The following is a 144,179-nucleotide window of genomic DNA, read 5'->3' as shown; positions in this document are numbered from 1 at the left end:
AAACCGTATTTTGACTATGGACCATACAATCATTCTGTTTTTCACCGTCAGTTCAATATTGAATAAGTTTCATGAGATAGTCAACACTTTACCATGAAATAGTTTTGTGTTAGATAATTTTCCCCAACTGCCAGCTAATGTAAATGTTTTGAGCATGTTTAACGTAGGCTAGGCTAGGCTGTGATGCTTGGTAGTTTAAGTGTATTAAATGCATTTTTAACCTATGATATTTTCAACATAGGATGAGTTTATCAGGGCATAAGCCTCATTGGAAGTCAAGGAGCATCTGTATTTTTAGCTTCAATAATGTATTTCTGAACCATTCACTCACACTTGTCCTTATTAAGTTTGTGCTGCTGATGAATACAGAGCTTTGTTTTTAAAAAGGTAACAATAAACCCCCAGAGGCTGTAACTGTGTTGTCCAATACAATAGTCACTAGCCATGTGGCTATGTCAATGAAATTAATTAAAATTAAATAAAAGAAAAACGCAGTTCCTCAGCAGCATTAACCATATTTCAAGTGATCAATAGCTACATGTGGCTGGTGGCTACCATATTGGACAACACAGATATAGAACATTTCAGTCGTTGCAGCAAGCTCTAGTGGACAGCACTACCCTATAATGTTGGTGTGGAATTAATGTGATATATATATATCACATTATATATATAAAATATCACATATATATCACATATATATATATAAAATAAAGTTTTTAGAATAGTAGAATAGTGCCTAGAGTGCTTACTTCATAAGCAGCAGCAGTAGTGGGGGTTGTAGTTGGAAGGATAGTGATAACGATGATGATGATGATGATGATGTTGATAAAGATGATAAAGATGATGATGCCTCGTTAGTCTCTTGTGGAAGTCAAAGAATCCATGAAGACACAGCCCACTTCTGGTATGTCAGGATGAGATCAGCAGGCAAAGAAGCCAAGGAGTAGGAGAACCGATATGTCAAAAGCTGATCTTCCAAGGAGAGCTGTGAACAGAAAGATATGGCCCATACTGTAGCCTAAGACTTCTTGTAGTAGGAGCTAATAAAAATAATAATTAAAAAAATCACTGCTTTACAACTACATCCATTAACTTTTCTTTTTCTTTCTTTTTTTTTGAGACAGAGTCTCGAACTGTCGCCTGGGCTGGAGTGCAGTGGTGTGATCTCAGCTCGCTACAACCTCCGCCTCCTGGGTTCAAGCAGTTCTCCTGTCTCAGCCTCCTAAGTAGCTGGGATTACAGGCACCCACCACCACACCCAACTAATTTTTTTGTGTTTTTAGTAGAGACGGGGTTTCAGTATGTTGGCCAGGCTGGTCTCAAACTCCTGACCTTGTGATCCACCCACCTCAGCCTCCCAAAGTGCTGGGATTACAGGCGTGAGCCACCGTGCCCGGCCTACATCCACTAACTTCTAAAGGTGAGAGAAACACATGGCCAGAAAGCCCTTGGAATATCGAAGAGCGAAAAGCACTGTGACTTAATGTATTAATATCATCTCTGTTTCCTTGGAGCTTATCTGTTCCTGTGTGTATGGGACTGATCTCAGGATGAAGGGTGACATCAAAGTATCAAATATTATTAATAATTATGAAGGTTCATGTAATCCTCTGTGACATGTTTGCTCAGCAGAAAATTGGTTTTAATGCCACAAAATTAGGTTCAATCCACCCATAAGCACGTGAAGTGAGCAATTGTCTGGCATTTCTTGATGTAAGTGTGTTTTCATAAGTTAACAGATGAGTCAGGATGAGAATGACAGTTTTATTCCATGCAGCATTTTGTCTGTTTCTCTCATTGCCTTCTTTGGCTCTTCATTTTGTAAAATTCTACTGCTTAAAAAGCATTCAGATTTTTTTTTTTTTAATTATACTTTAGGTTTTAGGGTACATGTGCACAATGTGCAGGTTTGTTACATATGTATCCATGTGCCATGTTGATTTCCTGCACCCATTAGCTCGTCATTTAGCATTAGGTATATCTCCTAATGCTGTCCCCGCCCCCCCCACCCCCCACCCCACAACAGTACCCGGAATGTGATGTTCCCCTTCCTGTGTCCATGAGTTCTCATTGTTCAATTCCCACCTATGAGTGAGAACATGCGGTGTTTGGTTTTTTGTCCTTGCGATAGTTTACTGAGAATGATGTTTTCCAGTTTCATCCATGTCCCTACAAAGGACACGAACTCATCATTTTTTATGGCTGCATAGTATTCCATGGTGTATATGTGCCACATTTTCTTAATCCAGTCTATCGTTGTTGGACATTTGGGTTGGTTCCAAGTCTTTGCTATTGTGAATAGTGCCGCAAAAAAACAAACAACCCCATCAAAAAGTGGGCAAAGGACATGAACAGACACTTCTCAAAAGAAGACATTTATGCAGCCAGAAAACACATGAAGAAATGCTCATCATCACTGGCCATCAGAGAAATGCAAATCAAAACCACAGTGAGATACCATCTCACACCAGTTAGAAAGGCCATCATTAAAAAATCAGGAAACAACAGGTGCTGGAGAGGATGTGGAGAAATAGGAACACTTTTACACTGTTGGTGGGACTGTAAACTAGTTCAACCATTGTGGAAGTCAGTGTGGCGATTCCTCAGGGATCTAGAACTAGAAATACCATTTGACCCAGCCATCCCATTACTGGGTATATACCCAAAGGACTATAAATCATGCTGCTATAAAGACACATGCACACGTATGTTTATCAGATTTTTTTTAACTCATTCTAGTCCATGAAAGTTCAACATGTGACACCAGACAGCTTGACAGATTTACCGCTGTAGTTACAAAAAAAAAAAAAAAAAAACCACTCACCAGTCCCTAAGTGTGCCATGACGTTTTTGACTGCTATACCTTTGCCCATTCATTTCCATCTGCCTAATGCGTGCTTCATCCTGATATTTCAAGGTTCAGCTCAGCTCAAACAGGACACTAGGATAATACGGACCTCTTTGGTCAGAATTCATAGTTCCTTGTAGTATACTCCATGGCCTCACTGAAGTCTCCGCCATGTCTATTGTAACATTGCATTGTAGTTAGTTGCTGTATCTGTCTCCTCATCTGGAATGTGTGCTCCCTGAAGGCAGGAAGCTGTCCTAGTCTTTTTTTTCATCCCCAGCATTTAGACTGATAACCAACACACAGTCACCCCCAATAAATGTATACTGATTGCATGAATAATGAGTGATGCTGTTCCTCATTTTCCTCTGACACAATAATTTTACTGAAAGGTTTACATAAAATCCCTTTACTGGATGAACAATGCAAAATATAAGTACCTCATACAATTACTGGTATTGCTGTTCTAATAATAGTATCAAATATGTATTATTCCTTTGGGGATTTGACATTTAAATTTTTTTAAACAAAACCCATTATTGTAATAGAGTGCTCTTTTTCTGGTTCACTTTAATAGTAACATATGACATATTTCATTTCTGGGAAATGATAGCTTGCCTTAGGTCATATTTTAAGGCATAAAGCCAGAAGCAGAGTAACGTTCCCACCTGAAGTTCTCTAATCATCTAGAAATGTGCCTCTTTCTGGCTGGGAGGCAGGGATTTAGAAGGGCTAGATTATGACTACCCTGGAGCATTCATTCACAAAGGCAAATTTTTAAAAGGCAAATTGGTCCCAAAGTGTTAAAAATTCTTTTATAAACACACAAGTCCTCTTGCAATCTTTTAGGAGAAATGAGAAAATAGGAATCGTCTACACCCAGAAAGCTGGTGTAAGGATCTATATGCTGACACAGATATCACCTTCTAATGCTGTACTTTGACATTTGCCCTTTGGCAATACAAGAAGAACCAGTTGCTCTCAGATTTCAGAGCCCTTTTCCAGGCTGACTATATTAAGAAGTGTCTTTTGAACATTATTTGCAAATGGAAGATTCTTATTGGCAATCTGGGCGCCTGACCCCCAGGAACCTATCTTAGGAAATCTTTCTTCCTCCTTAGTTTTCAAGTAATTTTTATTTCTTATACTAATAAGCCAGTGCAATGATTTTAATGCCTTTGTGGAAGGATATTGCATTTTATGAGAGTTGAAGTCATTTGTACTTTGGCCTTATGCCACAAAATGCATTCAAGGTGTGTAGCCCTGATGAAATAAAGTGCCTGTCATGTCTTATTGCCTGAATATATGGCAAAAGATACCCCATCTTCGGGGGACTTGCAAGGGTTTTCTCGTGATTGCCAAAGGTGTTGGATTAAAAGCCCTGTACATTTCAGTCTTCTTTATCCAGGAAGGATGGGGAACGCCTGCACGGAGAAAACATCTTTTCTCTCCACCACTCTCCTAATAAGCCCTAAACCCTGTTCCAATGGGATTGTTCCTTCATAAGGGCAAGAGGGAAGCTTAATCCCCAGCTTTGTCCAGTAATTAGCCTCTCTCTCTCTGGAGGCAGCAAACACAGATGCCAATCCGGATGAGCTTTGGGATGTGGAATGAAAACAAGACTGAAAACACTGATTCACTTCTTCAGAAGCCTTTTAGCAGCCTCCAAGACAGCAACAACCTCTGATTTCCACTGATGCACGTTTGGTCTAAGTGGTGGGATGGGGCCTCTCCCACCACTGACGAAGCAAGAGAAGAAGCAGAGATCACCAAAGACGTGGGGATAAGTGACCCCTAGGCCCCTCTGCAACAATGACGGCTCTGTAACGCAGCACTGTTCTTGTCATGCCACTAACCCCGGCATCTTTCAAGAAATGCCATGGAAATGCACTGTTTACCGAAACCAAAACCTCTGGAAGCGCTATAGTATGAGCCCGCTAACACAATTAACTTGCAGTTAACGATGATGCCCCCGCCAGAACTAATTAAGCCAGTGGTGCTTGTAGCACAAAAGATTGGGGCCTGTTTTAAAGCATCAATTGTGACATCATTTAGAAGTCATTTCAAACTCCTCCAAACTCCAAAACTATTCCTCTGAAAATAAATGCAGTATAATGTTCTTAGAGTTGTTGGTTTTATTTTCTGCTGTCAAAAATCTGACAAAAGTCAGCTGAAACTGTTAAGGAAAAACATCACACCATATGAGGTTTTCCTCAAATTTGAAGTCTATGGAAGGAATGACAAATCTGTTTTATAGATTGTTCTAGCACAAAAGCGAATTAGGAAAGTCTAGGAGATACACTATCACAATACATGTATGAGGTTGTCCTTGACACAGTTCATAAATTTGAGGCCATGACAAAGAATTAAAATTAGATCAATTTGGTTTTGATCTGAATTATCTGTTAAGCTTAAAGTACAGAAGGATCAACGGGATGGATGTTTTTGTGCGTATTTTTTCTACACACAACTCATATTAAGAGACAAGGAGAATTTCTTCTGCTCACATCCCCAGAGGATCTGTTTATAAAGGCCCCTCTGGCCTTCATTTCTTTTTTTTTTTTTTTTGTCTGAACTATCAGTAAAGACTCCACCTCTGCTGGGTAATATTTCATTGATTGTTTGATTTATGGACTGATTGCTTTGGTTGACTATTTTCTTGTGTCTATCCAGTGTCTAATACTGTGATGTGCACTGCAAGGAATTTAGGTAAATTATCTTGCCTATGCTCAAGTACTTCCTTCTCCATGGTGGAGACCCCTAGTTACTCTCTCGATTTCTCCTTTCATCCTTGTGTAGTAGTGCCTTTCAAATTGCAGACATCCCTCATTTGTTAGTCACAAACAACATTTATTTTATAAACTATAAAAATATTAAGTGTTGGCCGAGCATGGTGGCCCATGCCTGTAATCCCAGCATTTTGGGAGGTCAAGGCGGGCGGATCACTTGAGGCCAGGAGTTTGAGACCAGCCTGTTCGACATGGTGAAACCCCGTCTTTACTAAAAATACAAAAATTAACCGGGCATGGTGGCAGGCACCTGTAATCCCAGCTACTCAAGAGGCTGAGGCACGAGAATCACTTGAACCCAGGAAGTAGAGGTTGCAATGAGCCAAGATGGTGCCACTGCACTCCAGCCCACGAGAAAGAGAGATCCTGTCTCAAATAAATGAATTAATTAATAATAAAAATATTAAATGCATCACTCAAAGTAGTGGGAAGTATTGTTTTATAAAAGTTTTCTGTGTGTTCATGGTGCCTGTATTGAGTCATTAGGTAAAATATATTTATTATTATGAATCATGGTTTTAAAATTTTGAAAGCTACTGCATTTTATTAATGGTACTCTGATTTTTTATTTAAACATTTGCCACCCCATATTAAGGCTACATTTCCCATCCTCCACTGCAGCCGGTTATGGTCATGTGACCAGATCTGATGAATCAGATGTGGCAGAAGGGATGCGAAGAAGCTCTGAGGAGGTGCCCTCCCTCTACATGTTCCCACCATCCTGCATCTTTGTGCTGCGCTGGACCAGGCATGCAAGAACAACACACCAAGGATGGCGGAGCAACAAGATAGAAGAGGCCTGAGTCCCAGGATGACTGCCTGGAGCACAGCTGTCTGCCTGCTCAGGGCCTTGTGTCACATACTATAATGTGAGAGACAAATAAACTTGTCATATTTAAGCCAGTATTATATTGGGTCTTCAATACATGCAGACAGTCTTTGTAGAACTCATGCACCCAAATTATAATGAAAGAGAAGTAAAGGAAAATAAATTCAAAAAACAATTGTTTATTGAATATCTATCATGGACCAGCCCTCTGTTAGTCTGCTGTGGGAAATACAGAAGAATATTGACTCTGAAGGAAAGTGTAATTTCACTGGGGAGATGAGCTGCATACCTGAAATAGTCAAACCATATTGTAAAGAAGTGTAGGAATAATTGTCAACATGAGTGGAAATAAAAATAACAGTCAGAGGCGATAGGAAGAAAGGCAGAAAATGGAATGGAGTCATGCCATCGAGAGAAGGGGAAAAGAGAGAGTAATAGCGTAGGAGGAACATTCCTGAGAGCTAAACGAAATTGAAGGCCTCTGAAGTAGGAGGGGTACATCGCTTTATCCCAGGTCTCCCCTTTCCAGCCCTAAACAATACTCAACCAAGGTGATCAGCAGGAGTCCATGCTACGGCAAAGGTGCAATCTATAGGCATGCTCTTCACCTAGACACGGACTCATGCTCAGTTGTCAGAAACCCGTCACCACCACGACAGACCAAAGGCCCAAGCCTCCTTCGTCAGAATCTTACGCAGAAGAGGATGCTCTCTCTGTGGGAAGTCACTCTGGATTTGGTGAGAATGGCTTCCTCGTGGGGTCATACCCGTCTACCCAGACATACCTCTGCTTGAGGATGCATTGGTCTTTGCCCTTTTCTACAAGACTTTAGTGAGGCTTCTAATATTTCTCTAAGTAATTTGAGCTGCTAATGATGTGGATATTCTGGAATTCAGTTTTCTGCATACCAGCTAAAAGCCGTTTGACATGCGAGCCTCCCTCCTTGGAAGATGCGTGACTCGGAGATGCCTTGCTGGCAAGGCTGGGGTATGTTAAAAGGAAAAGTGTTATTTCAGCAGACTTGCCACGGAGGTATGTGTTAATTAAGTTAATTGTGCCATCAGTGATCCGGATGATGACAGTAACTGCTCCCCATAATGGGGCTGGGTTATTGCCATCATTTATTAAACGTGCTGGTTTTCTTAAATGCAGTTTTCCCTTATTCTTTAAGCATGCACACACCCCCACACCCACCCACCCACCCATACACACACACAGACGACTTATAGTTTATCAACCACTTTCATATGAATCTAGTTACGTTATTGATCTTTATACCTACTCTGGGATGAAGGAGAGGTTACTTTCTTCATTGAGCAGATGAGGAAACTGAAGCCCAGAGTTGTCTACTTACTTGCCCAAGGCCACCCAGCTTCTTAGTCAAGGAGCCAAATTCCAAGTCCAGGGTCCCTTTCTGTGTGCCACATTGTACGTTCAGGAGTCTCAATATCCTGAAAAGCAAAAGCCAAGTTTGTATATTCCATATCCCCTAGCTGGCACATTGGATTGATAAATGTTAAATAAATAATAATTTATCTTCGGAAAAATTATTGGTGAATTGTCTAATTGCTGTCTTCATGAAAGTCTAAGGTAGGAAACTTACACGTATGGGTTGATCAAAACCAAACATGATCTATATAAATAGAAATCTGGATAATTTAGAGAGTTATCACAGACCTTTCCCTCCTTGCCTCTCCAAAATATTGGTAGATACTTGACTTAACCTGAGTTATTCTCACTGTAATTACAGTGAAGACTAAGACTTAATTTAGAATGTCAAATCAATTACAGCCTTTCAATGGACTTAACTAAGACTTCTGTTGAGTGGTTCCGGTTCCACAGTGAATGTCCGTTGAGGGGCTGACCCAATGATTGTCCTACCAAAATGACTCCCTACCTTGCAGGCTGAGGGTCTGTCTTTAAAGCTTTGGTATAATTAGTGTCACCTGCCAAAACATAATCATCCTTGGGACGATTAATGCAGAAGCATTTTTGGTTAATGGCGCTTTAGCATGAACGAGCTTCTAGCCTCTTTGTTGGAAGGAGAAAGGGCTACAGCACCATCATACGTGATGCTCTGGAGTGGATGAGCTCTGAGCTCCCTGAAAGAGACTCATTTCTGGAAACTGGTGGTCAGGCTTGGGTTGGTGTGCAAGAGTGACGTCTCACAGCACCCAAATGCTTCAAGGTAACACTTCTAATAAAGGTACATTGAACACTCACTTCCACTTCATGCCAAAGTATATTCCAGAAGCAGAGATAGAAAGGTTTCTTTGCCAAATAATTGAAAGGCCATTGTGTATCATCTTTTACAAGACTTCTAGAAGAATCACCTTAAATTGTTGAACAGAAGAAATCTGAATTGATTGAGTGCATCCACTGAGCCTGAGCAGGAGAAAGTGTCAGAGAAGCTGCTTTGTGCCTGAACTGGCTATTTCCTGTTAGTGTAAACACTGAGGAGCACAATTAGAATTTGGGCACATGCCAGGCACAGGGTGACTCTATGACCCGCCACCAGTAGAAAGCCTGGACACTGAATCCCTAATGAGTGTCCTTGGTAGATAACATTTTACATGTTGTCAAAACTCCTTGCTGGGGGAATTAAGCACGCTCTGTGTGACTCGTCTTGGAAGGGTGCACCTGGTTTCCCCTGGACCTTCTCCATGAGCCTTTTCCTCTGCGGAGCTTGCTTTGCTCCTTTCCCTATAATAAATCACAGCCATCAATACAACTATACACCAACTCCCGTGAGTCCTCCCAGAGAATCATCAAATCTTGGGGTGGTCTTGGGACACACAATGCAGAAATATTCTTAGTGTAGTTTATAAAATAAACAGACAGCAGTGTACGATTGTAAAGGATTATGTTGGACTGACCAAGGTGTAGCTGGCTTTATAAACGTGAGACCTGTGCAGTCACACAGCATCCCACGCTTAGAAGGTCCCTGAGCTTGGTTTCATGCCCTGCTGTCACCATTTTGAAATCATTAATAAGCTATGAACAAAGGGTCCTGCATTTTCACTTTGCACTGGGTCCTGCAAATTATAAAACTGATGCCCAGTCATGGTGATACTTAGAGATAAAAGAGTGGAACGTCTTACTGCCTCAGATGCTAACACTGTCTTTGCTGGGAATTCTTCACTCACCTTTCCACAGGGCCTAAAATCTACGCATTATAGGTTCGCTTTGTGGAGGAGAATGTCCCAGGAAGGTTAAATGGCTGTCAGTTATTCACAACTTAGGGTGAACCTGTTTACCCATTCCCTCCCTGCATATTCTAGTCCTTAACCCTTAGCTGAGTTCAGAATCCTGGGTCAGTACTTCCCAAAGTCTCTTCTTCAGAATAATAGTCCTTGTGAGATGCAAGCGGGGAGGGGATGTTGTTGTCAAATAGGCTTGGGATGCTGTGTCCCCTCTCTTGGAGATTTAGGGCACATGAGCTTAGTACACACTCTGAAAAGCCTTGCACTGAAATAAGGTGTTTAACTTTGTATTCGTTTCCCAGGACTGCCATAGCAAAGTGCCATAAACTGGGTGGTTTAAACAACAGAAATTTACTGTTCCAGTTCTGGAGGCCAGTGTTGGCAGGGTTGGTTCCTTCTGAGGGCTGTGAGGGAGAATCTGTTCCATGCCTCTCTCCTGCTGGATTGCTGGCAATCTTTGGTGTTCCTTGGTTTGTAAATGATCGCTCTGATCTCTGCCTTCATGTTTACTTGGGCTTTTCCATGTGTGTATGTGTGTGTGTCGGTGTCCCACTTTTCCTTTTTATAAGAACACCAGTCGTATTGGACCTGGGCCCACCCTAATGACCTCATTTCAACTTGATGACCTCTGTAAAGACCCATTTCTGAATAAGGTCACCTTCTGAGCTACTGGAGGTTAAGATTTCAACATATAAATTAGGGGTGACACAATTCAATTTTATTATATTTTCCCAACACATCTGACTGTGGGGGGCTGGCCTAACAACCATTAACATCTCATGCAACCAGTGTTTCACAGCATAGAACCAGAGATCCTCCATCAGATGAGGCAAGGAAAGTCCATGTGGCTGGGGGGGCTGCAGTACAGGATTGGGGAGGTGGGGAAAGGTGGAGAGAGGAGGGGTGGGAGGTAGGCCACTGAGGTTGGTTTGGACCAGAAACTACTCCAGATTCTGTACTCTGGGCAAAGTAGATTCATCAGAGGTTCACACAGGACTTCTCAGGGATGTCTAAGAGGGAAGTGGCATTATGAAATGAGGCACACAGCTTGGAGATTGGAGAGGAGAGAGACTGGAGGCAGGAAGACTGAGAGGCCATTTCAACATCTGGCGGAGGGAAGAAAAGGAAGCCTGAGCCAAAGTAATGGCCGTGGCGAGGGAGGAGGGCTCAGCCTGAAAGGTAGAAAATGCAAAAGATGTGCACACACATTCATAGCCACGTATTAGCTTAGCTTGGTGCACAATTAACTGCGGTTTAATTACTTTTGCACCAACCTAAGATACACATTTATGCATAGATATGTTTATATAATAAAGATATATCTCTATATCCCCATATAATTAAAAGAATCTCAGAGGAGGAGACTTTGCTTTGCCTTGCTGGTAATTTGGGGATGTACATTAACATAGTACAGACTCTGTGTTTGGGTGAAATGCTCACGGAGGGCTAGTCTGGGGATGTGTCAGGCTGGGAGTATCCTGTTTTTTCCCCGTTAGTGGCCTTGAGTGTGCTATGAATTCTAAGAGGCAGATGGGCAAACAGGGTCTTGCATGGTCTTCCCCAGTCTCATCCTGCACCCCTCCCTGCTCACTTTCTTAAGCTCCAGCCCTATAGACCTTCTTTGTGTTCCACCCCAGAGCTTTGCACCTGCTGTTCCCTTGGTCTCGCTTTTGACATGGTCCCAGTTTTGCTTGGCTGAGGATTGCTGCATGCGAGATGCTTCCTTTGGAAAGCCTTCTCTATTATCCTGGCATTCTCTCATCAGATGTGCAAACCCTCGTGCAATCTCTTTCTTCTCTGATGGACTCTATGTTCCATGAAGGCAGGGAGCATGTCTACCATGTTCTTGTTGTATCCCCAGAACCTAGCACAGCCTGGGACAGATAGGCATTTGAATCTGTTGAATGAATGAATGATTTACTATATAAAAAGGACTTGAAAGAATGTAATAAAGGAAATGATAAAAATAGATGAGGGGCTAGATAACGGTACATTTAGAAGTGAGTTTAGAATCCACCCTTACTGAAAAGAGTTTTTTAAATTTTATTTATTTATGTATTTATTTATTTATTTTTGAGACAGAATCTGTCTCTGTCTCCAGGCTGGAGTGCAGTGGCGCGATCTTGGCTCACTGCAACCTCCGCCTCCTAGGTTCAAATGATCCGCCTACCTCAGCCTCCCGAGTAGCTGGGACTACAGGCACGCACCACCAAGCCCAGCTAATTTTTTATAGTTTTAGTAGAGATGGGGCTTCACCATGTTGGCCAGGATGATCTCAATCTCTTGACTTCGTGATCCTTGCATCTGGGCTTCCCAAAGTGCTGGGATTATAGGCGTGAGCCACTGCGCCCGGCCATGATTTTTTAATTTAAAGACAAAGTCAGATTTTAAGGGATTCATATTAACTTAATCTTATCCAAAGAAACTTCTTTCTTAGAGAAAAATGGGGGGATAACCAAGATTTATTTTAAAAGCTTTGTAGACATCAAATCACTTTCATTTAAAAAAAAAATTTAGATATTTGAGTAGAAATGGTCAGAAACATGTGGATTGCATTTCCCTTGAACTCTCTTGGGTTTGCAAATTGGAAAAAAGGGTTTGGAATAAAATCCATTTTCTATTTTCCTGAAGTCAGTATACTTGGGAAATGGTGATGTTTGAGATATTCAAGAAACTGAAAATACGGGCGGGTACTTGTTTAAGTAACGTTATTTCCAATCCTACACCAAAGTGGCTGACAAGAAACCGGAAGTGGGCATTTAGCAGCTGAAAAGAACCAATTCAACAACAACACAATTTTTTTTTTTTTTTCTTTTTGGTGTAGCTTTGACATGAGGGAAATCTCCCTCCCTCTGCCTCTCCCCTTGACCACAATCAATACCTTAAGAGATGAAGGCGCAAGGAGGAAAGAGTTCATGCAGTCTTTTGTATACGACTAAGCTGTGGAAACAGGATGAAGATTTTGCTAAATCTGTCCATTAAGTTCCTCTAAGTGCTTTCAAAACATGTCCTAGAGCAGAATGGAGGGCACAAGAAAGAGAAACTGGGAATTAAAGCGAAATTATTACTTTTAAATGTCTTGACAGTGGAAACGTCAGAAAAAATAGCATGAGTGGCAAGCAGATACAACTTCAGATGCTCCACTTAAACCTTCTGTTGAGCATCCCAAAAAGCTGAAACGTTGCTCTGGTTTTTAAGTGGTCAAATTATATAATTTTTATGGAGCGAGAATTTATTTTGCTTGTTATCATATTAGTATCAATGAACACTTTTTCCCTAGATGTGCTAGATAAATATTGGGTTAAAATATATCAACCTAGCTGGGCGTGGTGGCTTATGCCTGTAATTGCAGCACTTTGGGAGGCCAAGGCACATTTGAGATCAGGAGTTCAAGACCAGCCTGGCTAACATGGTGAAACCCCGTCTCTACTAAAAATACAAAAATAGGCCAGTTGTGGTGGCAGGTGCCTGTAATCCCACCTACTCGGGAGGCTGAGGCAGGAGAATCCCTTCAGCCTGGGAGGTGGAGTATATATATATAAATATATATGTATATGTATATATACCAACCTAAATGCTTAGTATGATTACCAGGCATGTCAATAATTTCCCCCATGAGTAGAAATTTACTTTCTAATTTAGATTTTTAGAACACTTTGAACATAAAATCAAGAAGCTTAATTTTATATAGGAAAGAACTTTTAATGAAAAGGAGAAAAAAGGTGAAATAAAGAGAATAATTTTCGACCAAGAATATCAGTAATTTTGCATATGAATTTTAAAAAATGTTAAGATTATATTAATGTAGTAATATTTAGAGATAACAATGAAAAGAGTCATTCATATTTAGACTTGCAAATTCTAGCAAATTTGTGTCTGAAAGATGGAATGCTAGAGCCCCCTAGCTGCTGGAAAGAATTCTGTCCTCCTAGGTATAGATAAATAACCTAATTGCAAAGGCAGTAAGTAAGTAGCACACCAAGAAATCTAGTGGAACACAATTAGACAAGAGCATACAACATGATCCTCCACTACTGTCCCACCTTTCAGACTGGTGGCAAAGTCAGCGCAGCTGTGAGCATCCACAGACATCTGTCCTGGGCCCCCACCCCCACCACCCTGAACTTCTTGACAGATCAATTGTAAGGACACCATTATCACCCTATTGTTTTGACTGGTTTGAACTAGACGGTCTGTCAAACTCAGAAGTGCAATGAGTTCAATCAAGGTAGACATTTCAATTCCATTTTTGGTAGAAGGAGAGTCTATCCCAGGAACCTGGAAAGCTCTGAGCCTTGAGATGAATGAGAGGCTACAAACTCTCAGCCAATGGACAAATGTGTTTTGTTTGGTTTGCACAAAGCTTTTAAAACCTTTAAATAGCTTACATAGTTCTCTTTAAAGGCAATTTACATACACTGGAAATTTTTTGATGAAAATTCATATTTCCAGCTTCTCTTGAAAAGCAAAAGATCTGGTAACTTGGGACCCGAGTACTCATATAGTACTGATAGGCTAAGTAGTGGTAATCTCCTTTATATGATGAATAAAAGTTTAGTCCACCACCGTTCCCACCACTTCATATTGGATAATATAAAACCAGCATGCTGAATGCAATTACATAACGTGCTTGGAGCCTGTAGGCAACTATGTCTGTAACTTCTGGTCTAAACTGTGAATAATTTTATTCCTCCTCCTACTACTAATAATAGTCAAGCTTCTAGTGATTAAACACTTACTATGAGTCAGGCACAGTGGAAGGTCTTTTATGTGCAGTGTCTCAAGTCTTCATATCAAGCATTCAAGACAATTATTATATTTATTTTGTAAATAAAAATATGAGATTTATGTTCAAATTAAATAATTCAAAAAATACATAAAAAGCACCACCCTGAGCCAGGTATTGTACTAAATATTGGGTATGAAATGCTGAACAAGGCAGCCAGAGCCCCTGCCCTCATGGAACTTACAGTTGAATTACAAGCATGATTACAAAGTAGACATGTAGATTGCTGTGAAGGTATAAAGCAGGGGGGATCTAATGTGGTATGTATCAATGTCCTCGCATTTTTATATTAGAGTCATTCGGAGAGCTTGCAGGTTCCAGCTGCATCCCTACCTGCTCCATTTCTCTCTCTCTCTCTCTGTCTGTCTTTCTCTCTCTCTCCCTTCCTCCTTACTTCTCTCTCTCCCTTCCTCCTTCCTTCTCTCTCTCCCTCTCTCTCCCTTCCTCCTTCCTTCTCTCTCTCCCTCTCTCTCCCTTCCTCCTTCCTTCTCTCTCTCTCTCCCTTCCTCCTCCCCACTCTCTCTCCCTCCCTCTCTCTCTCCCTCCCTCCCTTCCTTTTCTCTCTCCTGACTTCTCTCCCTCTCCCTTCCTGCTTCCCTGTCTCCTTCTCTCTCTTTCTCTCTCTCTCTCTGTTTTCTGATTACCTAGGCTTGGGTGGCCACAAATCTGTACTTTTCAAAATTGTGGTAAAGTAGAGATAACAAAAATTTACCCCATAGACATTAAGTACACTCACATTGTTGTGCAGCCATCAGCACCAACCATCTCTAGAACCTTTTTCTAGATCTTCTGAAACTTCTGAATCTGAAACACCATAAAACTCCCCATTTCCACGCCTGCCAGCAGCATAATGTCTCAATGTTCATCCATCTCTAGAACTTTTTTCTAGATCTTCTGAAATTTCTTCTGAATCTGAAACACCATAAAACTCCCCATTTCCACGCCTGCTAGCAGCATAATGTCTCAAGGTTCATCCAGGTTGTAGCACGTATCAGAATTTCCTTCATTTTTAAGGCTGGATAATATTCAATTGTATGTATATGCCAAGTTTTATCCATTCATCTCTTGATGTGCACTGCTGTGAATAATGTTGCTATGAACATGGGTGTAGAAATACCAGTTCAAGTAGGAATCTACACTTTGTTTTTCTTTTTTAGGAATTTCTTTAATTTTATTTTAAGTTCTGGGTTACATGTGCAGGATGTGCAGGTTTGTTGCATAGATAAACGTGTGCCATGGTGGTTTGCGGCACCTATCAACCCATCACTTAGGTATTAAGCCTACTATGCATTAGCTATTTATCCTGATGCTTTCCCTACCCGGGCAACCCCACCCCTCAGGCCCCAGTGTGTGCTGTTCCCCTCTTTGTGTCTGTATGTTCTCATCATTTAGCTCCTACTTATAAGTGAGAACATGCAGCATTTGGTTTTCTGTTCCTGTGTTAATTTGCTAAGGATAATGGCCTCCAGCTCCATCCATGTCCCTGCAAAGAGCATGATCTCATTCTTTTTTATGGATGCATAGTATTTCATGGTGTATATGTACCACATTTTCTTTATCCAGTCTATCATTGATGGGCATTTAGGTTCATTCTATGTGTTTGTTATTGTGAATAGTGTTGCAATGAACATATGCATGCATGTGTCTTTATGGTAGGATGATTTATATTCCTTTGGGTATATACCCAGTAATGGAATTGCTGGGTCAAATGGTGTTTCTGGTTCTAGGTCTTTGAGGAATGAGCCACACTGTCTTCTACAATGGTTGAACTAAGTTACATTCCCACCAACAGTGTAAAAGTGTTCCTATTTCTCCACAGCCTCGCCAGCATCTATTGTTTCTTGACTTTTTAGAATTGCCATTCTGACAGGTGTGAGATGGTATCTCATTGTGGTTTTGATTTACATTTCTCTAATGATCAGTGATGTTGAGTTTTTGTTCATATGTTTGTTGGGTGTATAAATGTCTTCTTTTGAGAAGTGCCTGTTCATGTCCTTTCCCCACTTTTTAATGGGGTTGTTTGTTTTTTTTCTTGTAAATTTGTTTAAGTTCCTTGTAGATTCTGGAAATCAGACTTTTTCTTTTCTTTTTTTTTTTTTTTTGAGACAGAGTCTGGTTCTGTCACCCAGGCTGGAGTGCAGTGGCGCGATCTTGGCTCACTGCAAACTCCACCTCCCAGGTTCACGCCGTTCTCCTGCCTCAGCCCCCCAAGTAGTTGGGACTACCGGCGTCTGCCACCATGCCCAGCTAATATTTTGTATTTTTAGAGAGACAAAGTTTCACCGTGTTAGCCAGGATGGTCTCAATCTCCTGACCTTGTGAACCACCTGCCTTGGCCTCCCAAAGTGCTGGGATTACAGGCATGAGCCACCACGCCCGGCCATCAGACCTTTGTCAGGTTGATATATTGCAAATATTTTCTCCCATTCTGTAGGTTGTCTGTTCACTCTGATGTCAATTTCTTTTGCTGAGGAATCTGCACTTTTACCAATAACCCAGGTGAATCTTATACAGGTGGGTCATGAGCCAGACTTTGATAAATGATGATCTAAGGGTCAGGGAAAGTCTCTCTGAGAAATTGACATTGAAACTGAGTCTCAAAGCATGTGTAGGAGTTGCCCAAGTTAGGGGAGGTAACAGCACTGATCCTGGAAACCGAAAATGTAGATTTTGAACTTTACCTGAAATACTGAGATATTGGAATTGCCACAGGAACATTCATCAGCACTGAGGTTTGCAAATGGGTGTCATAACTTAGTTGAATAACTAAAACGAGTGTCACTAATCAATTACTCTTAGCAATTATGTGCTAAGTGTCTCCTATATGTCAGGCACCTTGTTAGGTATAAGAAATATCATGTGTCCATTTATCTATTTACTTACAGTGAGCCAGGAGATGTGCTAGGTGTTGAAAACTTACAGGAATTGTTGCACCACATAATTTTGTTAATTGTTTTACAAAATCCACATGTATCACTTGTCAATAATTTTTCTCTGTGCTGATCCCTGAGAACATCAAAGAATTAATACTTACACACTTATCCGTAGGCTCCTGAACTGATGACATGAGAATTCTTTTTTTCCTCTGCTCTAAGTGACGGAATTTATCACTGGTGATCATTGCTGAGTTTTTAAGGCATTCTTTATTTCAACTGTTAATCTATCTTTTTGCTACCATTGATTTCTGGGTTTCCACGTTTAAGGATGACTTGCATATTTACCAAAGTTCATCAAAGCTGTAAGAGTTATCTTGACACATTGATAGAAAGCTGTGGTTCTTTGAGAGGGAAGAAAGAGGAAGTCATTTATGACTAAATTACTTTTTAAAAGCCTGATATCATGAAAAGAACGTCTAATGATATATAATTTTAAAGTGCAAGTCAAAGATAAAAGGTTTAGACTGCAGAGGTCTCAGAGAAATTCAGGAGAACACTTTTCTGAATATTTACATCACTTAACATAGCTGATATCGTAGTCTACCTTGTATTAAAATTATTATTTTACCTTATCAGAGTACAAGTTTCTTGAAGGTAAGAACCATTTCTTAATCTTTATCTTTGAACACTTCTCAGCATTAGCATTGAGTAACCTCCAGCGTCGAATAACTCACAGTATATCATGTACCGAACACTCTATAATAAAATAGATACCCAATAAACATTCGATGATTGGACAAATAAATGAACATGATTAACGGAAGAGCAATTTGGAAAGAAGAAAACATGAGTTACCATTTGCTTAAAATAAACACACTTCTGTGTCAGAGCAAGTAGGTGGCAAAATAATGATTTAATATAAAAACAAAATACTGCAAATAAAACATTTACTTTGTTTTCAAAGGAAAGGAGTTTCAAAAAGCTTTGAGAAACTTGTCATTCATCCTTCAGAAAAAGCCCTTCTCAGAAGTGTGCATACTTCGATCTAGAAGGGCTAACCAGATTAAATGTCAGACAGAGAGAAGTTGAGTACCCTGTGCTGCTCGGAATAAGGAGACTGCTTGGTGTGGGCTATGGAATCCAAGAAGACTAGTAGACATTTTTTGTAGTTTGTGCATTGACGAGCCCAGTGACTCAGACTGACTCCTAATCAGTGCTTTCTTCAGGGGTAGGTAAGGAGGAAGGAAGAGGGTAGAAGACGAGGGATACAGAGGAAAAGGAAGGAGGAAGTTTTAACTTAAATTTGAAAGGCTCTTTCTTTCCTTTCTCTTCCAGAGAAACAGCATGACTTAAACAAAGCAGTCAGTAAAACAAAAGATGAGCCTTAAACTATTATTTTCAATGACTTTGAAACATCTTCTTCTGGAATAACCTTTTTGAAAATAATTTCATATTTGGTCATTTTGGGGAGAAAATTCTTGCAACCAAAGTTGTTTATGTTGAAGCTCACATATACCTGCTTATCTCCCATCCACCATTTCTGAGAGCTAAATCATGTCCCAATTACTTGCTTCGCTGGCTTTCATGGAAAGGAATTCAAGAAAAATTTTGAATCTGTTTATTTCTATAGATTCTTGGGAACTGGCTTCCTGGGAGTGTGATGATATTATGCAGATTATTGTATGACACATAATGGCCCAGCGATTCCCAGTTTTTTGCCCTACGTTTAATTGGAACACTTACTTTTAGAGAAACTTCAGTTGAAGCCAAATTCTTTGTAAACTAGGGGAAGCAGAAATAGCAAAGTGAAGGGAGAAGCTAAGAAGTCAAGAGAGAAGACTTGGAAAGACAGAGAAAAGAGTTTGCAAAGTCCTCTGATTCTCCCCAAATGCAAAAATGAAACTTGGCTGATGTACTGTAACTTAAACCATATTGTTTCTGGTGAGTATAATGCTATATAAATTTTTAAATCCTGTCATCTTATGGGGCTGACTTGAGAAGTCTGGACAGAATGGGTTTACAGTGTATGTCAGAAAATCAAAATCAAGTGCAAAGGCTTCATTCCAGCTTGTTCTGGGCTGCATCTTATGGAACCAGGACTAAAGCCAGCAATGCAACAACTTCCCTCCACTGTCTGATGCTACCTCATCTATCACTCCTGGTATGTCACTGGCTCTGCTAAAAAAATGAAAATTTTAAAAAATCTGGGAATTATCAACATAAGAAAATGATCATATGCAGCAATCTACTTCCAGTGACTTCTTGTTTCCAAAAGGACACGACCTGAGATGCGGATTCAGTCACCAGAGCACTCTGCTCTGAAGCAAGTCCATGCTGTGGCAGGCATCTGGTCTCTTATTCATCTCTCCATACCTGGCACAATAGGGAAGCTTTATAACTGTTTGTGGAATGGAGTGCGATGATATTATGCAGATTATTGTATGACACATAATTAGGGAGAGCCTTCTAATTTGTGAAGCAAGCAATTGCCCATGTGAAGTGATTACCCAATATAACAATTGTTAATTATTCAGCCCTTTGGATTAATTCAATGTTGCCAAAAACATATTGTTTTGATTAATTTGAACCACATGAAATTGCTAACACTTGACCATTTTTGATCTCCCAAATGGCAGTTTCATATGGTTCAATCTAATATTCTAATTATCATATTAGTTGTAAGTTGAACCTTATGCAGTTGCTATTTGCATAGGACAAACACTGTTAACTACCAAAAACATCAGAGAGTTCAACTATCTGCCCATTTAGGTATTATATAATTATTCATCATTATATGGTAAAAACAGCTACCACTCTCTATTGAGTGTGTACTGTGTCCACATACTTTGCTAAGTAGTTTGTATACTTTATTTTATTCAATCTTATGAGGTAAGTTCTAATATTATCCCTCAATTTATGCTGAAAGAGATCTTAGTGATCAACAGGTCCAATCTTTGTTTATTTATTTATTTATTCATTTTTTTCTGAGACAGAGTCTTGCTCTGTCACCCAGGCTGGAGTGCAGTGGTGTGATCTCGGCTCTGCAACCCCTGCCTCCGGGGTTCAAGTGATTCTCCTGCCTCATCCTCCCGAGTAGCTGGGACTACAGGGGTGCGCGACCACGCCTGGCTAATTTTTGTATTTTTAGTAGAGACGGGGTTTAGCCATATTGGCCAGGCTGGTCTCAAACTCCTGACCTCAGGTGATCTGCCCACCTTGGCCTCCTAAAGTGCTGGGATTACAGACATGAGCCACTGCGCCCAGCCAGTGACAGGTCCAATCTTTACATTTGACAGGAGGTAGAGACTCAAAAAAGGTTACATTACAGCTGGCCAACAGATGGGTTCTGGGCTGCCCTTAATTCAAACTAAGAAGTAGGTAAAGCTGTTCCCTGCCCTCCCACCTCCCTTTCCCAGGCCTGTCCTCTTTTTCTGTATTATTTATAAGAACATTAATAGCAGTGACATTTATGGAGCTTTTTCTCAGAGACATGGCATAGTGTAATGTTTAAAAACTTTGGAGCCAGACAGCCTGGACTCAAATCTTGGCCCCTCTACCTCCTCGTGTTTTATTCTCCAAGTCCTGATAATTACATAGCATTTCTCTGGCACTCCCTAGCCTTTCAAAGTACTTCTTTTTTATTTTCTTGTTTCCTTCCTGGTTCAGCTTCCTTTGTGCTCAACCTCTGTCCTCCTTCCATATGGTTTCTCCTTGATGATCTCATCCATTTTGACGGCTTCAACTCTCACCTCCTCGTCATTGACTCCCAGATCTTTATCTTCTCTCCGTCTTCTCTTCCAAGATCCAGGTCTAAATTTTCAGCTGTCTGCCAGACTCTTGTAAATATCACACCAGAAACTTAAAGTCATCATGTCCAGAATCGAATTCATTGCCTCCGGCCATCCTCTTATTACCCAGGCTCAGCCCTCTTGTGTCTCCTGCATCCCCCACTCAGGCAGCTGCTGAGCCTGACAGTTTCACTTCGGCCACCCCTCCTTTATTGCTCCCCTTCTTTTCGTTCCACTTGCCCACTCCAATCCTGCCCTCACTCCCTTCCTCCTGGCCTTTTCCCTCCAGTCGGCCCCTATCCTCATTGCAGGGATGACCTTCCTAGACTTGAACTAGGATTCTGGCTCTCCTACCAGAGAACATTCAGTGGCTTCTGGTTGTTTGTAGAGGAAAGTCCAAATTCTGTTTGGCTCCAACATGCTTCTCCAGTCCTTCCTTCAACTTCTCTACTCCATATATCTGATATGCCACATGTACCGGACTACTCACTCCAATGCTTCCTGCATATCTATCTATGTTTCTACCTTTTGTCTATGTTATTCCCTTTGCTTCATGTTCTTTTCTCCATCTGTCTTTACCCATCTTTCAAGATCCAACTCAAATGCCCCTTTCACATGTCTATCACACCATCATACACTAGGTCCTCAATAAAAATGTGAACACTAAATTGCTCAGTGTGATTTTTAAAACTGATGTCTGCAAAGTAAAGTAATTGAACTGTACTTTTGAGTCAGTGAAAGAACAGACTCCAGACTACCTTTCTCCCTAAGTGTAGTCATCCTTTCGGAAGGGCATTCCTCACTTTCAGGCAGCAATTATTAGAGACAAGCTGGCCTGCCCAGCCTAAATCCTGTATCCTCTTGAAAAGCCTGAGAACATCTCATCCCTCATGAAGAGTCTAAGGTCTTCCTTCCTTTCTTTGCAGAAGCTCCCAGGATTCTTGGGTGGCAACACTTTGACCTTCTTTTTCCTTTGGGCATGCTAAACTCAGCTGTCCTTTGTAAGGGTTCATTACTCAGAGTACTCGGTTATTTCAAACCCCAAACCTGTAGGGAAGAAGGTTTAAAAAAAAAAAAAATACTATCCCTGTGTGTTTGTGGAGAGGAAGGTATATTTGATGAGGGCAGAGAAAGTTTTGAAAGTAATCATGGGCTGCTCTTATGATTACCAACTGAAAACACTGGTGATACTTAGACATGGCTAAAGATAACTTTCCACACTATATTTATATTTGGGCTAAGATCAAACACGAGAAATGAGTTAGAGAGACAAGTAAATATGAGCTGATCATGAAAGGTCATTCATTCTTCATCTAACAGCTAAGAGGCAACATTGAAAAAAAATGCACTTCCTACTGAAGTTTGTCCTTGAACTAACAACCGATTACGGAATTTTAATTTAATATTACAGCATATGTTGTCTTTCTGAATTTAAAAAGCCATGAAGATGCCAAATCTTTTCAAGTTCTGCAGAAGAATAGTGTCACCAAAATAAGGTCATCAGTGGTAGTATTTATAATAAGTTTACAATTTCTGAAAAAATGAAATCAATATATACAATTAATATTGCAAATAAATGTCAAAATGATATACTTCCTGCCATACAAATGAACTCTTGTTTCACACATAAATGTGCTTTGTGGCAATAGTTCAAAATTCTTTTTCTTCAACAGTAAGCAGATTGAATGAAATAAAAAATGATGTGCCAGGACTTAAAGGTACAAATGGTACAAATTTCAAATTATTGATTGCTGACTGTGCTTACAGACATCAAACAATACTTTTTCAGGCAGCTATAATAGTCCACTTCAACAGAGACATGATCTATTACAGGAAAATTGAAAATACGGGGACTATTTGACTGGTCAATGGTCATTTTAAATATTAAGGTTTGGGGGTGGGTTTTTTTTAGGTTATAGAAAATACAATGCAAACTAAATGAAATCTCATTAACTTCAAACCTTTTTTTACCAAGCACCTTTGTTGTAGTTTGAAAAGTACCAAGATGTTCAGCCAGAATATAAACTCACTTTGCATTAGAAGAAGTGCACATTTGGGCAAAATCAATAGTCAATGACATCCCTTAATGGAAAATCCTAGCAGGCCAGAGCAATCACTCTTGAGGGACCAAGACTGTATTTCTGCAGGCAAGAATTTTTCTCGGGGACTAACTTCTGATGTATAGGTGAGACTTGTTCTCTAACAGAGTGTGAATCTGAGCTCTCTCAACCTGCCCACTCCTTCAAAATCATTCTTAGGTAACATCTTCCCACAAGTAAGAGTTGAGTACAGCATCAAAATTAAGTCAGCAATCCTGCATCATTGCACTTGAAGTGCTCCTTCCAACACCAGGAAATAAGAAGCAGATTTGTGTATTAGAAAAGATCCATAGGTCAGAACTTTTCTAGTTGCAAGCGACAGAAACCAAACTCAAACCAGCTCAGGCCAAAAAGACAATTCATTGTAGCAGCTTATCAGAAAGTGCAAATTAGGCTGGATCTAGGGGTTCAGATGATGTCCTCAGGAATGTGTCTGTTTCTTCCCGTCTCTCAGCTGTGCTTCCTCTGTAACAGATTCGTTCCCAAACTGGCTGTAGCCAGTGGAGAACACTTGACAGGTAGGGCTGCTGAGAGCTGGTGCAGATCTGGAGGTAAGTTTTGTCTTCAGGCATTTCCAGCAAGGGTTAACTGGTTTAAAACAATCTCTACAACTGACTTTATGTTTATCTATACACTGGAGTCCAGAACACTCCTTTGGACTCTCTCTCCCAGTAACAGGTACTATCTTCCTATCCCCTTCTTCCTCCCAACACACATGCTCCCAACTCCATCCCCTCCTTGGCCTAGCTCATAGGCTTGCATGGTCCTGCACTTATGATTTCACTAGGCAACTGTCTCTGTCTCTGTCTGTCTGTCTCTTTCCCATGCCCCTCCCAATTTATATCAAATTTCAAGGCATTACACCCACTGGCCATGATTGGGTATCCCTAACTCTGGCCAATCACTGTGCCTGGCAAGGTGGAATATTCTAGTAGGCCTAGAACATGCTCTTCTCCATGGGAAGTAGAGTCTACTTTGATAGAAGCCTCACCAATTACACACACAATTAGGGTAAGGGGAGCAATGCTCAAAAGGAAGTGTTCTACCTTACACAAACAAGAAACAAACTCCACCTCAACTACTGAAACCATTGGGAAGAATCAGGACTTGCTGTTTTATGTGATTTTCCCTGAGTCTAGTTTTCTGGCCTAGCTGAGAGCCATAAAATCAGTTGAAATGAGTCGAATCTGGAAACCCTCGCTAGGAGCTAAATGCGGAAAAGAAGGCTTGTTTCTTCCTCATGCTGTGGCATTAGATCCAACCTCACCGGTAATATGTTGCCCAAACTTGCGTGTGTACCCAGGCTTCAACATGTGGACAGGGCACCCAGCTTTGGGGTAGTGAAGCCGGTGGTTATGGCAGGACATGAGAGGAGGCTTCAGCATGGGGAAAATTCTCTTACCTTGGAATCCGGCTAAGGTAGTGAATATGGCAATTCTGGTACAAACCTCGTCAAATAAAGATGAACTGAGCATCTCTATGTACCAGGCAATATGGGGACATAGTCATGAATTTTTTTAAAAAAATTCCCGGCCAGGCGCGGTGGCTCACACCTGTAATCCCAACACTTTGGGAGGCTGAGGCGGGTGGATCACGAGGTCAGGAGTTCGAGACCATCCTGGCCAACATGGTGAAACACCGTCTCTACTAAAAATACAAAAATTAGCCGGGCATGGTGGTGTGTGCCTGTAATCCCAGCTACTCAGGAGACTGAGGCAGGAGAATCGCTTGAACCTGGGAGGTGGAGGTTGCAGTGACCCAAGATCACGCCACTGTACTCCAGCCTGGGTGACAGGGCGAGACTCCATCTCAAAAAAAAAAAAAAAAATTTCCCTGCCTTCAAGAAATTCACAGATGTAGGGGATCACAGAAAAGCAAATTGCTAACTACAACACAATGTGATTAGTGCTACGAGAATGGTCTAACAAAGTGTTAAAGGAGCAGAGAGAGGAGTGATTCATTCTTCCAGGGGTGGAGGGAATGAACACTGTCAGGACAGTGGGATTGCAGGGCACCAGTGGAAGTTCCCAGAGGACGTGGCATATGACCTGAAGAATGAGAGGGAGTGTGAAAACTTAGAAGCAGGAGAACAGCACTTCAGGCAGAGGAAACAGTAACAAAAAGGAGGGGTGAAAATCAATCCCACATCTTTTTAGTAGTTGCTGGCCAAGTTTCCAAGACCAGGGGGAGGATTGAAGCAATTATTGAGAAAACTCTCTCAATCTTTCCTTTTCTCCTGGCTGTGGAAATTTGGCCACTGCTGCACTTTTGTAAGAGAAAGAGTCTTGATTCCAGAGACCACACAGTATTAAGTGATAGAAAAATTATTTTTTAGACAGAATGGAGAAAAACCACAGCACCTGAATTCCACTGGGAAGACTAGATTTTGTGAGAAAGGAAAACAAAAAGCTTTCTCATCCTTCTCTGTCTTTGTCTCTCTCTCAATTCATTCTTCCCTTTTCCTTTATTTTTTTATGTTAGGGGGGAGTTTGACTTGAGATAGCAAGTTCATTGAGCAAGAACCATATGTATATATGCATTTTCTGCCTTGCAAAAGCTTAGTAAATACTTGTAGTAGGATGATGTAATTATTCAAATATTTTTTCAAGAATATACTAGCATGGGCCAGGTGTGGTGGCTCATGCCTGTAATCCCAGCACTTTGGGAGGCCAAGGCAGGTGGATCACCCGATGTCAGGAGTTCGAGACCAGCCTGGCGAACATGGTGAAACCCCATCTCTATTAAAAACACAAAAATTAGCCAGGTGAGGTGGCATGCACCTGTAATCCCAGCTACTGAGGAGGCTAAGGCAGGCAAATCGCTTGAACACGGGAGGTGGAGGTTGCAGTGACCCGAGATCAGTGCCACTGCATTTCAGCCTGGGTGACAAAGTGAGGCTCTGTCTCAAAAAAAAAAAAAAAAAATGTACACACACGCACACACACACACATCAAAATCAAAATCAAAATGAAGTGCGACTTCAGGAATTGTTCCCCATACTCTCTTCTCCATTATCCTATCTCCCCAAATGTCTGGGAAGCTTGTTAGCATGCAATAAGATTTGAATAAGATTTGAAAATTAAATAACATTAAATTTTTGTCTTGCAAGAAAGAGACTATAAATTTATATGAAACAAGACATTGGTAGAAAGGCATGTAGAAACATGATGGAGGGAGAAATTCCAGCTTAAAGTCCACAAAATGCACTGCAAATGCAGAGATAGCAAATTGAACTCAGTTTGAGTTTCAGCCCTATGATTTCCGAACTGTTTAACTTTGGACAGTCGCTTCACCTCTTTAAATCTCAGTTTTAAAATGGGGATAATGACAGTGCCTACAGCATAGGGTGGTTTGGAGGATTGAAAGGAATAATCATGCAAAAATGATTCATACAGTTCCTGGCCCATAATTTTATCTTAAAATCAGCAGAACAATGGCATGCATGCATACATCTGAGAGATTGCAGATTCCGTTCCAGACCACCACAATAAAGCAAGTTACATTAATGTTTTTTTGGTTTGCCAGTGCGCATAAAACTTACGTTTAGTGGGTGGATCACCTGAGGTCAGGAGGTGAAGACCAGCCTGGCCAACGTGGTGAAACCCCATCTCTACTAAAAATACAAAAACTATCCAGGCATGGTGGCACTTGCCTATAGTCCCAGCTACTTGGGAGGCTGAGGCAGGAGAATAGCTTGAACCCAGGAGGCGGAGGTTGCAGTGAGCCGAGATTGCGCCACTGTACTCCAGCCTGGGTGAGAGAGTGAGACTCTGTCTCAAAAAAAAAAAAAAAAAAAGTTATGTTAATACTATTCTGTAGTCTATTAAGTGTGCAATAGCATTACGTCTAAAAAATGTAAGTACCTTAATTTAAAAATACTTTATTGCTAAAGAAATGCTAACAATTATCAGAGCCTTCAGTGAGTCAAAATCTTTTTCCTGATTGGTCTTTCTCCAACGTTGATGGCCAAAATTTCAAAATTGGAATCAATCCTCTCAAACTCTGCCTCAGCTTGATCAACTAAGTTTATGGAATAGTCTACTACACCTTTTGCTGCCATTTCAACAATGTTCATGGCATTTTTACCAGGAGTAGACTTCATTTCAAGAAACCACTTTCTTTACTCATGCATACGAAGCAACCCTCATCTGTTCAAGTTTTCTCATGAGAGTGCAGCAATTCAGTCCCATCTTCAGGCTTCACTTCTAATTCTACTTCTTTTGCTTTTCCCATAATATCCATAGTAACTCCCTCCACTAAAGTCTTGAACCCCTCCAAGTCATCCATGAATGTTGGAATCAACTTCTTCTAAACTCCTGTTACTGTTGATATTTTGACTCCCCCTATGAATCACAAATGTCCTCAGTGGCATCTAGAATGGTGAATCCTTTCCAGAAGGTTGTTTTTTTCTTTTTTTTATTATTATTATACTTTAAGTTCTAGGGTACATGTGCACAACGTGCAGGTTTGTTACATATGTATACATGTGCCATATTGGTGTGCTGCACCCGTTAACTCGTCATTTATATTAGGTATTTCTCTTAATGCTATCCCTTCCCCTTCCCCCAACCCCACAACAGGCCCCGGTGTGTGATGTCCCCCGCCCTGTGTACAAGTGTTCTCATTGTTCAATTCCCACCTATGAGTGAGAACATGTGGTGTTTGGTTTTCTGTCCTTGCAATAGTTTGCTGAGAATGATGGTTTCCAGCTTCATCCATGTCCCTACAAAGGACATGAACTCATCCTTTTTTTATGGCTGCATAGTATTCCATGGTATATATGTGCCACATTTTCTTAATCCAGTCTATCATTGACACCAAAAGCAATGGCAACGAAAGCCAAAATAGACAAATGGGATCTAATTAAACTAAAGAGCTTCTGCACAGCAAAAGAAACTACCATCAGAGTGAACAGGCAACCTACAGAATGGGAGAAAATTTTTGCAATCTACCCATCTGACAAAGGGCTAATATCCAGAATCTACAAAGAACTTAAACAAATTTACAAGAAAAAAATCAAACAACCCCATCAAAAAGTGGGTGAAGGATATGGACAGACACTTCTCAAAAGAAGACATTTACGCAGCCAACAGACACATAAAAAAATGCTCATCATCACTGGCCATCAGAGAAATGCAAATCAAAACCACAATGGGATACAAACTCACACCAGTTAGAATGGTGATCATTAAAAAGTCAGGAAACAACAGGTGCTGGAGAGGATGTGGAGAAATAGGAACACTTTTACACTGTTGGTGGGACTGTAAACTAGTTCAACCATTGTGGAAAACAGTGTGGCAATTCCTCAAGGATCTAGAACTAGAAATACCATTTTGACCCAGTGATTCCATTACTGGGTGTATACCCAAAGGCTTATAAATCATGCTACTATAAAGACACATGCACACATATGTTTATTGCGGCACTATTCACAATAGCAAAGACTTGGAACCAATCCAGAAGGTTTTCAATGTACTTTGCCCGGATCCATCAGAGGAATCACTCTCTATGGCAGTTATAACTTTATAAAATGTATCTCTCGAGCAGTTAAGACTTGAGAGTCAAAATTACTCCCTGATCTGTGGACTACAGAATAGATGTTCTGTTAACATGAAAACAACATTCATCTCCTTGTACATCTCCATCAAGGCTCTTGGGTAATAAGGTGCATTGAAAATAAGCAGTAATACTTTGAAAAGAATTTTTTTTTTCTGAGGAGTAGATTTCAACATTGGGCTTAAAATATTCAGGCCGGGTGCAGTGGCTCACGCCTGTAATCCCAGCACTTGGGGAGGCTGAGGCGGGCGGATCACGAGGTCAGGAGATCGAGACCATCCTGGATAACACAGTGAAACCCCATCTCTACTAAAGATACAAAAAAATAGCCGGGCGTGGTGGCAGGCGCCTGTAGTCCCAGCTACTTTGGAGGCTGAGGCAGGAGAATGGCATGAACCCGGGAGGCGGAGTTTGCAGTGAGCCAAGATCGCACCACTGCACTCCAGCCTGGGCAACAGACCGAGACTCCGTCTCAAAAAAAAAAAAAAAAATTCAGTAAACCATATTATAAACAGATACGCCATCATCTAGGCTTTGTTTTTCCACTTTAAGAGCACAAGCAGAGTAACTTTAACATAATTCTTAAGGGGCCTAGAATTTTTTGAATGGTAAGTAAGCATTGGCTTCAACTTAAAGTGGCCAGCTGCATTAACAAGAATCAGCCTGTCCTTTGAAGTCTTGAAGTCAAGTATTATCTTTTCCTCCATAGCTATGAAAGTTCTAGATGGCATCTGCTTCCCATATAAGGCTGTTTTGTCTACATTGAAAATCAGTTGATTAATGTAGCCACTTTCATAATTATCTTAGCTAGATCTTCTGGATAACTTGCTGCAGCCTCTCCATCAGCACTTCACCTTGCACTTTTATGTTACGGAGATGGCTTCTTTCCTTAAACCTCATGAACCAAACTCTGCTAGCTTCAAACTATTCTCCTGTAGCTTTCTCACCTGTCAGTCTTCACAGAATTGGAGAGAGTTAGGCCCTTGCCCTGGATTAGACTTTGGCTTAAGGGAATGTTGTGGCTCGTTTGATCTATCCAGACCACTAAAGCTTTCTCTACATCAGCAAAAAAGCCTTTTTTGTTTTTTTTTTGTTTGTTCGTTTTGTTTTGTTTTTTTGCATTCTTATCACTCAAGCGTTCACTGGAGTAGCATTTTTAACTTCCTTCACGAACTTTTCCTTTGCATTCACAACTTAGCTAACTGTTTGGTGCAAGAGATCTGGCTTTTGGCTTAACTTTTGGCTTGCCTTTCTCAAAAATCTTAATCATTTCTAGCTTTCTATTTAAAGTGGGAGATGTGAGATTCCTCCTTTCACTCGAACACTTAGAAGCCATTGTAGGGTTATTAACTGGCCTAATGTTAATATTACTGTGTCTCAAGGAATAGGGAAGCCTGAGGAAAGGAAGAGAGACAGGGGACTAGTTGGTGGTTGGAGCAGTCAGAACATACACAATATCGATAGCTTAAGTTCACTGTTTTATATAGGCATTAGTCATGGTGCCCTCAAACAATTACAATAATAACACCAAAAATTACTGGTCACAGATCACCATAACAGATATAATAATTTAAAAGTTTGATATATTACAAGAATTACCAAAATATGACACAGAGGCATGAATGAAGTGAGCCTGTGGTGTTGGAAAAATGACACCAGTAGAATTGCTTAATGCAGGGTTGCCACAAACCTTCATTTTGTAAAAAGCACAATATCTGGGAAACTCAGTAAAGTGAAGTGCAGTGAAACAACATATGCCTGTACAAAAAATTGTTCCAGCATTGGTACTAACCACAGAGCAGACATTATCTCAAGATCGTAATCGGATACCATTGATCCCATCTTCACCATTTTTGTTCCTTCACCAAAGTGTTGATATTAACATGATTTGGGGACTGTTATTATGACATTGATCCATCTTGGATACCATCCAAGGTCCAAGGAATGACTGCCAGTGCTTTTGACCCTCCTGTTATTTGCAGAGAATAAAAGCGGGGGAGGCACTGGTCTCCCTTCTCTGAAAACCTTGGCCATTTGGCACCACAAGAGTTCGATTGTTAAGAGAAAAGGAAGGAGTCCTAATATGATGTTAACACTTGGTCCAAAAGGCTATGATACAGACCTTTTCCCTACCCCATGGCAGAACTTCTGGTATCTGAAAATATACCTCAGATATAACACATCATCTTATGGGCATTAAGTTTGAGAATTAGCTAATGTTTGACATTGGCCTTGAGTTTTGTATTCTCTTTATAAGTAGAAGGAAGTCTAAACTTCCTGCTGAACTGTAGTGGGGTAACAGTGGTGGTGTCTATAGTTCAAAAATAAGTATGAACATTCCCTTTATGTTGCACATAAGAAGTAAGTACATAATTCAGTGTTGCATGTCCTTAAACTATATTTGCCCATGGGGCTTTTGACTTGGAATTTACTTATTACAAATGAGCTAACATATGAATTTAGGTAGAAACAGGAGTCATGACACTTTTCAGTAAGCTGCCTAGTAAATAAACCTTCTTATACCTTATTTTTATAGCTAATTCTTCCAAAATATTCATAATTTATCTCATTTACTATACAAGGAATAAGGTATGCCTGATTAGAGATATAAAATTAAAATAAATACTTGGAAGGAAGCACTTAGGACCGTACACACTGTGGGCAGAATTCCCCATGACTTTGTTCACATACGTGCCATTTAAATTCACTCTTCGCTGGATATGTACACTAAAGGGATGTGTTGACTATGAGTTACTGAAACATCTGAATGGTTGCAAAATATGGATCCTTCTATTTATCTATCATTCCAAATGAACATTAAGCATAAAGGAAGTTACAGTTTAGAAAAAGTGCAGCATGAAGTTGGAATAATAGAATGGGTCGGGTTATGATTTGCATTCACAATGAAATTTGAGGAAAAATATTTGACTGGAAAATCGTAAAAGATATGTTCAATTTTACAAAATCAAGTAAGGATGACTATGCACAATGGGTAAAACCCATGATTTCTATTCATAGTTAAATACTGGTTTCTTACGTCAATTTTCCATGTGACATTACAATAGTCTTTGGCTATGATTACACTGAGTTCTCATCTTCCTTAAAATCGTGAAACTGAGGGAATTTTCCTAAATGGACAAAGATGCTGTATGTTTTTAGGCTTCTCAGTTCAGAAAAGGCCCATTAAAAAGTGGGGGCTTTTGAGCCTAGGGCCAGTTCTGTCACTTCTGCGTTTGAGCAAATTAGAACCTCAGTTTCCTGATCTGTAAAATACTGACATGCATTCATGGTCTGTCCCTATGATGGCCAACAGTTTAGCAGAACGCTAGCCTAGACCAGAATCCCACATTTTGGAACTTTTGGCCAGAGGGAAGCTAAATGGCCTGTGACCAAGGCCTCAGTAGCAGCCTAAACAGAAATCCAGACCAGGGTTTGAACAACAAATTGTATTTTGCAGAATATCATTGATCCAAACATGGTTAAGGATGCTTCATGAAATAAAGGGCTTTGTGGCCAAATAAATTTGGGAAGATCGTATTAAATGAAACGAATCGAGTTTCTTTATTGCAGGATGTCTCAGAACCTTTAATAAACCAACGTGCATTGTTGAGTCCCCAGGGGGACTAAAGAATGCAGTTTCCCAACTTGTTTTCACATGGAATCACTGTTTTTGTTTTTAAAGAAAATATGAAAATCTTGCCGGGCGCGTTGGCTCACGCTTGTAATCCCAGCACTTTGGGAGGCCGAGGTGGGTGGATCACGAGGTCAGGAGATCGAGACCACGGTGAAACCCCGTCTCTACTAAATACAAAAAAATTAGCTGGGCGTAGTGGCGGGCGCCTGTAGTCCCAGCTACTCGGAGGGGCTGAGGCAGGAGAATGGCGTGAACCCGGGAGGCGGAGCTTGCAGTGAGCCGAGATTGCGCCACTGCATTCCAGCCTGGGCGACAGAGCGAGACTCCATCTCAAAAAAAAAAAAGAAAATACGAAAATCTTGAGGAATATTAGGCGTTCTTTAAGCCACATCTAGGAAAATATTTCTTTATGTAATTTTTCTCAAGTTCAGATATTTTAGCCAGGTACATTTTTCATAACAGGATGGTAAAGAACCACAGTTATTCAATAAAATACTGTTTGGGAAGGGGATTTCTTAGAACTTTACATCCTTCACTGGAAGATCGCGGGGTTGTCTTCATTGATAATGAGTTAATTATGGCTTGTCAGTGATTTAACATTTTTCAAGCCGTAGAGATTGCTGTAGACATAGAACAACATGGAACGTGGAAATTGGACTTAAGTGTGATCTTTTGGGAACCCAGTTGCACAATTTAGAGGTGATAAGAATTTCTTTTCTATGAATTAAAACAAAATTGTTAATTGCAGAGCAGAAGTCAGGTCAGACAGACCTACTGCTCTGGAGAATGTGCTGATTGTGGTTTGTATTTTATTGTAGCTGAAGAGTTTGAGTTGCTTGCTAATGACATCAAGCACCATTACATATATTACTAGTATCCTCAGATGCTGCAGTTCTATTTTGAAACATCTTTATGCTACATTTGTTCAAAGCATTGTCTTTCTGTGAAAAGACTTCACCTGTGCATTAATTTTTCTTTATAAATAAACTATTGATAGTCTAAAAAAGTATTTCCACATATCTCGTTGGAATTTGGAAGATATGCATTTTCTTTGAGTTCTATTTCTTCTGAAAACTAGTTGTTGACAAATACAACTGTCACAGTGATTGTAGGACTGAATGATCCTGTTGATTTTCTAATTTGTTGTTTGAATTGTAATGCCTCAAAATAAGAGCAGCCTCTTTATAATATTTTGTTATCTTATACTGTTTGGAAGATAAATTGTTTTAAGTGGAGTAGTTGCTGAAATTCTTTGTAGAACTGAAGTTTTAAATTCAAGGTCTATATTTGAGAAAATGTAGGTGGCAGGAATTTCTCTTTTTGAGGGAGGTGTTTCTAATCCAGGTAGCATAAAATTCTGGAGTTAAGTCTGATGTAAAAAAGATAAGATAAAGGAGATGAATTTCCAAGTCAAAAAGAGAGCTGGAATGCATATTAAAAAGAGTACAAGGAGTGCAAGTATCTCTGGAAGATACTGATCTCATTTCCTTTGGATATATACCCAGAAGTGGAATTGCTGGATCATATGGTAGTCCTATTTTTAATTTTTTGAGGATCCATCCATGCTGTTTTCCATAATGTCTGCACCGATTTACAATATGTTCTTTGCAATATTATTCACAATATTCAAGACATGAAAACAACCTAAGTGTCCATCAACGGATGAATGGGTAAAGAATATATACAAATGGAATATTATTCAGTCTTAAAAAGGAGGAAATCTTACCATTTGTGTCAATATGCACGAATCTGATGGACATTATGTTAAGTGAAATAAGCGAAAGGTAGAAAAACAAATACCACATGATCTTATATATGGAATCTAAAAAAGTCAAAATCATAAAAACAGAGTAGAATGGTAGTTGCCAGTTGGCTGGACGTTTCAGAAATGGAAGATGATAGTCAAAGGGTACAAAATTTCAGTTGTGCAGGATGAATAAATTCGGGAGATCTAATGTGCAGGACAGTGACTATGGTTAATAACACTGTATTACATACTTAATATTTGCTTTGAGGGTAGATCTTAAGTGTTCAGACCACACATATGCAAAAGATGCCTATGGAAAGTGATGGATATATCAATAAGCTTGATTGTGGTAATCACATCACATTGTCAAATGTGAACACAATTATCAGGTTGTTCACCTTAAATATATACAATGTTTATTTGTCTATAATATGCCAATAAAGTTGGGGAAAAAGAGTGAAGGATTTAGGTTCCGATTCACCATGAAGCCTTGGGGAAATCAGGCAGCCAGCTTTCCGGGTGTCAATTTCTTCATTTATAAAATGAAGAAAATAGACATCAGTAAACTGTGAGATAAAACATTTTTCATTAGAAATTTGGTATAGAAGGAAAGAACAAAATGAAAAAATATGGACTCTAGCAACTATAGAATTCTTTCCACGTGCTAAATGTGAAAAATCAGTAATACTGCTAGGACTCATATTTTCTTTATTCTTTGGTTACCATTTCACATGTAGATTAGCAATGGCTATTGCTTTGGGGGCGGAAAGCATCTGCAAATTTGACTCAATTTTCCACGTAGAATTTTATATGTTGTTATATGCCTAGAATATGGGTTGTTGTTTTTTTTTTGCCATTTCTCATTTGAAAGGCTTTCACTTACTATGCCTATAAGCTATGATATTAAAGCTCAGTGCCAGTAAAGTTTCAGGGAAAAGAGTGAGAAAATTATTTAAAAGGACTACTTTTGGAAAATGGCAGTGTTTTGACAGTTTTTGACAGGCAATTTGGAATAATGCAACCTCTTGGATTACAGCCAACCTCTAAAATGGGCTGTAATTTAGAATGATGGCAGCTTCTATGACCTCTGTATTAGAGAGTCACTGGAATTAAAACAGAAAAAAATTCTCCAAACAGTTGAGGTCTATATTTGAAAACCTGGTTTAAATGTTCTGATACGTAGCCATTTTATTTAATGAAAGAATTTTCTTGCCCTATGTACAACTCCACGTGGTTTTCCTAAAGCTGGGGAAGCTTTTCTGCCTCTTTGTGTGTGGCGAAACTCTTCTCTAATGAGCTGGTTATGGGCATGTTTGCCCCTTCTCGTCACTCGATGAAATTAGACACTTAGGCATAGGTAACTGTATCTTGTCATCCCATAGAGGATGGAAGTCCCAGGCTGCTGCAGCTCCAACTTTCTTTTTCACACAAATGTGCTGTCTCAGGTCTGAGTTTGGTCCTTAAGCCTTCTTTGAAAAATAGGTTTTATTACTCCCCCAATTCTGAGAGTTAAATGCTTTTTAAAGAGTTGTATAATTTAAATATGAGCTCGGTGTGTGGTGTAGGATTTTTAACAGAACCACAATTCTCCAAACATACCAATATTCCAAAATTGCCAGTTGCAGGCCATAAAATATTTACATTACAGAGTAAATAATGTATGTTTAGTAAGAAATGATAAAATATTTACAGTTTTTCTAAAGATATTGTATGGGTTTTTTCCTCTGCCACAGCCATTTTTCTTGAAGTAGGCAAAATAGGCAACTTCAAGGGCTCTGAGAGCGATGGGGAACCATCTACAAAGGAGAAGAATGGTCCAATGCAGTATATGGAAAAGTCTCCATGAGGAAACGAAATGCCAGCTGATCCCAGCTATCAAGATGCATGTTTCATATGGTTGAAGGTCTAGGGAGGCATTAGCAAACAATTTTGGTAACCTTACCATTAAATTGAAGGGTTGCTAGGCTCAGTTCACGTGACGCAGTTATTTGCCAAAGCTGTTCTGTGGGAGTGTTGTAAACCTCAGAGGATGACGGTATGACCTTCCAAGCTTCTAAATAAATGCCTTTTCAAAACCTCCCCTACACATTCACTGACCCTGAACATGATACACAGAATAAAATCACAGTGTCACTAAATCATCCCTGCACCTGTTTGGGAAGGAGCCTGAAAAAGCTCTTAACAAAGGTTTTCAACAGAATCTCCTGGGAGAGTCTTAAACAGAGATTCCCAGGTCCCCCATCCTCCTAAGAAATTCTGATAGGACCCATCTACTGCGGGGCTGGGTAATCTATTTTTGAAAAGCTTTCCAAGTGGTGTTCATCCAAGTTTGGGAACTGTTGCAGGTTGAACAATGGTCTCCAAAGATACCTGTGTTCTAATTCCTGGAACCTGTGAATGGCAAAATACCTTACATGGCAAAAAGGAGGTTCTGGATGTGATTACATGAAGAATCTTGGGATGGAGGGGTTATCCTGGATTATCTGGGTGGGCCCTAAATGTAATCAAAGTGCACAAGAGGGAGGCAGAGAAAGATTTGACTGTGGAAGAAGAAGGCAAAGTGATGATAGATGCAGGATGCTATGAAGTTGACTTTGAAGATGGAGGAAGAGCCCATGAGCCAATGGATATAGGTGGGCTTTAAAGTGGGAAAATGCAAGGAAAAAGATTCTCTTCCAGAGCCTTCAGAAGGAAGCAGCCCTGCTAATACCTTGAGGTCAGCCCAGTGAAACTGATTTTGAACTTCTGACCTTTAGAACTGTAAGAGAATACATGTGTCTTGTTTTAAGCCCCTAAGTGTGTAGTAGTTTGTGACAGCAACAACAGGAAACTAAGACAAAAACCATTTCCAAAAACCAAAAACCATGTCAATTTTAATATCCCTTTATTGCTAAACACAATTCTTCAAGCCAGAACATTAAGGCCCTAGAATTTAACCTGTTCCCAACTGAGGAGGGACACAAAAGCAGCCTTGCCTGCTGGAAATTTTGCTGCCCCTCTTGCCATTTGTGTTGAGCACTTCTCCCAGTGTTACACTCCCTTGGGAATGCCACAGCTACCAGAAAAGGCAAGGCAGCAGCGTGGGACCATGGCCAATAACTGCATCCCTCAAGTTTGAACATCAAGCCACAGAATTCATCATACCCCTCCTGTGTGATCAGCATTCTGCTAGCCACTGTGGGGAATTCGGAGAATCAGAAGAGGCTATTCCCCTCTCTCCTGCTGAGTACTGACATTGCACAGTAATTGCAAACACATAGATTGCATTTCCAGCAATGCCAAAGCTGAGTCTTCCCTGGCTACAAAGGATATTGTCTCATCTTGGGACAGGACAAATACATCATTGCAGTTTAAGGGAAGATGATGATGTCAAAGCATGGGCTTACCCATTACACTCTGACTAAAAGACCTGGAAATGAAATCATTTTACTATAGTTTTAGGCTCTCCATAAGCTGAGGGATGTACTAATGGTGCCTGTATTCCAAGGCAAGGCGGGTGGCATGTATGAGTGGTAGGGGGCTGGGGGTTGGGAATCTCTGTATTTTATCAGCATTTGCTCCTATCAGAACTCCTCATGGTGAAAAAAAGGAAAAAAAAAAAAAGATGGCAGCTGTGTAGAGTTGGGATAGCATCTCGTTTCTATGACAACAGTGTCTGCTCTGTTTCCAAGCTCCATCTGGTATTTTCAGGCCTAACAACGAGGTAGCATGTAAATGCCTAATAGAAGAAAAAGGCAACAATACTGCTTCTTTGGATCAGGCACAAATGAACACAGCAACACCATGCCTTTCCTAGGAAAAATAGTGAATTACTTTGACAGCAACAGGGTATTATGAAGAGAGACCACAAGGTACATAGAACATGCTCAACTCTTATTTTACGGACTAAGCCAGCACAACATGCACACACAATTAAAGTAGCTGTTGGGGCTGACAAGGTTTTTTTTTGTTTTTCCTACAGGCAATCTAACACTACTCTCATGGGATGATTCTTGCCTTCCACCCTTGCTCGCGTTTCCAGTCCTGTTTCGTGGAGTTTTGTGTGTTTTTGGTAATATGGATGCAGCAGCTCTTACCTGCCTCACTGACCTTCCCTTCAGATTTTATCCTTGCTGATTACTGTTCCCTGGTAGCTCTGCAGAATTTATGAGAAGCTAAATTTCAGTTCCTACTCCATGGGCCCTGGCTCACAGAAAAGCATGCTTTTAAAATAGCACAATACAACACAGCAGGTCTCCACCTTCTCATACCCCCACCTTGAACACAAGCTAGTGAAAGCACCTTTTTAAATCTTCCTTAAGAATGTCATCATTACAAAGCTAGTATCTTTACAAAACTATAATTTATCTAAAATACAAAACAATATGACTTTATAGATAGGTTGCCATGCAGTATTTGGGACAAACTTACACTAAAAAATTATTCATTGCATACCTGACATTCAAATTCAACTGGAAATTATATATTTTTATTTGCTGAATCTCAGAAATAATATTTACAGACAGGAATGTAGGCTTTTAAATTCTTTGGATCACTTAGGATTTGATACAGTATATCAAAATGCCAATACACTGAATTCAGTATTGGTTTCTAGCATTTTCTAGTTATTAAAATGAACACTTAAATGTTCATTGTTTAGACCAAAAACTATTATTCATGCCAACTCTTGCATACATTCATTTTCCTTTATTCATTCATTCGACACAAAGTCATTGGGAAATTGCTATTTCCCTGATACTGTTCTAGGGGCTGGGAATCAGTGGTGTGCCCAAGACTGCCTCGTGAAGCTACCATTTGATTGTGGCTCCTGGATTTTATTTCAGGATATTTACTCCCATTACATACACACCACTGTTTGATATACAAAGACCCATCAAATATGATGAGTCTCAGCAGAGAACTCACTGCCCTCCAAGAGCTGATAAACTATGTTAGATTAGCTATCTCCAAACCTCATCAAATCAATCCCATGGGCATTTAATTGCAGAGGACATTCAAATTGTCACTAATTCCTTTGATCATTTTTTTCACATTCTTTTCCTTTAATATTCTAGATTAGGAGACAATTGACTCTGGAAGTTTTAGTGATTACCTAATACAAACTCACTCTCAGTTTCTGGAGTGTTTTCTTGTCCTCCCTGGGATCATTTGGATAGATTCTGGAATCTCTTCTTGTCCTTGCCAGGATCTATATCCTCTATCCTCTTCTCTGGAGTACTGACAGAAGATTGGGACTTACAAGTGATACTTCCATTTCTTCCTCTTTTCTGTCTTGCCCCAACTCTTTTCTCTTTTGAACTATTTCGTCCATTTGGTACTGGTAACTACTAAAGTAGAGGAGGGAATTAAAGGTCTATAGTGTTCCAGAAAGTTCTTGAGACATGGACCTATTTTTAATGTTTTTTCTATATGACTCAGATTCTTTCCTTTCATATTTCACCTTTTGACTGTGACACACTTTTATGAGAATTCTGTGCGGTTTATTGTATATACTCAGATACAATATTTAAAGTATGTAACCACTGTGGTAGACAGAATAATGGTCCCCAAAGATATCTACATCTTAATCCCTGGAACCTGTGAATATGTCACCTTACCTGGCAAGAGGGACTTTGAAGATGTGATTAAATTAAGGATTTTGAGATGGCAAGATTATCCTGGATTATCTGGGTGGGCCCAATGGGATCATTAGGGTCTTTCTAAGAGGGAAGTGGGAGTGTCAGAGCAGCAGAGAGATTTGAGGGTGCTACATTGCTGGCTTAAAGAAGAAGGAAGAGGCCAGGAGCTAAGGGATGTGGGCAGCTTTTACAATCTGGAAAAGGCAAGGAAAGGAATTGCCTCTCAGAGCCTCCAGAAAGACTAGCAGTGGCTTGATTTTAGCTTACGAAGACCTATTTCAGACTTCTGACCTGCATAACTGTGAGATCACACATTTGTATTATTTTAAGTTGGTGATTTGTTACAGCAGCCATAAGACGCTAATACATCTATAGACCTAGGCACTGAGCAGTCAAAACTGACACTGAGCAGAGGCCTTTTTTTAAGCCAGGCATTAGCCAGTTAGATGCCAGACTGTAGGTAGTTCTGCCTGGTGGTGGAGGTAGAACAGCCAGAGTGATAAGGGTTGGTCTTGGAGGACTGGGAAGCAATTATTTGCCAATCTGTGTGGGAGCATTTCAATATATTTACAGGTAGAATGGGTGTACAGTGAATTTCTACTGTGTACACACTTACATACAATGAAATCTGAAAGACATAGAGAGAATTCTGGCAGAAATCTTGAATTTTTCTTCCCTAAGACCCTGATAATGATTCTTAACTGAAGGCAATGATCATCATACATTTCTAGATTCTTTTCTGTGTCCTGTCTGGAGCTTTTCCAGAGAGTGAAGTGAGACGACTCCTTGCTTAAAGGATTTGATTACTAAATTTTTAGTTTTGGGGTTTTTTTTTTTTTTCTAATTTACTATCTGAAATTTCCATCTGTAAGTATTGTTTTTATTTTTTTTCTTTCCTCTCTCCTATTCACTCCCTTTCTTTTACTCTACCTCTCCTATCCCCATTTGAAAACAAGTAAAATAAGGGAGAAAGAGAGTCAATGACTTGTTCTAGGTCACATAGCTAGTTATCAGCCAAATGAGCCCTGGACCCAGGTGGAAACACTCCAGCCAGTCCACTGAGATGTGCAGCCACTCTTCCACCAAGGATGAGCCCCGGACCCAGGTGGACACACTCCAGCCAGTCCACTGAGATGTGCAGCCACTCTTCCACCAAGGATGAGCCCTGGACCCAGGTGGACACACTCCAGCCAGTCCACCGAGATGTGCAGCCACTCTTCCACCAAGGGAGCAGTGCACAGTTGTCATTTTCTTATTCTTAAGAAGAAGCAACCCTTTTAGGGGCCTCCACTACATTTGGATAAATCCAAACTCCTTTTGCCTTCTAGGCCCTGCATGATCTGACCCCTTTGACAACGCTTTCTGTGCTCTAATTCCACTGGCTTACTCTCTGCTCTGCAGATGCCAAGTTCTTCCAGCCTGAGAGACTGTGAAGCCTAAGTGTGTTGTTAACATCATTCACAGCAGGTCTCCTTTCTATGCTGTTATATTCATACCTACACTTACTCCATTTGTATTGAATTAATGAGTGTGAATTAATGAATGTGAGGACATGAGATTTGGGAGGTGCCAGGGGCAGAATGATGTGGTTTGGCTGTGTCCCCACCCAAATATCATCTTGAATTATAGTTCCCACAATCCCCATGCGTCATGGGAGGGACCAGGTAGAGACAATTGAATCATGGGGGTGGTTACTCTCATGTTATTCTTGTGATAGTAAGTGACTTCTCAGTAGGTCTGATGATTTGATAAGGGGCTTTCCCCTAGGCTGGTCACTCGTTCTTCTTCTCCCTGCCACTATATGAAGAAGGACGTGTTTGCTTCCCCTTCCACCACGATTGTAAGTTTCATGAGGCCTTTCTAGTCATGCTGAACTGTGAGTTACTTAAATCTCGTTCCTTTATAAATTACCCAGTCTCAGGTATGTTTTTATTAGCAGCGTGAGAATGAACTAAAAAGCCTTGTTTTCTGTTGCCCCTGCAGGCTCTTTGAGTTCTGAGAGCTCATTTACCTTGTTCATTGTTGTGGCACAGGAGCTGGCACAAGTAGATCTTCAATGAACACTAAATGATGTTTGTGGTCACTCCTCACAGACTCACCCTCAAGCCCTAACACAACTGCCAAAGCATGGAATTCCTAATCCATCTTATAAACCACTGAGACAGGCTGCCAATCAGATGCTGAGACTGAAAAAAAGAAAGAAAGGGTGTCTGGCTGGTTACATTAAACATCACAGCTGGCACTTAAAGGAAGTGGAAACTAGCTTTCTGACATCTGTGGTAAGCAGCTTACATGGTGAAGCAGGAGATTTGAATCCCCTTATCTACTCCTAGATGAGAATATTATGTCTCATTTACAGTTACAGCCTTCTGGACCAAAATATCATATTTTATGAGTAATAATAACTGTAAGTAAGATGAAAGACATCACAAAAGAAAATGAAAGCATTTAAAATACAACAATTACTGAAATAAAATCATCTTTAGGACATTTTTCTGACAAGTTCTCTTAGGTTTTATTAATTTCTTCTAAGAATAACACCATGAATCTTTTTTATGAGTGTTTGGATCCTTCATGCACAATCCTTGCATTTATTCACTTGAGGCTATGGTACAAAACAGTGTGGGATCTCAGCTCATTTCCTTCTTTTTTTTTTCTGTGTTAACATCTTGAAAAAGGAAATGGTAAAGGGTAGATTGTCTAATGGTATAAGAAACCTGTGCATGTACACATTTTGTAAGCAAAATAATGAAATATAACAAGCACAAAATTATAAGATGGTCAAATTTCAAATGATGACATATACATTTATTCAGTAATTCTAGAATTTTGCAAAATTTACTTATATGTCTTCAGATAATTTCAATTCCTTCTACTTTTTATTCATTCCATTTAATTCTTTTCCAGAACTGCTTACTATTAAACTATGAAATAATCAGCTTACTTTCTGTTTAAAATGTTTCTTAGTGAGCTCTTTTATCTAAATGCTAATTAATTATTTCCTTTAAGCTTCTTAAGGGGTTTTCTACATTCTATTAACAGCACACCTGCAATGTCAAATAAAAGATAAGGTTTATGAGCCGTGTAAACTATGATAAAACATTTTGAACTGTCTATGACATCCTGGCGGGAAAATAATGGCAGTGTCTGGTTTTTATAACGCAATACTATTGTATTAAAGCCACTAAAGTCACTGCAAACATTGACAGCATAAAGTAGTTTTATCCTGATAAATGAGCAATTTAGCAAAGTGTTTTAAGAAACAGAATTATGGTTCATTCTGTCTACACACATATGTGTATATGTACATTAAATTTTTTTTAAACTTTCCAGTCACTGTAAATAATTCATAGAAAGTAATAGAAATATTGCAATTTATCCCAAATTTCCAAATAGTTGGTATGACTAATTCACTTAAATTAATAGAAATCTTCATTCATAGAAATTGTGATACACGATTAGACAGAGTAGAATATGTTAACTGTTCGTTTAAGTTTAGATCTACTCAACAACTAAGAGTCAATAATTTAGTGGGTAAGTAATCATGTATTAATTAGGTAGATAAATAATGATTAAATGTCATTACTTATTTAATGACTAGAATAAGTAATGGTAAGAAAACAAACCATTTTAAAATTATCTTTTAATTATTCTTATATAATAATCTCAAACCACTTCATTGTCATGTAAGCTACAACTTGATAACAACTAGATTTTAAGCCCCTTGTCTTATTTATCTTTGTAATGCCAGATTCTTACTTGCTGTACATATCGTATATACCCAATAAATATTTATTGAATAAATAAATTAATTATACACAGTAGAGAATTTTGTTTTCCAAGTTTTGTTTTATTTTTGTTTTCTGGGGCTGACAATCTACTCTCTTGGCTATAGTACCTGAGATAGCCTTCCTGGCCCCCGTGCTGGGCTCTGGGCTCTGACAATGTAAAATCCAAGTTCACCAGGTACACTGCAGATTTTTCTTCCAAATATTTTGATATTTAATGATTCCTAAAGTGAATGGAATTTCTTCATGCAATGTATTTCATGACCCAAAAAAAAAATTGGATTTCTTAATCAGTGATTAAGAATTGACCATTTACCTTCATTTTTACATAGAAGTATAATACTGATGATAAAATGGATGCTTTTAAGCATTTATATCTATATATCATTTTATCATACATGTTTGTATGTATCTATGTATGTATATGTATATATGTATGCATGCATGTGTGTTTCTCAATATCTCTATCTATCTGTCTGTCTAGTAATATTATCATCTCTCTAATCTCCTTAATGGGGAAGGGTCCCTGCAGAAGATAAACTGTTCCAAGCCGCCCTTTACCCTGATTATGATACCGTTTCTTCAAACTCTTTTTTTTTTTTTTTTTTTTTTGAGATGAAGTCTCGCTCTGTGGCCCAGGCTGGAGTGCAGTGGTGCAATCTAGGCTCACTGCAAGCTCCGCCTCCTGGGTTCACGCCATTCTCCTGCCTCAGCCTCCCGAGTAGCTGGGACTACAGGCACCTGCCACCATGCCCGGCTATTTTTTTTTTTTTTTTTTTTTTTTTTTTTTTTGTATTTTTAGTAGAGAAGGGGTTTCACCGTGTTATCCAGGATGGTCTCGATCTCCTGACCTCGTGATCTGCCCGCCTCAGCCTCCCAAAGTGCTGGGATTACAGGCGTGAGCCACCGTGCCCGCCCTCTTCAAACTCTTATAAGAAAGTTCACTATAGGAAACAGACTAAAGAGGAGTTACTTTAATTGAAGTGGTTCAAAGCCACTGGTGAACAAAAAATATCTTTCATTGGAACAGAAAAAATATAGATGGGGGTTCTAGACCTAGCTCTGATATAAACTGCATGTACAACACTGGGGAAATTTATCAACCTCCCTGGCCTTATGTTAACACCTATAAAAGAAAAGGATTGTGCAAGATGTTTTCTACAGTCCCTTAAATCACTAAAAATGCTTTGACCATAACAGAAATAAATCAGTCTTGCTTAAAATTTTGTTTTAAATCATAGCTATCTCCTGCAGCTTATCTTTTCAGGTTGGTTATGGATTGACTTACGTCCACCCAAAAGAAATGTTGAAGTCCTAACTTGAACAGTCCCAGTACATCCAAACATGACCGTATTTGGAAATAGGGTCATTTTCAGATATAATTAGTTAACATGAGGTCATGCTGGATTAGTGTAGGCCCTTTATCCCATATGACTGGGGTCCTTATAAAAAGAGGAGAAGAGGCCAGGCATGGTGGCTCATGCCTGTAATCCCAGCACTCTGGGAGGCCGAGGAAGGCAGATCACAAGGTCAGGAGATCCAGACCATCCTGGCTAACACGGTGAAACCCTGTCTCTACTAAAAATACAAAAAATAAGCCGGGCGTGGTGGCGGGCACCTGTAGTCCCAGCTACTCGGGAGGCTGAGGCAGGAGAATGGCGTGAACCCGGGAGGCGGAGTTTGCAGTGAGCTGAGATCGGGCCACAGCACTCCAGCCTGGGCGATAGAGCGAGACCCCGTCTCAAATAAAAAAAAAAAGAGAGGAGAAGAGAGAAAGAGACAGAGACACACAGGGAGAATTCCAAATGACAACAGACTCTGAGACAGGAGTGACTGTCTATAAGCCAAAGAATGCTAGGGTTGACCAGCAAGCACCAGAAGCTGGGGAGAGGCAAGGAATAGATTCTCCACAAGAGCACCCACAGGGAACCAGCTGAGCTGACACCTTGATTTTAGACTTTCAGTCTCCAGAGCTGTGAGAGAATAAATTTCTGTTCTAAAACACTCAGCTGTGGTACTTTGTTATAGCAGCCTCAGGAAACAAATATAAATATTAGGAAACAAATATAATATTTTGCATATGAATTGCATGTTTAGCTTTATGTATTAGATATATGGTTGGCGGAATAAGCATTTATAACAAGACATAACCCAGTTTCAATTATTTTTCCTTAAATCACATCTTATTTTAATTCATTACAAATACATTGCATTACTAATCCAAATTCTAGAAGTCTGAAATTTATTTAGAAAAAATATTAATTTGTTGGTAATAAGCATTTTTTTGAAAATGTATCTACCTTGAAACAAAACACAGCTACTTAAATAGTCTTATTTTCTTCTGCCTCTAGTATTTAGAGGCAGTAAAGGGAAGTGGTTAAGGCCTTTGCCTTAAGAGACCATCAGGATTCAAGTTCTGATTCTGCTGCTTCCTAGCTACTGTATGTGACCTTAGACAAGTTACTTGGCTATGTCTCCTCAGTCTCCAAAATAATAAAAGCATTAATCTCTTATGGTTGTTGGGTCAATTAAAAGAATTAATACATGTCAAAGTCTCAGATGGTTATTGTCTCATAGCAAGGGCTATAGCCTGAACGTTTGTGTCACCCCCACACCAAATTCATATGCTGAAATCCTAACTCTTAAGGTGATGGTATTTGGGAGTGAGGCTTTTGGAAGGTGATTAGATTGTGAGGGCAGGGACCTCATGATTAGGACTGGTGTCCTTATAAAAGAGACAGCAAAATGCTAGCTAGCTCCTCCTACCATGTGAAAACACAGTAAGACCCTTTCTATGAACAAGGAAATGGGCCCTCACCAGACACTGAATTCGCTGGCACCTTGATCTTGGACTTCATAGACCCCCAGAACTATGAGTAATACATTTCCATTGTTTTTAAGCTATCTAGTTTATGGCATTTTGTTATAGAACCCTGAATGGACTTTGCCAGTGAGCTATTCAACACATGCTACATATTAGTCTCTCCTTTTTTAATTTTTTAAATTACACTTTAAGTTCTGGGATACAAGTGCAGAACGTGCAGGTTTGTTACATAGCTATATACGTGCAATGGTGGTTTGCTGCACCCAATCAACCTGTTAGTCTCTTTCTTTTTAGTGCTTCTAACTTCCTGCCATGAATAGACTGCATAAAACAACTCTGACCCATCACTTACCCAATCACAAACATTATGTAGTCCTCCAACACATATATAAACATGTTAAACATCATCCAACTGTTGACCCCATCCAACATTCTGCTATTTTTCTCCATTACTTTATATTTGCTGAAGTACCACTCTCCTTTAAAACCCAGCTCATATTTTATATCCTACTGATAGTCTTCCTAGATCACCCATGTCAGACTTCTTCTCACTCCCTCTCCTATATTCCCATAGCACAAGGGTGAAGCTCTTAAACACAGCATGCCTTGGAGTTATTTGTGCAAACTATGTCCCATTTGGTAGACTATCACCTCCAGGAGAGTAGGGTCTGTATCTTTTCAACTTTGTATCCCCCATAGGACCCAGCAGAGAATTTTACACTTAGTAGATCCTCAATAAATGGTTGTTAAACTTGGTTGAACCCACATAATTTTTTTCTTTGTGGCAGATGCCCAAAGACAAAACATAAAATAAATGAATGACTTTTCTTATTTCCATTGCAATATACATGCCCCTGGGCTAGTGGGTATTTGCAAGCCTGGTTTAGAACTTAGGGAAGTCATCAATCTAGGAAAGGAGAGGAAATACATTTTAAATCACAAAAGCAATATAGCCTTATATAAGGCCTTCTAGCAAAGCAATTATCAATGGCTCAATAACCCAGGTGCTAGTGTTATTAGGAACAAAAGTCTGAGGGTGAGAGACAGTGAGTGATCTTAACTTTTATATTCCATAGGTATGCAATTCAATGAAACATGTACAGATGGAAGGTTTAGATCTGAGAATCATATCTGTGTATTATAATGCAAATAATTGGCCTTCCTTCTAAAGAACATCTGTTGAAACATCTGAAGGCAGTTGTTTATACGGCTGCCAAAATGCTAAAAAATATAATAATTCTCCAGTGAGGTTAGAAATATCCGGGGGAAGAAAAATACTTTTTTATGTAGCTCTGTTTTATTAAATCTTGTTGTTTTTTCTCTAATATGGCACATAGGAGATGCTCAATAATATCTGTTGAATGAATAGCAGAAACTCATTAAACAGTTGTTGAATGAATCATCTTTTTTTTTTAGACTTATAAGGTACATTTTCAGAAAACTGTATGCCCAAGTTTTACCACATTGTATACCATTTTTATTTGGCATAAATTTAAGTAATGCTGCTCTTGCCCTGAACATTATAAGATGTAATGAGCATGGATATCTATAAGAAAAACTATCTTAACACTGCAGAAAATGTATAAATAAACCTAGATATACAATAGCAGTATTTTTAATTATCTTAATATGTCACTTTTATTATTATGGGACACTTAAACTTTGAGTTGTGAGCTCATATAAATCATATTTGCTTCAAAAAACAAAATAAAATTTAAAATTCCTGCTAACGTGTATAGTTACGATATCTCTAAGAAGATTGTAACTTTGGATTTAAAAGCACCAAAATATTCTGGTATGTGCAGAAGATGACTGCAGAAGATGAAGAAGCCATTTCTCCCCATACCCCCTTTCTTGAATTTCCAGCAGCTCTTTCTTCCATACTCCTGTGTAAGTGAGGCAACTGCACTCCCCAAACGCTGCCCAGATTTTACTCTGCCAAGTTTCAGCACAGAAAGAGCATGTTAAATAATACATGTGAATTTGAGTGCAACTAATAAAATTGGAACGTTAAATAGCAGCATGCTTTTGAAAACCAGCCTCCTTGTGAGGACGTTCCTTGTGCAATTCCATGGGAAATAATTCTGAAGGGAGTGATATTAATTAGTAATATAATTTATCTTCTGGAAGCCCTTTCCTTTGGTGGCCACTGTGGTACAGTTTATAGGCCTCCAAACAAGTGCTCAAAGAAAATGGTTCAAACCACAATTTCAGCTTTGTTTTCATCCTTGAACAGACAAGAGTAAAATTTATTTTGGTATATCTAAATTTTACACGTCTCTCTATGGTGGAGGATTATGAAGTTATAAAAAATATTTATGAAGAGTTTTTAATGAAATGGTAAAATGTCTGAGATGTAATAAGAGGATAAAAGATCAGGATCCAAAATTAAATTCATGGCTTCTGATTCCAGATTTCTTGGTTTCAGTTCTCACTGCCCTATACGAGGTACACAACTATGGCAATATACTTAATTGTTCCGTGCCTCAGTTTTCTGAACTACGCTATGAAGGTGATAGCAAAAATCATCTCAAAAGGATATAGAGTGTTCAAAATAGTGCCTGGCAAATAATCAATAACAAATTATTATTATTACTGATTCACAATAATTTCAAGTTTATAAAGGAAAAATGAAGAATGAGGAGGGTTACCTGGAAGGGAATTGGTAAAATGTTAATATGTACTTCTAAATGACATGATTATGGGCAGTTCTTTTCTGCTTTGTATACTTTTCAGTATTTATTCTTTTAAAATAAACTCAAAGAATTAAGTTTTATGCATCAATGGCTTGATGGAAATTAAGGCGTAAATTTGAAATAGGTTAAAATGTATAACTGATTAGACTGCAGCATTAATGAAATATTAATTAAGCCTATTGTGATGTGACAGAATTAACATTTACCTTATTTTACTTAATTTTAAATACACTCTAACAAATTACTTTTTAAAGTTCAACCAATGTCAATTTTACATTCAGGAATAAAGTCAAATGTTTATCTTACTTAATTTTAAATACATTCTAACAACAAATTACTTGTTAAAGTTCAACCAATGCCAATTTTACATTCAGAAATAAAGTCAAATGTTTATTATAATGTCAATATTTCAACCTACTAAAACTAAAAATATTTTAATTTTTGATTTAAAAAATCCCACGCAAAAGTCCCAAAGGTGCCTTTCATGTTTAAGCTTTAATTAGCAACCACTTTGGTCTCTGACACATATTGTGCAGATATTGAAGTGTTAATATTACTGCAGCTTGATTACAAAAGGCAATGATTAATTTTAAAGCAGACAAAAAAGATATGCCCTGATTACAAAGGAATGATTAAGGTGGAATGTCAGACATTGCACATTTATAGCAGTCTTTGCCATCGTCAAAGGATAAGACTTTGTAAAAGTTTATATTTAGAATCACAGTTACTTTGTACTTTATAATATTCAGTGTTTGCGCCTTGGATATCGGGCATCCCTACTCCAATTGGGCCTAAGACCTTTGGGGTTCACATGCCCAGGGCAAACCTGCCCACCACGGGATGGTCCCAATGAGCCGCCGTAGTTTAAGTTCTCACAGGCAAGGCACGACCTGAAGCACTGGCTCTAGCCGTAGGGAAGGTTTTGGCCGTGGGTTTTGTTGGCACGTACCATTTTGCTGAAAGACAGAGCACCTTGAGGACATTTCCCCTAAAATGAGAGAGGACTGGGATTGAAAGGCTGACTCCAGAAATGGCTGCTGCCCAGATGCCCTCAAAAGCCAAGGCCTTGGCAGCCATTTTTATTTGCCGTCAAAGCGAAAAACAAACCCAGGGAGGGACGGAGGCCTGAGTCAGGGGTTCCGCCAGGGAAAAAGGCAGACCTTGAAACTGCCCTCTTAGGGCGTGAGAAAGAAAAGCCCGGTTTGTAAACCGTAACGGGAAATAAAGGCTGAGGGCAGGAAGGGGCAGCAGCGGCCAGCGTCCCTAGACCCTCAGACCCCTCAGACTCCGTCTGGTGTCGGGCTCCATCTTCTTGCTGGGCTGGCGACAGACAGCTGGAGACGGGTCTATCTGGGAATAGTTCTAGAAGAATCCATCTTCGTTATTCTGCTTTCCAGGATCCTCGGGGTTGGTTATAAAATATTGAAGGGAGAGAAAGGGATCGCAGGAGCCAGGCGCTGAGATGAACTTGGAGTCCCTGTTTCAGCACATCATCTTCACCGAGCATCAGGCGGAGGAGAGTCGCCGTTTGATGCGAGAAGGTCGGGGTATTTCTGTCGTTTGCGTGGGGCCTTTTGTCTTCTGGTGCTGGGTGCTTGGAGCAGAAGGAAATCCCGAAGGCAGTGGTCAGAGCCGTTAGGGGAGCTTGCTTGCCATGCTGAGGGAAAGACAGCTGAAAGGTGGCTTATCAGACGCCACCAAAATGGGGACTTTAGAAAGATTGATGTGTTTAAAGATTTAATTTTTATTACAGTAAGGTCGGAAATAACCAGATGTCGTGAAAAAATTAAGAAAGCAACGGAGAAGCTGAATGAAGAGAAAATCAAGCTGGACTCTAAGGTATTGAAATGTAGAGCATACTAATTATCACTTGAAAAAGCCTGCCTTAACTTGACTTTTGGGGGATATTTCACTGTTTAACCAGTTGTCCTTCAAGTAGGAAGCACATTACTCTGTGCTGGCTGTTTGAGTTCCATGTTGTCTGGTGATGTTTAAAGTTCTGAATCCAGTGACACCTTCAATTCCAATATGAATTTGCCCTAAATAAACTAAGGTAATGAAGAATTCATTGTCCATTTTGTGGGATGGTTAAGGTTTTAAAAGAGCACAATGTCATTAGGGGAATCATTATTCTACTTATTTAATAAGCAGTTGGTGCAGTATATACATTCTGAATGATAATTCGTGTGCTATGTTGATATAACAATTGCATGTAAATTTCAAACAAGCCCCTGCCTTTAGTTTTAAAATTCTCTACCACATTTTAGACATGCCTTGCGTCCGAAGTATACCTTTTCCGTTAGCGTTTCTCTCTTTCCTGCAGCGTTTGTAATGTTCTGTTATTTTAAAAAGAAGCAAGAGAGTCTGATGGCTTCTTGAAGGATGGGTAGAATTTTGAAGAGGCAAATAGAAGGAAGTAGGAGGAGGAAAGCGTTCCAGACAGAAGGAGGAGGCAGATGTGTGCAGTGCATATTGGGAAAGGAATCTAGTCAAAGCAGAGGGCTGATATCTGGGAATAGCAGAAAACCGTTGCAAGTTTCTGATCAGGGAGCAGTAAAAGTGGGTTTAGGTAGCCTAGTATGGTGGCACATGCTTGTAGTTCCAGTTACTCAGGAGGCTAAGGTAAGAAGACAGTTGTTCAGTTTAATGCCAGCCTGGGCAACATAGCGAGACCCTGTCTTTAAAAAAAAAAAAAAGGTAGTTTTAGGAGAATCTTTCTGAGTTCTGATTGGGAAGACGGGAGTAGACAATTAGGAAGCTAAGAATATTATTTAAGTGTGCCACAATGAAGGCCTCGCTATGGGTGGGGACAGAGAGTTATTCAAAAATATTTATTAAGTACCCAGTGATGAACTAAACAAGCACTGTGTAATATGAAGTCTGTTTGAGGAAGTCTGTTTGCTTCAAATATAACTATTTTAACTGATCACTGTGAGGAATTTTCAGTTTTCTTTGGGAATGAAACAATCAGAGAACACTTATCCATCTGGCGAATTTCAGCTTTTCTTTCCAGGTGTTGCTCAAACATCACCAATAAAGCCTTCCCATAGACATCTTGGTAAAATTTTAAAATTAAACAATGATACATAATTGTATTTGTGTTTGTATCCCCCACTATTTTGTGAGCAGCGTATCTGGAATTTTTTTCCTTATCCATCTTTTATTCCCACTGCCTGTTATCTGACAGTATATAGTATACAGTAGTGTGTTGAATGAATTGAGTACTAATAGTTTGATAGATAATAGGGAGAGTCTTTTAAAATAGAATTTGTAACTGTTATTCAGTGAGATCCTTCTTCCTGTTTTGCCTGTGAATAGTAGGTAAACTAGCTGCTACCAGCAATGCTGAAAGCTGGTGGTATGGGCAAAACATTAAGAATGTTATGATGCAACTTTCTTTTTCTTGAAAAGGAATTAAGTCACTTTCAGGATTGATATCTAGAAGCTAATAGAAGTAATGGGCAAAATATGAGCACTTACTGTATGCAGGGACACTGTTCTAAATGCTTCTCCTGTATTAACTCCTTTAATCCTAACAGGGATCTTGTGATGAGATCACATCATTATCCCCTTTTTATGAGTGAGGAAACTGAGAGGTAAATGACTTGTCCACGATGTATAATTCAGAAACAATTAAACTACCATAATGAAAGTAACAATTGAGTAATAACAGCATATTTTATTAAAGCAGATTTCTTAAGCTCACTTTAAACATTTTTCTTCATGACATTCATGTATAATAATATATCTGAAGTTTTGTATCTTGTTTAGGTTAATATTTTTAAAAGCTTGCTTGTACAAGTTTTTGTACAAAATGCATTTTTCCTGGATTGGTGAGGATATTGACCTGATATATTTTTTAATGTTACTCTGTAATATTTTCTGTGTTAGCAAAGTTTTGTTTTGTCTGCAAATGGAAATGTAATTCGTTGATACATACACATACATTAAAAAATATTGATTCAGTTGTTTTTGCTAGAAAGAAGACAGAGAAAAGGCCTACCATTGTTTAGAAACATTTGTTGAAATTACTAATTAATATAGGTTCATAAGCATGCATTTCTTTTTAACTAGCTCATGTATGTGGGTAATAATACAGTTGTATCTTAATAATAAAATTAACATATGAGGGTCACAGTTCATACAATGCTAATTTATAATTGAAATAGTTTGATTTATATTATAGTCAAGATGGTATGTATATGTGCATAAAGATTTTAAAAGTGGAATCACAATTATAATGCAAATGACTAATGGGAAGAACTGAAGAACTAATCCTAAATTGATTTCTTGTTTCTTTTATTCTGAGTTAATTATATGTCTGCCAATAACAATGAAAATATATTTACTTGAATATTTGACTTGGCATTTATTGACCCATTTATCAAACAGTAGAAGCACAAGGAGAAACTATTAATAGAACATAATTTGAATAGAGCAGTGCTTGAGCTATTGTACAGTGATACATTCAGAAAATTTGGGGTCATTTATTTTGGATGTTGATACTGGTCAATAAATGCATTTGGGAAGTACAGGATTCGTTTTTTTTCTTTTATGTAAAACCCGGATAGCATGTAATTAGAACCTGAATGATAGCATTTGCCTTGCAGGGCTCAATGAGTCTTTTAAAATATATGGTTGCAAAAGTCTCAGGTTATATAGTATGAGTACTTTATGAACTGGACAGCTACACTATGCCTGGTTAGGTTTGGTAATATGAAAACAGAAAAATGAGAACATGCCCTGGATTTGCGTTCATGCTTACCAATACACCTAAAACTTCTGATAGTTAAGGAAGAGTTGTATAGTATTGATGACAGGGCAAACCAAAATTAAGGACTGACAGAATATTGGTAGTTTCTTTTAAATGTCTAAAAGATGTTCTTCTATTTTTAAAAATGGCATATAATTAAAATTTTGACATTTAATTTTTATAAATATATTACATAAAACTCGATATAATGCCATATTCCCTTAAGAGGGAGTAAATGGAGGAACATTTGAGGCTATTTTGTGAATATTTTGTTTATTTTTTCTGTTTCCAATTTTACTTGTGTAAACACCATAATAATAAAAGAATATTTCATGAATTTTTAAAGGAAAATTGTATTGAAATAAAAAAGTAACTTAAGATGGCCCCATTTACTTCTTTACCTCAATATGTATGTGTTCTTTTTTTTTTTAATTGGTAAAAGGAAACCTCCAGAACAGCAGGCAAAGTCATATCCTTTAGTACTGTATTAGCTAATTGGAGAAAGAACAAAATCACAAATTATTATCATTTATAGTATTGAAATGGAGTTTTGTAATTGGAGTGCTTTTTTCTTTCTTTACACTTAATCAAAAAAATTTAGATTCTACCAAAATTTAATTTTATAGTTGGCAATTATTCATTCAACAAACATTCATTGAGTAACTGCTAAATCACACTATGAATACTTGGCAAATAAATTATATAACTCCTTCCTTCCTGAATTACAGGATTGACATCAAGCAATTTCAACTATATAAACCTAACTGTAAACTCAAAATTTTTGATGTTCTCATTTAAAGAAAAAATTTGTTTCCATTTTCTGTATGAAATTCTATAAAGAAAGCCTTATCACATTTGTCATGAGTAATTATCCAAAACTTGGAAATAGGCAAAAAAGGTCACTGAGTGTTCTTTGAGTATTGTATTAGACATTGTCCAGTAGCTCACCTTCCTGAGGACAGTCAGGTTTATAGGGGTGTGAACCTTTGTACTGGGCTGTTTTTTTCTTGAATATGCCAATCATTCTTTGACCTCAGGGCCTTTGCACTTGCTGTTTCCTCTGCTTGAAATGCTGATTCCATTAGCTGTTATTCTGTTGTGCACGCTCACTTCATTTAGATCTCTCCCAGTAGAATCATGTGGGACTTTTAGTGCTAACACTAGGACAGCCCCATGCAAATCTTGATGGTTGTTTAGCCTAAGTCTCTGCTCAGTTGTCACCTTAGAGCATTATTCTTAAAGTGTGATCTCTGAGTTCAAAGGGGTCCCCAAGACACTTTCAGGGAGTTTGTAAGGTCAAGCTATTTTTATGATAATACTATACAAAGGTACTATTTGCCATTTCTTTTTGCTAATGCACACATTGACAGTGCAAAAGCAGCAATGAGTAAAACTGTTAGCACCTCAACACAAATCGAGGCAGTGGCACCAAACTGTACTAGTAGTCATCGTATTCTTCACTGCTATGCACTCTCAGTAAGAAAACAAAAACCGCTAGCTTTACTTAATACTTTGAAGTGTCAAAAATATTAATTTTATTGAAACTGATCATTGAGTATATTCATTTTCAATATTGTGTACAATCACATGGGAAGTACACCTAAAGTACTTGTATATTCCGAAGTGCTACAATTGTCTCAAGGCAGAGCATGTGTGCAGTTGTTTGAGATGCAGCATGAGCTAGCTATTCTTTTTCTGAAACACCATTTTTACTTAGATAATTGACAGTCAAGTTGTAGTTATTTAGATTTGGGTGTTTGGCAAAATTTTCTGAAAAATAAATGAACTAAGCCTAAAATGTCAAGGCAAACATCTGACATTCGTATTATTATTTTGCCAATGATAATATGCAAGCTTTCAAACAAAAATTAGACTTTTGGAGGATTCCTATCTATCTTGTCACCGTAAGCTTGGCAGCTTCCTGGTACTTAAAGATTTTTCTGGTGAGTTTGTTAGTGATATTAATGAATATGAATGTTACTTTTGAAGCAGTATGTTTCAAGATGTTTCAGAATGTTACTTTTGAAAGCATATTATGAAATATATCAACATTTGGAGGATCTGCATAATTCAGGGAAGCAGTAAGTAATGCATAAAGTTACAAAACTGTGCATAGATAAAAGGTAGACTCAAAGTGAAATGTAGACCAATGGATTTTATTATAAAATAGAATGAAAAGTTCATTGAAATGGTTTCAGATTCCACATTGCAACTAACCTTTAAGGAGCTACCACATGGTGAATTTTGATATAGTATCAAAGAAGAATATGCACAATCATTTCCATCTGTGCACTCCATATTCTCCAACTGAAAAACATTACAAAAGATTGAGTAGAAGCAGATATGAGAGTCCAGCTGTCTTCTTTTTTAATTTTTTATTTGTTTTTGTTTATTTATTTTTAAGAGACAGAGTCTCACTCTGTCACCCAGATTGGAGCTCAGTGGCACAACAACAGTTCACTGCAATCTCAAACTCCTGGCCTCAAGTGATCCTTCTGCTTCAGCCTCCTGAGTAGCTGGGACTACAGGCCTCTGCCACCCTACCTGGCTAATTTAAAAAACACATTGTTTTCTAAAGACAGGGTCTTGCTATTTTGCCCAGGCTAGTTTTGAACTCCTGGCCTCAAGTGATCCTCCCACTTCCGTCTCTCAAAGTTCTGAAATTACAGGCATCAACCACCAAACCCGGTCTTGGCTGTCTTCCATTAAGCCAGATGTTAATGAGATTTGTAAAAAATCTATATGCAACTCCTTTCTCTAATTTGTTTTTGTTTTGGAAAGTCATTTTTAAATACAAATGTATTTAAAATGCAATTGGATTATATTAAATTAATGTTTAAAAATTTTTCAGTTTTAATTTTGATACAGAAAATATTTCTAGATATAATTCATGAAAACAATCAAACCAAAAGAAATTCTCAATAACTTTTTAGACCATGAAGAGGTCAAAAGACCTAAAAATTTGAGGCCCCCTCTCTGTAGAGGCCCCTCCCTGATCTCTCTATATAAAATATCATTACCATCTCTCCCTATCTCTATGCTGTGTGATAGGTACCACCTCTTGGCATATTTTATATTGATCTGTTTATTATTTGTCTCCCTCCAGTGGAATGTAAGCTCCACAAGGGATAGAAATTAATCTATTTTGTTCATTGCTGTCATTCCCAGCATCTAGAACAGTGCCTGAATAATAGTAGGTATTAAACAGACATTTAGTGAATGAATAAATTAAATTTTTTCTCATAGAATTCTGTTTTCTTTTTTCCTCTGCCTTGAATTCTACTTGTTTGATTTGATGCCTTTCTTACATGGTGGTAGATTTTCTTACTAACTTTAAGATTTTTTATTGATTTTATTTTATTGAACTTATCTTTAGAAGAACTTATCTCTCCTGGCTGTTCGACATATTCCTTTGATAGAAAAGATGTCTCTAAGAAGCAGTTTCACCCCTGCTGCCAGGGCCTCACAGGTTTCCCCTATTAAGGACCAGTTTTTATGTTAAATTCTGAGCTCAGGATTTCTGCACTGTATGGATAAGAGATTTTGAATCTTACACCCATCTATAGAATAGGCTCAGGGTTCAAATTCTCAGGATATGACTCCTTTTCCACTCATGGCTCAATGGGATATAGCTCACTTATACATTGCATCTCTAGGGCAACAGGTGGAGCTTTGTTATCCATCTTTCATAACTGTCATAGATATTTCTCAATTCCTGAGAGTACAATGAGTCCAACCCTGGCTCTCTTTGCCTGTGATTTTTGTTCTTCTGTGGGCATTTAAAGCCTGATCCCTAATGCCTGTATCCTTTCTGAAAGATGCTTCTGTGGGCTTGAATTGTAGCACACCATCCTTACCCTGAGCTGTCTCTTTGTTTCTTGCATGAAGATTTCCCTCTCCTCCTTTTGGCTTAGCTATATAAATGATAAATATTTTAAATGTAGTTAGATTTTATCTAGCATTTCTGTGTTTGGAGTAGAAAGTAAGTCCTTTCTACTTTTGCTTTTACTGCCATATTAACCATAATTCTGCACTATAAAATTCTTCAGTGCCTCATGTTGTCATTCTTGAATTCTTATTTTTTATTTGTTATTTGATGAGTCTGTGTAATTGTTTGTGATTTTGTAGGAGGAATTTGTGAATGATAGATCTTCTAAGCTATTAATATTTGAAATTTCTGTTATCTTCACACTTGCATGGAAACTTGTCTGTACAGAATTATTGAGTCAAACCTTTTTTACAGCATTTTGTGGATCTAGCACTATCATATTCTGAAATTTATTAATGCAGAAGTATTGAAGTCAACCTGGTTTTTAAAAATCCTTTTTTAAGGTAACATGTTAGGTTTTGTTTTCTTCCCTGATTGCTCCTGTGATTTTAAACAATCTGTAATTCCAAATTTGGTACAGATATACCTATTTTTTTTTTCTGGAACAAGGGTGAGCCTTCCATTTTAACCTCAGCTATTATTTCATAGAGTTTGTTTTCAATACACCTATTTCTTATAATTTAGAAGATCTTTATTCTCTTTTCTCTGAATTGAGTCCTCAGAAGTCTGGGAAAACTTTGTATACTTTACATCCCTAATTCTATCTTTTGCAGTATTAGTTTAGTTATTTAATGCTCTCTGAAAATTTAAATCATGTGTTGTCTTCTCTTTTTTAACACTTTAATTTTCTGCCTTTTAAAAAATCTCAGCTTGTTTTGTTTTTATCTTTTTCTGCTATGTCCTTCCTTGCTCTTTTCTAGTGGACATGTCTCTGTTTGCACCCTCTGAGGAACAGTAAGTAATTGATTACAATTTTTTTATGCTGTGCTCTTCACTGTAATCTTTTTATAGTAATTCTCTTTATTTCTTCTGTTAACAGTAGTTTTCATAGGATTCATGTTGTTATTCTGTGAGATTTGTTCAGACTTGCAATTTGCCTATAAATACAATATATAAATAGTTTTTTCTCCTGTTCTCATTTTCTTGAATACTGGAAGAATCAGCTACTTTCTTAGAGCTAAAGCTGGTTGACAAGCTGATGTGAGTACCCCCAGCCCAATTTCTAGTGTTCTTGTAGTATAGCTTTACTTGATGAGATATGATTATTTCTTGCACATGTGCCAAGTTTTCTTATTTGTTGAGGAAGATGTATGTTTTAAAGAATGTGTGACATTTTATAGTTCTTCCATTAAAAGCAGTGCATGAATAAACACTACCTCGGCATCCCTTTGTTTTGTATCCTGACTAAGATGTGTGGTGATAGGTAAGGTAATGTACTGCCACCTGAGTTGTCAAATAACACAGAAGTTATCTTACTTTAAGGTTGCTCCCCAGGAAGAGTCTTTCAGATTAAAAAGTATCATTACAAAATGTTCTTGACCAGTCAGTATTTGTGCTTGCTCGTCTTTCCCTAATCAGATTACTGTCTCACTGAGATGAGCAGCTTTGGAGGAATAGGAGTTTTATTTGAGGAAAAGAGGAAGAATAATTTTGCAGTTTAGGGGTTATTTTGAAAAGAGTTGACTGTGGACTTTGGAACAGGAGGTGAGTTCTGAAAAGGTGAGTGGAAAGATCAAAGGCAACTGGCTACTTAGAGCTGTGCCTGTAATCTGATGCTGATAGGAAGAATTTCTCATGTAGGCTTTGCTGCATATATGGTCTCATGGATTGTTATTGCCTGAATTAATATTTCAAGAAAAGTTGAAAGGCTGTATACCTCAGTTTCCTTTGTTCAGATGAGTTCCACGGTTTCAAATGTAGTCTAATTTCTTCTGGTTAAAAATTCCTCCCAAGAGAGATAGAGGAAGGAAAGGGAGAGATGGGACCACCACAGTGAGCAAATGGATCAGATTATTACTCTAAAATGTTCTTTTTGTTCTGAGCTCCCGCTTCTTCCCGTCTTTACTAAAATTTCTTGCTTATGTTCCTACTGGAAGAGTGGGTTTTATTCCTGGGAAATTCTGAGGACTTCTCCCATTATATTTGGTGAACATGCAGTAGATTGCTTTTCAAAATTAAAAGTTTTATTGTTTTAACTCTTTATAAAAGTAGTGTTTATTTATTGCAAATGATTCCAAAAATAGAAATTGGCAAAAAGCAGAGTGAAAATCACCTATAATTCCACCGCACAGTTAACATTTGCATAGGTTTTCTTTCAAATTTGTTTAAATGGATTTATATTTTTCTTAAATAATTTGCTTTTTTCTATTTGCTGTAACCTAGACATCTGAGTAAATATATATATATATAATAAGCAATTTTAATTGCTGCATAGTATTCCATTAAATGTTATACTATATTTTAACTAATTTCCTATTGATAAGTATTTACTATTGTATTAATAAATTACTATTTCTATCATCATTGCAGTGATAACCGTATACATATATCTTTGTGCACTTATCCTAGCTTTTTAGGGTAAAGCCTTAGAAATCAAATTGCTGTGTCAACGGGTCTGTAATTTTTAAGGCTTTGATTATTTGTAAATTGTCCTCCAGAAAAGTTGTTCCAGTTTTATTCTCAGTTTTACTACTCATACACTGGAAATTAATATGTTTTACAAATATAAAAATGGCATCTTTTTAGTTTTAATTTGAATTTTTTAACTTAGTATTTTTAATTTATATGTATATTTACCTATTTCTGTCCTGTCCTAGGCTTTTCTGATTGGCATCTAGCTTTTTGTTATAGCCATTCTTTCTTTATCATTTGTTGCAAACTTTATTATTTGTATCTTGGCTTTTTATGACATGATTTTCTGGTAAAAGTTTAGAGTTTTGTGTTGCTGGAAGTTTTAATGTTTTAGTTTGTTTCCGAATCCATTCTAGGCTTGGGAAAGCCTGTCCCATTCCAAGATTTTAAACAATATCTTTTTCTAATACTTTCATAGTGGTTTTCTTTTTTAAAATATTTTAAAGAAAAATGACTGTTGTCACCTGAGTAAATGTCACATGTTCCCCACTGATCGGAAACACTGTCTTTATGATACAGTATTATGCATGTGCGTGTGTATATCTATACTTGTATCTGTTTTATATATTCTATACTGTTAATCTATTTGTTTTGGCACCAGTGTACTATTGGCTTAAATATATTAGCTTTAAAATATCTTTGGTCCTCTGGAAGGGTAATTTCTTTTTCAGAATTTTCCTGATTCTTTTCACGGTTTATATTTCTAGATAAATTTGAAAATCATTTTGTCAAATAAAAAAAGAACCAAAATCATTGGGGTTTTCATTAAGATTGCACTAATTTCATGTTGTAATTTATGAAGAATTGATGTCTTTATAACTCTGAGTCACACTTAAGAATATAACATCTTTTTCTGTTTATTCAGATTTTCTTTTATGTTCCTCAGTAGAAGTTTTTCATATAGGTCTCAGATATTTCTTATTTGTGTATTTTGTTTATCTTGATTTTGCTGTCACGAGTGGGATATTTTCCATGCTTTTTTTCTGTTTGTTGTTGGTAACTAGAATAGATTTTGGTATTTATTTTGTTACTAGCTTCTTTACTAAACTCTTTTTTTATTTCTTGACAGTTTCTCTGTATATTTTCTTGGATTAATATATAATAAGGGGGCCAGGTGCGGTGGCTCACATCTGTAATCCCAGCACTTTAAGAGGCCGGCGGGTGGGGTGGATCACCTGAGGTCAGGAGTGCGAGACCAGCCTGGCCAACATGGCGAAACCCTGTCTCTACTAAAAATACAAAAATTAGCCAGGCATGGTGGTGTGCCCCTGTAATCCCAGCTACCCAGGAGGCTGAAGCAGGAGAATTGCTTGAATCCATGGGGCGAAGGTTGCAGTGAACCAAGATTGTGCCACTGCACTCCAGCCTGGGCGACAGAGTAAGACTCCATTTCAACAACAACAAAAATATATGTTTGTATATAATATTTAATATGTATAAATATGTATTATATTTTATATTATATATAATAGTATGTGGCATATATTATATGTGACATTATATATTATATATATTACATATGATACATATGCAATAATAATAAGGCCACTGTGGCTGGAATGGGGCAAGTGAGGAGGTGACTGATAGGAGAGATGGCTGGAGAGGGAGTGAGGGGGTGAAAATCATGTAAAGCCTTATAAGCCATTGTCAGGTGGTTATTTCCTTCCTTGCTAACTATATTAGGATTACTATGTCATAGCAAGTTATTCTTTAAGCATTGCCTCTGTGATTTGGAAAAGTATAAAGATAGATCTTTTTTACAAAAACCTTAATATCTGCTATCAATAAATATTCATTAATGTACCTTAGTATTTAGAATGTCTTTTATCATATAGTCATAATAATGATATATTTTTCCCAATTGTTATGGCTTTAGGAATGTGAAATTTTCTACATAACTCTTAGTTTTTTTAAAATGTAAAATTGGCCTATTATGCTATGGGGCAGATTATTTAATCAGCAAAATGCCAGTTCCTCAAGGCTGAGATTATTTTTAACAACAGCAACCACAACAAAGAAGACCTGTGTACTTTGCTTGCTTGGATCCTAACATTAATTTTAAATCCTCAGTCATTTTCAATTTTTAAGTTCTTCTGGCAGAAAAATACCTAAAGGCACCCAGGCAGCAAGAGTAGTGAAAAGTTACAAATCATGGCTTTGCTGGAAACTGACCTAGTTGACCAGATAAGTCAGCTCACTGGGAAAACTATAAGCTCCATTAAAAAATCAAATATCCCAAGAGGAATAAAACAAGGAAAGGAAAAACAGTCTTTATTGCTGAGAGAAGCAGAATTAACCAGGGAGTTGGCACTACTATAAATTAGAATTTTCCAAAACAGCAGTATTTTCTGACAAAGCTTGGCTATTTGATTCTAGATTTTTTTTTTTTTTTTTTTTTTTTTTTTTGAGACAGAGTTTCACTCTCATCGCCCAGGCTGGAGTGCAATGGCACAATCTTGGCTCACTGCAACCTCTGCCTCCCGGATTCAAGAAATTATTCTGTCTCAGCCTCCTGAGTAGCTGGGATTACGGGTGCCCCCACCGCACCTGGCTGATTTTTGTATTTTTAGTAGAGGGGGGTTTCACCATGTTGGCCAGGCTGGTCTCAAACTCCTGACCAGGTGATCCACCCGTCTCGGCCTCCCAAAGTGCTGGGATTACAGGTGTGAGCCACTGTGCCTGGCCTATCACTTTAAGGCTGTGTGCAAATATATTTTTTCATTTCTAGTAGGAGGACAGATAGAAATGAAAAAGAGAAAATTTTATCACTGCCATTAGGAACTTCCCACCCTTTTTTTCATATTGTCTATATTCTTTTGGGATCTTAGTGGATAACTTAGGACACAGAAGCAATGGATTTTTAAGTTTTTATTTACTATAAAATAAATGGTTCAAGCTACGTAGATATAAAATATTGCCTCAGTTCAAACCTGACTCGGATATATTTAGAAATATTTTTATGTCACACTCTAACATTTTACGTATTGTCTTCCCAACTCTGATCTCCACGCATTACCTTTGTGACAAAAACGAGGTGAGAAGATTTTCTGATGATTATTTATTCATCTTTTGATCCTATCAATACATTCAGGGTTATATTTGGAATATTTACTTAAATTTTACTTGTCAGTAGATTTAGTTTTCAAATGCAGGAACATAAAAAATAAGAAATCAGTTGGGACAACAATAAGAACGAAAGGAACCATCTGAAACATTCTACGAATAGGAGACTGTGAAGAGCTATTTTATTTCTGAAGAGTTAGTAACTTATACTTAACAAAGAGGAACTGGGCAGATTCAAAAGTTTTTGTTTTCTTAGTTCCACTAAAATATGAAGGCAATATATTAATAATAATAGGCCTCATCTAGCTTCTGCAACCTTGATCTATTGATGTCCTTAACAATGTGAAGCAGTATATTATAGGCCTCTATTCTTGTCCTTCCTGACTTTAACTTTCCCAAACTCCTGCCGCTTTCTCTGTCATTCTACTTCTCGTACTTACCAAGACTTTTGTATTAACATTTTTAAACCATAGATCCTATGTAAATTTGAAGATTAATGTACCGTAATCTTTCTGTAGTTATTGACTCTCTGGGACTCTTTAGATCTGGATTAAAAGAGGCAAATATGGAAGTAAATGATAAAGACAGAAGGTAAGACAGAAAGGGAATGAAGAGGAGATAAACTAATAATAATAAAAACAAAGAAGCAGAGAACTGAAAATGGATGATTTACATAAAATTTTAGGGAAGAGGAAAATTATGGATATGCCCTTTTTATAAATCTTTAGAACAGCTGTCTACTTTTTAGTTTTTGGGATATAGATTTCGTTTTTTAGGTAATGGTAAAATATTCTGGTTAAGTGCCAATATGTCACCTAGCTCTTCTTAATATTGGTTATTCTCCCTTTTAAGAAAGAAGACGTGGGCTCAGTGGTAATTTAAGCTCTTAGTCATTGATAGCTGAAAGATAGCACCTTAATTTCTGAGTCCTTAACATAAGGCTTTCCTGAATTTGAATAATAGATTTGCTTAAGTCTCATTTAGAAATTTGTTAGTTTGATAAGTAATATTTTCCTCATTTTTGAGTTTTGGGTTTGACATAGATCTTTTACAACAGATCAGTGGTATACGTGGACTTAAGAATTCATGAATTGCGTTTCTAAAGGGCATAATACTTGAAATACCTAAGTAGATTAAACCCACATTTATCCAGCGCATTATTTGGTCTCTAAAGCATTTTTTGTGGACATTCCTGGGCCATGTCCACAACAGTAACTCAGAGTTAGGTATATACCACGAACACCCTTCTCAGTAAGCTCTGGTGGATCTAGGATTTGGTAATTTCCTTAAATGTTTATTAACCTTATATATTTTCAACTCACTATCACACCTTGAAGTCTCTTTCTGGCTCTAGAATTATTTTTTCATTACTTTGAAATAGGTCTGACATTTCCATGTTAACATCATGATTTAGAAGAAAGAAAGGCAGAAGACCTGGATTTTAGTCCTGGATTTGCCTCTAATTAGTTATATAGCCTTTGTTAAGGTGTTTAACTTCTCTGGACCTCATTTTATTATCATTTACATAATAAGTATTAAATAGTCATGAAATATTTTTTATTCTGAATAAATGTGGTAGATTTCATGATCATACCCTAGTTTCCCCTTGTTATAAATCTCTATATGATTTTATAGATTTGGCCATATGTTTTCTAATTTCTGTCTTCTGAGACAGAAAAATACTAACCACCCTGTTATTCCTTCCCCCAATCTTTAAAATATTATCTCAGTTCCTTTGATTATGTGAATTGTACCTCTCTAATCTTTCTCTATTGATGCCTTTCTTAAAATTGGGTTGATGAAAACAGTACCAAGTACTGAAGATATGGGCAGATGGGCTACAATCTTATATAAATGTAAGATCATATTTTCTGTTTTATTTCAGCTACTTTTTTAATGTCAATATTTCTAGGACGTTTTAGCCATAATATTTCAAACTGTCTCTTAAGCCAACCCTTTTGCCTCTGGACTAGACTATTTCTAAGCTCTTTACACTATTCAGTATCTTCTGGGACAGAGATTTCACAACCTGTCTCTCACCTTGAGGAAGTTCTTATAACTACCATAAATCTTGCTTTCTGCAATTTAAATTGAATTTATATCCTTTTTATTTTCTCCATAGAGATGGGAACAGCCCCAAACTGGAAATGATGCTTTCTTATGAGGGCTAGTACTGAACATAGTAGAAAAATTACAGTATTTCCAGTCCAGCATCATTTTTAGCTTTTATATATTAAAGCTTCCTGACTTCGTTTCAATATTCCTCTCTCAGGAGATGTCATTTTTTAAGGTCCAGTTGCATGTCTAACATTAATGTTTATTATACCTTTTGCTACTTAGAACCAAATGAAGTATTCAAATAAAAAATGAGTTCTCAAAACCCATTTAAGGTCTTTAGCAGATTCGTTTTTTATTTGATATAACTATAATCATGGGACTGGGTTTTTTGCCTCTGCTTTGTAGATTTTATTTTATTATTTTATTAGTCATATTATGTACATGATTTATTCATTCATATATTCCTTATAAACTGTGAAAATAGAAACTTATTATTTAAAAACAAACAGTCTTAAAGCGGATTTCAATGTGTGTATTCAAAAAGCTTTAGTACCTAAGCTAACAATTCTTCTAGGTATTGACAGGAAAAAGAAAGCACATTCTCTGCCCTTGAGGAGCCTATAGTCTTATTGGGGGAAGAGATTATAAAATTGTAACTATAAAGTACTTAAAAAATAATACAAGATGGTGTATATAAAATAAGATGTTTGATGCTAATTTTATTTTGCATTTTAAAGATTAATACAGAATATATTTTATACTAGACAAATCTGTTCTTTTATCTAAGGCACTCTAAAATGTCTAATTAATTGTTTTATTCTGATTTCTGTTTTTGTACTTTGAAGGTTCAACAGTTTTTTGAAAAATCCTTCCTCTTACAGCTTTTGAAAGCTCATGAAAATGCCTTAGAAAAACAGTACAGTGAAATTACAAACCATAGGAATATGCTTCTTCAAACCTTTGTAAGTTTCCAGACACCCAGAAAAATCTATTTCACTAATTATGTAAAAAAGTATTCAAATATACTTAAGTATACTTTTAGAAAATTATCCACGTGCATATTAGCAGGTAGTACTGCTCAGATGCAGGAAAGTATTAAGTGCTATTTAAAACCAATTGGTAGAGTAATACAGTTTGAAAGAAGTGTATGGGCAGGGATGTAATATAGCATTATTTTCAGTTGTAATAAGCACAAAAGAAACAGTGGAACTGATTTGAATTGCTCAAGCATTGAGACCTTGGATAAAATCCTTTTGAAAGGCAGAAAGTTTCACACTTTAGGCGTATTTATGGATGTGGCTAAAAGGATGGATATTGTTCATCTTTTTCTATTAACTCAGAGCCAACAGCCTGAGCAATAGTTTTGAATGACAGGGCCAATTTAGAAATATGACTTGTGATTAATTGACATTTTAAAGAAAATACATCTAAAGATATTAAAAATACATATCTGAAGTCAGAACTAACACACTTGGTGGTTTGAAATGACATGGCCAGTTTGAAAATGTGGCTTAAAATTCATTGACATAGCTTAGAAAAATATGGTAATGTTTATATTCTAGCGTTGTCAAAGAGTTTAGGTTTTTGCATTTTCCACAGTTTTTGGAAATTCTTATTTATCTGCCATGTTGATACTTCATAAAATGTAAACTATTATTTAAAACTGATTTTGAAGTGAATATATAATTTTGCTTTCATCATCCACATTTTAAAAGGTTTTCTTCGCTATCCTCGTTTGTTTGTTTGTTTTCCTGTAAGACAGTAATTCCTTTAAGTGTAAATTTTAATTTTTAAGTTTGGCCATTTAATTACTTTACTCTCCAGTTTTATATTAGAATTATAAAATGTAATATGATTCTGAATTTTAATACACAAATAAACAGATATAATGATGAGTGGTAGAATATCTATCTCAATAATTCTCCCAAAACTTTAAGGTTAAATCTTTCATCTGAAGATAGTTGTTACTATAATAACAGCTTCTGTTTTTTATTAATATTACTGTGAGAAAAAAACATTTTTGCCATAATACCAGGAAGTATCATTATATACTTTCATTGTTAATAATTCCAAATGATTATATTTTAAATAACTAAGGAAAAATATTATTGCAACTAACACTTATATTTTATCTTTTATTTATGTTTTTCAGGAGGCTATAAAGAAACAAATGATAGAGGAGGAAGACAAATTTTTGAAGGAAATTACAGACTTTAATAATGAGTATGAAATAACAAAGAAAAGAGAGCTTTTGATGAAAGAAAATGTCAAGATTGAAATATCTGACTTAGAAAACCAAGCAAACATTTTGAAAAGTGGTATGAATAAATATTATCACCTCATTTGTCTTGCATTAATGAAATTAACTTATTTTGAATGAATGAATTTTCCAAAAATTTAACTTTTTCATGAACAAATTCGGTTATTGCATAGCGATTCTTTTACTTTAATTGAGCTAATGAAGATGTATCTTCTACTGTGAGCAGTTTCAAATGATTTAGAAGTATATGTGACATAAGCATTTGGTCATTCATTTATTTCTGTTATGTGATAGGCACTGTTCTAGGTCTTGAAGATATAACAGTAAAAAGTGGAGGAAGAAAATATGTAAGCAGACATTTACTGCACAGTGTGATGGAAGTTACAGTAGGGATTAGGATTGGTGCCATAATCCTGCAACAATCCAGTGTAAGCTGGGAAATAAGTTTACACAGTGGAGTGGAGAGAGTTTTATTTCAGGAACACTAGTGATAAGGTTTGGGTCTGTGTCCCCACACAAATGTCATGTGAAATTGTAATCCTTTATGTTGGAGGTTGGGCCTGGTGGGAGGTGATTGGCTCTCGGTGCTGATTTCCCCTTTGGTGCTATTCTCATGACATTGAGTGAGTTATCGTTGAGATTTGGTTCTTTAAAAGTATGTAGCACCTCCTGCTTCTCTCTGTTCCTTCTGCTCTGGCCACGTAAGATGTTCCAGCTTCCCCTCTGCCTTCCACCATTATTTTAAGTTTTCTGAGGCCTCCCCAGCCATGCTTCCTCTATAGCTTGCAGAACCATGAGCTAAGTAAATCTCTCTCTTTTTTTTTTTTAATGAATTACCCAGTCTCAGGTAGTTCTTTTTTTTTTTTTTTTTTTTTTTTTTTTTTTGAGGCGGAGTCTCGCTCTGTCCCCCAGGCTGGAGTGCAGTGGCGCAATCTCGGCTCACTGCAAGCTCCGCCTCCCGGGTTCACGCCATTCTCCTGCCTCAGCCTCTCCGAGTAGCTGGGACTACAGGCGCCCGCCACCACGCCTGGCTAATTTTTTGTATTTTTAGTAGAGACGGGGTTTCACCGTGGTCTCGATCTCCTGACCTCGTGATTCACCCGCCTCGGCCTCCCAAAGTGCTGGGATTACAAGCGTGAGCCACCGCGCCCGGCCCAGGTAGTTCTTTATAGTAGTGTAATAATGGACTGATATAACTAGTATGTGGGTTATTGCAGTCTTTGATAAGATCCTGAATTAAAGCAGTTGCCAAATAGGGAAAGTCAAGGATAAATCAGTTTTCAAACTTCAGAGATTCTGTTACAGCATTAGCTTAACGTCCAGTATTTCCTCATCTAAACTAGGTTCAATTGCACATGAGGCTCCTTGGACGTATTTCCTTATGTAACTCCTTGAGTACATGTCCTCTTGATCTGAAGACCTCAGCCAAAGAAACAGTTGCCCTTCACATTCCCAATATACTGTGGTGAGATAGGCATAGGATAATCACTAGTGACACTTCTGTTCAGAAAGTGGAAAAACTGGAGTCATTGTTACATAGCAATTCTGAAATTGAGCCAGGCAAGTATTGGACATTCCTTGATTAGGACTCAGTCATCCTCCTGCCTGGGAATGATTCCCCATGACTCTTGGCACCACTCTCTGTGCTCCTATTTCCCTTCTCTGGTCATTCCTTTTTTTTTTTTTTTTAAATATATATATATAAAAGATAGCTTGTGTTTGCAATTGTCCTTTTCTGCTTGCTTCCATTCTGTAAAAGTTGGGTATCATTCTTTTTTTTTACTGCCTCTGTCCATTTCAGTCCAAGCTCACTGTGTTTATGTAAATACAGTTATCTTAAAAACTTTGTGGGTCCCACGTGAATCCTACTGAGGCTCATTTCATTAGGGAAAAGCCACAACTACAAATCTCTTTGAGATAAGCCCTTTTATACTTTGGCCTTCTACCAAAACTACTGAAACAATATTCTTAAACTTCTTGGCCCTATATGGCTCTATAGTTTGACTGAATGGCCCTATAGTTTGACTGAATGGTTCTCTGAGGGATCACCTTGGATTTTTCTGAGGTCTTAGGAAAGGGTTTTTAATTTACATGCTAGATTTAGTCTTTATGATTTCTTAAGAATATTGGATTTTTTCTTTACCCTCAAGACATTTCTTAGTGGTGAGAATGAAGGCAGGGAGGGCATCTTGTAGTAAGGCTACCAAAGTTGTTTATTTTAATTCCAGAACAACCATTAAGGAAAGAATCCAAAAACAAATAGCTAAAAGGACAATATAGAAATTAAAAAGACAGCCTAAAATATACATTTAATCTGAAAGAAAGTGGGAAAGGGAAAGAGGGGAACAAAAACACAGAGAACAGACAGAAAACTAATAATAAAATGATACAGTTGAATCCATTTGCAATCATGCATCACTTTAATAATGGGGGTATGTTCTGAGAAATGCATTCTTAGTCAGTATCATCGTGTAAACATCATAGATTGTACTTACACAAACCTGGATGGGATAACCTATTACACACCTGGGCTATATGGTATAGCCTATTGCTCCTAGGCTGTAAGCCTGTACACAATGTTACTATACTGAAGACTGTAGGCAGTTGGAACACAATGGCAAGTATTTGTCTACCTAAACATATATAAATCTAGAAAAGGTACAGCAAAAATACAGTATAAATGATTTTTAAAATCTCTATAGGGCACCTTTATAGGGTATTTACCATGAATGGAGCTTGTAGAACTGGAAGTTGCTCTGGGAGAGTCAGTGAGTGAATGGTGTGTGAATGTGGAGGCCTAGAACATTACTGTACACTGCTGTAAACTTTATAAACGCTGTGTATTTAGGCTACACTAAATTTGTAAAAAGAATTTTTCTTCAAAGTAAATTAACTTTCAGCTTACTGTAACTTTTTTACTTTATAAACCTTTTATTATTTTTAACTCTTCTAATAACAGTTTAAAACACATATTGTATGAATATACAAACATTTTTTTCTTTATATCCTTATTCTACAACTTTCTTCTATCTTAGAAATTATTTTTTACTTGAAACTAAAAAAAAAAAAAAGAACCTAAAACACAAACATGCACATTAGGCCTACACAGAGTCAGGATCATCAATATCACTGTCTTCCACCTCTACATCTTATCCCTCTGGAAGGTCTTCAGGGACATGGAGCTATCATCTTCTATGAGAACAATGCCTTTGTATATGAAAATACAAATGACTTACAAAATCAAAACAATTTTAAAAAGAATAAAATTTAAGGATTTATATTCTGTGATTTCAAAATTTACTCAAATTCTATAGTAATCAAGATAATGTGTCACTGCCTTAAAAATAGGCATATAAATAGCTGGAACAGAAGAGAGTCCAGAAATAAAAATGCATTTTGTCAACTGGTTTTCAACAAAGGTGGAAAGGCAGTTCAGTGGGAAAAGGAAAGTATTTTCAATAAGTGGTGCTAGAAGAATTGGACATCCATTGCAAAACAATGATCCTTAACTCTTCACACCATATTATAAATTAACTCAAAATAGGCATACACCTAGACACAAAAGCTAAAATTATGAATTTCCTAGAAGAAAACATAGGAGAAAATCTTTTCCATCTTGGATTAGGCAATGATTTCTTAGATGGGACACAAGAATCATGAACCGTAAAAAGAAAAACAGATTTAAAATAAATTGAAAAGACACTTAAGAAAATTAGAAGACAAACAACAGTCTTGGAGAGAACATTTGCACTAAATATATCTTCCAATGTACTGTTATCCAGAACATAATGAACTCTAACAACTTAAAAAATAAGAAGGGCAAAAAGCCAATTATAAAAGGGAAAAAAGTTGAACTTCACAATAGAGTACTAATGACCAATAAACATGTGAAAAGATCCTCAATATCTTTAGTCATTTGGAAAATAAAAATTAAAACAGCAGTGATATATCCCTGTATATCCACTTAATTAAAGTTAAAAAGACTGATGGTACCAAATGTTGCTGAGAATGTGGAGCATCTGATACTCATATGGTAGTGATGGGAATGTAAAATGAATGGTACAATCACTTTAGAAATTTGTTTTGCAGTTTCTTAACTGCAAAGTAAGTATTTTTACCATACGGCCCAGCCACTCCACAATGAGATACTCCAGAGAAATGAAACCTATATCCTAACGTTTTGGCAGTTTTATTCACAGTAGTCAAAAACTGAACATAACTTAAATATCTGTTAAGAAGTGAATGGTTTCAGAGGCAGAGGTGGGCGGATTACAAGGTCAGGAGTTCGAGACCAGCCTGGCCAACATAGTGAAACCCCCTCTCTACTAAAACTACAAAAAATTAGCCAGGCATGGTGGTGGGCACCTGTAATCCCAGCTACTCAGGAGGCTGAGGCAGGAGAATGGCTTGAACCCGGGAGGCAGAGGTTGCAGTGAGCCAAGATCACGCCATTGCACTCCAGCCTGGGTGACAGAGTGAGACTTCATCTCAAAAAAAAAAAAAAAAAGGAAGTGAATGGTTAAACAAAATTGACATATCTGTGCAATGGAATACATAAAAATGACTAATTCTACTGACACACTACATGGACCTATTTCAAAATAATACAGTGATTAAAAGAAGCTAGACACATGCAAACTAACCTACAGCAATAGCAAGCAGATCAATGGTTGCCTGGGTCAAAATGGATGAACTGTGAAGGGTCACAAAGAATCTTTTGGGGTTGATAGAAATGTACAGTTTCTTGCCTGTGGGCGTTTCATAGGTGTCAGTGACTGTCAAAAGTCATGAAATTGTATGCTGTAAATTAATATACTTTATGTAAATTATTCCTCTATAAAATTAAGAAAAAAAAGTCCCTGATATCACAAATACTATCAGAGCCCTCTAGTTTAGTTCCCTTTTTCTAGAAATATGGATTTATTTTTAAATGATTTGTTTTCAGAGTACCTGATATTGCTGATTTTTTATTCTTTCAGAAAGTCTGTTTCTAGGTATTTCATAACATTTTCATATAAAACTTTAATCTTTTTAATAGCAGGGACTTTATTTTGATTAATGTGCTGGCCCCAGCAGTATGAATGAGATAGTAATAAATTGATGACTGCTTCAAAAGGAGAAGCACAAGATGATATGAGAACATATATAAGTAGACTTAAACTGGACTAGGAAGTTAAGGAAGATTTCCCTGAACAAGTTGCCTTCAGACTGAGGTCTGAAGAATGATGCTGATTAGCCAAGTGAGAGATTTGAGTATAGATGTCAATTAGATAGTTGTAATTTAAGTCAAGAGCTCAGAGATAGTTCTGGGCTAGAGGTATTAAATTTTGGGACTCACCTAGAGAGAGTGTATTGAAAGAAAATGGACAGTACCCTGCAGAACCTCAGGATTTTCAAAAACTTGAGTAAAGAGTCTAAGAAAGCTTCATGAAACATGGGCAGAACACGTTACTGAGTGGAGTTGATGCCACCTAGGGAGAGAGTATTTGAAGGCATGATCAACCCATGTTGATTGCTGCTGAGCTGTCAACTACAATAAGGACTAAGAAGCAGCAATCAGAGGTCATTGGTGGCCTTCAGGAAAGGGAGCAGATTGAGGTAATAAGCAGGGCAAAAGCCAAATTGTAAGGAGCTGAGCAGAAGGAAGAGCAGAAATGGGATACCTATTAATAAAATTCATTACATTAATAGATTACAGTTGGAAAAGCATATGATTGTTTTTAAAAAGGCGATGTAGGGGGAAGGAGGGAAGAATGGTGGAGGAGAGGTGAAAGGAGAGGAAGAAGGAGAGAGAGAGCTTCACTCTGACATCATGATTAACAGTGAAACTAGAAGTATTTCCATAACAGTTAGTAATAAGGGAGGGTATCCGATATCATCACTATTATATAACAGTGTTCTAAAAGTATCAGCCAGTAAAATTAGAAACACAGTAAATATTGGAAAACAAAGGCAAAATTGTCATTAGTTGAAGCTGATACAACTTGATTTCACTGGGTTTTCTATGTTTAGTTGTATCCTCCACCATTCTTCCCTCCCTCCCACTACATCTCCTTTTTTGAGACATTCATATTTCCAACTGTAATCTATTGATGTAATAAATTTTATTTATATATATCCTATCACTAACCTTACTTAGCTGTGCACTCTTAGTCTTCTAATGTATTACTGAATTTTATTTGATAACATCTTTAAGATTTTTGCATCAGTATATGTGAGATTAATCTTTGTGTGTGTATTATGTTGATTTCACAAAAAGCATACTGACGCTTTCTTCTTTCTCTGTTTGGAAAAATGTACATACTATAATTATCTATTCCTTCAGTGTTCAAAAGAATTAACCTATGAAACTGTTTGTGGCAACTCTTCTTGGTGGTAGTGGTGGTGGAGAAAGAAGTTGTTCAAATTTTAAGCAGATATTAAAGCTGTTGACTTCCCAGTGCAGTTTAGCTTCCATTTGTCTTCTTACCTGTCAGTGTTTGCTCTTCCATTCCCACTTCTAATTCGTGCCACCACATCTGTTATTTTCTGGCATTTGACTTTTCTCCTCTTTCTTCCTTCATTCTGACCTTGCCCACTGAACTTTTAGCCCATAACTATGATTAGTCAGCCAGTTTCATTGGATTTTGAATAATCTCCATTTTTAACTTCATAGCTATTTTTATATTTATACTATTTTCTGCTACTCAGTGATTTTTTTCCCACTGCCAGATATTATCTTTGATTTATTATTTTTTAACCACAGGATTGGACCCTATTCTTATGCCTTCAGATTGCCAAAATGTGAACATCAATTTTTTAAAAAGTTATTAATACTGTACTATTGTATTAAGCCTCTTAGGTTATGTTCTGTTTAAATATGGCAAACCAAGCTTTTTAACATGTTTTGCCATCCCTGCAGCATCTAGTGCCTCTCCACCTTCCAGCCTCACCCAGCAGCTTCTTTATGCTAAAGGCATGCTGCCCTCCTTTGTGTTCCTAGATTGTACCCCGCTTCCTCCTGCCTCAGGACCGTTGACTGTGTTCTATTTGGAATACTTTTTTAATCCTTTATCTAGTTTATGGGTCCCCAACCCCTGGGCCAGTACTGGTCCGTGGCCTGTTAGGAAGCAAACCACATAGCAGGAGGTGAGTGGTGGGTGAGTGAGCAAAGCTTCATCTGTATTTACAGCAACTCCCCATCACTCACATTACCACCTGAGCTCTGCCTCCTGTCAGATCAGCAGCAGTTATTAGATTCTCGAGCATAAACCCTCTGGTGAACTGTGCATGTGAGGGATGTAGATTGCATGCTCCTTATGAGAATCTAATGGCTGATGATTTGCCACTGTCTCCCATCACCCCCAGATGGGACGGTCTAGTTGCAGGAAAACAAGCTTAGGGATCCCACTGATTCTACATTATGGTGAGTTGTGTGATTATTTCATTATAGATTACAATGTAATAAAAATAGAAATAAAGTGCACAATAAATGTAATGCAATTAAACCATCCGGAAGCCACCCCTCTCCCTCCCCTGGTCCATGGAAAAATTGTCTTCCACAAAAACAGTCCCTGGTGGCAAAAAAGGTTGGGGACCAGTGATCTAGTTAACTTCGTCATTCTTCTGATCTCAGCTCAAATGTTACCATCCTCAGGAAATCCTTCCGTGATACTCCACCCTCCCAATTCCATATTAGGTCAGCTTTTCTGGTTATATTCTCTCATTGCCCTCTGTGCTTTTTCTTCAAAGCATTGTAATTACACACTTGTGTGATTATTTGATTCCTGTCTGTTTCCTCCACTAAAGTATAAACTTTCACAGAGAGAGGAACTACATTTGCTTACAAATGTATTTCTGAAATGTGCTTAGTTTATTCACTCATTCAGTAATACTTGTGCACTTTTTGTTTATCAGGCATTGTTATAGGACCTGGTGTTACTGTAGTGACCAAGAAAAGAAGAAAAAAATCCCTGCCCTCATGGAGCCTACATTCCAGTATGAGAGAAGGAGGGAGTGGAGAAAAATGAGGGTAGAGAGATAGATAGATAAGGGGTGGGGTTGCAGTGGGGTATGTGGTACAGTTTTACATAGATGTCCAGGGAAAGCCTCATTGACAAGGCGAGTTTTGAATAAGACCTGAAAGAGGTAAGGGAATAAACCAAGTGAATACCTGGGGGAATATCATTTCACAGAGAAGGAATAGCTGATGCGAATCACCTGAAGGGAGATTGTGCCCAATCATTTTTTGAGAAAAAGCAGAGCCTAAGGCATTTAGAGTAAAAGGAGAGGTCATGAGATCAGAGAGGTGACAGGAATCCAGATCTTTTAAAACCTTGTGGGTCATTCTAAAGACTTTTACTGAAGTGAGATCAGAAGCCATTGGAGGACTTAAGCAAAAGAGTGAAGGGTCTCACATTTGAATAGCATTACTTTGACTGCTATTGAGAACACACTTAAGGGAGGTAAAAGCAGAAACGGAAACCTAGAAGACAGTGGCCGTAATCCAGATGAGAGATGATGAGCGGTTGGATCAGGGATGCAGCATAGAAGTGGTAAGTGGTATTCAGGTTCTAAATATGTTTTGAAGGTAGCAAGCAGGATTTCAAGATGGACTTGATGTGGAATATGAGAGAAAGAAGTGTTAAGGTTGACTTTAAGGTTTTTGGCCTGAGAAACTAGAAATGTGGAATAATTGATACTCAATATATCTGTTTGTAAAATGACTGAATATTTATTTTAAACATTTGGTAATTCATAGATAAAACAGCTCATCACTTTTGGCTTCAGAATAATGGTTGTCATAATGTTTTTCTCAAAATGTTCCTCTTACTCATTTCTCCGAGTTGTTGAATTCATTTTTCTTAGATGTGAGATAGGCAATATATGACACTTTTTCTTTGCTTGGCAATATCCTCTAATGATTGGCAATGTACATATGAGGAAGACAATTCACATGTTAAAAGATGTAAATTAATTTTGATTGTCTTAGTTGGTTAATATTCATAACCATAAAAGCTAGCTGTTGATTAGAACATTGTGGGTTTTAGGCCACGGAAGAAATTAAAAAGTGATTACCACATCAATTATACCTAAATAAAGCTGTAAATAAAAATGACAATAAAATAACAGTGAGGCAATAAACAAGTAGGAAAAAAAGTTATCACCACAAACACAGTGTTTATTTTTTTCTGTTCTATAAGCCTCATAAGAAATTGGCATATTTGTTTTATTTTTTTCTTGAAAGGATTAATCTTTAGACTTACCTTCTTCATTTAGCCTAAAGTGTCAGGATTAAGAAAGATATATTTCAGAAATATTTAAATCCAATATTTCTCCATCTTTCTTGCCTAACTTTTACAAAGATTTTCTTGTCATAGAATGTCTGATAAATCAATTAATAATGAATAAAATATTGTATCTTTTTTAATCTGTTGAATATTGTGTTATGGTATCCTGGATTCCCTCTATTAAATATTAGCATGTAGTTATATTTATATTTTAAACTTTTGTTTATTAAGGGAGCAGAAGGATAAACATGAATGTATTTTCTTTTCATTGAATTGTCCACTTTCAGTTACCTACACTAGTGGACAGAAACATTGTGAATAATCAAAAATATTTAAAGTCAATTATATGATTTATTTTAGTTTTGTTCAACATGCTTTCTTGAGCATCTACTGTATATACTACACCAGGCACTGTACAGAAATTGGGATTTAAAGATGAATGAGGCATAGTTCCTGTTTTCAAGGAGCTTGTGATCTAATGTGGAAGAGAGACAAGTAAAAGGATAATTTAAATATTATGTGGAGAACTTTTCTTATCGTCATGAGGAATAATTTTATGGAATTCTCCCTTCTATCACAACTAAAAGACTGGAGAAAATAATATGAAAAACTACTTTGAGATATTGAGGACAAGAGAGTACAGGACCATGATCCCTGAGAGAAGGGAAACAAATGAGGTAAGCCCTAATTGCCCAAGCCTTCTCACTGGATACAGTTTTTGGATAGTAGCACTGGGAGGAGGAACTTAAGCAATGCAAAATGGTCTGAGTTGAGGAAACAAAGATTGGAATTTAGGGAGGCCAAGTTAGCTAGAATTTTCAGGACAATGTACTTGAGAGGACAGATCTACACAGAGAAAAAGCTCCGGAAATCTGGATGGAGATCCTCTTGAGTCTTTGGATGTACTTGAACCTGTGTATACAGACAGGAAACTCCACTGGGCTGAGTAAAGAAAAACTACTGGGGTGCAATAAGGTGGACAATTCCAAGAGCTCATATGGGAATGGAAGACATTCATGTTCCATCTTGTCACAATAGAAATATTTCATTAAACAGAAGAGTTCTGCCTTAATAGAAGGATTAAATTAAATTAAATATTCTTCTAGACCTACCCTAAAAAAATCTTATAAATGAGATTTGAACATGACCCATAAGTAGCTTACCTGCCTGCTAGAACAAACATCAACATCCTTTATGGGAAGACAGCAAAACTCATTTAACAAAATAGTAAACACAATGTCTGGTATACAGTCAAAAATTACTAGACCTGTAAAGAAGCAGCAAATTATAACTCAGAGCAAGGAGGAAATTTGGTCAATAGTAACATACCTAGAAATGATATAGATGATGCAATTAGAAGGGAAAATAATTAAAGCTTTTAGAAATATTCTAAATATACTCAAGGACATGAACATAATGAGGAACTAAATGGAAGATACAAAAATAACCAAAGACGCAGAAGAAATATTTGACAAAATTCAACAACTTTCATGATAAAACCACTCAATAAACTAGGGATAGAAGGGACTTTCCTCAATCTGATAGAGGGCATCTATAGAAAAACCCACAGCTAATGTCATTCTTAATGAAAATGGAATGAATATTTCCCCTCTAAGATCACGAACAAGACAAGGATATTTACTCTTACAACCTCTAATCAACATTTTAGTGGGGGTTTTAGGCAGAGCAATTAGGAAAAAAAAGGAAAAGAAAAAGCATCCATATTGGAAAGGAAGAGGTAAAGCTATCTCTATTCAAAGATAACATGATCTTGTATATAGAAAACCTAAGGAATCTACAGGAAAACTATTAGAGCTAATAAACAAGGCCAGGCACGGTGGCTCACGCCTGTAATCCCAGCACTTTGGGAGGCCGAGGCAGGTGAATCACGAGGTCAGGAGATCGAGACCATCCTGGCTAACATGGTGAAACCCCGTCTCTACTAAAAACACAATTAGCCAGGCGTGGTGGCAGGTGCCTGTAGTCCCAGCTACTCAGGAGACTGAGGCAGGAGAATGGCATGAACCCGGGAGGTGGAGCTTGCAGTAAGCCGAGATTACGCCACTGCACTCCTGCCTGGGTGACAGAGCGAGACTGCATCTCAAAAAAAAAGAATAAATGTGTACATCCACCTCATACCATACACAAAAATTAACTCAAAATGGATCAGACAGCTAAATGTAAGAGCTAAAAATGAAAAACTCTTATAAGAAAATACGGGTGTAACTCTTCATGAGCTTGAGGGAATGGTTTATTTTAGATATGCGCAAGCAATAAAGTATAGATAAATTGGACTTCATCAAAGTTAAAAACTCTTATGTTTCAAAGGATGCTATAAAGGAAGTGAAAAGATGACCACAAAATGGGAGAAAATATTTGCAAATCATATATAAGGGACTTGTATCCAGAATATATTAAAAACTCTTACAACTTAATAAAAAGAAACCCAATTTAAAAATGGACAAAGGAATTAAATAGACATTTCCCAAAAAAGCTACACAAAGCCCCTTCCAGTAGGGGCTTGTCTTCCAGGACAAGATGTGGAGGAGAAAGACAGTGGTATTGATGATCCTGACCTTGTGTAGGCCTAGCCTAATTATATGTGTTTGAGTCTAAATAGGTTAAAAAGAAAAAAAAATTTTATACAACTGAACGATGTATTTTTTTGAGCAACATGAAAAGTTGCTCACATTATTAATTATCAGGGAAAGGCAAATCAAGACCACAATGAGATACCACTAGTGTGGCTATAATAAAGGTGGACAGCAATAGTGTTGGCAAGAATATGGAGAAATTGGAGAAATGTAAAATGATGCAACTGCTTTGGAAACAGTTTGGCCATTTCTCAAAGCATTAAACCTAGAGTTACTATATGATTCAATGATTCCACTTCTAGATATTTAAGAGAATTGCAAACATGTCCACACAAGACCTTGTACAGTTGTGCACCACATAACGGCATTTCAGTCAATGAAAGACCATGCATGACAGTGGTGCAGTAAGATTATAATGGAGCTGAAAATATTCCTATTGCCTAGTGACGTTGTAGCACAACATATTACATGTTTTTGTGATCCCAGTGTAAACAAACCTATTGTGCTGCCAGTCATATAAAAGTATAGCACATACAATTATGTCCAGTACATAATACTTGCTAAAGATAATAAATGACTATGTTACTGGTTTATGTATTACCTATACTTTCTATAATTATTATTTAGAGTATATTCCTCCTACTTATTAAAAAAAAAGCTAACCGTAAAACAGCCTCAGGCAGGTCCTGTAAGAATTATTCTAGAAGGCGTTATTATCACAGAAGATGACAGCTCCGGGCCAGGCATGGTGGCTCACGACTGTAATCCCAGCACTTTGGGAGGCCGAGGCAGGCAGATTGCCTGAGCTCAGGGGTTCCAGACCAGCGTGGGCAACACGGTGAAACCCCGTCTCTACTAAAATACAAAAAATTAGCCAGGCATGGTGGCATGCACCTGTAGTCCCAGCTACTTGGGAGGCTGAGGCAGGAGAATTGCTTGAACCCAGGAGGCGGAGGTTGCAGTGAACTGAGATCATGCCACCGCACTCCAGCCTGGGCAACAGAGTGAGACTCTGTCTCAAAAAAAAATAATAATAATAAATAAAAGAAGATGACAGCTCCATCCAATAATAGATAAGATGACAGCTCCATCCATGTTATTGCCCCTGAGGGCCTTCCAGTAGGGGCTTGTCTTCCAGGACAAGATGATGTGGAGGTGAAAGATAGTGGTATTGATGATCCTGACCTTGTGTAGGCCTAGGCTAATTGTGTGTATTTGTGTCTTTGTTTTTTACAAAAAAGTTTAAGAAGTAAAAAATAATATATTTTACAACTGTACTGTGTATTTGTTTTAAGCTAAGTGTTATTATTACAAGTCAAAAAATGTTTTTAAAAAGTTAATTTAAAAAGTTAAATAAAGTGAAAGTTAATTTATTATCGAAAAAAGAAAAATATTTTTAAAGTAGCGTAGCCTAAGCGTAGTGTTGATAAAGTCTAGAGCAGTGTGCAGTAATGTCGTGGGCCTATGCATTCACTCACCACTCACTCACTGACTCACTCAAAGCAACTTCCAGTACTACAAGCTCCATTCATGTTAAGTATCTTACACAGGTGTATCATTTTTTCTCTTTTATATTGTATTTTTACTGTACCTTTTCTAGGTTTAGATATGCTTAGATACACAAATGCTTATTACTGTGTGCCTACAGTGCTCAATACAGTAACATGCTGTATAGGTTTGTAACCTAGGAGCAATAGGCTATACAGTATAGCCTATGTGTGTAGTAGGCAACCCCATCTTAGTGAGTGTGAGTACACTTGATGATGTTCTCACAACAACATAATCACATAAGGACTTTTTTTCTCAGAACATATCCCTGTTGTCAAACAACACATGGCTGTACATGAATGTTCATAACATTATTCATAGTAGCAAAAAAAGTGGAAACAACCCAAATGTCCATCACGTGGGGAATCCAAAAACAAAATATGGGCATATCTATACAGTGGAATTATATTCAGGCATCAAATAAATCAAACACTGAAACATGCTACAAAATGGGTAGTCCTTTTAATCATTATGCTAAGTGATAGAAGCCAGATGCAAAATACCACATATTGTATGATTCCATTGTTGTGAAATGTCCAGAATAGGCAAATCTGTATAGAGAGAAAGTAGATTAGTGGTTGCCTAGGGCTGGCAGAGCTAGGGGAAATTGGGAGTGACTGCTAACAGGTATGGAGTTTCTTTGGTGGGGGGAGTGAAATGTTCCAAAATTATATAATGGTAATTGGATGCACATATCTGTGAAAATACTAAAGCCCAATGAATTGTATACTTTAAAAGGATGAATTGTGTGGTATGTGAATTATATATCAATAAAAACTTTGTAAAAGGAACCAAAGGGGCTCTAAAAGTTAGGAAATACAATATCTGGGACAGGTGCGGTGGTTCACACCTGTAATCCCAGCACTTTGGGAGGCCGAGGAAGGCAGAACAAGAGGTCAGGAGTTCGAGACCAGCCTGGCCAACATGGTGAAACATGTCTCTACTAAAAATACAAAAATTAGCCAGACATGGTGGCGAGCGCCTGTAATCCCAGCTACTTAGGAGGCTGAGGCAGGAGAATTGCTTGAACCTGGGAGGCAAAGGTTGCAGTGAGCCGAGATGGCGCCACTGCACTCCAGCCTGGGCAACAGAGCAAGGCTCCATCTCGGAAAAAAAGAAAAGAAAAGAAAAAGAAAGAAAGGGGGGAGGAAGAAGAGGAGGGGAGGGAGGAAGGAAGGAAGGACAGAAGGAAGGAGAAGTATGGAAGGAAGGAGAAGTATGGAAGGAAGGAAGGAAGGAAGGAAGGAAGGAAGGAAGGAAGGAGGGAAGGGAAGGGAGGGAGGGAGGGAGGGAGGAAGGAAAGGAAATCTGATATGAAAAATTTCCTGGAAGAGATTAAGAGCAGATCAGAGGCTGCAGAAGAAGAGACCAGTGAATTTAGAGATAACTTAAAAAATTGAAACACAGAGGGAAACAAAAGACTTCAAAAAACTAAAAAGCTCCTCAGAGACATGTGGAACAACATAAAAGAATCTAATAAATATGTAAGTGGAGTTCCAGAAATTATGGCAGAAGAGAAAGAATATTTGAAAATTTAGGAGATGAGTCTTAAAGGATGAATTGGGATTTGTCATGAGAATAAAGGGAGCAAGGGCATTTTAGGTAGAAGAAACAATATTAGCAATATTGTGAAAGCTTGTAGCCATATTATGAGTACTACGCAATGTCATTTTAAATGTGTTTTAATTATAAAGGATAGTTTTCTTATTTGGAACTTTATTTCACTAAGTGATATTACATATTTTGAATTCTCTTTTGGTAGGCTAAATATCTACTAACTTATCTTTTTGTATCCAGCTGGTGATTAATAAGTTCTGGTCAGTTTCTTAAAAAGAGTTACTAGTTGGCCAGGGGAAGCTAGTTGGAGCTTAAAATTAACCATATGCTCCTTAGATTTTTACTACATGAGAAAACGTTAATAATTGCTGACATGTAAGGCAAAGCTTAAATGCTTAAAATAGATTTTTTGCCTTGTTTTTCTATTTCTTTTTAGATTTTTTAGGATTGATTTTTTTTTCTATTTCTGTGAAGAATACCATTGGAATTTTCATGGGGATTGCATTGACTCTGTATATTACTTTGGATAGTACGGATATTTTAACAATGTTAATTCTTCCAATCCATAGACATGGATATCTTTTCACTTATTTGTGTCGTCTTCACTTTCTTTCATCTATGTTTTATAGTTTTTAGTGTACAGGTCTTTTACCTCCTTGGTTAAATTTATTTCTAAGTATTTTATTTTGGATGCTTTTGTATCTGTTTCTAGAAATGAAGTCAATGGAACATGATAGTAGCCAGTTAAATGAACTTCAAAAACAAAAGAGTGAATTAATACAAGAATTATTTGCTCTCCAAAGAAAACTTAAAGGTATTACCTTCATGAGTTAGCTTATTTTGCTGATAAATATAGTTATATACGCATGATAAAGGCATATTATTCTTTTAAAATATATTAACCTGTTGTGATATAGTGCTATTATTGGTATAAAAAAGAAATAGAACACTAATCAGTGTGAGATCTGATATTTTTAATGTCGCAAATTTTTTAAAGATCTTTTTTGTGCATGTAATTGCTATATTAAAGTAGAAAATAAAAATCATTAGTATATAAATTTTATATGCAAGTACCAAAAATTAGAGTATTGTTCTTATGAGTGAATAAAGATAATCTTTGTGTTTAATTTTCAAAAGATTGCAACTTTTTTTATTTATTTAGTTTTTGAAGACGAAGAGAATGAATCCATTTGTACTACCAAATATCTAGAGGCAGAAAAAATAAAAATCAGTGAAAAGCCTCAAAATGATGCAGAATGCTTAAGGTAAGAGTTTCCTATTATGTTTTGGCATAAATCAGGTAACTTTTCAAGTTAAATAGATTTCAGTATAAAGCTAAGTGCATCAATTATTAATTTAAAATTCCAGATGAAGACATTATTTTCTTCTCTGTGTATTCTGACACGTGCTAATAAGGAAACACTTCAGGGGCTAGAAAGTGCTACACATAAGTTCATGATGCGTTGGGTTGATGATTGATAATAGTGAAATTAATTTTATCTTTTCTTGAGACTCAGTATTTTTCACATCCCAAGAGGTAAGACAACTCTCCTTTCTGTTATTCCTAACTTTTGGCGGGAAATGATTGAAATTACTTTTAATCTTTCTAGATTCCAGCGGTGGGAGGAAATCAGTCTGCTATTTTACTTGACATTTGTTACTCTGGTTTTGTTCTTAAAAAGTGAAAATGTATTTTCTGTATGGATTATTTAGATGATTTTTATGCATTTGGATAATGAATGTATGATATTTGAAGTGACATAGTCATAAACACAAGGAGTAAAGACCTCAAGTTTTAAAATTTGACTCTCATTGATTAATAATTTAGTGTTACCTTTGCTGGCCTAATTTTAAAGAAGTTTCTGTACTTTCTAGGTTTCATATAAGAAAAGAAACCTCATTACTGGATCTATGAAGAAACAAATGAAGCCTTCTTTCACATAAATCATATAGGAAATATGTCCACTAGAGCTGAACAAATGCTTCATATTAGCAGTGTATTACCTTAGGCAATAATTTTAGTAGATTGTGAGAAAATATTTGCAATTTGATTTTATATTAAGTTTTATAAGCATAAAATATCAATCTCTTGGGTGATATGTGTGATGCAGAATGAGTTTCGATAATGACAATCTGCTCATTCATATTTTTTTTGCACTTTTAAAAATGGTGCTGCCCACTGGTGTCATTAGAGTTAGTAGTGTGAGGGCTTCCAATCTGAACTCCAGTTTTGTAGGTTTATCACTCAGTTATAAAAATGTGCTCTGGGTTAAAATTAAACCCACAAAGTCTGTTAGAGAATGCTTTTTCCTTCACAAATGATGACTTAGGAAATTTGGGTAGAAAAAAAATCAGTGCATATATTTAGTCCATTCATTGCATTTTAGCAGTTATTAAATTAAATGCCAATATTTATCAATTCCTACTTTTCATTCATTGATATGTGTACTTAGTTTCCCAATTAGCATGTTTCATAAGTTTTCCCAGGTGTGAAGAGTGAAGTCAAAGTACTGAGTATAAAGATTTTAGGAAAGAGGACTATCAGTCTTACAATTAATGCAATAACAAGAAGCTAATGGTGTCAAAAAACAGTAAGACATTTATTCAGCTTCATCATGAAGGCCAAAATTAAGTTGACATTGTTATTGAATTTTGAGATAGAATAGTCTTTTTCATCTCTGTGTTTTCATCTCTGGAATTCCATAATAGTTGCATTTCTCTTAATTTCTCAGGTTTGACTTCTAATGGAGTAGATGTTATTTTTATAGCAGGATTTCTCAAACTTGGCTTTGTTGACATTTTAGACCAGATTATTCTTTGTAGTCGGGGGCTGTTCTATGCATCATGGGATGTTTAGTAGTAACCCTGTCCTCTACCCACTACATGCAGTAGCACCCTGCATTCACCAGTTGTGGCAACCAAAAATGTCTCCAGACATTGCAAAATGTCTGCTGGGGGAAGGGGTGGCAAAGTCCCCCCAAGTTGAGAACCAGCTTTATTTTAAGGTTATTATGACTTCTACGTTCATTAACTTTAACCAGTAAGAAAGCAATTACAGAGGAAATGTTTAATATTAATTCATTTCTATGAGCTTATTGTTTCTAGTTTTAGTAATTAGACAACTTTAATACATGTTTTATTTTGCCTATATTGAAATTCTTTTATAACGATTATGGTTCATATTTTAAAGCTTAATATGCCATGTTCAGGTTATTTGTTGGACTCTATCTTGATGTTATCCATTAGTGTAGAGAACCAGTGTTTCACAGTTTAGTGGTCTCTGCTTTAGGTAACCTCTGCATTCACAATGGTTTAATGGTTCACATTCAGAATGATAATAGTCTCTGCTTTAAATAATCTGTCTCTATTTATAAATATCAAGATGTTTGTTTATTTAAAAATTCTGTTTTGAAGAGTGTGTAACTAACACACATTTAAGCAGCTAACTTATAGAATATTGCTATGATTAACACTTAAGCCATAGGTTAGGTTAATTCATCAGAAACCTCCCAAAGAGGTGTGTAATTATGACTGATCTGGTTTTTTCATATAGTGTAGGGAGAACAGAAATAATAAAGATCAGAGTCTTAAGAGGCAGTAAGCATAGTGGTTAAACCCTTTTGAAACCCAGCTCTCCCTCCACTTATGGTTCATCTTTCTTTCAGTCTTTGCATCTTGCACAGTCCAGGGCACATAGTGTTCAATAAATATTTGTTCCAGTAATTGAGTCTACATATAATTGAATTTTCACTACGAAAAGATTAAAGTTCATCTTCATATATTTTCAGTGTTATTTGCAAAGACATGACGTATTCTAACCACTGGGAAGTGCCACTTTGGAATGGATTATTTTCACTCCTATCTTTTTCTTCAATGTGGAAAAAGCTTTACAAGTTTAATCATGCTGACCTCCCCTTAGTCCCTCATTCCCTTATCCTAATGTGGAGAGGAGTGACACAGTCTGATCGGTGAATTTGGAAAGGCAAACTGGGAAATGTGAAGCCCAGCCCCTATCTTTTCCCTGTCTCTTTGGAACATGGCCTGCCTCAGAGAGCCTGTTTTCCCACTCTGCTTCTTCATCTCTTAAGTTTTATCGTTGCCAGACTCCACAAGAGAAAGCCTGTGGGGTCCGCTGCTACCTTTAATGGTGTGAGTTAAGTTAGTCTAATACTGGGGTTTGATATTAGCAAACCCTTGCCTACAGATTTAAGCCACATTCTCCAGTATCTGCTATATCAGTAATAAATGTAACATTTATGCTTGCTTTCTGCCTTTCTTATTTTTTGATTGGGTAGATTTCAGGCAGGAAAGGAGAGTATTATATATTGGGCCTCTGTAAATCTCCAAACCTATTATTATTATTATTTGAGAGAAAGTCTTGCTCTGTATCCCAGAGCAAGGGATTATAGGCATGCACCACCACACCTGACTAATTTTTGTATTTTTAGTAGAGACAGAGTTTCACCATGTTGGCCAGACTGATCTTGAACTCCTGACCTCAAGTGATACACCTGCCTCGGCCTCCCAAAGTGTTAAGATTACAGGCATGAGCCACCGCACCCCGCCACAAACCTATTATTTTTTATTATTACCCAACACCAGGGTTACCAAAATGCACAGTTCTTAATCATGATATTTCTGCTTGTTTAATGCAATAGGAATATTGTTTTAGGAATAAATCTGCATAGGCAACAGCATGAGATTTTCATTCTGAGCACTTAAAGATGGTGTGGCTTTGTTTCAGCACCACAAGACAGGGCAACAACAACAAAAAGAAAAGAAAAGAAGAAAAAGGTAGTATGGTTTGTGAAGAGCATATTTGCAATGTGAACTGCACAAAAGTTAATATACACCTGCTATGAGAGACTCTAAATGCATTAAAGTCATGTAGTAAAGCAGTGCTGTGACCTCTTCAGTGAAAAAGTCATCTAGTTAAGTTGGTCATAGAGGTCACACTGTTGGTCCTTAGACTTGTAAGAAGGCATAAACTCAATATGGTAATAACATGTTTTCAAACTCTTTCAAGGATACATAGATAAATATGTATATTTTCACATGTATATATTTTTTATTATGAGAATAGTTGGGCCAGGTGCGGTGGCTCACGCCTGTAATCCCAGCACTTTGGGAGGCCGAGGGGAGGCAGATCACGAGGTCAGGAGAGTGAGACCATCCTGGCTAACATGGTGAAACCCCGTCTCTACTAAAAACACAAAAAAACTAGCCAGGCTTGGTGGCAGGCACCTGTAGCCCCAGCTACTCGGGAGGCTGAGGCAGGAGAATGGTGTGAACCTGAGAGGCAGAGCTTGCAGTGAGCTGAGATCGCTTTTCATACCCTTGCTCTGACACCCCAAGTGTGACTACTGTTAAAAGTTTGATGTGTATACTGTCAGAATTTATTTCTGTTTGTGTGTGTACACACATGTACATAGGTATGTCTGTGTGTGTTTAGCAAAAATGGGATTATGAATCACACTTACTGGTCTGCAGTTTGCTTGATTATTTATCAAAATGTAGACGTTTTCATTTTAGTTTGTACTAATCTTCATTCTTTTTAATGCTATTATATGGAGATGCCATATTTATATAACCAGTCTCTCATTAATGGATGTACAAGATAGTTTCTAAATATTCATAATTAGACACACTTTTATAAATGTACCCTTAAATACTTGCAAGAGTCTTTCTGTAACATTATTTAGAATAAGCAGCATTTAGTAGAGTAATATGAATTGTTACCCAGGCTCCATTTATAAAATAGTCTACATTATCTTTGCTCTTTGTTTTCAACAGCAGAAAAGCTCAAAGTAGACAAGAGTAACAAGATCTCAGTTCTACAGTGTCCTCAAAATATTAGTCAAATAGTTATGTGTCTGTACCTTACCTATATTATCTCCATCTTTTTTAACATTTATAAAATATGAGAATCCCCATTTAATTCCAGGATTGTTTCTTAGCTCTATATTTTGCTGAATATTTCTGTTGACTCTGCATCTTTTCTGGTAAAACTTCATCATTTATTCACTAACAGAAGTGTCTCTACAGCATTGATTATGTAGCCTTCAAGCTAATACAGATCCCCTGTTTTGTGAATCCTTGGCACATACTATAGTTATTAAAGCTTCAAAGAAAATACAGAGGAAATTTTTATGGTAGACTCTATTGATTATTTTAAAAGTTATATTCTGATATAAATGTAACTTTTCCCCTAAATTGTGAAATAATTTTATTATACAAGCCTTACAAAATATTACCATGATTATTTTCTAAATTCATTGGTATCTTTGATATCATACAGATTTCTTTTTTCATTTTCCTATGTTTATCTTTATAAATCAACCCCTTTTGGTGTGGGTTTGGGAAGATGACAGAAAATATGTGGTAAAAGGAGATGCCTACCCCAACCAATCAGGATTTGGAGTAAGGGAGATGCTAGCAGGACCGCTCCCTCTTCTAGCCCTTTCTCAGCAGATTCCTCTGGTCTAGCCTTACACACCTGTGAAGGCTCTTACCTATCTGCTGGTGGCCTGGACTGAAGGAAAGCAGAATTAGAAAACTGATAATTCTACTATCACACATTCAACTTTCATACCCACTTTCAGAAATAAATTATATATGAAATTGGATTACTGACAGTACTTTAAAAAGAATAATTTTGTGCTTAAATGCCACTAAAATAATTTTATATTAATTAATATAGGGATAGAGAATATGTAAAAAGTCAGTCCATGGAAAAACCAGTGGAAAGTAGAAAGAACTACTTATTAAACCTTTAGTGTGATTAAGAAAACCAAAAAGGACAAGATTAATACATTTAACATATAAGATTTAAAATTTCGGCTGGGCGCAGTGACTCACACCTGTAATCCCAGCACTTTGGGAGGCCGAAGCAGGTAGATCACCTGAGGTCAGGAGTTCGAGACCAGCCTGGCCAACATGGTGAAACCTCGTCTCTACTACAAATACAAAAATTAGCTGGGGGCCGATGCCTGTAATCCCAGCTACTCGGGAGGCTGAGGCAGGAGAATCTCTTGAACCTAGGAGGCATAGTTTGCAATGAGCTGAGATCATACCATTGCACTCCAGCCTGGGCAATAGGAGCAAGACTCGGTCTCAAAAAAAAAAATAATAATAATAATAATAGAAGATTTTAAGTTTCATATGTCAATAAAAGTCATCAAGGTTAAATGGTAAGCTGGAATAAAATTATAGTCATTATGATAAACAAAGAATAACAGCTTGTTAAAAAATCAACTGATAAAAATCCATTAGAAAACATTAAATTAATGGTTCTTTATCCATGCATTTATCAAACATGCATTAAACACCTACTTTGTACCATACAATATGCTAGTTGCTAGGGATACCAAAATGAGTAAGACGATATAATTGAGCTATACTGATTCTCAATGAAATGCAAATTAAAACCACTAAATATTATTTATTATATCAATTTTTGAAAGACCAAATGATCATAATCAAAATTGGCAAGTGTGTGCTGCAGAGATGACTTATACATGGCTGGTGGCAGTATACATGCTTAGATGTATTTGGAATGAAATTTAATACAAACAAATTATTATAAGCATCTTAAAATGTTTATGCCATTTGACCCAATAATTCCATTTATGAGCTCTACATTAAGGAAGACAATGCTAAGTACAGAAGAAGCTTTATGCTCACAAAGGTGTTCATAGTAATGTTATTTATGGTAAAAAAAAATAACAAATGAAATGCCCTACTATTAGAAATGATTATGTTAATTAGTGGTGTAACCACTAGGATTACTACATATTTATCTTAAATAGTACTAATTGGTATGCAATTAATAGTTAACTGGGGGAAATGTATAGAATAGCATTGAGCACACACACAAATACACACACACAAAAGCAAAACCAGGAAGCAAAATTGTATAATCACTTATATGAAAACTAGAGACTGCAATGAAATATATATAAGTTTTAACAGCATTGCATTTGAGCACTAGGACTTTGGGTGAAATCTGTCCTTTCTACTTTAAATAGTAGTGTGTACAATTCTGTAGCTAAAATGAGTATGTTGTTAGTTAAGGGTTTTCTGTGTCTCTGAGAGGTAACTGAAAAAAATTTACAATGATGCAGGAAATTATAAAAATACATGGAACATAAGTTTTTCTAAACTAATTAACAATGTTGGCCTATCATAGTCATTATTTGATGACTCAGAGAAAGGTGACAATAACCAGTGCAAAGTGCCCTTAGTTCAGTGAGTGAGGGAAGTCCTTCTTGACTCCTGTAGGCAATCAGTCTATGCACTGAAGCATGAGATCTACTTACCATTATATTGCTTTGGCTAGCTGCAAATGTATTAATATTCATGCCATTATCATCTGGCCTCTTTTGAAGCTAGCAACAGCAATCTTTTCTTTAAATGCAGATCTAAATTCTACAGCTTGATTATATGCTAAATAGGGAAATACTTCCTATAATTTGCTCCGAATGCCCTCCTTAATTTCAGCAGTCTCTCCTTCTTATTTTTAGATAACTAAAAGGGTGAGTGGTCACCACCTAATTCTGATAGGCATGAGAAGTCATACAGAACCTGTAGTCCATTTGAACTGAAGAGATGGATGAGCACGTGTTGATGGAATGGTGGGAATATCTCTACCATTTTATTTGAAAAATAAATTTATTAAAAAGGTTTATGTATATTTCATAGCAGCATCCATAGTATATTGTAACTCTCAACTTTCCACTTACTCTTTAAAAATATTTATTACAAGGGTTTTTATACATGTGTAAATATCTGATGCTTAAAATTAGTAACTTATCTTCCCTTATTAAGCATTCCTTTAGATTTCTCATTTACTATTAAATTCCTAAAAGTTCAGACAGAACACAGTGAACTTCAATATACATATGTGCTGCATAATGACATTTCAATCAACGGCATATCACATATCTAAGAGTGGTCCCATAAGATTATAAGACTGCACTTTTTATTCCACCTTTTCTATGTGTAGATACACACATACTTACCATTGTGTTTCAGTTGCCTACAGTATTCAGTACAGTAACATGTGGTACAGGTTTGTAACCTATGAGCATCGGCTATACCCTATAGCCTAGGTGTCTGGTGTGCTATCCAATCTAGGTTTGTGTAAGTTCACTTGATAATGTTTATACAATGACAAAATCACCTAACCATGCATTTTTCACAATATATTCCTGTTGTTAAGCGATGTATGACTGAATAGGGTATTTCACCATCCACCCTTATTATAAATATTATGTCTTTAAAATAATATATGTAAACTATATGTAATTTCTAAAGTATTCTAATATAATGAGCACCTATGAACTAAATATGAGCTAAATATGAGCTAAAAATGATCATCCATGAAATAAACTAGAATATTACCAATAACTTGCCTTAGCTATGGCTTCTCTTTTATTCCATACTCCCTTCATTACCCCGGATATCGTTGATGTCCTATATTGTATTTCATTTTCTTGTGCATGTCGTTCTATAATGTGATTCATTTACTTGTGTATATATAATTTTCTTTATTGTACTATATAACTAACTTTAGTTTACAGCATGCATTTATCATCTATCCTATATATACATGCACAATCTATTGGTTATTTGTATTTGTTTTTGAGTTGTGTAAAAATTATATTATACTATCTGGGATTTGTATTTTATTCAATGTTTTTTCTAAGATTTACCCATGTTGGCGAGTGTAGATGTGTGACCATAGCATATTTTTTTCTCTTTTTAATGGACATTTGGTTTGTTTCCAGATTTTTGCTATCACCAGCAGTGCTGCTGTGTACATGCTGGTGCACATATGCAAGAGTTGTTCCAGGATAGATGCCTGTTGTAACTGCTGAGTGTAGGGCATGCAAATGTTGAACTTCACAAGATGAGGACAGACTATTTTCCAGTGTGATTAAGCCAGTTTATATTCTCATTAGCACATTATGAAATTTCCTGTCGATCTCCATCCTCTTCAATGCTTTTTAAAGACTTTTTAGTTTTTGCCAATCTTGTGGACATAAGATGGTATTTCATGGTCTCTAATGGCCTTGTCCTGAGTACGTATGTGGTTGAGCATCTTTTGCATCTGTTTATGACCCATGCATTTTTTCTGTAAAGTAACTCTTATTTTTCTACTAGATTTTTTGAATAATTTGTCTTTTTCCTATTAATTTCCAGAAGTTTTAAATTTTTGCTCTTTCAATAATTGTGAATGTCGTCTGTTAATGAATTAAAAATATCTTCTCCAAGTTTATGGGGTTTTGTTGTTTGCTTTAGGCTGTTCTAGTTGAAGAGTTCCTACTTTTGCCATGGTTGAAATTTTTAATCATTTTTTATAGTTAGCATTTTTGTTTCTTGGTTAACAATATTCTACTGTATATTTCAAAATAGCCACAAGAGAGGATTTTGAATGTTCTCATGATAAAGTAATGATAAAAGTATGAGGTGATGGATATGCAAAGTACCCTGATTTGACTGTTGCACATTGTATACATGTATCAAAACATCACACTGTATCCCAAAAATATGTGCAATTATTATGTCAATTAACAAAATTAGAGGCCAGGTGCGGTGGCTTATGCCTGTAATCCCAGCACTTTGGGAGGCTGACACGAGCAGATCACAAGGTCAGGAGATCGAGACCATCCTGGCTAACATGGTGAAATCCCGTCTCTACTAAAAGTACAAAAAAATTAGCTGGGTGTGGTGACGGGCATCTGTAGTCCCAGCTACTCGGGAGGCTGAGGCAGGAGAATGGTGTGAACCCAGGAGGTAGAGCTTGCAGCCTGGGAGACAGAACGAGACTCCATCTCAAAAAAAAAAAAAAAAAAAAAAAACTTAGAAAATTAACAAACAGGAAATTTATCATTGGTACAGTACTATAATCTAACAGTCCATATTAATATTTCCCCTGTTATCTTAATAGTATTCATTATAGTTACTTTTCTTCTTTTTCACTTCCTTTCTTTCTGTTTCTTGTCTTCTTTCCCTTCCTCCTCTCTCTCTCTTTCTTATACCTAGGAACCAATTGAGGATTACAAATTATGTTTTCTTCTAAGCTCTTTTATTCAAGAACAATTCCTCTCCTTTCATTAAATTGACACTTTTTCTGAGGTGTCAAGGCTAGTTGTTTTGTAGAATGTTCTTCAATTTGTACTTATTTGTTCCTTTGAGATTATATGCAAGTTAAATTGTTTTGGCAAGAATATTATGTAAGTGATATTGTGTCTTTTTCAGAGCATTATATCAGGAGGCACATAATGTCAGTTTGTTTCATTTTTGGTAATGTTAAGTTTGATCCCTTAGTTAAGATTGTGTCTGCCAGTGTTTTCTGGTGAGAAAGTACTATTTTTCCATTGGTAGTACTAAGTAATATATAGGATGACCCTTTGATACCTTGTACATATCCTTTCCCCAGTAACCCTTCTCTCAACCATTTATTGTCCACTAATGATTCCTCCTTGAATCAGTTATTACAATGGTGGCTGCAAAATGGTAATTTCTAATCATGGCATTCTTTGTTTATTAATTGGTAAAATTCTTTTAAAAAGAGGTTTCTTTTTCCCCTCCTTCCCCCACCCTTTTTATTTCTCCTTAAAAAAAAATTCTGTATGTACTCATGCACCTTTTAAAGTTACATGTGTCATAATCCATTACTGTCATTATTATTTTTGATACTCCAATTTTCCCAAATTTGGCCAGAGGCAATCCCTCTGAAATTGATTTCTGTGTGGTTTTTTAAAAATCACTTTCTTTCTGGTGCAAGAAGGTGTTCCAGGCTCTTCTTATACATACCTCCCTCAATCCTGGAACCAATTATTTTTTTCAAGAAGCCCTATTATCTTTGAGTTGGGAATAGTATTTAGAAACTCAGACCACAATACTAGATGTGCTCATTGCTACTGGATGTCATTGCTTCTAAGCACTTTAAGTGGACACAACTAAAATTACCATTTTTAAATGGTAAATTTACACAATCTCCTCCAACTCTAATCCAAAATGACTGGGTTTTTCTTCTCCTCCCTCCGTTCTGTATGCATATCTTCTTTCTAGTTAAAACTCTGGTTCTCAATTATATCAATGTAATTATTAATATCCTAAATCCTACAAATATCACAAAATAATTTTAGAATTACTAGCCATGTACCCCCACTAACAACAAGCCTGCTAAATAAAATATAAGATTTCTCTGTAATTCTTAGTGCCTTACTACACATCCCACTGAGGGTGAATAGACTATTGTGTTCAAAAATCACTTTAATTCTTTTTAATTTTTTCCTATGATTATAAATTTGAAATGCAGTTAGGCTTATTCATTTCCATTTGTGTTTAACTCAAGTGTTCTTTTCGTCTAACTTTAGGGCTCTTTTTCTCAGCTTTATTGATTGAATTTTATTTGATAAATAAGTAAAACATCAACATAATTCAAGAGCAAAAGTATATAAAAAGATACATCCAGAGGCGTTTCATTCCATTCTCTATCCTACTGCATTTTCACTCACTGCTGTAGGTTACCGTTTTCGCTAGTTTTTGATTCATCCTTCCTGTGTTTCTTTTTCCAAAAATAAACAGATATTTAGTTATATATTCTTATATCCCTTTCTCTTTCACCAATGTTAACACGCTGTATATAGTCTTTTGTATCTTTCCATTTTTTATTTAACAATATATCCTGGAATTCATTTTATAATAGTTAAAAGAGATTATCTTCATTTTTATAGCTATATAATACTTCATTGTAATAGATGTACTACAGTTTATGCAACCAGTCTCATATGAATCGACACATTGTTTCCAATATTTTGTGATTACAAATAATGCTGCAATAAATAATCTTGTGTATATGTTGTTTTGTATTTATACAGTATCTTACTGGATATGGAGTGGCAGTGTCAAAGGGAAAATGCAAATGTAGTTTTGTTGGATCTTGCCACATTCTCCTCCATTGAGGTCATACCATTTTGAATTTCCTCTAGCAATGTTTGAGCACAATTTTTTTCCCATAATCTTGCCAGAAGAGTTTGTTGTCAAGTTTTTGAAGTTTTGCCAGTGTGATAGATGAGAAACAATATTCGTGTGTAGTATATTTGCAACTCTTTATTATGAGTGAATTTGAGTGTTTCTTTATGCCTTTAAGGGCTATTTGTAAATTGTTTTTTTAACTACCTCTCTATGACTTTTTCCCATTTTTCTATCAGGGTTTTGGTCTTTTTTTGTCCATGATTAGAAAATTTATTTATATATTATGGAGATTAGTCCTTTATCTGTGACATATGTGGCAAATATTTTCTTATGGTTTGTCATTTATCTTTGAACTTTACTTACGGTGGTTTTTGCTACACAACCTTTTAAACATAATTGAATTTAATACTCTTTTCTTTTATTGCATTTGTGTTTTGAGCAATAGTTTAAAAGTCTTTACCTACACCCAGTTTATCGAATAATTTATTGATGCTTTCACTTTGACCTTGTATGGTTTCATTTTTTACATTTAAATCTTTGATCCATTTTGAGGGTATTCGTGTATATGCTGTGTAATGTAGATCCAACTTTAGCTTTGGCAATCCATTTACATCCATTTGCAAATGACTATCCAGTTTTCTCAACACAATTTAATGAAAAGTCTATGTTGTTTTCCCAGTGGTTTGAGGTGTCATCTCTATTATTTACTAGATTTCCATTTATACTGGACTCTGTCTGTCTTCTACTATATCCCACTGTTCTATTTATATGCCAGTACTGCACTGTTTTAATTATAAAAGAGAAATAGTAGGATTTAGTGGTTGGTAGGGCTAGTCATTCCTCTTTTTTTTTTTTTCTTTCTCAGGGCTTTCCTAAAAAGAAAAACATTAAAGAGCCTTATTTGAATGTTTATTTTTTTCCATATAAACTTTAGGATCAATTTGCCTAGCACCAAGGAAAAAACTTGTATTTTTTTCAGGATCATATTCGATCTGATTTAATGTAGAAATAATTAACATTTTTATGATGTCCTATGAAAGAAAGTCATGTTAGTCATTATCGATGAAAATGAAGGCTATTTTGTATGCTAATTTTATATCTTGTTACCTTACTAAATTATTTTATTATTTGAATTTTTTTATTCATTGATATTTTTGAGTTTTCAGTTATATTGTCATATTACCAGAAAATTAAAATAACTGTCTCTCAAACTCTTATGCCTCTAATTATTTTCTCTAGACTAATTTTAATGACTAGTTCTTCTAACTTAATATTAAAAAGTAATAAAGGTAATGGGCATCCTTAGTCCTGACCTTAAGGAGATTGACTCTAGTGTTTCCCCAGCAATAAGCTGCTTACTTTGGGATTGACGTATGCATTTTTTTATTGGGTAAAAATAATATCTATTAATTCTGATTTTATTGAAAGTTTTTTATATCAGGGATAGGTTTTAATATTTTAAACACCCTTTCAGCACCTCTGAAGATAATCATATTATTTTTCCCTTGGAAATATTAATATGGTCAATTATATTAATGAATTTCTAATATTTAACCATACATTAATTCCTAGAACAAATCCTAATAGATCTTAGTATATTATTTATTAAATGTGGTATTGGATTCTTTTTACTAATATTTGATTTATAATTTTTGCATTAGTATTCATAGACATGTGTATGTGTGTGTATATGTATTCACTATCTTGATCAGGTCTGCTTCAATGTTATGCTTGCTTCAGGAAAAGAAATTCACTGTTTTCCTTATATATTTATACTTTAGATCAATTTTTATAGTTTTTGGATTATCTGGTGTCTCAAAGTATTTTTGCTTTTTGTTCATAATGCAGTTTTTAAAAAACTTCATCAGCAAAACAAAACAAAAACTTCCTTCATTTCAGCTATGGTTATTGGGTGACAAATAGACAAATTTGCAGGGGCTGTAACATTTAAAGACAAGAAGGAATCAAGAAATGGAAATGAAAAGCACTGGAAAGACAAAAAGAACATCATTAAATCAGAAACCACCACTGTCTCTACCCAAAAGATAAGAGAGCCATTGATTTAAACAAACTTCTTCTGCCCTACAGAAGCCATTACTTTCAACTGTGAGGCCTCAGACCTTCTCTCAGTGTTTCCCCACACGGGGAAGGACTTTCACTTTCTGAGAGTCATTTAATCTGTATTTCGTCACCCTTAGGCACCCTTTTTCCTTTCTTCTCTCTACCATAGAATGGTTACTTAACTCTTTCTGCATTGGTGTAGGCTTCAGAGCTGAAGTTAGACGTTTATTTCCCTGCTTACATGTAATTTCAAGTTTTGCAAAATCGTCTATTTCCTTCTTAGCTTGTATACGTAACTTACAGGTGGTTCTATTTGCCTTTCGTATTGAGAGGTCTTTTTTGCATTATTTTTCCTTTTGGAAACTTAAAAATTTTGAATTAAAAATTTTGAATTAAAAAAATTTAATTGTTATTTTATAGGAAATTTGACTTCTGTCATTGCCTTTTTAAAAACTTACATACAGAAAATTTACATTTTAGTATACAGTGAATTGGCAAAATAATCAGTTACGTAACCACCACTGCAATCAAGATAGAGAATACTTTGATGATCCCAGAATGCACCCTCCTGCCTATTTATACTCAGTGCCTGTGTTCCAGCCCCAGCCCCTGATCTGTTTTCCTAGTTTTGCTTTTTCCCATATGTCGTACAAATGGAATAATATGCTATGTATCCTCTTCAGTCTGGGTTTTTAGATTTACCATAGTGCATTTGAGATTATATTTGTTCATTTGTCAGTAATAATGGTAGAGAATTCTACAAAAATAATGAAATACTTTAGAGCACAGATACAAGAAGCTCAGAGAGCCCCAAGCAGCATTAAAGAAGAAAAGCAAACATCTATACACATCATATTTGAACCTCTGAAAAATAAAGATAAAGAGAAAATCAGGAAGGAAGGCAGAAAGAGAAAAGACACAAAGACATTATATACAAAGGAATGAAGATAATAATTATACAAGACTTCTCATCAGAAATCATGCAAACCAGAAGACAAGGGAATGACATCCTAAAGAATGAAAGTAAGAGCTGCCAGCTCAGAATTGTCAGTGAAAAACCCTTTCGCAAATGGAGGCAAATACAGATATTTTTAGACAAACTCAAGTTGATTGAATTTCTTGCAAACGGACTACATTAAAAAAAGGGCTGTATAAGTTTTTCAGAAAGAAGGACTATACCAGATAGAAATTTGGAGCTATGCAAAGAAATAAAAAAACTCCAGAAATGGTTCAAATGGGCCGGGCATGGTGGCTCACACCTATAATCCCAGTACTTTGAGAGGTTGAAGTGCGCAGATAGCTTGAGTCCAGGAGTTTGAGCCCTGGAGTTTGAGACCACCCTGGACAACATAGAGAGACCCCATCTCTACTTAAAAATAAATAAATAAATGAAAGATAATGAAGATAAATATAAAATTAGAAATGAAAATGAAGATAAATATAAAGGCCCCTTTTTCACTTTTAACTGATGTAACAAATAAGTGACAAAAGCAAAAAAGTAGGAATATATTTTAGGTTTATAGCATATGTAAAAACAAAAATGTATGATGATGACTGAACAAAAAAGGGGAGGGAGAAATTGGAAATAAACTGTTTTAAGTTTCTTATCCTGTAAGTGTAGCAAGTGTTATTTCTTTTTTATTTTTTTGAGACAGAGTCTCTCTTTGTTGCCCAGACTGGAGTGCAGTGGCACGATCTTGGCTCACTGCAACCTCCACCTCCGCGTTTCAAGCTATTCTCATGCCTCAGCCACCCAAGTAGCTGAGATTACAGGCATGTGCCACCACACCTGGCTAATTTTTGTATTTTTAATAGAGACGGGTTTTCCCCATGTTGGCCAGGTCGGTCTTGAACTCCTGGCTTCAAGTGATCTGCCCACCTTGGCCTCCCAAAGTGTTGGGATTACAGGCATGAGCCATTGCGGTCTGGCCAAGTAAAGCAGTGTTATATTACTTGAGAGTACACAGTAATAAATTGAAGATGTGTATTAACCCATATGCAAGCATTACAACTTTTAAAAAATACAATAGTCCCCCCGCTTATTTGCAGTTTCTTTCTGCAGTTCCAGTTACCCACATTCACCCATGGTTCCAAAATATTAAATGAAAAATTTCATAAATACACAATTCTAACTTGCACACCATTCTGAGTAGCATGATGAACTCCTGTGTAGTTCTGCCCCATTCTGCCCTGGACATAAATCATCCCTTTGTCCAGTGTATCTGCACTGTATATGCTACCTGCCTGCTAGTCATTTCATAGTCATCTGAGTTATCATATCGACTGTTGTGCTATCACAGTCTTTGTGGTAACCCTTATTACACTTAATGATGGGCCCAAATCAGAGGAGTAGTGATGCTGGCAATTCATATATGCCAAAAAGAAGGTGTAAAGTGCTTCCTGTAAGTGAAAAGATGAAAGTTTTTGACTTAATAAGGAAAGGAAAAAAATTGTATGCTGAGGTTGCTAAGATCTACACTGCAATAAGATATCTTGAGAGAGAGAGAGAGAGAGACTACATTCATATAACTTTTAGTACAATATATTGTCATAATTGTTCTATTTTATTATTAGGTATTGTTGATAATATCTCTGTGCCTAATTTATAAATTAAACTTTATCATAGGTATATATGTAGAGGAAAAATCATAGCATATAGAGAGTTCAGTACTGTCTGCAGTTTTAGGTGTCCACTGAGAGTACTGGAGCATGTAGCCCACATGGATAAAGGGGGACTATAGTAAGTATAAGTAATAAGTCAATAGAGGAGATAAAATGTAATTATAAAAAAAAGTCCAAAAGCATGTAGAGAGGGAAAGAAAAGAGCAAAGCACAGATAGAACAAATAGAAAATGAGTAGAAAAATCATATTTTTAATTTAGCCATATGAATAACGATATTAAATGAAAATGGTCTAAATATGCCAAGTAAAAGACAGATTATTACATTAAAGAGTAAGACACAACTATACAGTTTCCACAAGAAACTCACTTTAAATATAAAGAAGTAGATATGTTAAAAAAAAGAATGGAAAGCAATATCCTGTACTAGCGGTCTGGAAGTTCTAGTTTCTTCATATCCTTATCAACACCTGGTATTGCCTATCTTTCATTTTAGATATTCTGGTGAATGTTTAATGGTATTTCCTTATGCTTTTCTTTGTATTTCCCTGATTCAGAATGAAATTTAATACCATTTCCTATTTTTATTAGCCATTGGACATTTTATTTTGTGAATAGTCTGTAGTTTTGTGAATAGCCTGGGTGTAAGCTATTGCTTCCTGTCTCTGCTTTTACTTTATAATGGCTTTCCTTGTTGGGTGCTTCACGAATTTTTGCTGCAAACTCATTGTTCTCAATCTATGAGAGGCCTGTAGGTCTCAATTTGTTAAGGTTTCCTTTAGAAAAGATTTTCTTTTTATTATTATTATTATACTTTAAGTTCTGGGGTACATGTGGGGAACGTGCAGATTTGTTATATAGGTATACACGTGCCATAGTGGTTTGCTGCACCCATCAACCCATCATCTACATTAGGTGTTTCTCCTAATGCTATCCCTCCCCTTGCCCCCCCACCCCCGACAGGCCCCAGTATGTGATGTTCCCCTCCCTGTGTCCACGTATTCTTATTGTTCAGCTCCCACTTATGAGTGAGAACATGTGGTGTTTGGTTTTCTGTTGTTGTGTTAGTTTGCTGAGAATGATGGTTTCCAGCTTCATCCATGTCCCTGCAAAGAACATGAACTCATCCCATCTGACAAAGGGCTAATATGCAGAATCTACAAAGAAGTTAAGTTTACAAGAAAAAGACAAACAACCCCATCAAAAAGTGGGCCAAGGATATGAACAGACACTTCTCAAAAGAAGACATTTATGCAGCCAACAGATATGAAAAAAAGCTCATTATCACTGGTCATTAGAGAAATGCAAATCAAAACCACAATGAGATACCATCTCACACCAGTTAGAATGGTGATCATTAAAAAGTCAGGAAACAGATGCTGGAGAGGACGTGGAGAAATAGGAACACTTTTACACTGTTAGTGGGATTGTAAATTAGTTCAACCATTGTGGAAGACAGTATGGCGATTCCTCAAAGATCTAGAACTAGAAATACCATTTGACTCAGCAATCCCATTACTGGGTATTATATAGCCAAAGGATTATAAATCATTCTACTATAAAGACACATGCACACATATGTTTACTGCAGCACTGTTCACAATAGCAAAGACTTGGAACCATCAATGATGGGCATTTGGATAAAAATGTGGCACATATACACCATGGAATACTATGCAGCCATAGAGAAGATTTTCTTTTGCATCTGTTGGCATCCAGGAAATGCCACTCATCTTACAACTCCTTCAGCTTCCCCTTGAGGGTCAGGGCTCAACAAAGGTTCAAACTGATCTCCACTTCTCACTTTGTTGCTGGCCCAGGAGTTGCTTAGGTTTGGGAGAGCAATGTTTTTCCTCATATCTCCCCTCAGGGCAGCTTTAATCTCCTAGCTGCCCAATTCCAGGCTCTAGCTTTCTACCTCTTCAGCCACAGCTCCTAGTTTTTGTTTATGTTTTTCTTTTCAGAAAAAAATGTTAGTCATAATGCCAGAAATGGAAGACTTATTTTTACTATTTTCCACATTAAATACAGGCATAAAATAATTTTTAAAAAATTCCTCAAAGTCCATGCTGACTTGGCAATAAATTTCCAGAGCACATTTATAATCATCAAACTTGTATGATATTAGTACAGTTATTGGCTCTTTGTTTAAGGTTATCGTTTCTATTGCCTGTCTGACCTTGCTTTAAAGGGACTAGAATATACCACCCTGAAATTATGCCTCATTGTCATAGGGATTATCTTGGCAATTGATACTCAATAGGTACAGGAAGAATTCTCTACCCTTTTAGGCTTTATCTGCTTAAGAGTAAGGCATGAGAAGGGTGACACACTAATTCCAGGGAGAGAGGAGGTACTGTTATCATTGAAGACAGAGCCAATACCAAGATGAGTACTCATAAATAGATTTTAATAAAAATAGCCCTTATCTTCCATTACTACACCCATATATTTCCATATAGTCCACTGATAAAAAGTCTGATAAAAAAGAAAAACCGAAAATACAAAAAAATTCAGTATAAACATTTAATTGGATTTTTCTAGAATCATTTCAAAGTTAATTTCTTATAGTCATAATTCAGAGGAGACTGCCTTATGTTGGTTCAAGGCCCCTTTGATTGGTTGCTGTGAATCTCCTATTTTTTGGGAAACTGGCCCATTTTCAAGATAGATCACATGGCGCCTAGCTCCAGAAACTCCATTTTGATTTGATCGTTTCAAACGACAGTCTCTCATAAACTTTAACAACTCCAAACCCCCTTTCCTTCATTAAGAGGGTAATAAACCTGAATCTAACCTCTTCAGTTCTAACCAACCTATTCTTTTGTGATTCCCAATGCATGTTAATAAAATTTATGTGTTTTTTCATGTTAAAAAATTCAAAATATTCAAAAAATTAAGGACTTAATTGGGGAAAAGAAACTTAATTGGGGAAAAAAAGATGTTGCTTTCTCACTCCCAAATTAAGATATATTTTAATTATGCATGTATATTATAAAGTTATAGTTTAATTTTAGATCAAGAAGAAAGCTCAAGGGTCATTTTTTTTTTTTGTATACTTAAAAGTTTTCAGGTGAGGTTCAGAGAAGCTAAATGTTTTAACTAAGCTTGTTCAGTTTGCTAGTGGCCAGGACTAAAACAGAGATGTTAAGACATAGTAATATATATTTTTTATCCACCAGCTCATGTTGCTCTTTTAGTTATGATAAAATTATTAAATGTCGGCTGGGCGTGGTGGCTCACGCCTGTAATCCCAGCACTGTGGGAGGTTCAGGCAGGTGGATCACTTGAGATCAGGAGTTCAAGACCAGCCTAGCCAACATGGCGAAACCCCATCTCTACTAAAAATACAAAAATTAGCTGAGTGTGGTGGCAGGTGCCTGTAATCCCAGCTACTTGAGATGCTGAGGCAGGAGAATCGCTTGAACCCAGGAGGCAGAGGTTGCAGTGAGCCAAGATCACACCACTGTACTCCAGCCTGGATGACAGAGCGGGACTCTGTCTCAAAAAACAACAACAAAAATATTAAATGTCTATTAGTCAGTCTACCTTAATTTATGAAAATTTTTACCGCAAAATTTTATATAGTCTTTATGGAATTATAGATAATTAAAATATGCAAATTATTCAGTCTTAACTTTAAATTCTGACTATAGAAGCTACAAACTTGTCCCTCTCTGTGCAGTAATACGATTACAGTTTATTATTAAACTAATAGGTGATATTTTCTTTTAAAATAGACTTAAAAAAGAATTAGAACTTTATAAGGAAGATGACATGGAAAGTGTTTATGAAGCTCTCCAAACAGAAATAGAATTTTTGGAGTTGGTAAGTTATCACTAATTGTTTAACTTTTGTTCAGCATTATTTTACCTACTGGTAAGAATGGTTTTACTGGTGTACAAATCACTGAACTAGTGTTTAATCCCGCTGCAAAAAACAAAAAAGCAATAATGAAGATAACTAGAAACAGGATATAAATCTATGAAGTGTTTTGAGTTCCTGGAGAGTTAGGTGCTACACAAAGCAAATTATATTCAAAGAGAATATGTATGATTTCAAACTAAGTTAAAAAAAAAAACTTTAGATCTGACCTCATAACATTTCCTTGACTGAAACTGTTATTAGAGGATTACTGCACTGAAGGAAATTTAACTATCATAATGCCTTAAAAGCTTTTCGTTTTTGATAGGCATAAATTATACTTTTATTATATTTGATCCTAAAACTTTCTTATTGCATATTTGTATGATCTCAAAAACCTTGAATTCAGTTATCGGAAACGTATTTTCAGATTGTGTAGGAGCACTTTAAATTGCTTTAACCCCTTACTTTGGTTGTTTATAAAATGAACACAGTATTTGCCATACTCTATTTTAGTGAAAGACATGAATAGCTTTAAACTCTCTTAAAATGTAGTTTTAATTTGATACATTGCATATTGTTTCATGTTTATTTTATGTAAACATTTTCTTGTTCAAAAAGGTTTCAATATGTTTGAATTTATATTTTTTATAAAAAATATAATTAAGAAATGCCCAGAATTTATTGTCATATTAAATTTAGGTACATTTTATGTAATTATTTTATTAAGAATTTATTTTTCCTCATGAGTAATTACTATGTTTTCTTTTCAGACACTAGCACAGAAAGATCTTCAGGAAAGCAAATAACTTACAGAGAATTGATCAGGCATCTGAGATTCAATCAGAATATCTGAGAATCAAATCTTTGTGATAGATGTATGAATGGTACTCGTTACAACAGATCCTTGTGGGAAATATGGGGTTTAAAATATTCAAATTGTTAGTATCTAGAAATGATGTATTAGCCCTTTAAGCTAATTTTTGTCTTGTTACTCAAACTTTAAGAGTTCTTCTGTGGTTTGATTTTGTTTCTAAAGGAAGGAAAAGGAGAAGAAGTAGACACCATGCTCCTAGGCTTCTTATATGCCCCTGAACCTCAAGCTGTCCTATTCTTTCTAATCTATATGATATGGTTTGGATCTGTGTCCACGCCCAAATCTCATGTTGAATTGTGATCCCCACTGTTGGAGGTAGGTCCTGATAGGAGGGGATCGGATCATGGGGGTGGGTTTCTCATGAATAGCTTAGCACCATTCTTCTTGGTACTGTCCTTCAGTTCCCCTGAGAGCTAGTCGTTTATTAGTGTATAGCACTTCTCCACTTTGCTCCTGCTGCCACCGTATGCGATGTCTCACTCCCCCTTTGCCTTCAGTCATGATTGGAAACTTCCTGAGGCCTCCCTAGAAGCAGAAGTCACTATGCTTCCTGTACAGCCTGCGGAACCATGGGACAATTAAACCTGTGTTCTTTATAAATTACCCAGTCTCAGGTATTTCTTCATAGCAATGCGAGAATGGACTGATACACTTTACTTTTCATTTTTTGTTGTAGTTTACCTTGGGTCCAATGAAACACACATAGGAAGAAACATTCAGTTTATTGGCCCAGTTGTGTTGGTGCCACTTCCACTAACAAAGGTGCTTGCTTTCATTTTAATTATTCTCTAATCATAAAATGTCTGTTGACAGAGTTCCTCTGAGGACCTTCATCTGTAAAAGTTTTCCTACTTTTCACTGTGTGTCCATGAAGTCTGGGACACCTGAAGCCATTTTCTGGTTAATGCCAATGTTGGTTATAATGAAACAAATTATCCATGGGGATATGAATCCCCGGTGGATTATGAGGTACATGATCTCCTTAACAGCCATCAGGATTCATTTTCTCTGGTGGCCTGAAACACTGCAACTGAAAACAGTGTAGTTAGGATTGGATCATACTTAGTATTGCTACCAAATTTCCAACATCACCTATCTTTCTGCTGTTACCGTTTCTGACTAGACAGAAAGTCTATTGTCTAAAAGTGTATTGACTGATATAAGAATAGCTATTCCTGAAGTCATTATATGAAAAAGATACTTGCACACGAATGTTTATAGCAGCACAATTTGCAATTGCAAAAACATGGAACCAGCCCAAATGCCCATCAGTCAACAAGTGGATAAAAAACTGTGGAATATATATATGATGGAATACTACTCAGCCTAAAAAGGAATGAATTAATGCCATTCATAGTGACCTGGGTGAGATTGGAGAATATTATTCTAAGTGAAGTAACTCAGGAATGGAAAACCAAACATTGTATGTTCTCGCTCATAAGTGGGAGCTAAGCTATGAGGATGCAAAGGCATAAGAGTGACACAGTGGACTTTGGGGACTCAGGGGGAAAGGGTAGGAAGGGGGTGAGGGATAAAAGACTACAAATTGGGTGCGGTGTATACTGTTTAGGTGATGGGTGCACCAAAATCTCACAAACCACCACTAAAGAACTTACTCATGTAACCAAACACCACCTGTTCCCCAATAACCTATGGAAATTAAAAACAAATCACAAATAAAACACAAATAAAAGTGTATTGCAACAATTCAACAAGGCCCTAGATTGGAGCAGGTTAGGGAGAGGAAGAAAACTTACTTGGGGATATATTTCAAAATACTGAGGCCTAATGTTAGAACCATGCTTTCTTTTGTAGTTGTAGTTGAATTCATTTATCTATTAATGTTAAGGTAGAGTACTTAGGTTTATCTAAATCTCAGAGCAGAGCCTAAGCAAGTCTTATTTCAGAGCAAGTCTTATTTAGACATAGCTTTTTTTGTATATGTTAACACCCTTATTTTTCAGAAATTAGCAAAGTTTAAACACTCTCCTTCAGGATATATAGCAATTGCCATGTGTTTAAATAATTTGCAATTTTCAAAAGTAATTTCTAATTTTTTAAATATTTAAATTAGTAATCAATTATTCTTGCTTAGGAAGAAAAAATGAATGGTGGCAGAGAATTGCAATATATTTTATATGCAAATACAGAGCGGGAAATGGTTATCGGGATTTGTCATGACCTCAGTTCTGTCTTATTTTAGTCTATTTGTCTACCCGCATTCTAAGTCCTGTGAATCTCTTTTGTTATATATATTTAATATGCAGAATTTACACATAAAGCTTTTTTCACTTACCAGTAATTTTTGCTCATTATTGGTTTTGTAGCTAAAATATTAATGTGAACTAGAGATCGGACACCTATTTGAATTACTAACACAATGGCATATATGCAGAATAAACTGCTACCGATAAAACTTTTCTTTCTCATGTGTGTCATATAGAATATCTAGATTAAATATTCAGTAACAGAATCAGTATTCAAATAAACTGAATTTGAGAATAAAACTGAAGGTTCGGTACTTTTATTATTTTAAAATGCTTAAAATGCATAATTTAAGATTTAAACTCATTCTCATATAATCAAATAATTATTTTAGCACTGCATGATAGAGTAATAGAAAGCAGTATCCATGTGATACCAATCAAAATAACAGAACGATTGGAATCAATGTAATTAAAGGAACAAGTTATCTGAAACAAAGGAAATACAGCAATCAATAGAAATCACAGTGTGTGAAACTAAACTGTACAGCAAGATAAAATATTAGCAGTAGATTAAGTCTGTTTTTAGGGTTTTTTTTTAAAGAATTAGTAAGTCATAAAACTCATAAGTAAGAAAATTAACTGAATTTATCTGGGTAAAAATATGTCTCAGACTGAATTCAGTTACTCTGGAAGTAAGACTTTGGCTATACAGAAAGGCAATTTTTAAACGAATGTCCATTCATTAAGTAAGTTCATTAAATTTTCCGTATACTTAGTTATGATTAAAACACAAACTAACCCAAAATAACACTGATACTGCTCTGAGGTTTGTGGCTTGCCACCATAGTTCTTTAATGTAACTCAAGTTCTTTGAGAAGCAACTTTCTCTCAGTACTCCACTGAGGATAATATTAAAATGTATAGACAGTTTGCTGCGAAATTTTCTGCTGATTAATGGAGCTATTACGCTAGGGGAAAAACAGCAACAAAATCATAGGATGTGGAGCATGACCACTGGCCTAGAAATTCCTTTCTTCCTTCCCTGGCCTAATTATTGAAATGGGAGGAAAAGTAAAGAAAAGCTTTAAGGTATCTACAAACAGAATGATTTCTATTTCTATCATTGTTTTGCCAGTAGTAGTGGTTTCTTTTTTAAAAGAAACAAACAAAAAATTGCCTGCCTGCCTTTTTTTTCTTGGAACTTGAAAAACCATGATGAGATTCCAAAAAGGCTAAGGTAAGGTAGAGGTCATTGTATTATAATGAATTGGAATCTAGAAATGCCTTAAAACAGAGTCAATTGGGATTAGTAATTTTTTTGTAGAATGAAAATTATGCTGTGAAAAAATCCACTGAATCCATTACCAGAAGGGCAAGCAGTAATTTAGCTGGGTAGCTGCAGATGGACAGACAGCATGCACTGGACAGGCCCTGTTCAAAGCTCCTGTGGAGGACAAAGTCCCTTTATATTTTATACCAATCAATCATACATAACTGTGCCACACTATAATGAATAAATCATTTATTTGCAGCCCAGGAAACAGTAGCAGTTCAGTGACATGATTAGAAATAAATATGAGACTATTTTAATGCCGGGTGTATCAGGGTAAGGTGTTCTGTGATTCAAGTATTTATAGTATAAAATTTGAAATTTAAAAGCTGCTTAATGTACTAAAAAATATTTTAACATTTGAAGCGGATCTATTTTAGGTGAACTTTGATGTTTCTTTTTTGACCCCTCTTCTCTCCTTTTGTCATCTGGAAAAACTTTAGTAAAGAAAATGTTTGCCTCTCAGAATCTAGTTCAGAACATTTTCTGTCAAGGGAATTTTTTTCAGGATGTGAACTAAAAATAAAAAATATTTTTTGTCATTAGCCCGAAGCAGGGATTACGTCTTGGGGTTTTGTGGCTCTTTTATCTTAAGACAGTAGATTTTTTTAAAACGTAAGAATGGAAAGGATGAAGTTATCTTTGAAAATATTTGAGGTCGGAATGTATAATCAGTTGCATTTGTGCTTTCTAAACATTATATTTTCAAGTTAAGTAAGTTTTTTCTTGGTTTGCTAATGGTCAAATCATCATAGCAGTAAAGAAGCTTTATTTGTGATTTTACTGACACTTGGCAAAAGACTAATATCAAGACAGCATTGACTACTACATGAGGGAAATCAAGTAATAACTTTCCCCTGCTTTAAAAGGGAGAAACCGGATTTTATCTATTTGTTGCTAATTATACGTAAGGTCACATTTATTAAACATGAGGAAAAACTTTTGCAGGGCAATGCTTATTGTAGAACATATACTTTGATTGGAGGAAAAAAAAAAAAGCCATGACTGATGGTAAAGTGGTCTCCCAGCTGCTGCTATGAAAAGTATCAAGAGCAAAGCTGTCAGAATTGAATGCTGATTTAAACTGCTTTTGATACAGAGTGAATTTGTCTTTAAAAGGCCTCTATGAAATAAACAGCACCAGAATTCAGATGTCTTGGAAAATAAAGAATAGGTGAATATGTGAAATTAATAACAATGTCTGATATAAGTAGCTATTCCAAACAAGGCCCATTGATTGAGTGGGAGAAAATGATTTTATTTTTTTCTTACAACCAGAAGAACTACGCTACCTGAATAATTCTAAGTTAATTATTTTCAGACTTGTAATAAATTGTCATTCTAATTAGTTGGTAAATAAAACCTTGTTAAAATAAAATCCTCTTAATCTCCATTTAATTGATGCAGATACAATTACTAATGATATTTCTGGATATGGCTTTGTGATTACTGAGAGAAAGTATTTTCAAATTTAAGCCATCAGTAAGTGATGTGGCTGTTGAAACAGTTTTTGTAGGCTTTAGACAAAGAAGCTCCTGATTGGGAGTGGGTGACCTGAGAGTAGTCACAGGGTCAGCATAATGTCAGCTCTACAATCTGGAGCCAATTAACGTTAGTAAAATATCAAGATTATATTTATAGAAGTCTTTTTATTCAATAAAATCAGAGCCCTTTATCAAGATTCTAGTTGCAGACCAATAAGATATGCCATTTTTAGAGGGGGGAACTGAGGTTTTGATTGATGATCTGATTTGCGTGAGGTCACCCAGAGCAGAGGGCCTCTTTATTTACAGTTTAATTGCTTGGGTTTCATTTCTACCACAGCTTAAATATACATTGCTTTTGAAAACGTGCTTACAATAAAATCTTACATAACAGGTAAATATTAGAAGATAAGAGAAATTTAAGAATTATTTAAATCACCCTTTGGTACCAGAAAGCATTGATTAATCAGAATCAGCAAATATGAATCTTTAATTAACTAAGAATATCTTTCTATACTCCTTGAGAAGAAAGGGGCAAATTAGAATAAAACAGACTCAAATCAAGTGTTATTGAAAATTCGCCTTCTGGCTATCTCTTGAAAGTAACACCTATTCATCCTGCTTTATTACACTTTCTACAGATGTGTGTGTGTGTGTGTGTGTGTGTGTGTGTTTTCCAGCACTACCCTGTGGTCATTGATATTTAAAGTGATAACCTGAGGAATGGCACCTTTTTACAATATCAAATAATAAAGGTTATATTCATTCTTCAGTACTTGCTAAGGCAGGAATGTGACTAACAGAAAACATCCAGAAAGATAACATGTAAAAGAATCTGATTAACCTGAACTTAGCGCTCTTGCTCATTTCCTTTCTCCTTGTATTCTTCTTTCTATCCATTCTTTCATCCATCTCTCCATCCATCCTGGCTCATGCCTACGTCTCGGAACTCATGCCATACCAGCTGTCCTCCTTGTAGACTCCTCTCCAGCCATACAGATCTTTCTGCCACCCAAATAGGCCCAACTTGTTCTGGTCTTAGGATCATTTCATGAGCTCTGTTCCTTCTGCCTGGATTGCTCCACCCCCTGATCTCTGTATGGCTGTCAGCTTCTGTCACTCAGATGTCAAGTGAAATGTCATCTCCTCAGAGAGGCCTGCCTTTAAACTATCAATGTAAAGTAGTCACGCAGTCACACTATCACATATCCTAGTTATAAATTCTCTTCATACTTCTTATAATTTCTGACATCTTTCTTGTTTTTCTTTTCTACTTATCACCACTAAAACAGAAGTTCCATGAACCCAGGGTATTCTTTATCTTGCACAGCGCTTATCCCTTAGAGCCTGGAACAGTGTGTGGTATATAGGAAGTGTCCAATAAATATGTGTTGAAATATGGTTTGAATTAACTTATTCATTTAACCTATATTTATTGCTTAAGGATTTAAGTATAAATTATTGATTCTCTAGTTAACGAAACTGGATTCATTTATTGTTGTTTATCTTTCTTGGGTGAATTACCCTGTCTTATTTCTTACTCTTTCTGAGCATGTTTACTTAGCTGAAAAATGGTCGTTATGTTTGCTAATTTCAGAGCCTATCTATGTTGAACAACCAATGAAAACACTGGAAATAAACCAGAAGAAGGTAATGATCCCACATCCCATCAGAGAAAAGTTTGTAGGTCTCTCAATGGTCACTTACAGCTTTCTGTTATCAAACTGTTGATTGGCAGATAATGGTTATGAATGCCAACTTTCCACCGCCTGCTAGAATAGGAAGTGAAAATTGTAAGTTACTTGCAAGCTATGAATGTGCATTACAGTACCTTAAAAGTATTATCTCTCCATGGTAATAGAAAATTTTGAAATGTGTTTGCTTCTGTGATTTATTCAGTCTTTCTGGTCTGAAATACAAAGTGTAAGCAATCCTGTTTTTAATTCAGAATCATATTTAGAAAAATATATGAGTGCCATCTGCTGGATTTCTCTGGTATGACATTGAAGAGAATGACAAATCCTTATAAAAATGTGACCCTTCCTTCCTTCCTTCCTTCCTTCCTTTCTCCCTCTCTCCCTCCTTCCCTCCCTTCCTACTTCCTTCCTCCCTCCCTCCCTTTCTTCCTTCTTCATTTGTGTAAATATAAAATTTAAATATTTGTATATAGTTTTCAATTGTTCAAATATATGTACATATATAATTTAAAAATAAGTATTTAATGCTAATTTTCAAATTAATATCACATGCATCCTAGAGAAATATAGTCTAAAGGATCCAAAAATGAGTTTCCTCTTTTGATAATCTTAAAGGAGCTTAATTGGTTTAATCCTTTCCTTTATTTTTGAATAAAAACTATAAGTAATAGACTTTCAGTTTGTTTTTATCTGTTAGTCTTCAGTTTTCAAAGATTCATTCGTAAGTTATTGGTCCATCAAATGAAGTGAAGTCACTCTACTTAGGATCTTGGATAAGTGACTTGCCAATCAGCTTTATCACAAGATATTTGTTCCCTTTAAAACTGTGTTTAAAAATTTCCATCTCTTTATCATTTAACATCTGCAGAATTCATATTGTTTCATGAGTTAAGTGGCTGAATTATTTCCTAGGGCAATTATGTTGATGAAGGGAAACTGGGACTCTCTGTTTACTGTAAGAATTCCTAGTCATTGAATAATTGACAGTACTTCATATGTTCAACATATTGGCAAATCCTGTTGTTTCTACTTTCAAAATAGGTGCAGAATCTGGGACTTATTCTCATCATGTCATGAACCACCACCCTGGGGTAGGCCCTCTGATACTTCCTGTCTTCCTTTTCTGCTTTAATTTTCTTCTTAATACTTATTACTTTCATCTTATTTATCAGTTTTGTCATATTTGCTGTCTATCTTTCAGACTAGCATGTAAGCTTCACGAGGGCAGGGATTTTAGTATCTTGTTCATTGCTTTATCCCTAGTGCCTAGAACAGTGCCTTACACATAGTATGTACTCAAAAAGTTCATTTCTTAAATGAATAGATTATCTTTGAGTGATTTTCCTCTTTCTCAAATAAAATATTTTCAACTATATTAGTAAGAACATACTCTTGGTGCTTCTATGAACTCCATAATGTCCAAATCAGTAAAATCTTTTTATATTTACACTGTTTGATTGTGGTTCGCTATATTTTAAGGTGAAAAATGAGCACCTACTAAACAGGATATCATGATAATTGTGATATGGGACCAAAGGTGACTAAGACTTAGTTCTTGTGCTGTCGGAACTTTCCGTTATTCTTCCTGAAGACTGTTAAGGAATTGCAAAATGACAGAACAATTCAGACACAGGTACTAGATTTATTCTTCAGTGAAGTCAGAGGTGGGATTAGTTTTGTTGCATTTGGCTTCATTTTTCCAAAGGGCATCAGTTAAACTTGGCAGTGATTCTGGAGAAGTTCTGTGTGTTTTCTGACATGTGAACACTATGTATGTATTAGTACATATGTGTTTGTTACTAGAGAGTCCAAATTCAGAATTCCATCCTTGATCTCTCATGCGAGGTACTGTATATAAATCATCTTGTATGTTCATCATTAACCTAAAAGATGGGAATATTGATGACTACTTTATAGCCAAGGAAATAGAGGTTGCAAGGCTAAGTAAACTACCAAGATAATACACTGTCAGTTTCAAAGCAGATTTGAAACTAGGATTGTCTGAACTCAATACTCTCTAACACATGCTATATTTCCCAATTCAGAATACCTAGGGACTGATTTCTCTGGGTTTAGAAATGCAATGAAAGTTCGTTTCTTTTACAGATGTAAAGAAAAGTTTGCTAGGTACCAAGGATGTTCAACCTCCATTCTTCCCAAGTGAAGGCCACTACTTACTCTTTCCTGTCAGGAAGGTGTAAATAATTGGAATGGGAATATCCATTTCTTTCCTATTTTACACACATAGTGCCAAGTGTCTCCTGCTACCACCAGGCAAATTCATCATGCTTCTGTGCCCCGCAGAACTGTTTCAAAATGTGCATTATAGTATTATCCAGCGGCGGTACAATTACTAATCTCCTCTGGATTGTGAACTCTAGGGGGCAAGAATTTTCATTTATCTTTGCATTTCTAATCTATACCAAAATGCCTTGTACATAGCAGGTACCCAATAAATGTAGAAGACTTCATGCATATGATTCACTTACACATCATATATGTAATGAGTTGAATAGGTTTTGTAGACCGGCCTGGAACCTAATTATTTTCAATACCTTTGGTGAGAGGAGGTATATTCTAAGATTTAAATAACCTAACTCCGATTAACTTTTGAAGACCAAGGGCCTGCCTTTATTTATTCCTCAAATGCTTGTTCTGGTGATTTCCACTCCCTTCTTAAATTCAAATTTGCACTCAGTACAGCCATTTGCTATTTGAGATTCACAGTAGCATCTTGATAGTGTTAAAACGGGAAATGGAAATGCTAGTGTGAGAACATTTCAAAAGAAATGGAAGAAGAGTCTAGAAAGAATAGCTGATGACAGATCGCCAGAATTAAATAATACACCCACTAAGGTCAGTGGAAGAAGTTCTTCTTAGGAAAGTATGCTTTGGTTGACTCCATCCTGCAAGTGTAGAAAGAAGCAGACTTGACTAAAATAACACTATGGTGATGTGTGCTAAATGGGTTATATCCTTGTTTAATTCAGTTTTAATTTATGTTTTCTAAAACCTCATTAGATTCAACTGAGAATATGAGACTATACTTATATGAAATAGCAGAAAACTGAATCAGTTTTTGTTGTAAGAAAAAAGTGTGATGACTTTATTTTTATTTGAACTCTTAGTTAAGTGAATAGGCTTAACTATTCACTTAGTCAAGTGAATAGCTTACTTTAAAGAGTAAGATAAGACCAACAATGAATTTATGAATACATACATTTTGCTAAGGGTATTAGTTTCCTATTGCTGTTGTGACCAGTTATCACAAACCTAGTGGCTTAAAACAGCACACATTATCTTACACTTTTGAAGGCTAGAAGTCTGAGGTGAGTCTCACTGGGCTAAAAGCAAGGTGTTCTCAGGGCTGGATTCCTTCTGGAAGCTCTAGGGGAGAATCTGTATCTTGCCTTTCCCAGCTTCTGCAGGCTATGAGCACTCTTTAATGCTCCTTCATGAATTTCCAGAGCTGAGTCTGCTCATGTTTCATCTTTCTGATTCTTTATCTTCTGCCTCCCTCTTCCACTTCTAAGGACCCTTGTGATTATTGAGCCCACCAGGCTAATCCAGGACACTCTCTTCATCTCTAGGTCAGCTGATGAGCAACAGTAATTCCACCTGCAACTTTAATTTCATTGCCGTGCAAGATAACATATTCGTGGTTTTGGAGATTAGGATGTAGACATCTTTGGAAGAGGCATTATTTTGCCTACTACATCAATGAAATATTTGTGTTCTTCAAAATAGGTTAAGCGTCTTCCTAAATTGGGCAGTACATATTGTTAGTTTTCTTAGCAAGTCCTTTTAAATTGACTGGAAAAAATCATTAGTAATTCATGATATTTTACTTTTTATGATTCTCTGGCCCATCTCTGAGCCTGCAATAAAGTTAAAACATGATGTAGTTGAGTGATTTCTCCATTATCATGAGACAAGGGGACTACAGAGACCTATCACAAAGACAAGACACTTTATGGGGTATTTTAAGTTAGTGATGTTCTCTGCCCCCATCTTCTCCTCCTCCACCTTCTAATTGTTAAAATCTCTCTTTTTCTTTCTGAGCTTCTCCCACATTTTTATGATTTATTTTCTTGTTTTTTACTTCCACTCATCTTGTTTATCTGTTTTACAGAATTTCTTCCACTCTTGGATAGCAAGTAAAGCTGTTTCCCTTCTTTTTAAATGTTAAAACATGATGATTACTCCCTAGCTGAGCATCCCCTTTCTGGTTAAAAATCTTTATTCGGAAGTCTCCCTAGAGAACCCAAAACTTCAGAGTGGTCTGTATAAACTAAAGAATATGCACCCTCAAAGTATCATTTGGGAAAATCATCTTGTGGGCTCAAATGTTAAGAATCTGTTTTTATTTTAAAAGATAGGATACTGTGAAATAATACTACTTCTCTGTGTCTCTGATGGGTTTTCTACGGTGTTGATTCCCTCCACAGAAATCCATCTAGTGACTTACCCTACCTCTCTATAGTAAACTTGAATGAATTTGCTCTTATGCAGTATTCACAAACTATTAAATATAATAGTCTTCTGTTTAATGAGTATTTGTTGAAGTTTTCTTCTGACAGATGCTGTATGAGTCACAAATAAGAAGAAGAGGAAGAAGAAGGAGGAGGAGGAGGAGGAAGAAGTGGAGGAAGAGGAGGAAGAAGTGGAGGAGGAGGAGGAAGAAGGAAGAAGGGGAAAGAAGAAGGAGGAGGAGGAAGGAGGAGGAGGGAGGAGGACAAAGGAGGAGGAGAAGAAACGAGGAGGAGAAAGGAGGAGAAGAGAGGAGGAGGAGGAAGGACGAGGAGGAAGGAGAGAGGAGGAGGAAGGAGGGAGGAGGAGGAAGGAGAGTGGAGGAAGAAGGAGGAGGAGGAGAAAGGAGGAATAAGGAGAAGGAGGAGCAGAAGGAGAAGGAAGAAGAAAAGGAGGAGGAGAAGGAGAAGAGAAGGAAGGAGAAAAGGAGGAAGAGGAAAAGGAAGAGGAAGGAGAAGAGAAGGAGGAGGAGAAGAAGAAAGAGAAGGAAGGAGAAAAGGAGGAGGAAAGAAGTTGTCCAAATCTGTAAAAAGCTTAAATTGTATTATGAAATCCTCTTGAGTTTTGCATTCAAAGTTAATATATTTATTTGCCGTTACTTCACCTTATTCAAAATGGTCATATGCTGGCTTTCGAATGACGCAGAGGTACAGTTCTATTCTGGCCCTGCCTTTCCTGTGTGGCCTTGAGCTGGTTACTTAACTCTTTTGGATTTCAGTTTTCTAATTGCTAACAAAATAAATAAAATGACACCCATTTTGTTGGGCTGTAACAGCTGTAGTATAATTCTGAAGGTATCTATATGCTCAGTGAATCCTGATCATTTTAATTATTGTTGGGCAAAGACAGTATGGAATAGATAAAGTACCTTAGCATAGTATTAGCTTTTTAGTGTTGCTCTTTATATACAAAATGAACTTACTAGTTCATTTACTTTGATCTCTTGCTTTGAATCACCAGAATTTCATATACGTGGCTTGTTTCCTAGACCCATGATATACTTGGCTGTGGTGGAGGTGCAATCTCCAGCTGTGAAACAGAGTTTTCTATGCAAACATAATTGTCATATTTTGCCAAGCATAAAACAACTGAACTGACCAGCCCAGAGGAACTTTTGGGAATGGTTCAATTTTCTTTCAAGACAATCCTATTTGTTTTATACTCTCAGATACAATCAGAATCTGGGAACATGGTTTTTTTGAAGCTAGATGCTCTTCTAAATTCTAGTTGAAGGTGGCAGAAATCTTTACCTCAACTCCTTTCCTCAAAGCCCACTACTATGATAGTAAAATTATTTCATTTTAAAGACCTAGAGGGCAAAGAGAAAATGACATAGAGGAGCTGGTAGCAATACAATTTTGAAAGCTGGATAGTAGAGGGATGAGTGGGGAATGACTTAGCAAACTTGAAAAAGTGGATCCCAAATTGGCAGAGGGAAAAAGAAAAAACATTTTGATTTGCCCCATAGAACCCTGAAAACCACAGGAAGTGGCAGTACTAAAACCTCTAGAAGTAAAGATGAAGATGGGATTGAAGACCAAGGGACTGGTTGGATGTACATTTAAGAAGCATTCAGGCTGGGCACAGTGGCTCATGCCTGTAATCCCAGCACTTTGGGAGGCTGAGGCAGGTGGATCACGAGGTCAGGAGTTCAAGACCAGCCTGGCCAAGATGGTAAAACCCCATCTCTACTAAAAATACAAAAAATTAGTTGGGCGTGGTGGCATGCACCTGTAATCCCAGCTACTCCAGAGGCTGAGGCAGAGAATTGCTTAAACCTGGAGGGGCTGAGGTTGCGGTGATCTGAGATGCCGAGATCGCACCACTGCACTCCAGCCTGGGCGACAGAGCAAGACTCTGTCTCAAAAAAATAAAAATAAACGAAACATTCAGATCCTCAGGCCCTATTTCCCACTCCAGCTGGGGAACAGCCTCTTCCTAACCTTGGCAGAAGATTTTATGTTTATTTTCCATTGAATACAAAACAGAAGGTCTCTGGACAGAGAACAGCAGGTACTGCTGAGGATGGGAAGAAAACAGACAAGAAAAATTTATATTCTGAATGTTGTAATCCCAACTCTACTCAGGTCTCATTTTGGGCAATCAAATTTATATCCTCCAGGCCTCTCAAATTAATATCATCTAGGAATAGTTAGAAATGCAAATTTTAGGGCTTTACCCAAGACCTATGGAATCAGAAACTCTGTGGGTAGGGCCCAGCAATCTGTGTTTTAACAAGCCCTTCAGACATACCCTTCTCTGAAGAGGCTCACAAGTTCAAAAGAAAAGACTTAAGAAAAGGGAGTTTTCAATGAAACAGTCTAGCCAGAGTGAAGCCCAGAACTGACAAGTACCATCCATGTGGAACTTTTCACTTAATTTAGCCTCATTCTTAAATAGAAGCAGTCAACATTGACAAGGAATGCCTTTAACATGAAGAAGATCTATCCAAAAAAAAGTGGCGGAGGAGGGAAGCAACTTAGAAGAAAGACATTTTGCAGGGAGATTAAAACTTTAGAAAAAAATCATTGATGTCTTCAGAAAGATAAGAGAAGGTACTTGCCATTATAGGCTGTTAATAAAATATGTTAGTAGAAGTTTTTTAAAAAATCCATAAAAGACTTAAAAAGAGAAAGTTGAGGGAATCTCCCACAATGTACAGCAAAAAGACAAGAGTAAAAATGGGAGAAAAAGATAAAAGAATTAGCTCATTCTGCCCAATGTTTGAATAATACTAGTTTAGAAAGAGCAGAAAAAGCAGAGAAGACATTTCCAAGAATTAAAGGACAGAGGTTTTTAGATTCAGAGAAACCATTAAGAACCCAGTGGCACTAATGCATTGGCCCTCTGTCCAGGTGACATTGAGAGGTGACAGCGTGCTGGCAGTCCTCACAACCCTCGCTGGCTCTGGGCACCTCCTCTGCCTGGGCTCCCACTTTGGCGGCACTTGAGGAGCCCTTCAGCCCTCAAGTGTGGGAGCACTGCACTGTGGGAGCCCCTTTCTGGGCTGGCCAAGGCTGGAGCCTGCTCCCTCAGCTTGCGGGGAGGTGTGGAGGGAGAGGCGGAGGCAGGAACCCAGGCTGCACGCGTACTTGCAGGCCACCGTGAGTTCCGGGTGGGCGTGGGCTCGGCAGGCCCTGCACTCAGAGCAGCCGGTAGGTCGGCCCGCTGTCCCAGGCAGTGAGGGGCTTAGCACCTGGGCCAGCAGCTGCTGTGCTCAATTTCTCGCTGGGCCTTAGCTGCCTTCCCACGGGGCAGGGCTGGGGACCTGCAGCCTGCCATGCCTGAGCCTCCCCGACCCCCCCCACCGCCCGCCACCACGGGCTCCTGTGCGGCCAGAGACTCCCCGACGAGTGCCGCCCCCTGCTCCACAGCGCCCAGTCCCATCAACCACCAAAGGGCTGAGGAGTGCGGTGCACCGCGCAGGACTGGCAGGCAGCTCCACCTGCGGCCCAGTGCAGGATCTACTAGGTGAAGCCAGCTGGGCTCCTGAGTCTGGTGAGGACTTGGAGAATCTTTATGTCTAGCTAAGCAGGACCAATCAGCACTCTGTATCTAGCTCAAGGTTTGTAAACACACCAATCAGCACCCTGTGTCTAGCTCAGGGTTTGTGAATGCACCAATTGACACTCTGTATCTAGCTACTCTGGTGGGGACTTGGAGAACCTTTGTGTCCACACTCTGTATCTAGCTAATCTAGTGGGGATGTGGAGAACCTTTGTGTCTAGCTCAGGGATTATAAATGCACCAATCAGCACCATGTCAAAACAGACCGCTGGGCTCTCTGTAAAATGGACCAATCAGCAGGATGTGGGTGGGGCCAGATAAGAATCAAAGCAGGCTGCCCCAGCCAGCAGTGGCAACCCGCTGGGGTCCCCTTCCACACTGTGGAAGCTATGTTTTTTTGCTCTTTGCACTAAATCTTGCTGCTGCTCACTCTTTGGGTCCACACTGCTTTTATGAGCTGTAACATTCACCGCGGAGGTCTGCAGCTTCACTCCTGAAGCCAGCGAGACCACTAACCCACCGGGAGGACGAACAACTCCAGAGGCGCCGCCTTAAGAGCTGTAACACTCACCGCGAAGGTCTGCAGCTTCCCTCCTGAGCCAGCGAGACCACGAACCCACCAGAAGGAAGAAACTCCGAACACATCCGAACATCGGAACGAACAAACTCCGGACACGCCGCCTTTAAGAACTGTAACACTCACCGCGAAGGTCTGCAGCTTCACTCTTGAGCCAGCGAGACGAAGAACCCACCAGAAGGAAGAAACTCCAAACACATCCTAACATCAGAACGAACAAACTCCGGACACGCTGCCTTTAAGAACTGTAACACTCACTGCGAGGGTCCACGGCTTCATTCTTGAAGTCAGTGAGACCAAGAACCCACCAATTCCGGACACAACGTCATCACACAATTTTAGAATGTGGAAGATAATGAAATGGGAAAAGTTCCCTTGTCCGCCTTGCTGGGCATGTGATGGGGATGTGACTCGCTTCTTCAGTGCCCCACTGCTCAAACCTCTAGGGGAGCATACAGATAGATGGGCAGGCTGTGGGGCTCTGACTCCATGGCATTGTCTAGGGGTGATTGTTTACAGCTGAAGCCTCAGTGGGCGTGTGTTACAGGTTGCTCTTTTAGTTTAACTGTCCGTAGGTGAATTGTGTTAACTAGCTCAATCAGACCCTCTACCTTGCCACAAGGACAGAGGACTTTCTGTATCCCGGGTTCTTGCCTCGGTGTACTAGAAGAATCGGATCACACCGGGGCTTGGAGAATGAGTGCAAGGTTTTATTGAGTGGGAGTAGCTCTCAGCAGATGGGGGAGCCAGAGGAAGATGGTTTTCCCCTAGAGTCGGGTTGCTCAGGGTCTGGACTCTCTCTGACTGCCCCAGCCAAATTCTGCATTGTTCTGCTGGTCAGTGGCCTGCCGGCGTCTGTCTGTGTGCTCTTCCGTGGGTGCACTCTCCTGGATGTCCTCTCCACGTCCAGCCACTTGTGTCTTCTTCAGAGGATGTGTTCCTTTTCATGTCCAGCCGCTTGAGTGTGTGACTGCTAGGGTCTCGGGGGCTTTTATAGGCACAGGATGGGGGCGTGGCAGGCCAGTGGAGGTCTTGGGAAGTGCAACATTTGGGCAGAAAAACAAAAATGCCTGTCCTCACTTAGGTCCCTGGGCACAGGCCCAGAAGTAGAGCCCTAGCCAGGGACCACGCCCTTCCCTTCCCCCTTCCGTATCATTTAAAGGGACCATGCCCTTCCCAGCACTTCCCTCTGTATCAATAAGACCCTATAAACTTGTGAAAGTAGGTCACCTCTAAAGGATCAGGAATCAGAATAGCTTTGGTCTTCCCAACAGCAGTACCTGGATGAGCAGTCCAACAATTGGTTTACCAATTCACAAGGGAGGTGATGAGTCTCTCCTACATATGGGGCAGATAAGTCCCAGGATCATAGCTTGGCACCAGGCCTAGAGAGCAACCAGTTCAAACAAGAGCAGCCTCAAGGGAGATGTTTTTGACAAGGTAAAATAGCTAGAATACATGATACATTTGAACTATTGAGAGGAATTTTAAACAATTGGGATAGTGTTTTGGTATGAGTCTAAGTACAACGCAAACTAAGGAAATGAAAAAAAGTCAGTAAGAATATCGATTCCAGAGGAAACAAAAAGTTGTGCAAGGAAAGAAAAGTAATCCTAATATTAGGATGGCTCAGCTGCTAATATTTTTGATACCGAACCAGGTTCATCCTTCCTGCGTGCAGTAAGTCAATCACTGTGATGACAGGTTTGCAAAAGAGAAAAGATTTTAATCACAAGCCTGCCGAGTGAGGAGATGGAAGAACAAATTTCAAATCTGCCTCCCTGACAGTAGGGCTTGGGGGAACTTATGGGATAAAGGAGTGGTCTAAAGTATTGGGAAAGGTGGTTAGCAGGTAGGAAAGGCGAGGTAGTCGGGGTTCTGTCAAGTGTAATCTACATGGCTCTTCATGTCTAAAGCACCAAAAGCAATGGCAACAGAAGCCAAAATTGACCAATGGGATCTAATTAAACTAAAGAGCTTCTGCACAGCAAAAGAAACTACCATCAGAGTGAACAGGCAACCTACAGAATGGGAGAAAATTTTTGCAATCTACTCATCTGACAAAGGGCTAATATCCAGAATCTACAATGAACTCAAACAAATTTACAAGAAAAAAACAACCCCATCAAAAAGTGGGTGAAGGATATGAACAGACACTTTTCAAAAGAAGATATTCATGTAGCCAAAAGACACATGAAAAAATGCTCATCATTGCTGGCCATCAGAGAAATGCAAATCAAAACCACAATGAGATACCATCTCACACCAGTTAGAATGGTGATCATTAAAAAGTCAGGAAACAACAGGTGCTAGAGGGGATGTGGAGAAATAGGAACACTTTTACACTGTTGGTGGGACTGTAAACTAGTTCAACCATTGTGGAAGTCAGTGTGGTGATTCCTCAGGGATCTAGAACTAGAAATACCATTTGACCCAGCCATCCCATTACTGGGTATATACCCAGAGGATTATAAAACATGCTGCTATAAAGACACATGAACACGTATGTTTATTGTGGCACTATTCACAATAGCAAAGACTTGGAACCAACCCAAATGTCCAACAATGATAGACTGGATTAAGAAAATGTGGCACATACACACCATGGAATACTATGCAGCCATAAAAAATGATGAGTTCATGTCCTTTGTAGGGACATGGATGAAGCTGGAAACCATCATTCTCAGCAAACTATCGCAAGGACAAAAAACCAAACACCGCATGTTCTCACTCATAGGTGGGAACTGAACAATGAGAACTCATGGACACAGGAAGGGGAACATCACACTCTGGGGCCTGTTGTGGGGTGGGGGGAGGGGGGAGGGATAGCATTAGGAGATATACCTAATGTAAATGACCAGTTAATGGGTGCAGCACACCAACGTGGCACATATATACATATGTAACAAACCTGCACATTGTGCACATGTACCCTAGAACTTAAAGTTTTTTTTTAAAAAAAAGAAATGATGGCATGAGTAAGTCGTCTTACTCATTATAAACTTATAGAAGATTATAAAACTGTTCAAAAAATGACTGGGATACTACAGATGTCAGTTTCTCATTGACTCACATAATTAAGGGTTGCTGATACTATAAATTTTAAAATAATAAAACATTTTAAGCAAAAACAAAAAAAAAAAGAAAAAGTAATTAATGATACTTGTTAAAGATGATAAGGCAGACTTTATTCACGGACTACCATGGCCATAGGTATAGGGACCACTGCAACAAAGTCTTGTACTTAGGGAGACACTAGAATCAACTTTTACTCCAACAAGGACAGGTGGAGATTTATAATGAGGAAGCAGAGTGTGTGTGAGTGGTGGTGGTGGTGAACGGGGGGAGTCAGTCGATGGAAAATTACTGAAAGGAACTATCAGTGACAGGGGTTTCTGGCTGAACAGACTTGATAGGATTATTGCTGAAGACCGGCCAGGGGGCTTAAAGATTGAAGGTGGTCAGATGTCAAAGAGTGGAGATTTTCACTAATTTAATTTAGCAGCATTTTTGCTCAGACTGGATTCATCAAGGACAGAGAGGGGAGCCCAAGGATGGGCTTAGTCAGAAAGGGTTCAGGAGCCTGACTAAAGTCTTAGTCAAAGCAGAGAGTCTTTATCACTCTTTTCCGTACCCTGCCCCACAAATTCCAGCTGCTTCAGCTGCGTGAAATGTGGGTTTCTGCCTTCTCTGCTTAGGAAGCACACCTGTCTCACCTATGGCAGCCTGGGTCTCACTGCTCTGTGCAATGGGAAGAAAACTGACCCAGGATCACCCCACATGGCTTCTGTGTCTTAGGGATCACAGTTCTGCACTTCTCGCCCTCAGTGCTTGAAAACAGTTGCCTCACACGTGTCCATTTCCTTGTCATTTTCAATGTGAGAGGAAGTCCAGTGCCAATTACTCTGTCATGACAGGAAGAATGAATTGTAGAATAATGTAGGATGATTTGACTCTTTAACCTGTAACTTGACCTTAAGCACAGCTGGATCCAAACAAAGGCATCAGACCGGTCTCTTTCTCTACTCCTAGGCTGGTTCTTCTGGCTTAACCTCTAGGCACACTCTGCCCACATAGTGGCAAAGATGGCTACTGGCAGCTGCAGCTTTTCTTGTGTCAGTTTAACCATCCCCCAGGGAAAGAGAGCACCTTTCTTCAATAGTTCTAGCAATTATCTGAACTAGCTTTCATTGGCCTGCCTTGGACTAGGTGCCTATGCCTGAACGATCTCTGGGATTCTGATTGGCCAGGCCAGGCTCAGGGGGAGGGGGCAAGGAATGAGACCAGCTTAATGCAAACCTCGTGCACTAAGGGGAGGCATATTTTTCCAAAAGAAAATGGGAGTGCTATTACCACAAGAAGGAAGAAGGAATGTTGGGCATTACCAGCAAAAGTACTTACCATATTCCAAGCACTCTCAAGGTTTAGTTCAAGGGTCATCTTCTCTATAAAGCCTTTTTGTGTCCTATTCAACTACAGACATCAATAGTCAATCTTTTAATTCAGTTTTAACTTTTACATATATCTATCTTAAAACAAATCACTCGTCTTTTATTATAATCAGTATTTCACCTTTTTGCCTCCTTCAGGCTCCTTGAGGACAAAGAGTATTTTGTTTACATTTGAATTCATTTATTCATTCATTTAGTTAACAAATACTGTCTTGGTTCACTTAATGACAGGGATACATTCTGAGAAACTCACCATTAGGTAATTTCATTTTTGTGCAAACATTATAGAGTGTATTTATGCAAACCTTGATGGTATAGCATCCTACATACCTAGGTTATGTGGTATAGCCTATTGCTTCTAACCTACAAACCTAGGAGCAATGTGTTTATTACTGTACTGAAACTATAGGCAATGATAACACAATGATAAGTATTTGTCTAAACATAGAAAAAGTACATAATATATGGAATAAAAAATATATATTTTTTGAGATGGAGTCTCGCTCTGTCTCCCAGGCTGGAGTGCAGTGGTGCAATCTCAGCTCACTGCAAACTCTGCCTCCCGGGTTCAAGCAATTCTCTGTCCCAGCCTCCCAAGTAGCTAGGATTACTGGTGCTCGCCACCGTGCCCAGCTCATTTTTTTGTATTTTTAATAGAGCCAGAGTTTCACCATCTTGGCCAGGCTGGTGTTGAACTCCTGATCTTGTGATCCACCCACCTCGGCCTCCCAAAGTGCTAGGATTACAGGCATGAGCCACCACGCCTGGCCTGGTATAAAAGATTTTAAAAAGTGTATCTGTATAGGGTACCATGAATGGAGCTTGCAGGACTGGAAGTTGCTCTGGGTGAGTTGGTGAGTGAGTGTGAGTGAATGTGAAGGCCTAGGATATGACTGAACACTGCTATAGACTTTAGAAACATTATACACTTAGACTACACTCAGACTACACTCAATTCATTTAAAAATAGTTTTCTTTCTTCACATAATAAATTAATCTTAGCATACTGTAACATTTTTACTTTATAAACTTTTTAAATTTTTTAAAACTTCTTGACTCTTAAATAACACAGCTTAACTTACAAGTACATTGCACAGCTGTATAAAAATATTTCTTTATATCCTTATTCTGTAAGATTTTCCTATTAAATTTTTTTTTAACTTTTTCTGTTAAAAACTAAGACACAAACACACACATTAGACTAGGCTTACATAGGGTCAGAATCACCAATATCACTTACTTCCACCTCTACATCTTGTCCCACTGTAAGGTCTTCAGGGGCAAAAACATTCACGGAGTTGTCATCGGCTATGATAACAATGACATCTTCTGGAATATCCTCGGAAGGACCTGGCTGGGGCTGTTTTACAGTTAACTTTCATGTATGTATAAGTAGAAGGAGTATACTCTAAAATAAAAATAAAAGTATAGTATAGTAAATATATAAACCAGTAACAGAGATGTTTGTTATCAGTATCAACTACTATGTACTGTACCTAATTGTATGTGCTATACTTTTTTAGGACTGGCAGAGCAGTAGGTTTGTTTACATCAGCATTATCACAAACATGTGAATAACGCTTTGCGCCAAAATGTTATGATGGCCAGGACCTCACTAGGCCATAGAAATTTTTCAGCTCCGTTATGATTATATGAGACCACCATTTCTATGTGGTTCATCATTGACCAAAATGTCTTTATGTAGTGGATGACGGTGTTTATTGAGTGCTTATTATGTACCAGTCATTGTGCTAAGGCTAGAAAGAAGGTAGAGTCCAATATACATACACATTGTCCCTGTACTAACAAGGTTTATTTTTAGTGGGGAAGATAATTTAATAAAGAAGGAATTACAAAGTGTGTGTTGAATGTTTTACATGTTTTAAAAGGGTACTGTGGGATGGAATGATTCCTGAAAGGAGTGGTGTTTAAGCTGACACCTGAGGAATGAGTGAGTTAGCATGATGAAGGAGGACTGGAGGTAAGTGGTGGCTGTTTCCGGAAGAACAAAGGGCCTTTGTGAAACCCTTGAGGCAAGAGATGATACCAAGAGTTTTCAAGGAACTGAATCTCATATAGTGCGGAGACAGTAAATATAGGCCAGACCTTGGAATGCATTATAAACTGTGTAGGCTGTTTGGATTTTACCTTAAGGACAATGAACAAAGGGTTTTGAATAAGGGAATAACACGATCATATTTATATTTGGATTATCCTGGGTACAGTATGGGAAGGAAATGGAAGAGGAGCAAGACTAAAGGCAGGGACACCAGAGGATACTGTAGTAGTAACAAGTGAAAATCGATAGTGGCTTGGACCAAGGTTATGTGGAGAGGATAGGGAGAAAAAGACAGATTTGGGAAAATGTAAGCCCTAGAATTAAGAGAAATTCATGATGGATTGCAAGGAAGAAAGTGGAAGGGAGAAATGCAAGAGACAGAGGAATAAAACATGACTCCTGGGTTTCTAGCTTGAACACTAGATTGCATAGCACTGGATTGCACAGCAGAACCATTTCTTGAGATCGGGTACTGTGAAGCAATGGCAGGTCAAAGGGAAGTGAAGGTGGAGAAGCAGTGAGCTCTAATTTCATTATGATGAATATGAGGTATCTGCAAGATAGACAAATGGAGAAACCTAGAGGTAATTGGATATATGATCTGTCATTCAAGATGAAGCCCTGAGTGGGAAATAAGGATTTTTTTATCCACTTGTAGACATTAGTTAAAGACTTGGATATGAAATGGCCTGGAGAGAATGAAGAAGGCCTATAATGGGCTCCAGAGGAACAACCAAAAACGAAGGGTCAAGTAGAGGAGAAACAGCCAGCAAAGAACTGTGAAGATTGCCCAAAGAGATAAGAAAAAACAGGTGAGCATGACACTGAGGAATTCTGGGAACACAGCTTTTAAGAAGGAAGGACTGGACAAACTTCTTAAAATGCCATCAAGAAACGTGAAGACTAACACATGTCCATACTCCCCAGCACAGAACCTGACTGCATTCATTTATCAATTTGTCAAATGAATCTTTATTAAACATCTTTATTTCTTGTCTATGGTACATTAGTTCTCATCCCGGGAGCACGAGACAATGACTACAAGGCTGACTGGCACCTGTTATACCTGAGTTCCATTGGCTGAGGAGGTTTTGTTCTCAAGGATGGGTCATTATATTGTTCTATGCTGCTTTTCATGAAAAAAGGTATAATGTTTTATTGTGAATTACTTTAAATAAAACAACTTCATTTAGAAGGCTTACATTTAATTGTTTTGTTCACAGAATATAGGACTAAGAAAGAAATAGCTCTCCAGGACTAGGGAGTATAGTGGGAGTGAGGGTCTCATATAAATCAGAAAACTATCAAAAAATGAGGTGGACACCATGGCTCAGGCCTGTAATCCCAGTACATTGGGATGTCAAGGTGGGAGGATTGCTTGAGCCCAGGAGTTCAAGACCAGCCTAGGCAATATGGCAAACCCCATCTCTACAAAGCAATTTAAAAATTAGCTGAGTGTGGTGGCATGCACCTGTAGTCCCAGCTACTGAGGAGACTGAGGTGGCAGGATGGCTTGAACCTAGGAGGTTGAGGATTCATTGAGCCAAGATTGCACCACTGAACTCCAGCCTGGGTGACGGAACAAGACCCTGACTCAAAAAAAAAAAAAAAAAAAAAAAGCATTTTCTTTTCTTTTCCCTAAACAACCTCATAGGTACAGGCAGATGAGCATGCCCAGAGTATCAACCATCTCCTTCATCCACAGGACAGAATTAATAACAATGACTTCAGGCATTGGATGCCCACTAGGGGCTGTACACTGTCAGATATTTTACAAACATTCATCTAATTCTAATACGACAAAAGACATCCAACACCACACAAGGAAAACTGAGAAAATGTATTTGCAACAAGTGATAAATGAAAGGTTAACACTAATAATATAAAGAGAACTTTAAAAACTTAATAAAAACAGGAAATAATAGAAAAAAATGGACAAGGGATATCAATAATTAATAGAAAAAGGTACAAAGGCTAATATTCATATGAAGAGATGTTTAAACTCATTTATAATTTAAAATGCAAATAAAAACAAGATACAGTCTTTCCTATAAATTGGCAAAAATTAAACAGAAGGATTATGCCAGCATTGGTGACATTAGGGCAAGAGGGCACGCTCTTATGTTACAATATTTTGAGAGACTCTTTCAACATTTTAAATCCTTAACTTATAACCTAATAGGTACTACTAGGTGCCAGCATAGGTTGTATGAATGTTTGTGAACAAGAATGTACCATAATTTGTAGTTTTTTAAAAATTGGAAATGGCCTACATATGGAACCAGGAGCATATAATGCAACTATTAAAAATTAAGGGTGGGCACAGTGGCTCATGCCTATAGTCCCACTTACTTGAGAGACTGAAGTGGAAGGATTGTTTGAGCCCAGGAGTTCAAGGCTTCAGTGAGCTATGATCACACCACTGCACTCCACTGTGGATGACAGAGTGAGATCCTGCATTCAAAACAAAACAAGACATTGAGAAGTATCTATTACCAATTTTGGGAGATGTCTGTGATATATTGTTATGTGAAAAAGCAATTTAGAAAATATGTTAACATTTTAAATAACATTTTTAAAAACCTCTAATATGATACAGAAAATTAGCAGGGTGTGGCAGTGGGTGCCTGGAATCCCAGCTGCTTGGGAGGCTGAGGCAGAAGAATGGCGTGAATCTGGGAGGTGGAGCTTGCAGTGAGCCGAGATCGCGCCACTGCACTCCAGCCTGGGCAACAGAGCGAGACTTCGTCCCAAAAAAAAAAAAAAAAAACCTTTAATTTGAAAGTTGTATATGTGTGTATATATATTATATATAGACGGCCAGATAATGATATATCATATTAGTTTTCTATTGCTATTACGACAAATTACTACAAACTTAATAGCTTAGAGCAACACGCATATATTATCTTACAGTTCTACAGGCAGAAGAAAGAAATAGTCCTCACTGGGTTAAAACTCGTGTGCCGGCAAGGCTGTGCTCCTCCTGGAGGCTCCAAGGGAGAATCCATTTCCTGGCCTTTCCCAGCTTCTAGAGGCTGCGTGCATGTCTTGGCTAGTGTCCCATTTCTCCATATGCAAAGCCTGCAATGTTAGGCTGAGTCCTCATGCTCCATCTTTTTGGTTCTGCCTCTTTTGCCTCCCTCTTCTATTTTCAAGGACCCTCGCGATTACACTGAGCCTACGTGGAAACCCAGGATAATCTTGTTATCTCAAGATTAACTGATTAGCAAATTGAATTCCATCTGCAACCTGAGTTCCCCTTGGCCATGTAACAACATATTGATTGGTTCTGGGGATTAGGATGTAGATACCTTTCGGTGGGGAGAGCATTGCGCTTCCTATCACACATATGCACATATCTATATTCGTACAAGTATCCAAAAAAGTCTGGATGTATATATATATTGAACAGTTATTTCCTCTGAGAGGCTGTATTTGAATGTACCTTGAAAAGTTAAATACCATATATGTGTTAAGTATTAATAATTATTCAATATGGATGTAATGTAACTTTGTAAATTAAACTTGTCACTTAGTGGCAGTATATCCACCGAAGAATAATATCAGAGGAATTAAAAACAAATGTGTCTGTTCTGATTTATGACACTGAAGAAAGAAATAGATAAATCTACAATAACAGCTGAAGATTTTAACATCTTCTCTCAGTGATTGACAGAACAAGGAGACAGAAATCAGTGAGGAAATAGATTATTTGATCAACAATTTTAACCAAATTCACCTGGTTAAAAATGTGTAGCACTATGCACCCAGCTACATCAGAGTACACATTAATTTCCAGTGCAGAGAGATTATTCACCAGTATAGAACATTTGATGGGACATAAAGCAAATTGCAATAAGTATCAAAGAACTGTAATCATACAGAGTATGTTCTCTAACCACAATGGTATTGAATTAGAATCAAGTAACAACAAAATATCGATAGAATCCCCCAAATACTTAAACAATACACTTTTAAATAACCCGTGGGTCAAAGAGAAAATCACAAGGGAAATTAGAAAATAATTTTAACTTACTGGCAATGAAAGCACAGCATATTAAAATTTGTGGGCTTCAGTGCTAAGAGCAGTGCTTAAAGGAAAACTTAGAGCTTTAAGTGTTTATATTAGGAAAGAAGAAGGGTACACCTATTATGTACCCACAAATTGTTTTTTAATTTTAAAAATTAAAAAATTATATGATAAAAATGATCATATATGCAAAGCACCCAATGTAGTTCTTGACATATATTTATTATTTAAATAAAACTTCCCTGTTTCACAAAAAAAGAAAAGAAGAAAGGAATAAAATCAATTCTAAGCTACTAATTTAAGAAGCTCAAGAAAGGAGCAAATCTCAAAAGCAGAAGAAAGGAAATAATAAAAATAGTGGAAATCAATGAAATAAAAAATAGACTAACAGAAAAAATCAACAAAATCAAAAGTTTATTTTTGAAAAGATTAACTAAATTGATACATCCACAGCAAGTTTGATTTTAAAAAGAGAAAGGAAACACAATTCACCAATATCTGGAATGAAAAAAATGGACACTGCTATAAATTCTACAGGTATTCAAAGGATAGTCAGTTAATATTATGAATATTTTTATGCCCATCAATTTGGCAACATAAAATGAACAAATTTCTTGAAGAACATAAATGACCAAAACTGATATAATAAGTAATAGAACATCTGAGTAACCACATATCTATTAAGGAAGTTGAATTTTTAATCAGGAACTTACCTACAAAGCAAACTACAGTTCCAGATAGCTTCATTACTGAATTCTACCAAATATTGAAGGAAGAAATAAAACCAATGCTACACAAACTCCTTCATAAAATAGAATAGGAGGGAGCAGGGCTCAGCTTATTTTATGAGGCTAGAATAGCCTTGATACCTAATGAAGATATCACAAGAAAGGCTAATCATAGACCAATATCCTTTATAAATATAACAGAAATCGTCACAACCCCGCAATATACACAAAGGATAATACATCATGACAAAGTGGGGTTTATCCCACAAATGCAAGGTTGATTTAACACTTAAAATCAAACCAAATTCACCACTTAGTAGAATAAAGCAGAAAACTCATATTAGATGCAGAAAAATCACTTGACAATGTTCAATACTCCGTCTTGCTAAAAACCTCTCAAAACCTCTCCAAACAAACTTAGAGAATTCACGAGACAATTCTGAAGGCTGCTCTGCCTGTACCTACACTTCACTCATTTTTAACAAGTTGGTCTTTGAAAAGAATCCCGGAGTTGAACCAGGAGTGTTTTCTGCCGCAAATATGGAAGAATTCCACTTTGAAATACGCAGTGCAGTGTGCAGATGGGCAACAGAAAAATGTTGTGGCCAACTGAAAAATGTTTTCCCCAAGGAACTCAATACCAGAACCATTAAGAGTATTTCTCAGCCATTGCTCTCTACTGGAATTACTTGGGGTGCTTCAATGCTTTGGCAGCAGTTTTTGTTTTTGTTTTTGTTTGTTTGTTTTGTTTTGTTTTCCAGCATTATTTCTCTTTCTCTTTTAAAAATACTTTAAATTGAGGTATATATAACATCCAATACAATGTACAAATCTTAAGTGTCCATTTCAATGAACTTATTATTGTCATGAACTATAGACAACATGAAATTTAGCATTTTAAACCATTTTAACTATATTATTCAGTGGCATTAAATACTTTCACATTGTTGTACAACCATCACCACTACATCTCCAGAACTTCATTTTCTCAAACTGAAACTGTATACCCATTAAACAGTAACTCCTCATTCCCCACTTCCAGCCCATATCAGACACCATTCTACTGTGTCTCTATAAATTTGAGTATTCTAGGTACATCTAAGTGGAATTATATAATATTTGATCTTTTGTGTCGGGCTTATTTAACTTAGCAAAATGTCTCAAGGTTCATCTATGTTGTTTCATGTGTCAGAATTTTCTTTCATTTTAAGGCTGAATAATATTCCACAGAATGTATATACCACATTTTTTAATACATTCATCTGTCAGTGGACACTTGAGTTGCCTCCCCCTTTTCACTACTGTGAATAACGCTGCTCTGAATATGGGGTGTACAGTATTTGTTTGACTCCCTGCTTCCAATTATTTTGCGTATATACCCAGAAGTGAATTACTGGATCATATAGTAATTCTATGTTTAATTTTTTGAGGAACTACCATACTCTTACCCACAGTATAGTAGTTCCTCAAAAGCAGCTGTATACCATTTTATATCCCCACCAACAATGCACAAAAGTTCCAATTTCTCCACATCCTTGCCAACATTTGTTATCTTCTGTTTGTTTGTTGTTGTTGTTGTTGCTGTTTAAATAATGGCCATCCTAATGGATGTGATCAATAGTTTTGGCAAATATCTATATTTGTGAAAGCTACCATCACCCAAAACAAAATACAGAGCATTCCATCACTGCAAAAATCTTCCCCAGCTGGGCACGGTGGCTCACGTCTGTAATCCCAGCACTTTGGGAGGCTGAGGCAGGTGGATCACCTGAAGTCAGGAGTTCGAGAGCAGCCTGACGAAAAAGGTGAAACCCCATCTCTACTAAAAATACAAAAATTAGTTGGGGGTGATGCTAGGTGCCTGTAGTCCCAGCTACTTGGGAGGGTGAGACAGGAGAATTGTTTGAACCCAGGAGGCGGAGGTTGCAGTGAGCTGAGATCGTGCCACTGCACTCCAGCCTGGGCGATGGAGCAAGACTCAGTCTCAAAAAAAAAAAAAAAAAGCTTCCCCATGTTCTTTCCCAGTCAATTATTCACTCCTCTACCCTTGCTCAACAATTGCTCTCCGATTTCTATCACCAAAGATTATTTTCCTGTTCTCGAACTTCATATAAATGAAACCATACATACAAATATGAACTCTTTGACTTCTTTCATTAAATGTAATAGTTTTGAAATTCATCCATGTTGTGTGGGTACTAGTGGTTCACTCTTTTTTACTATTGAGTGGTAAGCTATTACAGAATGTACTGTGATGGATTTATTCATTCTGCTGAGGATAGACACGTGTTGTTTCAAGTTTGGAGCTACTATTCATAAGGCTGCTATGAACATTCTTGTAAAAGTCTTTTTGTGACCATGTTTTCATTTACCTTGGGTAAATACCCAGGAATTGAATTGCTGAGTTATTGCTGATATGCGTATGCTTATTTTATAAGAAACTGCCAAATAATTCTCCAAAGTAGTTGTACTATTTTATAATCCTACCAATAATGCATGAAAGTTCCAGTTACTCCACATTCTTATCAACACTGTCAATCTTTTAATTTTTTTCCCCACCATTCTATCGAGTATGAAATAGTATTATTATTGTGTTCTTGATTTGCATTTTCTTGATGAACTTTGTCATCTTGAGGCTTTGTCTACCTTTTCCTGTACTTACTGGCCAATGATATGGCTTCCTTTACCAAGGGTTTGTTTAAGAATTTTGCCCATTAAAAAAAATCAGGCTTATTTTTAAATTTATAGGACTTCTTTTTATATTCTGAATATACCTACGCCATTTATAGGAGCTATGAATATTTTCCCAGTCTGTAGCTTGTCTTTTTAGTTTCTAAATAACATCTTTTGATGAATAGAAATGTTTAATTTTAATGAAAGCCATTTTATCCAGTGTTTTTTAATGGTTAGTACCTTTTGTGCTCTGTTCAAAAACTATCTACTCCGAAGTTGTTAAGATGTTCTCTTATGTTTTCTTTCTAAAAGGTTTCAGGTTCTGGGCTTTACATTAAGGCTGGGTAATTTATCAAGAAAAGTGGTTTATTTTGGTTCATGTTTCTGCAGGCTGTATTGGAAGCTTACAATCATGGTGGACAGTGAAGGCAGAGCCGGTATGTCACACGGTGAAAGAAGAAGCGAGAGAGACACGGAGGAAGTGCCAGGCTCTTTAAATAAACAGATCTCATGTGAACTCAGAGCGAGAGCTTACTCATTACAATGGGGATGGTACCAAGCCATTCATGAGGGATCTGTCTCCATGACCCCAACACCTCCCAGCAGGCCCCACCTCCAACACTGGAAATCATAATTCAACTTGAGATTTGGAGGGACAAACATCCAAACTATATCAAGGTCTATAATCCATCTCAAATTAATTTTCGTGTATGTAGTAAGAAAGGAGTTTATTATTTTTTTCATGTAAATATCCAATTTTTTAAGCAACTTTTTTTTTTTTTTTTTTTTTTTTTAGAAAGACTTTCCTGCTCTCCATTAGATTGCTTTGGTCAAAAATTAGTCAGCAAAGCTCACTCTCCCAAGTTGAAACAACTTATGGACAAGAAGTTATTGAAATTAAATGGTGGCAGACATGTCAAAGGAATACTGCAGGGATTTGATCACTTTACGAGTCTTGTGATAGATGAATGTGTGGAGATGGCAACTAGTGGTCAACAGACCAAAATTGGAAAGGTAGTAATATGGAAATAGTATCATCATGTTAGAAGCTTTGTGACGAGTATAAACAATGGCTGTTCAGCAGGGAAATCCATGCCCCCTCTCCAAGGGGCCTGTTTTGTTTTTATGTAAAAATTGGGTCATTTACGTTTTCATATTAAACTTTTTGTTAAATATACTTTTGTAATAGTAAAACAAATTAATTAGTCATATCTATTTCCTGCCTCTTTCTTCTGTTCCAGTGATCTCTATGTCTGTCTTTTTTTTGTTTTGTTTTGTTTTTTAGACGGAGTCTCGCTCTTGTCGCCCAGGCTGGAGTACAGTAGCACGATCTTGGCTCACTGCAACCTCCATCTCCTGGGTTCAAGCAATTCTCCTGCCTCAGCCTCCTGAGCATCTGGGATTACAGGCACCCACCATCACACTCTGCTAATTTTTGTACTTTTAGTAGAGACAGAGTTTCGTCATGGCTGGTCTCGAACTTCTGACCTCAGGTGATCTGCCCACCTCGGCCTTCCAAAGTGCTGGGATTACAGGCGTGAGCCACCGCGCCCGGCCTCTATATGTCTATGTTTGTGTCAATACCTTGGTGTTTTGATTACTGTAGCTTTAAGTAGTAAGCCTTGAAATCAGGCAGTGCAATTCTACCAACTCTGCTTATCGTTCAAAACCGTTTTGGCTATTCTGAATCCTTTGCATTTTCATATAAATTTTAGAATCTGCATGTGTATTTCTTCACAAAAAGCCCTGATAGTATTTTAATAGGAGTTTCATTGAGTATAGATTAAGCTAGAGAAAAATCAACATTCAATACTGGACATTCCAATCTATGAACATAATATGTGTCTGCATTTATTTAGGTGTTTTATAATTTTAGTAACATTTTGTACTTTTCACTGTAGAAGTCTTATACATCTTTTTTGTAAGATATTTTCTAAAATATTTTGTGATTTTAGTGACTTTATACTTAGTATCACTTTAAATTTAATTTTATAATTGTTCATTGCTAGCGTATACAAATACATTTAATTTTTAATATTGCTTGTGTACCTTGTGATCTTGCTAAATTCTAGTAGAAATCTAATTCTACTTGATTTTTATGAAGATTCCATAGGATTGTTTTTACATACTCACTGACGTCATCTGTAAATAGTGACAAATTTGAAACTTCTTTTCCAATTTAGATGCCATTTGTTTCTTCTTCTTGCCTAAACGGGCTGGCAAGAACTTCTAGTTCACTGTTGAACACAAGTGGTGAGAGCAAACATCTTTTCCCTGTTCCCGGGGAAAGGATTTAATTAAGTATGATGCTAACTGTAGCTTGTTTTGTAATGCCTTTTACCAAACTGAGGAAGCTCCCATCTATTTCTAGTTAGGTGAAGGTTAGCATTCTAATGATCTGTATCCTTATATATTTTATTCTGTCTTCAAACATCTTCATGTACATTTTTAACAAAAGCTAAAATAAAACAAAACAACCAAGCAAACAAAAACTGCTGCCAAAGCACTGAAGCTCCCCAAGTAATTCCAGAAGTCAGCTAAAGCTGAGAAATACTCTTAATGGTTCTGGTATTATTGAGTTCCTTGGGAAAGAGATTTTTGAGTTGGCCATTTCAGAGCTGTTGCCCACCTGCACATGGTATTGTGTATTTCAGAGTGGATTCCTCAATATTTGTTGCAGAAAACAAGCCTTGTCCCAATCCAGGCTTCTTTTCAAAGACCAACTTGTTAAAAATGAGTGAAGGGTAGGTACAGGCAGACAGCAGCCTTCAGAATGTCTTGTGAATTCTCTAAGTTTGTTTGGAGTTGAAGTAGGAATGAGGCATCATCCCACTTGTCTTTACTGGACAGATTGTGATGCTTAATATGGAACGCATGTGCCCGTGGAGTTACAAGAAAGCTGGTGTCAATGCCAGTCTTCTTCCATGTGATAATCTTTGTTGTCTGCATCATCCTTTGAGCTTGACCATCTACTGGAGTCAATTGCAAGGGCAATTCAGATAACCCGTTAGTTCACTGACTGCAGAATATCAACTGAGAAAACCTGATTCTTTCACTAGGACACAGCATCAGAAACTATTTTATCTAGCGATCTGTCAGTTGCAAGCAAGTATGATTGTGCCATAAAGATCTATTTTGTTGCTGATTGCTCAGAGCCAAAGATAATTATTTTATTTTTCATACTTTTGGATTGCACTCTTGTAGGAAGGTATGGATTACACTGTTGTATCTCTGTTTGCTGTTTTTTAATGTTTTTCCTCATACATCTCTAGAGTTTGGTTCTCTTGCCTCTCCCTTGTCTCCTCTCTTGTTAGGGGGAGGGAGGACACTGGGTTCTGTCCTGAAATCCAGGCCACTAAGGGATATATCCCTGAACTTGGACGTTCTCTTCTGGATCCCTCCTCTCCAGTAAGGCACTGGCATCTGATTCCATGTGAATAAGGCTGAGGTTCTCCTTGCCATTCCTGTCAGAAAGGTCAAGTCCTAGCTACCCAGTCACCCTTTTCTTACTTCCCACCAGGCTCAACCATTCACACTAAACCTCTCACATAGCTTCACTCTGTCCATAAGTCCAAAACGTGTATATCCCTCTCATAGTCCAGAAAGGAGCTTGTAATCGATATAAATTATATAGACACAAATCTACAATTTCTTGACTCTGATACAGACTCAAGGGCTTCTTTTGGGGGTCACATTTTTTGTAGATGACATTGTCCTTTAAGGATAAGTATTTGCTTTCTCAGCACTGATTTCTTAATGTAAAGCAGAAGAAAGTGTGGTTTGTGTTTTTAATGTTCTGGCACGAATTCAGAACTCAGTACCTGCTTGATATTCCGGAAGGCGTCTCTGTGATGGTGAATTTAAAATCATGGAACAATTTTTTTCTAGTGAGCTATAAAATAATTCAGCAGTGGTTCATATTTATTGAACAAAAATGTGGTAAAATCTGAGTAGCTTGTAAGCAGTAAATATGGGTGCTTAGGTTCTTATCTGATGGGTCACTGGTGGCCTCTCAACATGTTCCTGCAGTTTTAGGTTTGGAACCTTTTTGAAGGGAGTTGGTGTAGCCCACTGGGGTTGCCCCACTAGTGTGAGGCCTCATTTGTTTATTACTTTGGTTGGTTTTCAGTTTTTTTCTCCTTATAATTAGAGATACACTTTTCAGCTTTCAAGTAAACTGTGTAACGTCTGAATCCAGATCAAATTAGACTGGCTTCTATGTATAAACTCCTAGTTTCTCAGATTATATTTTAGAAAATTTGTTGACAACTTGTTTATTGAACTTGCATTATTACCAGTTTATTGGATCTGGATTCTTAATAGTATGAGTCACTTCTTTCCCAAGACACTTTTCTAAGCTATCCCCCCTGCCTATGTTGCTGTTGTTCTCTACACCATTTCTAACAATATCAGCTATGGTGTTGATCATTGCAATAGACCACGTGAGGAAGTGTTGACTGTTGACTGACTCTCAAGAACTGCAGTATTCCTAGCTCAGGCATGACCTTTTCTGAGGACTACTGCAATGTCCTCCTACCCTGAAGCCTATTCCTTGTCTAGACCCCTTGAGTAAGATAATTTTATAGTCAAGATCACATGAATATTCACATCCAGTCAGGAACATTATAATATTGCTGAGTCTTCACCCTAATGGCAGATTCATTTAAAGTAGCAGTTCCTGAGAAAATGTACACATTGTACACTTATTTATAGATAAAACTTTAGATACCACAGAGCCAGAGCCAGATTTGGCTCATCTCCTTGTATTCTGATGCATACATTTTCTGCATTCTGCTGACTGTAGGCAACAGCTTTCTGCCAGTGTAATATGGACAAAATTAGTATGAGAATTCTCTTTGTTATTATGATGTGTTAGTTATTGTGTGGTTTCACTGGCTGGGGATATTACTTGGGATGAGTTCAGTCAGATTTTATTGATAATTTCATATCAGACTTTGCCCTGTGTCATCTAAGAAATGGAAAAAAATGAAATGCTGAAAGAGATATACAAGTCTTTAACATAAGCAACACAGCTCTTGGTTCCATTTCTGAAGGAATATGCTCTCAGCAATGCCTGATATTATGGCTGTGATAATCAGTGGTGCTACTCTCAGTGAAATAATGATGATGGAAGGTCTTACTTATTAAAATACACGAGTGGGTTCCGTAAACTGCTCGGAGACCGCCATTTCTTTTGCACAAAGGAAAGTCATCAAGGAAATCCTGGGGCATATACTGATCAACATCAAACTCATCAGTGTGTCCCGAAGTGCTCATTTTAAACCAAAGGATCTGTGTGAGTAGGTCAGGACGAAGGTCAGGAGTACTGAAAATGAGTTTATCTGCCCTTTCTGGCCCAGTTTTCTTTTAAATATGATCCCACCTTCGGCTCTGGAAAACAGATGGAAGATAAGCCTATGCTTCCATGTAGCCCTTCACTGGAGAGAAAACAATCCTAACTTGTTCCAATATATTGACTATCCATATATACAACACAGGAATTCAAAAGGAACAAAATTTCCAAACATTGATCAAAATGGTCCTTGGCATGCAAAATTTTTTTTAGTTCCTAATCTCATGGTATTTCTTTCACCCTATCCTGTAGTCAGTCATACATACCCAACATTTGAGATCTCAATAGATGGATGAAAATTTTAGGGTGATTTTTACTATGTATTTAAAATAATTAGTAACAATGCTTGCTCCTATTTTTTCCTTAGGGGTTACACTGCCGTCCTAGCTGATGAGGTGGTGTCTTTATTTCCCTTCTTAGGGTATTTCTGGCCATTTCTACAAATAGAATCTTAACCATTGGCCTTTCATCATTCATCAATTCCTTCGACACTCTTACTGAGCTCCTTCTCCTCATTCTCATGCACTGTGCTAGGTGCTGGAGGTAACAGGATGAGCAAAACAAGGCCCTGCCCTTGAAGAATTCACAGTGTAATAGGGCAATTAGCCTTGTGCACAACCTTGTTTTCTACTACTTAGGAGCCAACAACTGAGAGGTGACCAGAACACATTATTATTTTTTTAAATAAGTGGAAGAAAATCATTTTCTTTTACAGTAATAGAGTTGAGGAAAGACTGTTCCATTTTAGGTCCACACTTGATTTTGAAGAGTCAGAAGAAGACAATTGGGGAAAGTTATTACAGTTCTATATTTTTAAAATAATGGAATATATTTTCATCATGTATTTCTTAAATGATGGAATCACCTTTGCTTAGCCTTTGGTATTTCATGTTTTACTTATACATTTTATAAATGGCCATAAATGCAAAAGAGGAGAGAATAACTGAATAGTATGGGCTATAAACCCAAACTTTTCATTTGTGAGAATTTGAAACATAATGTAAACATTTGAATCAATTTAAATTCTAACCACTTTCATATATAATTCTTTATTTAAAATAAAAACATATATGTGTAGATTCTTAGATTTATATAGACAGAACAGAAGTTAAGGTAGAGAAAGAGAAGCCCAAAGATTATATGATACAATATTCCTTTTCAAGAAAAATAAAACAGAAAAAGACTTGGCAACAGTAGCTAAGCAACATATTACAGAGCACATTGATTTTGAGAAAAAAAGACCTGTTCATTGTTGTATGACAGACTTAAACATTTTAGAATACTATTATTTAAGATGAGTGTGTTATATATTGATGATACATCACTGTTTTATTCATTTGGTACTTATTTTACCTAAGAGTCTAAGGATATCTTCGAAGTTAATGAAAGGGGAAAAGATCCTATTAGAATAAAAGATCATTTTAAAAGATGTTCAGAAATCAGAAATACCCCTGTTTCTGTAGAGCAGAACATACTAAAAGTGTAAATTTTCGTATTTTTTAGCTTAGATTGACTAAGTCCCTTTGTCTTTACACAATGAACATTTAGATGTCATCATTTTTCATTTTCACACATTAATTGTTTAAAATTAGTTCACTATAAGGCTATCAATTAAGAAAATATATAGTATAAACATTATCCTGGTTTTAGTTGCTTTCTTTTCCCTAGAAATCCTTTAAGCTAGTTTATTTTTAAGACGAGAAATTCCATTACAGTGATTACTCTTCTAAAACAAATTTGCTCTATTTTGTTAAGTAGACTAATGTCTTCCACACATTGATCGTTGTACAAACTACTAAAAGCTTTATTAATCATGTGTTAAATTTGTTAAGGAATTTTAAAAGCTTTTGTACCCTACATATTCACTATTTCATGTGATACTTCAAAAAATGTGAAATTGGTTTGATAGGTACTATTTTCTCCATTTTATGTGTGAAAAAACAATGAGCAGTTCAGTGAGTGGCCTGAGACTCCCCACTGGGGATGTCAGTAATAGAACTGGAAGAGTTGGTCACCCAACCGGTAGAGTAGAACCCTCTGTGCTTCTGAATACAGTAGCCACCCCCTTATCTGCAAGGATACATTCTAAGACCCCCAGTGGATGCCTGAAACCTTGGATAGTACTGAACTTTATACATACTCTGATTTTTCCTATGCAAATACGCCTATGATAGTTTAATCCATAAATTAGGAATAGTACTCTTGTGATGTGGGGTCATTATTAAGTATACTAAAGGTTACTTAAATGCAAGTGCTGTGATACCATGACAGTGGACCTGATCATCTAGATGGCTATTACATGACTAATGGGCAGGCAGCCTAAGCCAAAAAGAAAATATATTGGTTTATGTAACGAGGAAGATCAAGGAAAATTCTGGCTTTAGAAATGTCTGGATTGTGCAGTTTGAATGTTATTATGACCTTTTTCTCTAGTTTTTGGCTTTGCTCTTTTCCTCCAAGTTGGCACCATTTTAAGGTAAATTTTTCCTGTGTGTTGGTGAAAATGACTATAAACAATTCTAGACTTCATTGTACTTTCAGGTAGTGAGTCTTAAGAGAAGAGAGTAGACCTCAAGTGTTTAAACAAAAACCTGAGGAGGATTCTAACTGGCCTGACCTAGGTCATGTGCGCATCCAGAAGTCCCAGATCTGTGGCAAGGCGGCATCCACATAACATCATCTCTATGATAGTGGATGCAGGGTTATGCCACCGACATCTCTACCAGTAGGAAGAGTCTACTGGGAAAATACAAATAAGAAATTCATATTATGCCATCTATAAAAATTTTTGCAAATATTTGAAGTGTTGGGCAATATATAGTATTCCATTCAAAGTGATTGGCATAATTTTAGAAAAGTAAAATTCTATGAAATTATGGAATATTTTAATACAGAGAGTGCATATTGATTGCCTCATAAGGCTAATCTAACTTGCCGATCTGTTCTATCTGTCCTATTGATCTGTAGTGTTTTCTGTTTGTTTTCTTTTGTGTTTGTTTTTTGATGAAGTTTTGCTCTTTCTGGAGCAAACTCCAGGCTGGAGTGCAATGGTGCCATCTCGGCTCACTGCAACCTCCGCCTCCCGGGTTCAAGTGATTCTCCTGCCTCAGCCTCCCAAGCAGCTGGGATTACAGGCGTGCACCACCATGCCTGGCTAATTTTGTATTTTTAGTAGAGATGGGGTTTCACCATGTTGGCCAGGTTGGTCTCCAACTTCTGACCTCAAGTGATCTGCCCACCTTGGCCTTTCAAAGTGTTGAAATTACAGGTGTGAGCCACTGTGCTTGGCCTGTTGCTTTTTTTAATTGAACTATATTTTAGCTTCTTTTAAAAACAAATCGATCTTGACAATACTGAAACTACATTCCTGCATGGAAACTATCAGCCATCTCTTTTACGTGGAGCAGCAGCAGCTGTTCCCTTCGATGGTTCATTTGCTCTCTCGTTAGCCACAAGCACCGTCACTCCCTATTGTCTCTAATGCTGAGGCTGATTTCACTTGCCCCTTGCACTTGTTTCTCCTAGAATAGATAATTGCTTCTGTATACTCATATCTGGATGCAGAAAAAAGAAGCTTGATTCAGGCACAGTGGAAAAGAGCATCTTTGTTTGACGAAATAAAGAATATTCCTCCATGTGTAATATGCAAATAAAAGATGACTGTATTGAAAGAACCACAGTTTAAGAGGCCAGTATGAACTAAACCATAATAATATGTCTAGGATATGCAGAAAATGAGGGAATGAAGAACTTAGACTGAAAAAGGACTGAAATTTCAGCAAGCAATTGTTTTTAACTATGAATGAAATATCTGATGCTAATATAAATTAGGTTCTATATTAAGTGAAAAAATTCCCCAGATATCAAAAGCTTTTACACATAGCAAGTTTATGAAAGAGGATCATAGAATACAGCAGAAATTGTGTGTCTTACACTGAGATAAGCATTTGTAAACTTCAGTCTTACTGGAAATACTGTTGACAAATATATTGAAGTTACTTCTGAATACTTACAGACAAGTCATATGAAAACAATTAAATTGGTTGCAGCATTTCTGTTGCAGATGATGAAAGCACATATATAAATAATATCACCTAGTTAGCAATATGTAATCGGTGACATTGATCAGAATTTTTGTGTCAGAAGGTGAGAGGCCCTAACTGGAACTCAGCAAATGACTTATCTTTGTTGCTAGAAACGTTTTGCAAAATGCAACATAAATTGTTCAAAACCAGTTACAGTGACTCAGCTCCTGCAACAAATAGTGTTAATGTGAAAACCTAAATTCAAGAAGGCTACATTATCCAAGAGACATAGAATTTAGGTCCCCTAATTATGTCATATTCCAGGAAGTGCCTTGTGCCAAAGAATTTAAAAGGCAATGTAGTACGAATGTGTAGTAATTGACAATGTGAACAGAATAAAATCACATGGCTGAAATCCAGATACTCCAGGGCTGCTTTTTATGAATTACATGTATGGTTGCCTGTTGTA

The 144,179-nt window shown here is 37.3% G+C and overlaps 1 protein-coding gene and 1 pseudogene across 3 annotated transcripts; both read left to right on the top strand.

Moving 5' to 3' along the window:
• The first annotated feature begins 50,004 nt into the window (after positions 1-50,004).
• On the top strand, positions 50,005-105,659 carry CCDC172 (coiled-coil domain containing 172). Of its 3 annotated transcripts, none has more exons than XM_058435752.1 (9): positions 50,005-50,284; positions 50,482-50,625; positions 50,838-50,923; positions 66,300-66,380; positions 67,571-67,736; positions 83,359-83,460; positions 83,809-83,911; positions 104,056-104,143; positions 104,953-105,659. In XM_058435752.1, the coding sequence occupies exons 2-9, from the start codon at positions 50,547-50,549 to the stop codon at positions 104,986-104,988; spliced, it is 741 nt and encodes a 246-aa protein (XP_058291735.1). In that variant the 5' UTR covers positions 50,005-50,284; positions 50,482-50,546; the 3' UTR covers positions 104,989-105,659. The 3 variants fall into 3 exon arrangements, with proteins under 3 accessions (XP_058291735.1, XP_058291734.1, XP_058291736.1); XM_058435751.1 differs by having other exon boundaries at positions 66,264-66,380; XM_058435753.1 differs by lacking the exon at positions 66,300-66,380.
• A 29,519-nt stretch (positions 105,660-135,178) lies between these two features.
• Positions 135,179-135,398, top strand: LOC116478501 (small nuclear ribonucleoprotein G-like; annotated as a pseudogene).
• Positions 135,399-144,179: the final 8,781 nt, after the last annotated feature.

This window comes from Hylobates moloch, unplaced genomic scaffold (genome assembly GCF_009828535.3).
Source record: "Hylobates moloch isolate HMO894 unplaced genomic scaffold, HMol_V3 SCAFFOLD_3, whole genome shotgun sequence".
Classification (NCBI taxonomy): domain Eukaryota; kingdom Metazoa; phylum Chordata; class Mammalia; order Primates; family Hylobatidae; genus Hylobates; species Hylobates moloch.
The sequence above is the reverse complement of the archived record's forward strand: the minus strand, read 5'-3'. Positions and strand labels throughout refer to the sequence as shown.

Bases quoted from the DNA above. Each gene is read 5' to 3' on its own strand.
- CCDC172 (XM_058435751.1), top strand. From the start codon at position 50,547: ATGAACTTGGAGTCCCTGTTTCAGCACATCATCTTCACCGAGCATCAG. The intron at 50,924-66,263 runs GTATTGAAATGT...TGTACTTTGAAG, and splicing joins AAATCAAGCTGGACTCTAAG to GTTCAACAGTTTTTTGAAAA. The intron at 83,912-104,055 runs GTAAGAGTTTCC...CTTTTAAAATAG, and splicing joins AATGATGCAGAATGCTTAAG to ACTTAAAAAAGAATTAGAAC.